Source organism: Lissotriton helveticus, chromosome 5_1 (assembly GCF_964261635.1).
Source record: "Lissotriton helveticus chromosome 5_1, aLisHel1.1, whole genome shotgun sequence".
Lineage (NCBI taxonomy): Eukaryota > Metazoa > Chordata > Amphibia > Caudata > Salamandridae > Lissotriton > Lissotriton helveticus.
The window spans coordinates 480531200-480675378 of NC_136065.1; the positions used below are offsets into that span (position 1 = coordinate 480531200).

Here is a 144179-nt window from a genome sequence, read left to right on the forward strand (position 1 = left end):
AGTTGGCGTAGAAGTCTCCGAATGTCGCGGCAATAGCCGCATCATCCGTGATCTGTTCCCCGCGATTGGACCTCATAGTGCGAATGCCCTGCCTTTGGCGTTGCTCACGTAGTTTACTCGCCAAAAGCTTCCCGCACCGATCGCCCCCGGTATAGTAGGCATGCCGGAGGCGTATGGCGGCGTACTCCGCCACATCCTGGTCTATGGCCGCCAGCATTTTCCTCTCTGTGCAGAGTTGGCGCCATGCTCGTGCCGCTCCCGTGCGCTGGTGCATCTGCTCGAGCTCTGTGACCCGTTGGGCTATTTCTGCTCTTTTCTGAGCACGTTCTCTGTTGTTAGCCGACGCTATGGAGATGAATTCTCCCCGGAGGACTGCCGTGAGTGGGGCCCATTGGGTGGCCTTAGTAGTATCCGTATTGGCGTTGTGAGTGAGAAATTGAGTGATGGCGGTCTCAATCCGCTCCACTATAGTAGGGCTCTGGAGCAGAGTGTCTCGTAAGCGCCAATGCTGTTGCGGAGCGGGCATACTCGGGAAGAGGAAAGATGCCAGCATCGGGGAATGATCCGACAGGGAGGTCGGGAGGATGTCCACGTCTTGTGCGTGGAGGACCAGCTGCGGAGAGCATAGAAAATAATCAAGCCGCGCATAAGACTTATGTGCTGCCGAGTAGTGGGTGTACGCTGTGGCTTGTGGATGAAGATGTCTCCATAGGTCAGTCAGGCCGAGGTCTGAGAGATGAGTGTGACCTGCCTTAGAAAGTGCCCCTACCTGCTCGTAACGTTGGTTATTGCGATCTGCCGTGTTGTGGAACACTATGTTGAGATCCCCTCCCAGGAGCAGGTGTGGGTGCGTGTTGGCTGTGGCTGTCTCTAGTGCTGTGTGAAGGAATTTCTCCTGCTTCTCATTAGGTGCGTAAATGGAACCCACTAGCAATGTGTGTCCCCCAACCATGAAGCGATGTACGAGCAGCCTGCCTTTAATCTCCGCTTCCTTCTGTAGGGCCTGTCCCTGAAAGGATTTGGATACCTAGATTGCTACTCCTGCCACCATCTTAGCTGCCGAGGAAAACAATTGCAGGGGGAAGGACCGCGATTTGAGGCGGTGATGATCCTTTGTCAGCAAATGCGTCTCCTGTAGGAGGCATATATCAGCTGCGGTATGTTCCAGGAGGGAGAGTATCGCCCTGCGCTTATTGGGATTGTTAAGCCCTCGCACATTGAGGGAAAGAATTTTCAGTGGACGGGACATCTTAAGCGGGTAGTCGGGCCTGTGCTACGCGGCGCTTCTTGTGTGGCAGTACGTAGAACTTCAAAAGAAAAGGACCTTGGACAAGGAGGGCCCCCCTACTCCCTCCTCCCCCTCCCCCCCCAACACCCAAACTCCCAATTCACCCCCTAGTCCACCCCCCCTTCTCCATTCCCCAACACCCACCCGGGTCCCTCCCTAACCCCAACTAGGAACCCTGCAATGAACAATATTGTCCTAGGCCAGACACCACTTATTCCAGACCCATGGAAAAAGTCAATAGAGGGAAACGTGGCACTGGCAACCGTTGCAGCCCGCCCCAGCCCCTGGTAGCCCGGTGCAAAAGTAGAGCTACAAAAAGAGGAATCCCCTCCCCTTGTATTAGGTCTGAAGAGACGTCTCACTCCGGAGCTGCAGTGTCTTTGGATACTTCTTGGATGGCAGCCGCCTGTTCCTGCGCTACCGTGGCAGGGTCCGGCTTACGGGCCCCTCTAGATGACCGTCTGCGTCTCACCCGTTGCCATCCGTCTCCGGTGGCTCGGGATGACCTGTCTTGTGATGGACCGATCAGGTTTGAATTGCCTGCAAGATCTTCGTCTAGTTCTATGCCCAGAAGAGCACGTGTCCTTCAAGGACCGAAACTGCTGTAAGACCCCATTCCACTTGAAGACAAGGCGAAAGGGATGGCCCCAGGAGTACGGGATCCCCTTATCTTGCAGGAACGTCGTGGCAATTTTGAAGGACCTCCTTTTCTGTAGGGTGATTGCCCAGAGATCTTGAAACAGGGCTACAGGTTGACCCTGGTAACGGAGTGGCTGCTTCCGGCATGCTTCTTTCATGATGCGTTCCTTCAGGAGGAAGTCAGGGAGAAACGCCAAGATGTCCGGGGGAGGGGCGGATGCCCGGCGAGCAGGGCCTACCCTATGAGCCCTGTCAATGCGAATGTCAAAGTCTTCACTTTCCCCCAAAACTTCTCTGAAGAGTCCCTGTAGGTATCCAGTGATGTCTCCCCCCTCTGATTTGGACGGCACTCCACGGACTCTAATGTTATTGCGCCAGGCGCGGTTTTCAAGGTCCTCCGCGTGGGCCTGTAAGTCCAGTTGCTGTTCCTGCAGCCTGAGCACCTTCTGCTGCAAGTGTGCCATCTCTTCACAGCGCGACTGCTCAGTGCCCTCCACCGCCGCTACCCTTTCGCCCAGACCGTCCACTTCTCGCCTCAGTTCCCGATGTTCGTCCGCCAGTTCCTGCTTCAAAGTCTGGAAGTCGTCACGCAGTGAATGAAAAAGAGACTCATTGAAGGCTTTGGTGATTGGTGTATTCCCGTCGTCATGGTCTATGGGGCTTTTAGCTGCCGCTGCCGCCCCTGATGGGCTCTTCTCCCCCTTGGCGGATCCCTTCGCCAACATGTCCTGTATGGTGCGGCCTGCTCGCCTTTGGGACCCGGACATGGCTGGGTGCAAACTGGCGGCCACCAGGCATGCTGGAACGTGGCTCCTGAGATGGAGAGCGCTGCTGTCGAACTAGGCAAGGTACTCTTCGGGCGCGTTGACCTCCACCGCTCCTCACGGTCTCTCCGGCTGCGCGGTCCTTTCCCCGGGGGCGAGCCCACCAGCGGCCACGGCTTCTCGGCCAACCGCCCCCCGGCACGGCCCACCCCACGGCACCGCGCCTGGGGTCGCTTCTCTGTGTTCCTTCCCGCGTCTATCGGCCCCCGCCGCCTCAGGATTGTGCTTTATTGCGGCAGTCCACTTCCCGGTCTGAGGGGCTCCCGCGTAGGCGAGGCGGGTCCCCCCGCAGGGTATCGCCAGGGCCGAGTGGGGCAAGCAACGGGACCAGTTCACGTTTCGGGGACGGAGGCCGTGTATCCGGCGCCAGAGCCCGGGCCGCTCCTGGCGCCACACTGCTCCCTCTGCCCCTGCAGTAGCTTCTAGGACGCAGGACTAGGCCTCGGCTTCGGCGTAAACCCACCACCACCGACCTGGCTTTTGTGTGTAGCCGCCTTCCTTTGCCGCTTTCAGGCCGTCTATGCTGTGTGAAGTGCCATGAGGGGCCCCGTCCGTCCCCCGGGACTCCCCCACTAACAGTCGTTCCAGCCGCCATGTCCCGCAGGAGCAGGCCCAAAAGCCGGGGCCTCGATTTTGGCGCCCCCGGGAGCCTTCACACCCCAGGCCGGCTGCCTGCCGCTTCTGCTCACCTCCGCCGGGCGTGGTATGTATTAGTCGCCTCCCGGCGTCTCCGCTGCTCCGGGCCCTCGTCGCTTTTCCATGCTGAGACTCGTTCACTCTCGGGGCCTGGGCACCACCCCTCCTGCGGCGCGGAGCTCAGCTGCCATCAGCTCTAGCGGCAGGCCCAAAAGCCGGGGCCTCGATTTAGGCGCGCCTGGAAGTCTTCACACCCCAGGCCGGCTGCACGCCGCTCCCGCTCACCTCCGCCGGGCGTGGTGTGTATTTGTCGCCTCTCGGTGTCTCGCCGCTCCGGGCCTTCGTCGCCTCTCCGCGTTGAAACTCGCTCTCTCTCGGGGCCTGGGCACCACCTCTCCGGCGGCGCGGAGCTCAGCTACCACCAGCTCTAACGGAAGCACGGTCGCCCGGGGGAGACAACGCGCCAGTCAGCCGTCACCAGTCTCCCGGTGATAGAAAAGTGGTCACTGTGGCTTCAGGAGTCTGGGCTATAGGGGAATGTGATTGGGGAAGGGATTCGTGCTATTTTGGGCCGGGAACCAGGGCTAGGCTCGGGAGCTTCACAGACGCACGTCTGCTCCGGTCGCCATCTTGGCCACGCCACCGAGGTTCACTGATTTAGAGCACATTTTTAAGCAAATTCTTAAAGATCGGCACCTCCCAGTGTTACATATGCTAATACCTGAGCAGGAAGCGGTAGTAAAAAGAATGGTATCTGAAGATGAAATCTGGAAGGCGATAGCAGGCCTTTCGAATGGGAAAACAGTGGGTCCTTATGAAAACTTGGATACGTTTATAAGGAAATTTTATGGGAAGACCGGAGGCTCCTATTATGCATTCTTATCTTGCATATTTATTACAGGAGCCAAGATAAGTGTAAACCACAGTTCCCAGAGGGCCAGGCGACAACTGGGCCATGGAAACGAGAAAAAACGATAATACAGTAACCAATCAAAATAAGGAACATAGATAAGAGACCATACTGACTGCGCAGCTTCCTCTTTTCTGGCTGCTCGCAGTCAGATAAGTGTCTCTTATCTTTGCTCCCAGTATTTATAACTGCGTTGTGCTTATTTTTCATTATTGTGCTTATTGCCTGCATTTATTTGGTGTCGCGCTGCTTTGCGCTTGTCTGTTAGCGCTTCACGCGCTCCTTTGGTTTTAAAAGTTCTCGGCCGTGCGCAGCCTTTCCCCCGTCCCCCTCCCTAGCCCGGTCCGGTGGTATCTCCCGGCGCTGCTCCTCACGCGCGTCTTCGCGCCTCCTTCCTACCTTCCTCTGTGGGTTATCCGAGGTCGTTGCTTCACTCGGAGCCCGCGACGCAGCCTGCCTTCTTCGCCGCTCCTGTCTGCCTCACGTCAGCTTTCCCTTCGGAGCTCGGCTCGCCTTTGTACACGCCCCCAGTGCTCTCCCTTGCTTCCTATTAACCCCTGCCTGCCTTGTCTCTGTTTCCACTGTGATTATGGAACACGATAGTTCCTCTGAGGAAGTCCCTGCAAAAGAGGACAATGAATCATTTAAACAGGATTTAAATAAGTTTATTAACACTTCTGTTGAGCATGCAGTTGAACTGTCTATGAGGCGCATGTCCAAAACTATGGAGAATTCCATGCTCAGTTTGATGTCCAAGGCTCTGGCCCAATCTGCGGGGGATAGCAGAAAACGTAAGGTGGACCACTCTTGCTTCTGTTCGTGCTCCTAAAAAAGCGTCACTATTGACTGGCGGGTCTTCCTCGCTTATGACTGAGGACTCAGTGCCTCCCAGGCCTCCTGGCAAGGAGGGGTTTGTTGGGTCCGAGGGCAAGAAAAAGCAAAGGTCAAAGCACGCAGAGTCACCAATTAAAAAATTGGTTATTTCCACCGTGTTGGACACGGATGATGACATGGCTGACGCTGATGATTTGTTTGATCTTTTCGATGTTGTTGACACCCCTCCCCCCCTTCCAAGCTAGCCAAGTCCGATTCCTTTGCTTTTGAACGATTCTGAGGGTCTCCCAAGTTTGACCCCTCCTCCATTCGTCACCCCAATTCCACCGAATGGCTCCCCTCTCATCATGTTGGGGAATATATCTCGGCACGGTTGCGCCTTCCCCTGGAGACCGCGGTACGGTCTAGACTTAAATCTGAATGTCAAAAACCCGCCTTGCCTGACAAAATCACCCAAGTTCCCTCTATAGATCAGCCCCTCCTCACCTTCTTTTCCAAGTTTGGCAAGGACCCCTGCAAAGGGGTAGATAAGGCATGGTCCACGTGCCAGGACAAAGTGTTGGATATCGTGGGTCCTCTGGCCCGTATCTTTGATATGGCGGAGTCCGCCCGCCTGGAAGGTTCCGACCTCTCTGCTGAAGACATAGCTATTTATTTATTTATTTATTTATAATTGCATTTATCAAGCGCACAGCTACCCGGAGGTTTCCCGGCGCTAAGCAAACTGAGCAAAATGAAGAGCACAAGGAAAGCAAGACCAGAGGGATTAAGAATCAAAGAGCCAGGTTTTAATTCCTTTCCTGAATTTCAGAAAACAAAGTTCAGAGCGCAAAAATTGGGGTAAAGAATTCCATAACGAAGGTGCCAGCAGGGAAAACGAACGTCCTCCCATTTTGGCTCTGGTGACACGGGGGATTTTACATTTGTTCTGAGTGGAGGACCTAAGTGTACGGGGGGGGATGTATTGCTGAACCAAAACAGAAAGATAATGAGGGGCTCTGCCTGTCATGATCTTGTGCATATAGCAGAGAGCTTTAAATTTAATTCTACTCTCGATACATAACCAGTGCAGTTTACGCCTATGCTGTGAGACCGAGGATCTCGCAGGAAGGTGACAAATGAGGCGGACTGCCATGTTCTGTACCACCTGAAGCCTCCTGGTCACCTCCTTGCCGGCACCAAGGAATAGAATATTCCCATAGTCCAGGCGTGAGGTGACAAGAGCCTGGACTACAGATCTCAGGGTGTCGGCAGGCAGCATCCACGTAATTTTCCTCAGCCACCTGATGATGGTGATACAGGTGGCTGAGACTTTCACCGCGTGTTGTTTAAATGCTAGCTGGTTATCAAAGGTAACCCCTATTCAATTCAATTTATTTATTATGTTTTGGCTCTCAAAAGAGGGCCACATAAAATATACAGAAATAAAATACAGAACAGTACAACTGCAAAAGTATCCGCTAACAGGTACATAAAATACATATAGACTAATTCACACACCAGAGCAGTAGAAAATTTGGCAAATCAAGAAAGCGTCTCCATTAATTATTAATAAATAGCTAAAAAACCTTTAAAAAAATTAAAAATGTAGAAGCAGAACATTTCGTTAGGGGGACAATAAAGTGCATGAAGAAAATCATTCAGAGTTAGAATGCCCAGACGGAGACAAATAACTTTTATCCATCTAGAGCGCAATTTACATAACGCAGGGCAAATCAGTAGAACATGCGTACAGTCCTGAATATTTAGATGACATAGATTACACAAAGAGGTGGAGCCGTACCATTTGGATAACAAGAGATTTAAAGGAATTAAATCGTATCGCAATAGGAACCAAAATCTACGTATACCATGTGGGAGGGACCATCGCACATAGGATTGTGGCTGCTTCATCAGATAAGTATCGAGAAGGATATGTACATTCCTTTTCCCATAGATTAATTTTTTATCCGATTGAAAGCAGAGGTCCCAGGAGGCTGCTTTTAGCACAAGTTTTAACTGGATAGGGGAGTACATAAAAAGAGACTTCTCGTCTAATTTTAAAAGAGTTACGGCTTTTCTGAAGTTACAAACAAGTTGGGAAAACTCATTGAAATTACCTAGTAATTCACTTATAATGAGTGCTCTCAGTGTCCCAGCTTCCGCTCTTGCAAGACAGGCCACCCATCTTACTAGGGCACAGAGACCCTGTACCCAACTGCTCCTTAGACCAAATTCAAGCCTACAGGCGGCCAGAGAGCAGGCGGAATTTAGTGAGGATAGAGATCTTAAGAGTTTCCCCTCAATCCTATGGCAGAAGTCCCATTTTTTCAACTCTATTAACTCTATACCATACAAAATTGTCGCGGGGATTTTAGATCTATACACCTCCAGTAAGATCTGAAAGTGCCGTTTCCCCGTTGCATGGTATAGTGAGTTTAAACCTTTGCCATGGGCAAGAGCTTTGCGAGAACAATGCTCTATATGGAGCTTCTCACTCAGATTAGCCGTAACAATTTTCCCCAGAAAAATATATGACTTTACAACCTCCAATTTTTGCCCCCCGATACACCAACCAAAATCTGCAGCTCGACACCTCTTTTTTCCTACTATACACATGACTTTACTCTTGGTTATATTAATCTTCATACAATGAGCCACCGCCTAACTATGGAGGGCATGCAGCCGATTTGAAAGTCCTTTGGGCGTTAAATCAAGAATAAGGACATCATCGGCATACATCAGACAAGATACAGGGCTCCCCCCAGCAAGGGGGCGATACCCTCAGTGGCTGACAGAGTGGCGGGCAAATCAGCCGTATATAGAGAGAATAGGAGGGGAGCCAGTAAACAGCCTTGTTTAAGGCCATTGCTCGATGGAATTGGGTCAGAAAGCCCCCCTTCACCCCCCAACAGGACCCTACACCAGGTCTCTGTGTGAAGAGCCCGCACCAGCTCCAACAGGTGAGACGGGAGACCGAGCGCAGCCAATTTTCTCCAAAGCGTTCCGCGATCCACTTTATCGAACGCAGTGGAGAAATCAATAAAAGCTGCGTACACCGTCCCCCGTCTCACCTGTACATATTTGTCCGTAACTACCTGTAGAGCAGTAAGATTATCCAGGGTTCCGTGATTCCTACGGAACCCAGTCTGTGCAAACGGCAGGATATTGTTCTCCTCAACCCAAGCGGAAAGAAATCCTAGAAGGCATTTCGCAAAGACCTTCCCGATTGAGTCGAGGAGCGCAATCAAACGATAGTTACTTGGGGAATCCCTAATTCCCTTCTTGAAAATTGGGACCAGAATACTCCCCCTCCACGAGGCAGGAACCTTTTTAGACAAAAAACATGCTTTAAACAGGGGGAACAGTATTTTACTCCACCCGAGCGGGTCCTGTTTAAGGATCGTCATGGGGAGTTCATCAGGTCCCATTGCCCCAGATGCACGCATGTTTTTTATGGCCATCTCGATTTCTTTTACTAAAGGAAAGTTCGAAAGGCCATCCGCATCCTGCGCAATAGTGTTAACACTACCTAGGAAATCATCAGAATCGATAGTATCAGAAATACCATTCCCTGCATAAAGGTCCCGAATGTAAATGGACCATACCTCTTCCGCTATGGGAATAGGGGAGGGGCTTAGTCTGGACCCACACCCCTTACCTATTATTGCCCAGAAATCTCTAATCCTACCATGGACGACCGATTCCCGCAAATCGATCCAGATAGTGTCCTCCTTAGCCTTTTTTATTTTTAGTTTAAGTCTGCTTCTCTTCCTTTTTAGCCTTGAAATTTCTCTTCCACGTTCTATACCTCTATCCAAGTATTGTTCCCGGACAAGGTTGTTAATTTCCTTATTTAAGGTGCACAGTGCCCTGGGAATTACAACCCCTCTTATTGGTCGGGAAGATTTTTTTGCACAAGAGGTAATCTTCCGCAAAAATTCTTCGAAGTATACAATTTCATTACCACGCCACTCATTAAGAACTAAAACGGTATCAGATAAAAGTTCCTGCACTCCTTTAACGGCTGCGGAATTCCAATAACACCTTCCAGAAGAAGCATGGAAGGCAGCATCGATGCCGCTAAGAGACCAAGGTGCAGTAGGCAGGGTTTTTAAGGAAATAGTTACAAGTAATAAACTGTGATCACTCAGAGGGGTGGGTACAATTTTAAAATCAAGAATAGATGGAAACAAGACATAGTCAGCGATGACATAATCCAAGATGGAAGACCCAAAGGGAGACTTATGGGTAAAATTTGCCGGGACGTCCGACGGGAATCTACCATTTACTATGAGCCCGTCGACGGCCACTAATTCATTTAGCAGTATCTTCCCTCTTTTATTTGTCACTGACTTTTCGGGGAAGAGAGCTTGGGGAATAAAATGCGCCTCTTCTTTAGACTTATTCCTAAAAAGATCCAGGCTTACATTAGAGATCTTACAATTCAAATCGCCCATAATCAGAACCTCCGGAGGAGATGAAACATTTTTAATCTGATCCACATAACGAAATACCCGCTTCATTAACACATTAAAACGTTCTTCTGGAGGAATATAAACATTTAAAATCACGATAGGGGACTTAGTGCCATCATTAAACAAATTTTCTATAGTTATAGCATGGAAGAGTTTACTGGGGTCAATATAATGGGAGAATCTCCATTGCGATTTATTAGACAATAAACAGGCGATTCCCCCCCTGGCGTGTCCTTTCTTGGAGGGGGCAGCAGGCACTTCCAAGACATAAAAATCTTTGGACACATTCAACATGTTGACACACCAAGTTTCCTGTAAACAAATCACATTGGCTCCTACAGAAAAGAGGAGATCAAATTTCTCTGGGCTGCTATGAATCCCTGAGGCATTCCAAGAAATAATCTTCAGCGAAGTGCTAAAGATGCTGGAATAATCTGGGGTTGTCTTTAATTTTTTAGGTCAGGGCTCCATGCAGCCAATTCCACCGATCATTATCCTCTATACAAGAGGAAGTCTGTGTCAACGGGGGTGGTTTTGCTTGCAAGACCACACGTTTTCCCTTAGAGACCTGAATCTTCAGATCCCCAAGGGAAGCGGTAACCCCCCTAATCCTATCTCCTCCTAATGCCTCCCCGGGCGCATACTTAATGTTGCCCAAATTAAAAATCGGGAGAATATCAATACCCGTGCGTTGGAAAATCTCGGCTTGCTGCAATATCAGGTTTACAATGATTGGTGAGTCAAATTTAACCCTTATACTAGAAACCTTAACTTCACCAAACAGGGTAACCAACTCTATATCCCTAGATTGGATATGGTGGAGATTTTCATTCTCACTGAATCGCTTAAGTAACCAAGCTCTATTTAGGGGAAGGTCCACATCAAATAAAGGTAGAAAGTCCAAGACAAGGGTGTCCGCTGGAGCTTTGGATATAAATTGGAAGTCCTCCACTATAGGGACAACCTCAGTCTCTAAAGCCATGGCAAAGGAAGGCGCCATAGGATTAAGAGGCCCGGATCGAAAATTACTTGGGTCTCCACTCACAGGTGGTTGAGACTGGGTTGGCAAAGGAACCCCCTAGTCGAAGCAAAACCTCCTGAGGTGTCAGGGGACCCAGTTCGCATCTACCCTTAGGAGGTAAAGAGAGAAAGGAGTTCGATTCAGCATCCGCCTTAGTTGATAATGAGCGGGGCTCTGAACCAACCTCTTCATTCTCCCCTTCGGCAGAGCAATCTTGGAATATTATTCGACGCTGCCTTTTCTTCCTGTACTTGCGAATTGGCTTCTTTTTATTCCCTTTATGTTTTCCATTTTGGCTGATTTTTTTCCTTACCACAGGTTCAGGATCATAGACGCCTTTTCTGTTCTCAGACGTAAAAATGGGAAATAGGTCTTGGACCCCGGTAAGACCAGCCACAGATTTATTTTCTTCCTCAATCTCTATAACAGAATTCTTAATGCAATTCGACACTGCAGTTAAGGGACTAGCTGCAGTATGTAGTTGGGAAGTCACCACATCCTTCGTATTAGCAACTTGTGCACAGATATTTATCTCAGCCCCTTGCGAGCTATGTGCCGTCATGGGTAGGTCAGCACCTCTCAGATCACTTGATTTTTGTAACAAGGCCTTCAAGATTTGGGTAACTGAATCCAAGATGCAGTCTGAGCTGCCAACAAATTTCCCCAATAAAGCTAATATCGAGGACAGTAATTGTTCCAGAGCAATCATGGATTCAGAGATGGGTTTTTCGCATGCCTCCAAAGGGTGGCATATACCCGATAAGTTAAGACCTAGGGACCCAGAAGCGTCTAACAGATTGGGCATATCCTGATCATATAAGGAAGGGGTGCTACTATGGAGCATAAGCCTGGAGGGGGTCACACCACCCGGGGATCTACTGGGGGCCACAGACTCCACTTTGGCTATATTTGCACATTGACCACAGAATTCACGGTCGGTAGATGATGGCGACAGACCACCACCCGACCTGTCAATCTGTGGAGTGCAAGACAGCAGTGGATAAATCGTAAGATCTCCTTCAGATCCCACTAGATTAACCATGCTTTCTCCCTTCCCTTCAAGAATAGCAATAGGGGAGGGCACCACCAATACTGAGTGTGGTGCAGAAAGCAACGCGGAAGTGGGCGGGGGAGACATAAGGGCAGTGGTATGAACCACCTGGCCCTTAACAACGGAGGCTTTATTTGATACATTAGCGTTATTAAGGGTCGGCAGATCCCAGAGGTCAGATAGTTGGCATTGACCCTTCAGTGGGGGGTTGTTCACAGATTTATTTCTTATGCGAACAGACTCTTTTTGTGAGGCCAATATGCCTCCAACTTCCCTCCCTGAACGCAACGTTTTAGACATTTTCAATATAACTCACAAAATAGCAATACAAGAATACCAATTTCTAGAAGAATTAATATAAAATATTAAAAATATTTTCCGAAGAAAAACAAATAGTCCAGAAAATCCAAATGAAGACCGCCAAAAAAAGGAGAATCTAGCGAATATATAAACAATGTCAAATATCGAAATCTTCCAGGAATCGACCAACACAATCAATAGAACTCAAGGAGTGCAAAATACAAATAACTTAGTCCATGTAAGTGACCAGGCCCGGCCCGGCCTACCTCGGCCACTGAGGGCCACAGAGGGCCCGCCCTTTGCCCGGGCTTAGCTCCGCGCTTTGCTCCGCGCGCGTCCCGCTAGCGCGTCAGTGGCAGCAACTAAATACCGGGAGTGGCGGGAAGAGGACCAGCTGCGGCGAGTTGAGCAGCGCTGCGCCTACTGGTCCTCGCAGTCCCGACAATTGATGAGCAGTGGCAGGACCCCCTGCAGAAGAAAATCCGGCGTGGGTAGGAGTACGTTGACCACGAGCGGCGCCCGCGGAGCGGGGGCCGCGAGGCGTGGGTGTAAAGGCAGCCAAATGTCAGCAGCAAACCGGCAGAGAACAAGCGCCAGCAGCGTTTCACCCGCAGTCAGGTATGCAAAGGAATAACACCACGCAGAGTTTCCCAGCCCGCAGTTATCAGGTTCAAGCGGGAGTGGCAGGAAGAGGACCAGCTGCGGCGAGTTGAGCAGCGCTGCGCCTACTGGTCCTCGCAGTCCCGACAATTGATGAGCAGTGGCAGGACCCCCTGCAGAAGAAAATCCGGCGTGGGTAGGAGTACGTTGACCACGAGCGGCGCCCGCGGAGCGGGGGCCGCGAGGCGTGGGTGTAAAGGCAGCCAAATGTCAGCAGCAAACCGGCAGAGAACAAGCGCCAGCAGCGTTTCACCCGCAGTCAGGTATGCAAAGGAATAACACCACGCAGAGTTTCCCAGCCCGCAGTTATCAGGTTCAAGCGGGAGGGGCGGGAAGAGGACCAGCTGCGGCGAGTTGAGCAGCGCTGCGCCTGCTGGTCCTCGCAGTCCCGACAATTGATGAGCAGTGGCAGGACCCCCTGCAGAAGAAAATCCGGCGTGGGTAGGAGTGCGTTGCCCGCGGAGCGGGGGCCGCGAGGCGTGGGTGTAAAGGCAGCCAAATGTCAGCAGCAAACCGGCAGAGAACAAGCGCCAGCAGCGTTTCACCCGCAGTCAGGTATGCAAAGGAATAACCCCTAGATTACGAGCAGACACGGTGGGAGTGGGTAAAGGCCCCATCTCAGGTGGCCAATGTTGTGGGCCCCAGAGCGAGGTGTCTGAACCAAACAGGAGCAGTTCGGTCTTGTCCCCGTTTAATTTTAATTTGTGGTTCAGCATCTATGTGGGCGCAAAGGGCCTTTTGCCTCCTAGGTAACGCCAATTCGGCCATTACTCATGAACGACGCAAAGGTCTCTTGATCAAATTGGATCCCAAACTCGCCAATCTCGCTCCTATGGATCCCGGCTCCAAAGCTAACGGTCTCCTTTTCGGTGACAACCTGGTCCGTGACCTCAGCAGGTTAGTTTCTACCTTTGCCTCTTTAGACAAAGCACAACAGTCCATCAAGAAGGTCTTTGCCCCTCGGGTTTTTGGACGGGCCGGACGAGGCAGGGACCGCTCTTCCAGCCGTCCTTACAACCCAGGCTCCAGGGGTTCCTACAGTTACACATAGGATTACAAACCCCAGTTCAACCCGCAGCGAGGCCGTGGCTTCCGGGGCAGAGGACAGAAAAACTACTGTAACTCCACTCCAACCAGCAAGGTAAGCCCTTCTTTTTCCCCTCCCGTAGGGGGTCGTCTAAAACTCTTTTTGGCAAAATGGCACACTATAAGTTCAGACCCCTGGGTCCTAAACACTGTTCAGGGCTATCTTATAGAACTCTATTCTCCGCCTGTCCAGACCTCTTTCCCTCCTCCTCTCGTCTTCTCCTCCCATATGGCCGATCTAATCTCAAACAAGATCAATTCTTTACTTCTGAAACAGGCCATCTGAATTTTTCCCTTCGACTCTTCAGGCTTTTTAAGCTCCATTTTTCTGGTCCAAAAGAAAAACAAGAAGCTTTGTCCAGTAATCAACTTGAAGTGGTTCAACCAGTTTGTGGTGTACCGTCACTTCAAAATGGAGACGATTCTTCATTTACGGGACACTCTTCGCCCCAAGGATTGGATGGTTCGTTTGGACCTTCAGGACGCCTATCTTACAGTTCCTATTCACCAGTCCATTGGAAGTTGCTGCAATTTCAATGGTCAGGAGTGACCTACTGTTTCACCTCTCTTCCCTTTGGTCTCTCTTCGGCACCATGGTGCTTCACAAAACTATTGAAGCCAGTGGTCGCCTTTCTTCGTTCTCTCGAGATCAGACTCATCTTCTACTTAGATGACATTCTGATCTTGAATTCCGACAGACAGTGTCTACTGTCAGATTTACAGGCGACTCGGTCTCTTCTCCTAGACCTTGGTTTTCTCATCAATGTCGAGAAGCCGTCTCTGACTCCATCTCAGAACATGGAGTTCTTGGGTTTCCTAGTGGACTCAGTATCTGCGTCTCTCCGTCTTCCTCTTCCCAAGGTTTCCAGAATCAAAGCGGAGATTGCTTCCATCCTTCAGTCCTCTCTTCTGTCCCTCAGGTCTCTGGCCAGGATCGTCGGTCTTCTCTCCTCTTCCATTCAGGCCATCTTCCCAGGTCCTCTCCACTATCGCGCTCTTCAACGACTAAAATTCAGGCATCTTCGCCAGGGTCTTGCCTACCCAGATCTCGTCGCCCTAGATCTCGAATCCCGCAACGAACTTCAATGGTGGATAGACCATTTAGATACGTGGAACGGGCGCACTATTGTCGCCTCAGCCCCAGATCTTGTGTTAGAATCCGATGCCAGCCTGTCGGGTTGGGGCGCCCGATGTGGTCCAATCTCGACTGGAGGTACATGGTCTTCAGAGGAGTCCAAATTGCACATCAACTGTTTAGAGATGCTTGCAGGTTCCTTTGCAATCCAAAGCCTTTCAAAAGACAGAATCCGTTGTTCCATCCTACTGCGTATGGACAATGTTTCTGCGGTCCGCTATATCAATCATCTTGGTGGGACCAAATCCAAACCTCTGGCGGATTTAGCGAAAAGCCTGTGGGAATACTGTCTAGCACATCAGCTTTCCTTAACAGCAGAATACCTCCCAGGAGACCTCAACTCAGTGGCGGATTGGCACTCGAGGTTCCTCCGAGACTCCAGCGATTGAAAGCTTTGTCCCTCCGTTTTCCTTTCTCTTTCTCACAAATGGGGTCCCTTCTCTATCGATCTTTTTGCTTCCCGTCCCAACTCCCAATTGCCCCGGTTTTTCAGTTGGCGGCCGGACCCCCTGGCCCTAGCAACAGATGCCTTCCTTCAGGATTGGTCTCGTCACCTCAATTATGCCTTTCCTCCTTTCCTCATGATCAACAGGGTACTTTCTCAGGTTCGCCGACAGTCCACCTCTCTGGTGTTAGTTGCCCCCTTTTGACAAGCTCAGATTTGGTTTCCCTCCCTATTGGAAATGGCGATAGACTTTCCAGTTCTTCTGCCGTCCTTCGAAGATCTTCTTCTCAATCCCCAAGGCGATCGCCACAATCTCATCCTGGACAACTCCCTGACTCTGTCGGCCTGGAAAGTTTCCGGCATCCCCCTTCTAACGTCCTTATTTCGATAGAGGCTGCTCTCTTTATCAGCCAAGCCTGGGCCCCAGGAACTTCCAAAGTATACAAATCCGCCTGGTCTCTTTGGGCAAGCTGGTGTTTGGAAAGGAATATCGATCCCCTTTCAGCCCCTATGAATTTCATTGTTAATTTCTTGGCTTCTGAAGCCAGTGCCGGCAAGGCTTACCGTACTATCAACCTCTATCGTTCAGCCTTTTCCCTCAACCACGCCCAGATCGATGGCAAATCAGTTGGCGCTCATCCTTTGATCTGTCGCCTCCTCAAAGGTGTCCGCTGCTCCAAACCTCCGTTGGCTAAGTATACCTTTTTATGGGATGTTTCTGTGGTACTTAAACTGTTTACGGACAGGCCAGAGAATTCTGCCTTATCTCTCAAAATGTTATCTGCTAAGCTTACAATATTATTATGTTTAATATCCATTAAAAGAGTATCTGATGTTAGAGCTTTAGATGTATCTTCTCGTCAATTTTCCCCTACAGGTGTGTTGTTCCAGATTCGCAGACGAACAAAGACAAATTTTGACTCTGTTTTTTATCCTTATTTTCCTGCTAACCCCCAATTATGTGTGGGACAGTGTTTGAAGGTGTACGAACAGAAAACAGCTGATCTCATAGCGCCCTCTTGTTCCCAACTTCTTATCTCCTTCCGAAAACCCCACCTTCCTGTCTCCTCCCCTACCCTTGCCAGGTGGGTTCGTTGGGTTATGTCCCTTGCCGGTATTGATGTCTCCGTTTTCGGGGCGCATTCGACCAGAGGAGCCATGGCCTCGAAGGCCTTTTGGTCTGGCTCCCGCTTGGAGGACATTCTGAGATCAGCCGATTGGTCCAATGACAGTGTTTTTCGTATGTTCTATTGTAAGCCGATTCATACAGTAGCTTCTGATGTTATTGATATGCTTTGAACAAGCATAATAGGAGCCTCCGGTCTTGCCATAAAATGTAGATTTTCCTAGTTGTTATGACGGAAAGTCTTAATTTTATTAAAGACACGGAGGCGAGTATTATCCCACCTCTACACTGCTAACATGTGTTCTTCCTCCCTGCAGGGAATCCGGCCCTGCTACCTGCTTCATCATAGGAGGTCTTCTCTCCAGCGGCTTTGTTCTTCACCCTCATGGACTGTTCCTCCGGCTCTTCTGGAACCCTCTTCAGATGCCCTCGTTGGACTGATGCCCTGGCTCCTTTTGGTTCAAGATGTCTGTTCCTGGACTTTAGCGTTTTCTTTAATTCTGGCTATTTTTCCTTTGTTTTCAAATGTTATCTGACCAGCTCGTCAGCGAAAAGAGGAAGCTGCGCAGTCAGTATGGTCTCTTATCTATGTTCCTTATTTTGATTGGTTACTGTATTATCGTTTTTTCTCGTTCCCATGGCCCAGTTGTCGCCTGGCCCTCTGGGAACTGTGGTTTACACTTATCTTGGCTGCTGTAATAAATATGCAAGATAAGAATGCATAATACTCGCCTCCGTGTCTTTAATAAAATTAAGACTTTCCGTCATAACAACTAGGAAAATCTACATTTATGACCTTATAGGACTAACTTAGAAATAATTGTTTATTTGCACTTGTTAAAGTGGGTTGGGTTGTGAGATTCCAGCTTCATGGGATACTGCAACAATTACATTAATTCTGAATTGTGATTAGAAAGACTTCTCTTGAATACTGACTAAGAACTTAGGATCAGTAGCAAGCAGTATCATACATGAAGATCAAAGGGGCTTTCTTCCAGGCCTCCAGATACAAGAGTTGGCCTATAAAACAGTAAGCTCGATTGACTTGGTGGAGGCTAACAGCAGTCTCTAGAGATAGTAACATCAGATGCCACTAAAGCCTTCAACCAATTCAACTGTTTCCATCTTTGAGTAGTTCTTGTTAAATCTTGGGTGGGGCTGAGTTTACTCAAAATACAGGCTTTGTTTAGGTCCCCAAGTGTGCAAGTGTTAGTCAGTGACAACTAGATCTCTAGTTTCAGGATAACAAAAGGGAACAGGTAGAAATACACCTTATCGCCATTAGTTTTTGATTTGCACATTGAACTGAACCAGCTTTCAAAAGTGGATACGACTATGATTTATTTCTTTATGTAAGGGCTTCAGTAATAAGGTAGCCGGTATAGAGATGATTTTAAAATTTCTACTTCAGCCCCATTCAGAATATATTCCAGGTTGAGGAGTTGGTGAATAGTTTTCCATCATTGTCAGTGATGGACTACATTGAAGATATTGGTCTGGAATGATAAACACTGCGGGAAGGCAACTATGTAAGGAAATGCTATACCTGGATGAACTGAAAACACAAGAACTAAGTAATATTCCAAAGTTATCTATTTTGCCTAAGCTCACTTGTTTATGAACTGGCTTGACAGCGCAGCTGCCCCCGGAAGCTACGTGAGACTTACCAGGTGAGGTGCTTTGGCTCCTCCCACATGAGCCAGGACTACAATTTTTGATTGGGCAAAAATTGAGCGCTTCCACAAAAAAAGTGCTTGCCTTCTAAACTGCTGTGATCATTTTCTTGATTTATCCAGCTGCATGAGCTTGAACATTTGGGGCACACATGACAGTGTAATGTGAATAAAGTGTCATACATAAATCGATAATTTATGGTGTTTCCTCTCGCAGCAGCACAGATGGGAGAAGGGCAATCATTAACCTGCATGGATTTTGAAGTCTGGCTAGACAATGCAACTGTAACCTGACCTTTAAATATACTGCAATATTCTTCTACAGTTCTGTGCTTCCATAATAAAACAACTCCATTCCCATGCTATCTACTTGTAATGCTTCACATTACCATACACCATTCCTTTAAAGCCAGACTTAATGGCATTGCCTATGCTTGTTATTTAATTGTAACCCATTTAATGCTGATAATAGAAGTATTGGTAAATTGCAGAGATGAATTTGGAGCTCTGTTTGGGCACTTAAAGAAACTACACATTCATGGGAAAAAGTAGGAGACATTTGAGCAATGGGAGCTTATCTCCCAGACTATTTTGTTGAGCTTTTCAGTTGAAAAATAGCTAGATCAAAACCAAATGGGCCTCCCTCTTAAGGCAATTTTGGTGGACAAATGTAGAGAGTACATTTTTTGTAAATTCTACTCCCTGATGTATCTTTAAAATGTGTGATTGAAAGTCCTGCAAGTGGCTGCCAAGATATGGTTAGAAAGTCACTGTTATTCTAAACTGACCCCCATATGCGATTTTCAAGGGACTCTGGAGTGCCTAAACACAAGCTTAGTTTGCCCTTAAGATGCTGGTCTCATTATCGGGGCAAGCTGCTGGAAGGGACAAGACTACAATCTTTCAAGATGGTATTGGGGGCTTTGTGAAGTAGTCGAGACAAGCATACAGACTATGGGATGGATTTTTGCCCACGCTGGATCTTGAAGATTTACGGCAATTTTTCACTTTGTTGGATGCCTAAAAGATTGGCTAAACTGAGCCAGGTGCAGTTGTTGAAAAGTGTCAGCACTCCGCCCATCATCTTGTTGTGTTTGCTATTTTTAACCTAAGTGGCCAAGGGTGCTCCCAGATGTGGGTCCCATGCTCGCTGTGTCACTGAATTAAAGCTAGCCTGTCTGATAAGAGATGATACCCCAAAACTAGTTCTAGGATGCATATTTCTCCTGGCAGTTCCGGCTGGATTGTCACCATGAGGAGCTGGGCCAAGACTGATTTGCATATGGTTGGGTCCAAACTGGGGTGGTGCCATGGGCAAAAGAATGATGGATTCTACCCAGAACTCGACTGGAGGGGTGAGTGGTTGAAAAGTTTCAGCACTTCATTCATCATCTTGTTGCGTTTGCAATATTTATTCTACGTGGCCAAGGGTATGTCCACACGCATTTCCCTTGCTCGCTGTGCCATTGGATTAAAGCTAGCCTGTCTGATGAGGGGTAATACCCCAAAACCAGTCGCAGGAAGCTTGTTTCCAGTTCAGTCTGGACAGTTCCCATGAGGAGCAGGCTCAAGACTGATTTACATATGGCTGGGTCCAAACTGGGTGGCATGGTGAGCAAAAGAACAATGGATTCAACCCAGATCTCTTGACTGGGGGTAGGTGGTTGAAAGGTTTCAGCACTCCGTCCATCATCTTATTGTGTTTCTTGCCAACAGTCACACTTTATGGGAATTATGTGTATGCCCCTGCGATGGCAAGTCTGTTCAGTCGAACCTACATATCCTGTTCTTCTGCTCTTTTTATATACTACCTGGACAGAAGCTAATATGCCAATTTTTAGACTTTAAATTTCAATGTAGACCGGCTTTGTTATTTTTACAACAGTTGCATACCCCTTTGATATGCTGCTCAATGGCCTCTTTTATTTTGCATATAATAGAAATTTGGAAATGTGCAATACTGTAATTTCTCGACTCTGTAAGAAACTGGTTTTTAGAATGTGATGGATTGTTATTTATCGTGTCTGATGATTTTATCGTGTTGTATTCTTTTATGCCACAGAAATATGGCAAAGATTCATTTGACTTTGGATTATATGGGTCTGTTTGCCCATGTCATATCCGAAGGAAAGACCTCCAATTGGTAAAAGGCCAATGGTTGCATCTGCAGTAATTTGATATTTAGATGAAGGGACTGTGTGACCATCTGAAGGTGATATGAAAACCTACAAACTAAAATAAAAAAGACAAAACTAAATGTCAGCTTGTTTTGTCCAAACACTGAGCTACAATGCTACTGTCCTGTGTGAAATGTTATGGTGCGAGGAGTTAGTCACTGGATTAAACACACACATATGCATGCTGGGTAAGTCACAGTAACTTTATCCTTCCTTCTGTGGGTCCAGATGCTGAACGTGCTTCCAGTATACCGGTGGGTGCTGAAGGGAGGAATGGGGGGGGGGGGGGGGGGGGGGGGGAGGAACGGTACTGCTGAGCAGAGCTGGCAATAGTTGAGTTCACCGCCTGCTTGACAAGCCCTTTTGAGGAGATTCACAAGAACTAGAACTGTCCTAGTTTCAATAGTTGATCTTCATTCCTAGTAGGTTATCTAGTTGAAGATAAATCTACAAGTGAATTTAACACCCATATTACCTGTTTTGAGGCCCATGGAACTGAAATAAGTTTCTCAAGCACATTGCCATGGATGTGGTTTTCAGAAACCTTTAAGGTACCTCTAAGACAGAGTTACGTGCCTGGACTGTTGGGCACCTTTAGTTATAATCCACTGGTGGATCAAACTGTTCCAGTAGAAAATGGCTAAAGACCTCATCATCTACATGAACTACATGTGTGGTTCTGAAATCTCTTCACCTCCAGTTCCTATGTCTCCTTCAAAAAAGATTCTGGGGGAGCTCTGTAGAATCCTCCCTTTCCATCATTTCATAATAAGCACAACACTGTTGCTTCCATAGTTTTACGATTTTATGCCCAAAAATAGCTAACCAGGCTGGCAACTTTTAGAGCCAATGTTATGTCTAGGCATAAAAAGTTGAAATACTTAATGCAAGTTTTTCCATGTATAGTGGCGGCGAACATCCTTTACAACGCAACTTTTACTCCGCACTACCATTACGACGCAGCTATTACAACACAAGTCGTTACAACGATTTGCGCTGGGGGGCGCTCTAGGATAGGGAATAGTTTAATTTTCTATCCAACACCTTCCCTACTATCCACGGGGACTGGAGTTGGAATAGAAAATTAAACTATTCCACTATCCAGCGCCCCACAACGCAAGTCGTTGTAACGACTTGCGTTGTAAAAACTGCGTTGTAATGGCATGCGGGGTAAAAGCATGCGTTGGGATGTCATGCATCCATAGTGGCTGTTACATTTCGGGTAGAACTTATATTCTTCCTTAGCTTTAACATCAACAAATTTGAAAATTCACGTACCTTGTTTATTAAACATGAGGTAACATCTGCATTGAATCACATATATATCACTAACAATACAGGACACAAAACAAAATGTGTAGTTTGCTTAAATTAAGCCACAATACATTTTCATGTAGGAGTTAAATGTAATTAACACAGCACTACAAATCAGCATGAAAGTTGGTGGCTGTGCACTAGAAGGGCTATGGGCAGGTAAAAGAGAAGCAATGGTTCTCTGTAGAGCAAGGCTTTTCAATGCAATTTGTAGTGTTCACACAAAGCAGAAAAAACGGATAGGGGGCTACATTTTATAGCTTATGGTGAGGAATATAAATTAATTGAAAAACAATATTTATGTAAAGAATCACGTAAGATTGACATAAGCACTGTGCAACAGCAAGAGATATGCAAATCAGACAGTTGTGCTTCATGGGCATTTGGTGATTTAAGTACTCTTATCGTCTTGATATCCCTCCTTCAAATCTGGGAATTACAAAGCAGGACAAGAAAACAGACTTCTAAATGTAAACATCTCTTGCGGCAAGCAAGTTCTACTTCTTTACTACATCATCAACAGCTACATTGAGCTTTCCATACGTTTGCGGACTTCCAATGCTGTACGCTAATTGTGGTGATTGATTTCTGTTTGAAGGAGGAAAAACAAGAATTACAACTAGTTTCGATTCTAAATTCACACTTGGAATGGGACAGTGGAACACAGATACAGCACAGCCTGGAGCAGGCTTCATGTAAACAAGATTGCAAATTTTCCTCATTAAACATGCTATCAGAAACTATACAGTGGCCAACGCTGCTACCCTACAAATGTCTGCAAAGGAACAGGAGTTTAGAAGGCTACAGATACTGTCTTTTATTTAACGAAATGAGCTATACATATCCAAACAGCCTGAATTTCTACTGTCTTCCGACATTGAAATGCAAGGGGTTGCCTTCAAGAGTACTTTAGCCACTTTACTACCTGAAGAAATATCACTATACATGTCATATGACTGAACCACTAAATAAAATTGATTTTTACTTTTCCAGATAGAATTTAATACCTGCTCAGGCATTTAAAATGTGTAAGTGTAGTAAGAAGCCGAGTGCTGTCACAAGGTGCTTTTCTTGCAAGTTATGTCATGTTATGTTATTATATAGTATTGGTTTTATACTCTGGAGTGGAACAATACCTGTGTGACTCACTAAAGCACCAGTGAGCTACTGGGTGAAGCTCGGAGATGTCAGAAACTCCCGGTAGTGGGTGTATCTGTTTCCGAAATAAAATCTCTTTGAGATACGCTTGAGTTCCATGTCCTCCCTCACAACATATTGGCGACAAGGGTGAACCTTGGATCACCTGAATATACACACACAGGCCTGCTTCTGTTTCCGACTAGCGGCACGGAGGTCCCAACGCGCCTACACGGTCATTGAGGAGCAAATTGAGGTCACCCGTCAGATTCTTGGCAGAAGCACACACCCCGATTAACCGGAGGGTGGTGCAGATGTGTCGTGTCATTAGAGCCATAGGTTCGAAGTGCAGACGAGTGGAGTCATTGGGCCACAAGTTCAACATGTGAGACTCATTGTGCACATGTACGTGTGTAGCCAATTGTTGCTGACGCCCTACACATCATGTCCTGTTTGCCAAGACAATGCTGAATGCTGCACTTCATGCGAAGCATTCAGCTCCACCTGACGCTCAGCAACATCGTTTCCAAGGTAACGAGGGAGCATACCAATAACACGCAAGAGACGCGATCTCCACTTGATGCTCAGCAATGCCATAGCCAAGTTAATGCTTGTGCAATTAACACACAGATGTAGAGCTCTCTGACTAAACAGAGCACTGGAAATTTGTCATCGGCTGTCTTTAGGGCAAATTTGGTGTTTCTGAGCAAAGGAAGTGTTTTCAGAACAAAAGTGTTGTGGTTAATGTTACTGTCCCTTTAATGGAACTCCACCAGCCTTGTCTTCTTGACATCACTATGAGAATGTTATGTTTTCTACTAAGTGTCAGTTGCTGTGGACTGCTGTTGATGGTTGTACTAATAAAGCTCCTTCTACAATGTATCCTGTTTTTGAGCTTTTATCACTGGCGACGAGGGTCAAGGCTTGATTGGGGACAAGCGCCTACAACCATCAACTCCCCTACCTTTGGATTTCGTTTTGGACTTTGAACTTTGGATTTTTTCAAATTTTCGCTTTTTTGGAACATTGGATCGTACTTTGGACATTGGATTTCTTCATATATTGGATTTGCTTTGGTCAAATTGGATTGATATTTATTTATCATTTCTTGGTCATCAATTTTTCCTCATCTGCACCTTTTTGGACACATTTTGGCTGACTATTGTAGACCTTCTTGTTCTACACGACTTTGGAAATTGCGCTGGAAATTGTGCTACCTTACTTTGCTTTGGAAGCTTCTTAACTCATATTGGACATCGCACTCAAATTTTCGTTTCAAACAACAAGGTGGTAAAAAGGCACCAGCGCTCAGCTACTTGGCGCTTACCGTTACACCTTGTTTATCTTTCAATTCCATATTGAAGCATCGCGTGTGACGAGCTGCAGGTGCCATCGCGCGTGTCTGGAAGCGCTTCGCTGCTCGCTCTCCTGCTCGTAGATTTGTAGACTTTGACCTCGCGTGTCATCGCGTGTGTCTGACAGCGCGAGTGTTTAACTCACGCTCCTGCAACATCATCACACAGCGTCATCACGCAAACGGCGGCCATCTTTATTACCATAGCAACGCCGATGCGCACGGCAGCGCATTTTACTTAATTTCACTTCGCCGATACACACGACAGCGTGTTTTCAACGATTAAAACAACGTCAAGGTGCAGTATCGCATTCTACACAGATTAACAGCGCTGATACACACAGCAGTGTATTTTTAGACTACCACTTTAAGGGGAATAACAAATATATCGGAAGTAAAATATTTTTACAGATTAGCAACGCTGATATACACAGCAGTGTACTTTTGGACTAGCAGTTTAATGTGATTGACATTACATTGAAACAATTTTATTATTTAATTATTGCATACGACAACCTGACATTCCCCAGTAAACTGTGTCTAGCTTATTTTCATTACTAATATGTACTACAAAATATTTTTGGAAGTATTAAGTTTTACATGCTGATTGTTCTCTACCTTAGTATTATATGCTGTACTTTGTTACACTTGGTCTCACACATTTATTATTTTCTTATCTAGTTACTTTTTATCTGTATCCTGGTCTATTCTAATAATGGCTACTACTTCTAGTATGTCACAGCCACCTCCTTTTCTTTCAGAGGAGGGTGAACCCATTCTCCCTTGGAAGAGATGGAAGAATTTGTTTGATTCGTATTTAGTTGCCATTGGGGGAGAGAAATTTTCAGCGGTCAGGAAACAAGCTATTTTGTTACACAATTTGGGTGTGGAAGGCAGACATACATATGATAGTATGGACACCATACCTATAGGTGGGGCTGACGGTGAGCCTGCAGACATTTTCGAAATGTCTATGTCTATGTTAGAACAATATTTTGGTCTGAGGATAAATGTTGTACTCGAGCGACATAGATTTTTTACACGTGTTCAAGGGTCTCGTGAACGTGTTGGAACTTATGTCGCTGCATTGAAAACTCTCTCTCGCACTTGCGATTTTGGTGATCTGTCTGAATCTCTTGTTAGAGATCAACTTGTTCGATGCACGAACAGTTCTAGGGTACAAGAAAAATTATTGTCTAAGAATCCTTCGCTGAAAGAGGCATTAGATATTGTAGAGGGCATGGAGAACACCTCCACTTGGGTCAAAGAGATAAGAAAGAATAAGGAAGATGAGAGTCAAACTGTTAACGATACTAAAAAGAAGATGTCAAATTCTGTACATATGCTAGAAGAAGATGAATATACTGAGTGTCATGAGGAAGTGGCTAAAGTTAGTGTTGGACCTAAGAGTAAACCTTCTCAAAAGAACTCTCCTTTCCAAAAAAACTCTTTTGAAACTCGTCCTGCTTCTTCCAGAGAGTCCACTATCTCCAAAGAACATGATTCTCGTCAACAACGTTCTTTCAACCATCAAAAAATGCGTTGTTTTAGATGCGGAAGCTCTTTTCATTCGTCTAATTTTCCTCAATGCTTTGCTAAAGACAGCATTTGTAACAATTGTGGAATCAAAGGGCATTATGCTCGTGTGTGTAGGTCTGGAAAGAAAAAAGAAACAAATGACCATGTATCTGATATTGTACGTACTGTTGTTGTTTCCAGTGTCACTGAAGGTGCTGTTGACGTAGAACGCATTTATATGCCATTGTGTGATGTTGGTATAGGCAAGTTTGTATTCAAACTCATGGCTGACTCAGGATCTCCGTTTACATTAATTGGGAACAAAATTTGGGATGAGGTGGTTGGTTTAGGGAATGTAAAACTCCTACCTTCTGATATCTCTCCTTTGAGCTATAACAAATCAAAAATAGAGATACTAGGCTATACTGTTACTAACATTTCTTTCAGAGGTAGGTGTATTTTTGGCAAGGTGTATGTTGCTGTCAGAGGTGACAATCTTCTTGGTTGGCGACATCAGCATGACTTGGGGATAATCCTTAATCCTGGAGCTGAAGACCCAAATGACCAAGTTATGTTAAAAGAAGATTTTCTTGCAGCGTTCCTTCCTGTTTCTGCTTCTTCTCAGATAGATTTAGTGTCTGGAACTGAGAAGTATTTTACTGATTATCCCAAAGTTTTTGCTGACACCTTGGGGTGTTTGAAGGGTTTTGAACACAGAATAATCCTCAAGAAATCTGCCAAACCATGTGTGCACAAAGTGAGAAAGGTACCCAACATGATGCTTGAGCCACTTAAGAGTGAAATTGAGAGATTGTTGAATTTAAAGATCATCGAAGAAATCGAGTCCTCTGAATGGTTGAGTCCAGTGGTTCTGGCACCCAAGGATGGTGGGAAGTCAATTAGGATGTGTGTGGACTTGCGCGGACTGAATGAGTGGATTTGGGTAGATCGACAACCATTACCTAATATAGCTGAGAGCATTAGCATCTTGAAGGGTGCGAAAGTATTTAGTGTACTCGATCTATCTTCAGCTTATCATCAAGTTGTTCTGCATAAAGATTGCAGGCACTTAACATCTTTTGTCACACCATTGGGTGCCTACCAGTTTTTGCGAATGCCGTTTGGTTTAGCTTCGGCTGCTGCGTGTTTTCAAAGAGTGATGAAGATGGTTTTGGGTTGTCTCTCTAATGTCATGTTCTTTCAGGACGATATATTGATATATGGGGTGGATGAGGGAGAACATGACAAAGTTTTGAGATCTGTTTTGAACAAGTTAGATGAAAGTGGTCTCACTGTAAAGAAAGAGAAATGTCGCATCGGTTTAAATTCGGTCACATATTTGGGACATGTTATATCTGGAAATGGAATTCAGCCAAAACTAGAGTTAGCTGAGAGTATTGTAGGAGCACCGACTCCTGTGGATAAGGACCAGGTTAAGTCATTTCTAGGCATGGCGGAATTTTATTCCAAATTCGTTAAAGGCTTTGCCAGTCTGGTTGAGCCCATTAGGTCTCTTTTAAAGAAGGGTGCACATTTTTCATGGTCTGCTGACTGTGAAAAGGCTTTTGAATTGGTAAAAAGAGAGATTGGTAAGATGCCTACTTTGGGTCATTTTGACTCGAAGCTCAAGACTATTCTCACAACTGACGCCAGCCTTAAGGGTTTAGGTGCTGTACTCTCTCAAGTTGTGAATGGTGAAGAAGTTGTTGTTGCTTTCGCCTCTAGAGCCTTAAGAGAAGCTGAATTTAATTATTCTTGTATAGAAAGAGAAGCGTTGGCAGTATTTTGGTCTGTGTTGCATTTTAAGTTTTATTTGTGGGGGATTCCCTTTCTAGTAAAATCTGATCACCGTCCTCTAGTTCAAATTTTTTCATGTCATCAAAGTGATCATATGACACCTAGGTTGAAAAGATGGAGTGAAGGGCTACAAGAATTCAACTTTAAAGTGCACTATATTCCTGGGTCGAACAACAAACCTGCCGATTGTCTTTCTCGTCTTCCCATTGTAAGGGATGGTGTCACAGAAGGTGTTTGTATAAATTGGATCTTGGAGTCTAGCATTTCCAAGGAGGAATGGTCACGGTGTGTAGCTGATGACGTTGGTTTTCAGTTACTCAGAGATGTAATCAGAGATGGATGGCCAAGCTATGACGTTCTTGAGGTTGTCTTGAAGCCTTTTTGGACAGTAAGAGATGATCTAACCTTCATTCAGGATAACTTGATGAGAGGTGACAGGGTGGTACCTCCAAGCGATTTGAGAGAGAGAGTCATCAACTTAGCTCATGAGGGGCATTTAGGCAGGAACCTTACGAAGGCTCGCATCAGAGAGAGGTACTGGTGGCCCGGTATGGATAGTATGGTGGAGTCAGTTGTCAAGGATTGTCATTTGTGTGCTGTCAATGACAAATCACGTACCACTACTCAATCTCCCCTGTCACCAGTTGAAGTTCCTGTTGCCGTGTGGACTAAAGTGGGTCTGGACATTGCAGGTCCGTTTGAGCTCATGCCTGCACATGAGAGATTTGTTGTTTTGCTTGTTGATTTTACATCCAAGTGGGTTGTTTCCAAATGTATGAGTGTTGTAAATTCTAGAACAGTGATTGAATTTTTGAAAGAGGTTTTTATGTCAGAGGGCATTCCTAAATTCCTGCTCACTGACAATGGGGTGCAATTCACCTCCAGGGAGATGGATGATTTCTTGAAAAATCTTGGTGTCATTCATCAGAAAACAGCCCTTTACTCTCCACAAGCTAATGGTCTCACGGAGAGGATGAATAGAGTTGTGAAGAGTTGTGCACAAAGAGCTTTGGAATCCAAAGTTTCTTTTAGCAGTGTCTTGAGGGAAACTTGGTGGGCACACCGCACGACTCCAAATGCTGTAATGCAAAGATCACCTTTCGAAGCTTTGAGGGGTAGGTTGGCTTGTTCAAAACTCAATCCTACCTGGCTTCCTGAGAAGGGTCGTGATGACACTGTTGAAAGTGAAGTGAGAAGGAGGGAGGCGTTGAGAAATTATCAGCAGAAGTATAAGCAACGCTACGACGTTAAGATGCATGTCAAACTTAGGAAGTGGAATGTTGGTGATTCTGTGCTGGTGAAAAAACCTAAGTGTGGTCTTAAAGGTACTTCAAACTTCACTGGGCCTTTCACCATTATTTCCATCAGGAAGAATGTTGTCACCTTAGACAATGGATGTACTTGGAATATGTCCAAATTGGCCAAGTGCGATGCTGCCAAGTTCCATTCCACCGGCAGTTTCAATTCTTCTTGCACTCCTAGTGTTTCTCCTTCTCCTGGTTTTCAAAGAACTGTATCTGGGAGGGCTTCACACCTTCCTCGCAGATTCGATGATTATATAATGTCTTAAGTATTGTTTACTTTCATTCCTTTTATTTTTATTAATTGGTTGGGGGATGTGTTGTGGTTAATGTTACTGTCCCTTTAATGGAACTCCACCAGCCTTGTCTTCTTGACATCACTATGAGAATGTTATGTTTTCTACTAAGTGTCAGTTGCTGTGGACTGCTGTTGATGGTTGTACTAATAAAGCTCCTTCTACAATGTATCCTGTTTTTGAGCTTTTATCAAAAAGCTTTGGTTTAAATTTGCCCACTTATATATTGGACTTATCAAGCAGAGTTCATCTAGCGCAGTGGTGTCATTTGTTTCGCCTTTGTTTGTTCTTGCTAATTATGTTCTTGCAATTGGTACAGCGAGTAGGTGCTAGATTATCATGGCAACAGCACAACATATTGCCCAGCCAACCCAATTTCTACAGCAGCCGGGTAAAACAAACATCAAATGGCATCAGTGGCTAAGGACTTGAGAACTATCTGGTGGCTACTGATGCTGTAAAGTTTGCGCCGCCACACAAAGATGCGATTTTGTGTATTTGTATCAGTCTTGCAGCACAACAAGTATTTGACAATTTATCAGCAATTGCACAACAGAGGGCATCAGGCGATGAGTGGGACCAATATAAAGAGGCATTGGCACATCTGGACAAACAATATGCTGATGAAGGCTTAGAGGAATACTTTTCAGCACTAAGGGTCTTGGCTGCTATTTGTGAGTTTGGTGCGAGTTGTGAAACGTACATTCACAATCAATTTGTGATTTCCGGGTTTTCAAAAAAGATTCAGGAGAGATAACTCAGCTGTAGCAATCCCATGTTATTAGAAACAATTGACTCGGCAAAAGGAATCGACCGATCGATGATTTCAACAAAGGCTATTCATGAGGGTCATACTGTAAAATTGCTTGGGAATTAAACTGGGGGGCACAGTAAATGCTGTAAACCTTAGGCAATAGAGCATTGAGACAGTCTGCTAAGAAAGGAATATGGTGTGTTTTAGATGTGGGTCGAAAGCTCACATTGGAAGCAGCCCTAATTGACCAGCTGTTAACAAAAGAATGTGCAAAAAAGGAAGCCATTTTCAGGTGGTCTGCAAAAGTTGTAAGAGGTTTACAACATTGAAATTTCGAGAATGCAGACATAAGTACAGAATAATTAAGCAATGCCGTTCTAACCATTGAATGCAATACTGCATTTGATTCTGGCTAGACAATGGACTCATGGTGAAATGCTGAAATTAACATTGTGGAGCTCCAAGTCATGGCTCACTCTGGATCCCCAATCACTATCCTTTCAGAAATTACGTTTCAAGACAAGTGAGATGGTAAACTGGCACTCAAACAGATGTTAACCCCAAAGCAGTCGGTGAAACAGAGATTGACAAGCTTGGATAATTATGTCAAGTGTTGAATGCTTAGAGAGACACACTTGCACCAAAGTTTACATGGCTGTTAGAGGCAGAAATATCATCAGGTGACAAGACTTAGCCAAAACAGGGCTATATTTGAAACCAGTAATGGAGAAGTCATGGTGGTGGTGGGAGAGCTTCCCATAGGTTAGCCGAGGAGGACCCATATGTTGTAAGTGTTGAAGACAGTCGATGTATCGCAGATATAGAACATATTTTGAATCACAATACCAGGGTGTTTACTGACAAGGTGTGAACTATCAAAGGTTTTGAACATCATCTCGGCCTCAACCAGTTGTGCACAGAGTTAGCCCCCTGCCGTTGAGTACGAGAGAGGAGTTAAGGTCTGTGTTGAAGAACTTATGCTCAGACGGGTCATTGCACCACAAGACTCCGCACAGTGGGTTTCGCCCATTGTTGTAGCAAGGAAGAAGTCTGGGGAGGTCAGACTTCATTCGAAGACTTGCGTTCATTTAACAGGAATATACTTATTTACTCTCACACACTCCCAAAATACATGAGTTACAAGCCAGTTGGGGGGGTGGGGCGAAATTATTTTCCATCATAGACCTGCGTTGGGAGTATCATCAGATACCACTTATGGCTAAGTCGCAGGAACTAACCAACTTCGTGGCCCCATTTGGCCCATTCAAGTATCTAAAGTTACCCTTCAGACTAGCCTCCGCTGCGATTGTTTTCCAAAAGATCACGGACAACCTGTTGGGGGAGATGTCAGGGGTCCAGGTGGACCAAGATGACATACTGGTCTTTGCTAGCAGTTAGGCAGCCCATAACAAAATATTGCACGTGTTGTTTAAACTGTCCAATGTAGTTATGACAATCCGTGGGACAAATGTAAGTTTGGCACACAGGAGCTTGATTATTTGGGACATACTATCTCACTTGATGGGAACAAACCAAAGTTCTCCTTTATAAACGCAATACGTTATGCCACTTCACCAAAAGATAGAGATGCCCTCTACTAGTTTTTGGGTTTAGCGTAATATGCTCGTTTTGTGCATTGATATGCACAAACAATTGAACCCTTAAGAGCTCTAAGGAGAAAGGGGGCCAAATTTGTGTGGACGGATGAATTAGCCGGTACTTTTGACAATGTCAAAAATTCATTGAGAGGGCTCCGGCATTGCGCCCATTTCAAGATAACTGCAAGTGCTTTGTGATCGTGGATGCCAGTTTATCTGGTCTGGGTAAAGAACTTCAGCAACGGGTAGCAGGTAAAGAGCACACAATAGCCTTTCCGCCCCCAGACCAGCTGAGACGCACTGTAGCACAATCGCATGTGAGACTCTTGCGTGCATTGGACCATTAACAAATTTGGGACTTACATCAGGGGGTGTGAGTTTGAGATGTATACTGACAACAAGCCGCTACTGCACATTCCTAGCAGTGGTGGGGCAAGCTAAGCCTCAGCAAGACTTGTGTGCTTACTGTCTAAGCTACAAGAATATCTTTTTATCATCAAGCATTTACCGGGGTGGGGGGAGGACTTTAGAGTCGACTGCTTCTCACAGATGGCTTTAGAGGACGACCAGGATGAAGTGGAAGACACTGAGTGTGTGGTGGCAGCTCTGGATGCAGTGGTGGAGTGTGCACCCATAAATAACCACATTTGGCAAGAGGCTTATTCCAAGGATTCCAAACTCAATCAAATCAGGAGTTCCATAATAGGGGGTTGGCCAGAGAGCAGGAATCTGTCTGGCGAGTTGAAAGGTTTTGCCCAGGTAGCCACTGAATTGTCGGTGGTAAACAATATGGTAATGCGTCACAACTTGTTTGTCCCACCACAGAGCTTGCGAAAGGATATTATTCATACGGCACATCAGGGGAAATTGGGTATGACCAAGATTTGTAAACATCTTAAACAGTATTATTGGTGGCAATCCCTAGAAACACAGGTGAGAGTCACTATTGATGGATGCGCTGAATATCTTCTGTCTGACAAATAATGGAAAATGATTGGTACTCCACTTCATCCAGTTCCGGAGAAACCTTGGGACTAAGTTGGTTTGAATTTCCCAGGCCCATATGAGGTTCTGCCCAGTGGTAACAGGTACCTGATCTTGCTTGTAGATTTTTACTTTAAGTGGATGTACTTTCTGTTTTGCACTAAAAATGGCATCAAATTCTTGTAACATGTACTTGCGTTAGAAGGTTAATTGAAAACAATAGTTGCAGGCAATAGTACATTTCTGTTCACATCACATGGTCATATTTCTCATACTCCAGGACATTCAACATCTCAAGGTAGCCCTTTACTTCCATCCTCGAATGGCCTTGTTGAGAGGGGGATCACAATGGTGAAGGGGGGTCCAAATGGCTATCTCCTCTGGACAGAATATTCATGATTATTGCGTACGAAGGTATAGAGCTCCAACACCACACCCCACAGCACCACAGGTGTTGCACCATTTACATTGCACAGGGGTAGGAAGGTACACACAAATTTATTACGACTGGTTGAGCTGTATGGGTAATTCGGAGGACATTGTTACACATATGTTTTCTGTGAGGTCACATGCAATTCAATAGCAGAACGCCATGAAAGTGCATGTTGATGTAGGGAGAATTTAAAAAACATGCACCTACAGGCTGGAGAGTGAGTACTCATTGTGAGAAGAGACCTGAAGAACCCAGTTTAGGAGACAGTACATTCAATTACTGCTTTGTATTCAACATCATTGTATGACAATGACTAACAGGAGACTTACAATTTCATTCAGTATCTGTTTCAGGAGCCCGTCAGTCATCTGTTTTTTGGTGGCAAAAAGCAAAGATGAGCATTTACTGCAGGAACTATTGATAAGGCATCAACTCCAAACGGTGCAAGGTATGGTGCAGAGCTCTAGAACTTGAATTTTACCTTATGCTAGTGAGGCCAAAACTCTGTAAGATATGACAGGAAAACAGAGTTTTTTGATGCTTACTGGATGTCCTCTGCTACAATACCCATTTAACCGCATCCGTGCGGCGCCGATTCCGCCCCTGTGCTGGACATTCCAGAACAGGGCGCGGTCGTGACGGAACCGTTCCGTCATCAGCACAGCTCAGCCGTGACTGATGACGGAACGGTTCCGTCACCAGCATCGAAGAGGTTAAACAAAGGTATGTTTACTGTCCTGAGGAAGGCACTGCAGATGTAGAGATAACATTACTATAACTTAAAGCAGAGGAGTAATCAAAAACATCTCTGAAGTAGTAGGCAAAACATGCACTGGACGATATTAAAAACCACACATCTGAAAATCTGTATGGTTGTCAGGATAAAACACGCCAGAACTGGAGGAAGCAGGACATAAAATGTAGGTCCATTGTAGAGAACCCAGATCAGAAAAGGATTATACTTGAAAAAGCTCTCTTCGCAGGAGTGCTAAAACACTTTTTTGGTGGAACCGAAAAATACCATCTTCACTCCGCTATAGATTTGTATACCTCTTTTAACGGAATGTGCTGTAGGTTCAGAAATATCCCCTAGCGCAAAGACCTCAGGTTTAATTGTGGCATCCAGGCCAATGGCATAAGCCATTGGTACAGGTAGCAGTATGTTCAGTAGTTCACTTCTTTTCTATTCTCCTCACTGCTTAGCTGACTTTTATGATGAATACATTTTACCAGAACAACAACCTCCTAACAGAAAACATAACGAAAGAGATACTGAATAAGAAGCCCTGCTCTTTCTTTTTGAGAAGCACCTTTATTAAATGAGGGATCGCATCGGGTGCTTTTCGTAACATCAATGTAAAATTCCCATAACCCTGCATGTCTGATATCTATGCATAGCTTACAGGATCCAGGAGGGTACAAGCTCAACCTCTGAAATTAGATATTTGCCCAAAGTCCTACTAACTTCTCGGCGATGTGGCTGCTGAAGCCTGTTCAATGCCACAATGTTCCAGGAATTTCTGGGGCGTTCCGAAACAGCAACCTTCAGTGATGTATTTTGAACTGTATCAGGTTTAAAATGGTTGTTGCAGCAGAACCCAAAGTACTGGCACTCTGTATCCCCAAAGATCCCATCTGTGACAGAGTGCAACTTAAATAGAAAAACAGCAATCTTCTTGGTACCAAAGATGTTGTAGACTGGTATTCTGTGCCCAGTACTAAATCCCTCTTACCAAAGACCAGTATGGATATTTATTTTGCAGAAAACAAACAACAAATTGGCAAAGTTAATAGGTCTTGCCTTTTGGACCTATTGGTTTTGCCAAAGTAGTTTGCCAATGATATGCAGAAAAGGGGGCTGGAGGGGGGCAGCCCAATGACGTAACTGCTTTTGCTGATCCAGTTATTCTGTAGGTGTGCACATGCATCACCAAGCATGCACATGCTTCAATAATGACAGAGGCCATTTTTCCTTTTTTTGTGGCTGATTCAAAACTGCTTCAGAAAAGGGGGTGGTGATGAACAGAGTGCCTGAATTAAGCAGACCACTCTTACCCAGTCCAAAGATCAGGGCTTGATCCATCACCGTTTTTTAGCTCACTGCACCATCCCAGCTCAGAACTTGGCTATATGCAAATTAGTCTGTTCCTGTCCCAGTGCATGATGGGAACAGGGCAAACCAAACTACCAAGCCAATTCTTGTACTGGGAAGGAAACAAGCTTCCGGGGACCGGTTTCTGCCATTTCAGGCGTCGTCGGCCCGGCTTGCTTGAATCCTGATGGTGCAATGAGCAAGGGACTCACATCTGAGTATACCCTTCCACGCTTATGGTGGACAAAATGATTCAGAAAAGGGGGTGGTGATGAACAGAGTGCCTGAATTAGGCAGACCACTCTTACCCAGTCCAAAGATCAGGGCTTGATCCATCACTGTTTTTTAGCTCACTGCACCATCCCAGCTCAGAACTTGGCTATATGCAAATTAGTCTGTTCCTGTCCCAGTGCATGATGGGAACAGGGCAAACCAAACTACCAAGCCAATTCTTGTACTGGGAAGGAAACAAGCTTCCGGGGACCGGTTTCTGCCATTTCAGGCGTCGTCGGCCCAGCTTGCTTGAATCCTGATGGTGCAATGAGCAAGGGACTCACATCTGAGTATACCCTTCCACGCTTGACATGAGTCCCTTGCTCACTGCTCCATCAGGATTCAAGCAAGCCGGGCCGACGACGCCTGAAATGGCAGAAACCGGTCCCCGGAAGCTTGTCTCCTTTCTGGTGAAGAATTGGCTTGGTAGTTTGGTCTGCCCTGTTCCCATGATGCACTGGGCCAGGGACAGACTAATTTGCATATAGCCAGGTTCTGAGCTGGGATGGGGCAGTGAGCTAAATAACGGTGATGGATCAAGCCCTGATCTTTGGACTGGGTAAGAGTGGTCTGCTTAATTCAGACACTCTGTTCATCACCACCCCCTTTTCTGAATCGATTCAAAACTGCGGCAGCCTCTTTGATTCGTAAAAAAAATATATTATAAATTAGTAGCGCAAGAGAAAAAGAAAAAAGGACCGCAGAGTACAGTGGGCGAAGAGGATGGGGAGAAACAGAAAAGCAGAACATGAGGGAGAGAGCAACATGGGCAGAAGAGCACAATACGGAGGACAGAGAAGTGGGAGAATTAAGGTGAAAGCACGAGAGAGAGAAGGAGCAGTACATGGGAGTGAGAGCAACACAGCATAGGGCAAGTATTTAGTAGGGGAGAAGCATACAATGGAGAGAGGTGGAAAACACATGCACTCTAATAGACTGCTTAACTAAAAAGAAAAAAAAGTAGTTCCCTAAAAGTAAACAGTGAAAGGGTACAACTCAGGCAATCAAACTGATGGTAAAGGGGCTATGCTTTAAGGGTTGGACTAACATAAGTAGAGGATGACAGCCATCGAATAAGAAGCAAATGAGAGTGACAGTTGAGACAACCAATGGTTAGCGATGTTTGGGTGGTAACATCACTGTAAGTTCACTATAGGTCTTTTACAACCAGGCAGCATGTGCTGTCTAGTAGGTGAGACCTAAAATTGACTGACAATATGTTGATTTAAAATGCAGGCTAAGGGTGGGTTAAACACCAAGGACTACGTGGAGTGGAGTGGTGTGGCTCACTGGTTAGAGGCGGCAGAAGCAGAGAACGGCCCGGGACCAGGGTTCAATTCCCGACGCGGCAGGGTCGTGGACCAGGGTCAGCGGACTCGATAATTCTCACCTCGGTGCCTACTCTAACCAGGGATCACACTCTGCAACTCTGGGCATTAGCTTGCCTCACCTCTACAATGGCCCCCCACATTCACCGGGGATGCGTGGTTTCACCTTGGAGATACCCAGTAGGGACCATCTCACAGGGATAGCCAGGACGGGTTCCCCAGCGGTCTACAGCGCCACGACGCCTCAGAGCAGCAGTGCGCTTTACAAGACACATACATTTACATTTACCTGCAACATTTCATGCACTACTTTCAACCAGGTGTGGTTAACATTTGGGACAGAGTGGGGCAGGCTATTTGATGTTAAACGGAACTCAAACAACAAAAATGCCTAGCTAGCAGCTACGGAAGGCAGCAGAAGTATGCAACCACTCCTCCCAAAATAGGAACAGTACTGGAAAAAGCCAATCCATGAATTATGCAGGGATACCAGAGGTCAAAGAATTTCAAACAAGCCAGCATTCCGTTTTTCCTTCCTACAAAACAGGAAATGGCAAGGCAGCTGAGGTGTAAGAAGAGCAAGATACAAGAACAAAATACTTCACTTGTCAGCCATGTGCAGACTAAGGGGGCGATTATGATGGCGGACGGACCGGAGTCTGTCCGCCACCATAGAGTAGGAGGGAACCTCCGCATTGCTTGCGGAGTTCCCTCCTGTGCAATTAGGATGTGACCGCCACCCTGGCGGTCACATCCTCTATATTTAACATTGCGGCGGGTGCAGCTTCAAGCTGCACCCGCCGCAATGTTAAAAATGCATGCACGGCATTTGCGTGCACAAAGCAGCAGGCACCGCGCGGTGCCTGCCGCTTTCTTCACGCAAATGCAGGGGGGTACCTATGGTACCCCCCCCCATGTGCATCCCCCACCGCCCCCCCCTTCACCCAGGGGGCCCGCAACGGGCCCCCGAAGTGAAGGTCCGTATGCTTTTCCACGGCAGAAAAGCCGCCGTGGAAAAGCATACTTTCTACTCCATCCTAATATGGCTGGCGGTGTCTGATAGACACCGCCAGCCATGTTAATGCTTTACCGCCGCGGTCGGAAGGCGACCGCGGCGGAAAAGCGGAGGACAGATTGCAAGACCCACCAGCCATCCTAATTTGGCGGTGGGTCTTTCCAGCCTCCGCGGCGGATTTCCCGCATCCTCCGGGCCGGCGGTGGCTTCCGCCGGCCCAGTGGATGCGGGAAATCCACGATCGTAATTGGCCCCTAAATATGGTGTCCGCAGGATCTGCCTAGGATTTGCAAAGGTAATTGATTTCCCAGTTGTTTGAGCCACCTACTTCTGAAGACCGCTCTAAGATGGCTGAACTCAAGCCTAGCTTAATGTATGAATGTTCATTTTGAACATACGACAAAACCAAGGAATGCCTTTCTGCAAAACACTTAACAACCTACTCACACACAAGTAGAACACCCCATCAAACTGGTCACCCATTAAAAACTTCTGCATATCATCATATCCTGAAAAAAGGGTTCTCTTTAAAGCACATATACATTATTTATACATACTAAGCAGTGGCATTCTTCTAACTCTTCTGAACTGACTTTCGTTAGTTTTATTGTTTCTCTATAAAATGTGTGTGGCGTGATTTAAGATCCTCCACAATCCTCTCCTCTATTTCCACGCCGTCTTCTGCTTCACCGTCAGAAATGGAAATGCAGGCCTCTGAGTTGCTAGTCACCACAACAACAGAAGATCTTCGTGTATCAAGGAGGTTTGCCACAACAACCTGGTGATTGTAAGTTTCCAAAGCTTTTCTTGCACGAGGTATCAAAAGCGTGGCATCCGTTTCCAATTTGAAAGAGATCACAAAAGCTTCAGGAGCCCAGTCTTTCACCAAAGGGGCAAGCATTTTTGGTACCAACTTCATTGTTATCTGCAGAAAGAAAATATAGTTCTTAATACAAAATCAAAAATGTATTGCACATAACTATCCACATAACTGTGATGGATAAACAGTATACTGTTTGCCACTCGCCATAACCCTGCATCCCAAAAGCATGAGGTTGTTTTTGCAAGATTACTGGCTACACCCATTCGCTATTGAACATTGAGTACCCTGTGGAAAAGTAGTCTTGAGAAACACCATTGTTAGAGGGGAAAATATCTCAACATACTACGCAACTGCTGTTGCGAAACAAATGCACGTCCTCAGATTGACAGTAACTAAATCCTTATAAAGGATCCTAGTGTTCCAGGACAACATTTTGATTTTCACTGAAAATCCCGTGGAGCTTGTGGTCCTGTAACAAGTTCTAAGTGGATTAAGAGACAGAGGTAGATCGATCAGACTGGAAAGATCAAACTATTCACCCAGTAAGGAGAATATCTGTAATACTATTTAGTCTACTGGAATCAGGCCATAATTTTGTTTCACTGAATTGATCCAGAGAGCCTCACCACACCCGGGTAAGGAGGCCTTATGGTTGTTTCTTGGAATTTGTGATTATCATGCCCATTTTGTTGCGGGTTATGCTTTGTCTGTATAACCATTGAGGCTTTAACTTAATAAGGGCTTAATGTTTGATTGGTCTCCACAGACCAATACAGTTTTTATGGTGGTTAGAAACCACTAGTGACTGAAGCCCTGGCTTTGAGTCTTTTCATTTCTGGAAAAACATGCATCTTCAATGTCGATGTTAGTCTACATGGTCTAGGGGCAGTGTTGGCACAATGAATTAAAGGCAAGGAATGCAGTGTTGCTTTCACACCGAGGACCTAGAAGGATTCTAAAATGAATTCCAGTACCATAGAATGTGAGGCTCTGTATTGACTGTCTGAATATTCAAAACCTACACTTGGAGTTCAACATTTGACATCTACACAGACCACAAATAATTAGCCTTCCTAGTGGGAATGGTTGGGCAACACTTTGGCTAGGTTAGTCCTCGTATCCAAACTGCAAGAATACAACCCGACAATAAATGATGTACAAGAGGAAAACATTTGAGAGGCAATTGCCAAGATTGCCCCTGCTAAATGAGGAATGGATGCACTCGTGGATGCGATTCAAGAATACAATGGGGTTTTTCTTAATCCGATGGGTTGGATCCGTTCCAAAAGAATTTATTATTGCAGCAAGTGGTAAGAAACAAAGACGGATGGTCCAGAAATAGGTGCCTTGTGAGATCTGAAGGCCTTTGCACAAATTGCCTCGTACATACCTTTTTCCGTGGGTATTGTATGCAGACATGACCGTATTGTTACGCCTTTTAAAGTTGCCTGCTTGCTTAATTAAATTCACTCATGAAGACCATTCAGGTGTCTCAGCCATCTGTAAAAAAAACTGAGACAATACTATTGGTTGTCTTCAATAGATGGACAAGTATGTACCATGGCTTAATGCTGTTGAGAATGTTTGCTGTCAGAGAAATAGAAAGAAAAAAAAAACATAAAAACCTTTGCTTCCTGTTTCACTTCTTGAGGGCCCTTAGGAAAAACTTGCATTGGATTTACTACCTTTATTGGGATTTCATTATTCAGTGCACAATCATATGGAACTGGACTTGGTACTGACTCAGACAAACAATGAGACGGCAGAACCAGGAATAATGCATCCAGAGTTTGTTAGATGCTCAAGTTAAGGCAGACAGTGCTGCAGACAGGTGGTTCATGCGTTCATGGCCATGTTGATACTGAAGGCAGTGGCCACCAGACCAAATCCAGTTTCACTGTTCTCTGCCACTGGCTAGGATAAAGTCCAGATCAACAAATTGGGAAGGGACATGAAATAGGGAAATGACAAAGGAGGAAGGTGGATTCGGCCAAACTTGAGCTAGTCAATATGGAAGGGAAGAAGATGGGCAAGCAGGCAGACTCTAGACAATTTCTGTGGTATGAGTGACCCAACAGCAGAGGGAAGGGAGACCGCACAACTCTTGCCACTACATTAGGCAAAATGAAGGGGGAGATACACTGTGTAATAAAGAGGAAGGGGAGTTTATGACTGATGCGGACTTAGTATGTAGGGTGCAGTCAAACTTTCTAATAACGCATTACAGGTCCTAGCTATGGGCATCTACACAGGCATCTTTATTCCTCCCTTCGATAGGCCTTACTTTCAGCACCTGCCTACTTGATGATGGCATTGTCAGGTTTAAAAAGAAAGAGGGGCTCTAGCCTTCCAGTTTGAGGCCATAGTTTACTTTGCTATCAGAAAAGCAAGGTTGGCAAACCGTAACGCCATTTTGTCTTTTTTTCAATCACATTTTAAGCACCAAGATACAGTGCTGTCCAGTCCAGGGGAATGTGTTTTGTAATGAGGTGTATACCATCTTGGGCTAATAATCTTCCACAAGGGATAAGCAAGTTCGCTGTATCCTCAGAGCAGGGGTGGGATAGGACAGCCAGCATTCTCCTGAGGAAAATACTTGTTAATAGCAGCAGGGGAGAGGTAGACCCTGTAAAATAAACTATTACTTGAGCTTAAATTTGGCACTGCTAGAAACCAAATGTGGAAAGAACAAGGCATCGAACCACTCCTTTTCGTGGAGCACTCTATCCACCTCTGGTTCCCATTTATTTTTCAGCTGCAAAAGCACTATATCCAAATGACTGAGAGGGCTTTATGGAACCAGGAGGTACTTTGTCGTCTGAACCCATGGTGTAAAAGGACTGCATTAACGCATGCGTTTCTAATTCAGCATCTTCAATTGACCAGTATTGACTGACAGTGTGCAGAACAGAACTGCTCCTGTAAAGCACCAAAAGAAAGAAGACCACTCCTGTTAAACAGATCCCTATAAGGTCAAGACACTAGAGCTATGCCAATGCTGCCGATCAATCCACCAAAGGAGACCATAATGCCTAGGAAGGCACACGAGTGGAGCTCGCCGGGGCATAAGGTCTGATCCTCTTGATGAGGTACAAAACCCTGGCATAATACCACAAAGCAACTTGGGGGACGAGCATCGGATTCAAAGGGGCAAGCAACCAACAGTCAGTTTAATTTGTCAGGGCGCAGTGGATGTGCCTCAGCTCATGTTTCTTCTAGAGACAGGCCCGCAAGCATCTGCTTAGCCATTGCAGTTGGGCTGAAAGGAAATACATCCCAAAGTCAGGGGTCCCGAAGTGGCTTGCTGCAGTCAGGAGACACAGCTTGGCTAAGGCCACCCTCTGTGCAAAATGAGCTCTCCTAGGATTTTGTCTTGCGAGCGAAAGAACTTACTCGACAGAGCGATGGGGATATTTTCACAGTAATATAGAAACCCGGGTAAGACCACCATCTTCGAAACGGCAATGCGGCCCATCGGAGGGAACAAGAGTGGTTCCCAAAAACCTACGATACGTAGATATTGTTCTGGCAAGGTTACCATGCATAAGGTCTTGATCCCAGTGAGAGCAAACACAAGGAGATGATGGAGAGAGCACTGAAACTTTTTAGAGACTCACCAATCTGGGTTGAATCCATCATTGTTCTTTAGCTCACTTCACCACCCCAGTTCAGCCCAGGCCATAGGAAAATCAGTCTTGACACTGTACCTCGTGGGAACAGAACAGCACGAACTGCCAAGCAAGGTCTTCCCTGGACCGGAAACAAGCATCCTGGGACTGGTTCCAGGGTAACACCCCTCATCAGCCAGGCTAGCTTCAATCCAGTGGCAAAGTGAGCAAGGTAATTTGATCCGAGTGAGAGACCATGTTGACCATATAACTAAATGTAGTTTCCCCTCTACATTGGGGGCTTCCACCTAAATGCTTAACACTTTATGGGGTATTTGGAACGAAAAGAAAAATGCACGACTTCAGCCAGATAGTTAACACAAAGGCCTGAGGCAGCAAATTCCTCGAAGATCTGGGAAGTTATTCAATGATCTGCCCGAAGGTCTTTAAGACAAATGAAGAGATTGTCAGCTTATAGGGAAATACCGTGTCCTGCCAGCTAGGGGGGGATTTAACCTGTTGCACCCTCAGGTCTCAGTCGCATGGTACGTGGTTCCATTTAACAAGGCCAAGAGGAGGGTGAATAGGGGGCAATCCAACCAAGCCCCCCTGCCAACTAGGAACGAGAGAGAGAGAGAATAACTTCCCCATGCACACTCACTGTAGGGTGATGTATAGACTGTGTATTAGACAGATAAAGCAGGATCCAAAGCACCTTAGTACTTAGTGTTTTCCTAAAGGCATCCTCTCCTCTTCCTGGCCGTGCCAGCGGGGAAGAGGAGAGGATGCCTTTAGGGAAACATATCGAAGGACGCACCTTGAGGCAAGTGTGACTACAGGGGTCCCTCAGCACCCTCTTCCCATGGGCCACTCCAGCCCCCGACCTGGGGTTTCAAGGAAATCCAATTCTAGATATAAATTGACAAAGGTCCTTCTACATGGGAGCAATATCTAAATCAGAAGAGATTAGATAGGAGCCCTAGTATTCTCGTCCTGATGAATGCCATGGACCCTCTGGGCCAACACGGCAGAAACATTTTCACGACATTGATGGCGATGGGGTACTAGTTCCTCATTTCTCCACACTTGATTTTTAATATCAAACACCTAACAAATAAAGTGTTTGCATGGCTTTTTAACCTCTCACTCCATCACGGCCCCCCACTTATTTTTTAGAAGTGCCTCCCTGTCTCCAGGTGTAGGCCCGCTTTCTATCAAAAGCAGTTTCTAGAGAGCGAGGACTGCCAATGATGAAGCAAGACACCTGGTGGTGTCTGAGGACAGTCCTTCACATGTTTTAGATGCCCTGCACCTCACATAATCAACTGTAGTGTGCTTGTTTTTGTGTATAGAAGCAGAGATTTATTTTGGGTAGCTTCTTTTGTGTATACAAGAAAAAAGGAGAACAAGAAGTAAAGAAAGAACTTTTCAGTAGAGGGTAGGTGCATCAGCCTGCACTGTCTACTTTGGAGCCATGACGGAAAGGGCATAACATTTTAAATAGCTGCCTTATCAGGTGGGCAGCTGATTATTCTGAAGCCTGCTGGCAGACAATTATCATGTGTGAGCTACTATCTTAGAATCTGAATTAAGGATGGCTATTGGTCAAAATGACGATGGATCGTCTGGTGGGTGACCCAGATTTGGGAGGGGGACCAAAGGGGCTTCCCAGAGGGATTGGGGGAGGCATCAGTCCTCAAACGATGGTTTATGTAATTTGAAAAATGTGGGGGTCAGGAAGTTTACATATAAACAATAAGTCCACCAGCAAGCCATCAGTTCATAGTATTGTGCCACCAGCAAGTTCACGGATGGCCCCTTCAACTGCCTATATAGAAAAGGGTGTATCTGTTTCAACTTGAGCCTGTGTGGAGGGTGGGGGAGCGGAAGGGCTGGGCAGAGGTAGGTCTGCAAGAAATTTGATAATCCAAGGCAGTGAGAGTATGGGGTTGTTGTTCGGTCCGACAATATAGAGCTGTGGGAAGAAATCATGGAAGCTGATAAGAAGCTCTTGTTTCCAAGTGGCTCAATTACTCTTTTGTGAAATTCGTTAATACAACAAGTGTAATCAAATCTTGGTCCAAAATTTTGTTTGTATTAAAAGAACACCTACATTAATTTTTACAAACCGTGGCAGTCATTTTTCTCATGGGAGGTGTGCAAATTTTTGACGTCTGCACGATATAAAGCATGTGCAAGTTGCCTTATACAGTCCATCTTGCAGCAGTTTGGTGGAAAGGTGAAATTACTTCCTTCTGAAAGATGTTTTATACAGCCTTAGCAGCTGGTGTTGATGTGGATAACTATCTTAAGAAAAGGTCTGGGATCTCAACATTCTATGAAAGGCATTTCGCCTTTCTGGTTACTGAGGTAGGGAGCCTAAATACCATGTATGTGTCAGAGCGGTTAAAGACTTAAATATATTTTTCTGGACGTGGCTCTACGGTTGTAACGAATGTGAAGCATGCGAGGGTTCTAAGTAAGCAAGGGAAAAGGATGCTAAGAAAAGTGCAAAAACTGAGAGTTTTTGTGTCGGGACCAGGTTTTGTTATGTAGCCGCAAAAGGGAGTTTAAGTTAATTTCACCAACAATGATAATCAGATGTCAAATGCTTCTTTGTAGTTGTTGTCAGAGAGAGGGTGGTGGAAAAGGAGAAGTGTAGTGTGTTTATCACTAATCAACAGGCAGATATTTAGAGGAATTAGACTTCACATCAAAATCGTGATGCAATGGCAAGGGCTGATGTGAGTGTCATGAATCGGGAGGGGGAATTTAGGAAGAGTTCTCAAAACGATCATGTCCATGCAGGAGATCACGCCACTCCATCAACTTTCACTGGTTTCTGTGGTGATGCTGCTATGATGGCCATGACCTCCTCAGACACTTTGACTTAAAGCAGTGGTCTTGTTTTTTAGATCAATAGACGTAATTGATGCACCAGCCTTGATAGGTGGGGAACTGGGGGTGTATCAAAGGAAACAAGGTCTCTCAGTAATCTCCTCATCAGAGTCTCTGCAGAGCTTCAAGACTTTGACTTATATTAGCTTCTTACAATTTTCTGTTTTTCATGGTCTGCTTGGTAGTATCCAAGACCTCGTTTAGATCTAGGATACAACAATGTTGTTCTGACGGAGAGAGAGGCCTAGTTAAAAACAATGATTGAGATACTGTTTTGTTTATATAGATATCGGAAACAACCTTTGGAAGCAAAGATCAATATGGAACAATCCCTGGCAAAGCCAATTGGTCTCACCTTTTAAAAAGCATTACCGACTATTGACTTTGCTAAAGCTTTTTTTTTTTAATGCTTTTCTGTAATGGCAAGAAGAACAAGCATTTATAATGCAACGGTTTCGCCTTTGCAAAAGTTAGAGCTATTGGCATTGTAAATGACAACATTTTTATTTATGTGTTGGTTTTGAAAACAGATAAATAAATGTCATTGTCATTCACAATGCCAATAGCTTAATCTCTCGCAAATGCCACACACACACACCCACAGAGACCCCCCACACAGAGCCCCCCCACACACAGAACCCCCCCACACATACACCCACACAGAGCCCCCCCACACAGAGCACCCCCCACACAGAGCCCCTCCACACACCCACAGAGCCCCCCACACACTGCGAGCCCCCCACACACCCACACAGAGCCCCCCACACAGCCCCCACACACACCCACAGAGCCCCCCCACACACTGCGAGCCCCCCCACACACCGCGAGCCCCCCCACACACCGCGAGCTTCCCCCCCACACACTGCGAGCCCCCCCACACCAGATAAGTTTCCGCTCTCAAACCTATCTGCACTCTCTAGCAATACAACACCCTTAGCGCTTCCCGGGGGTGTCCAGCGAGGCCGAAACATTTCGCCTCGAAGAGCCCTATTAAGGAAAACTTTTCATTGCATGTTTTTCTTAAATGATTTTGTTTCCTCTTCCGGATTATATCCGGGGAAAAGGTGAAGGGGTATTGGGGGGTCTGTCTTCAAAGTTGAACACTGCGCCCTAACTTTTCCCTCCATTGTAGGAAAGATTCAGCAGGACCTGAACACGTGGAAAGCTGGTAGTAGTAACAATATCACTACTATTATGATAACATTAACTAACGGTCGCTGCAGCCGCTATTTATAATGTTGACACGAATACCAATATATTAATAAGAATAATATTCCATTCACTCTTAATATTGAAAATATTAAATGTGGCACCGCTGCAAATGGCGACTATTGTCATATAGTTTTTATATGTCATTGGCTAGCGCTATACACATGAAATGAATAGAGGTAATATGTTACATAACTGGCGGTACTTCAAATAAAGACGCAAAAGAGGCCCCTCTTATGCACTTCCATTGAACATGAACATTAAGGACCAGAAAATTCCTTTGCAGGAAAACTTCAATTCATTTTAAATATAGTTAAAACCTGTGAGAAAACGAGGTCTGTGGTGCGGAAGCAGAGCGGTGAAGCGTTACTCTGAGGGTAAACCATACATATGTACTCAAACCTGGAAGAACGTGTTTGTGAAATACATACGTAATAATCAACTTAAAAAACAGGCGGACACACATGGGGATGGTAAATAACACTTGCGGGAGGAGAAAACAGCAACGGAAATCACTTCTCGCAGGGAAGATGCAAACGTTCGTGAAACCTTAGGAATATATTTTAAGAAATCTACAAAGCCTGTGCACTTTTATTTTAGAAGACCGGCGAATTAGCGAGGTCAGGGTTCTTGTTTTAGCTTGAAGAATCTGTGAGGTAACTTAAAATGTATTTACATTTCGGACAGAGACAAAATGCACAATTATTAAAGAAAGCCACACGTCGACTAGGGAAAGAGACATCAGCTTGTTATACAGGAAAGTTGCCACTGCTGTGCGACTAAGACAAAAGCAGGTATAGCCGGAAAAGGTAGAAAATGTTCATAAAATAAACATAACTCGCTCAGTCACATAAAAACATTGGCTCGTGCAAGACGTAGCGACATCCCCCATAAAATCACAAACACACCATAACTTGCACACACACTGACACACATGCACACACTCATACTTCCACACACACACACAACTTGCACACACGCTGACACACACATCATAACTTTTGCACACACTGACTCATCCTTACAAGCAACCCGACACACACAACTTATGGACACACTCACAACTTGCACACAGGCGACACTCACAGCCACCACTTAATCACACTCTGACACTCGTGCACGCACCCATACTTGCACACTGGCACATTCATGCAAGCACCCACAACTTCACACACACTGACACACCTACATTTTGCACACACACGGACTCATGGTTGTACATACACATATACACACACACACACAGACACACCTACAGCTTGGCACAGCCAGGGCCCTCACATGGTGCTCAGAAAGATGGATAAAAGGCAAAAAGGAGAAAACAAATGAAATAAGCAAGGGAGGGGCCGGGGGGGGGGGTGTCCTGGGCTTTCACCCTGTGCGTAGGACGGGCGGGGTCCGTTAGATTCTGGCCGCTGTTATAATCCACTCTGGATAACAAGAGTATTTACACAACATCCAGACTAGGAGGGGGGGGGGGGTTGGTGACTGTCTCACAGTACAGCCCATAAACGGTCAAACTGGACAGAACCGCACAGTTCTCTTTGTTATACGAAAGTTCGACACTGCATACAGCAATTGGATCATAGGACCTTGCCGGCAAACGAAAATCTGGAAACAACGACCCATAAACAGTAACACAAAACATTAAGGCAAACGATAAAAATATAACATATTCATTCCTAATGCAATTTACTGCCAACACGGCGTTCTACAGACAGGCGTTAATCTGACGTATAGGCTTTCTAAAACAAGCACCTACGAGCACACAAGAGCGGGAGGGGGGGGCGGGAAAGGAACGAACAGCGGGAGGGGGGGGGCGGGAAAGGAACGAACAGCGGGAGGGGGGGCGGGAAAGGGTAATCAAAAAGCAGAGGGGCAACAAACAAATGCAGTGACGAAAAAAGGGGCGGAGGGCGGGCGACAAAAGCCGTGACGAAAAAAGGGGGCGGCTGACGAAAGAAGGGGGCGGGACTTAAAAAAAGGCACGGGAACGCCCCCGATTCGCGTCCGGACGGGCAAAGCGTGACGGACAGCAATGTCTGCCAATGGCTAGCCTCCATTTATGGAGCTAGCCAATGGGAGCAGGGGGCGAGTCCCTGTTCCCCACTGTAAGACATAAGGTTTTCCTAGCGGAAGCGTACTTCGTACGCATTTTGCTAGGCAAAACCTAAAAAATGCTTCTTTGCCAATGTTGAACAGCATCTTTAAAAAAAAAATTAAAAAAAAAGAAGACGGACGTTTACATGCACAACACATGCTTTCGTGTGGGCCAAGATACTATGATGACTTAGCAGGATCACGTGTGCAGCGTAGCCATTCAATTTTTGTTTTTACCGTTCTATAATGGTGAACGCCTATCTTGGAGCAGTAAAATAACAAGCATTTACAATGCAACGGTCTCGCCTTTGCAAAAGTTGGAGCTATTGGCATTGTAAATGACAACATTTTTATTTATGTGTTGGTTTTGAAAACAGATAAATAAATGGCATTGTTATTTACAATGCCAATAGCCTAATCTCGCGCAAATGCGAAACTTATTGCATTTGCACCCACACACACACACAGAGCCACAAACTCACACCTAGCCACACACACAGAGCCACACACACACAGAGCCACACACACACAGAGCCACACACACACAGTGCCCCCCACACACACATACAGTGCCCCCCCCACACACACACACAGTGCCCCCCACACACACAGTGCCACACACACACACAGCACCCCCACACACACACACACAGCACCCCCACACAGAGAGCCCCAACACATACAGAGCCCCACACACACACAGCCCCCCCCACACACACACACACACACACACACAGAGCCCCACACACATACACAGAGCCCCACACACACATACACAGAGCCCCACACACACACACACAGAGCCACACACACAGAGCCACACACACAGAGCCACACACACAGAGCCACACACAGAGCCACACACACACGCAGAGCCACACACACACGCAGAGCCACACACACACGCAGAGCCACACACACACGCAGAGCCACACACACACGCAGAGCCACACAAACGCAGAGCCACACTGTACAACATGACTAAAACAATCACATTGACAAAGCCAATAGCTCTTATGTCGGTGAGGCCTACTGGCTTTGCCAATGTTTTTTTCTGCTGGGACAAGAGGGTGGGGTGTTGCCAAAATGTGAGAGGAGTTGTAGAAACAGTGCAAGAGGGTGGGATGGGGCAAGGAAACAACACAGAGGGACTTGCAAGGAAACAACACAGAGGGACTTACAAGCAACAACACAGAGGGACCAGAGGCTGCTTGCTGCCCTCCTGACTTTTACAGGTGGCCCCAGGGCGGCAGTTTACGTTACTTGGTACTGACATTCAGAAAGCGGTTACATGGGCCAGTATGTAAGTATTTATTTACACATTAACTAAAGAAAAAGCAAAGGTGTCCTGCACCCCTTTTCTTTAGAAACACTTTAGTTTTAAAAAGCTAAACTACAATTCCCAGAATCCAAAGTGCTATTAGCCAAAAGTCAAGACTGGATGAAGGTGCCCAAGGTGAGACTTGTAATTAATAGTAAGTTGTATTTGTATAGCGCTTGCTGCCCCATGCGAGGCTTTGAAGCGCTTTGCGTGATGTGGTCAGTTGAAAGAAAGTCCATTTTTGGACACTTAATTGTGTTTAAACTGGAGGAATGCATGTCGGTAATTGTTTCTGATAATTTGATATAAAGGGGGGTGGGGGGGTACAGACAAAACCGGGTTTTTGGCGAGTGTGAAGTTTAAGATATGTACTGCAGATAACCAAAGGAGGAGGCTGGATTGTGGAAGAAAATGCGACCTTGCCACATTTAGAACCATTCCATTGATGGTCTCGGAAGGGGTCAAACTCGCACGCACTTCCCTTTACAGCAAATAGTGAGGGGACTGGCGGGATGCGTGACACGTCACTGCTCTAACCTCTCATGGGTAGCGCGGGGCGCAGCCTGGAGCTGAGATCACGAGACATATGGTTCTTATTTGAGGCAAAAATGCTAAAAATGTAACAGAAGTCGGATTGTTCTATGGCACATCTTGCGCTTCTGTTTTCAACTTCACTGAATCAAGTCTGGATCTTTTTTTTCTGTTTAATGATTGTAAAGTGGAGAGTTGCATACAGGTTGTCCTTTCCTGTTTGCACAAGGTGCCAGCTCAACTCCTGAACGGTTTCCTCATGTCCCTGAAGTGGGGCTCTGATTGATATGACGTGAGCAGTGTGCGAAAAATCCCTCAGAGTCACGCGGCGCCAGTAAAAGAGGTAAAGGGAGGGAAAGTAGGCAAGATCAGTGAAAACATTCATATCTATTAATACAAAGCCAAATTAACTCAAACAGTGCGAGTTCACTATGTGTGAGGTGAGATCCCAATGCTAACTGAAACCAGACGCCATTAACAGGCAAGCAGAATGGTATGTGATAACCCCTCATGTACGATGTGTGTTAGCTGCAAAGTTAGACATTTAATGCAAAAAAAAATGGCGCTACTCAGCTCCCCTAAGCGCCTCAGCTCTGTACACGAGGTGAGGAAGTAGGATTTGCGAAATGCCCCCTGTAAGCCGGCTCCGGTACCAGACGCCTGTAATGACATGCATGTGAGCCGGCCAACCCAGCTCCCAAATCAGCAGGACACAGCCCGCCGGCAGTGCTCCCCTCCGCAATGGTCTCAGGCGCCGATTCTTATCGCCTGATCGGACCGTTACCTGGGGTCACGAGGCTGGCATTGGAGTCCGGTGTTGGTGACTTGTAGGGGGAAGCTTTTCTCTCCATAGATCTCTCCTGTCCTCCGGCGCAGCTCGTCAAACAGAGATGGGACTTCCTTTCCTCTGCGTCTTGGTGACGTGGTGGTGGGCGTCCAAATATTGGACAAAAAGATGACAAAAATGGAGAAACGAGGTGGGTGGTTGTGAGGAGCTATATCGAATTTGTTTGCGGTTTCGGGGCATTTTGTACAACTGTAGACCTTGATAAGCGGCTATTTACTCAGCAATGTACACATGAGAGCAGAATGGCGGCTGGCCCTGTACGCATGGTGCGCCTCGGTGAGACATGGCCGGTTGAGACTCCGGGGCAGGAAGGACAGAGAAGCACTGCTGGGGCGTACAGAGAAAGGACAGCAGGGCCACGGCGTGGCACTGGCCCGCGGGGACCGCTGATGTGAGCTTGATGTCCACAAGAATAGAGCTGTGTCTGCTGAAAGGGGACTACGGTGTCCCGGTGAGAGAAAGAAAGCTTCATTCACGAGCGGCGGGAGAAAGGGAAAGATGAAAGATGCCGCAGCAGCAACTGCGCAGAGGGAAATAACAAGCATTGGGTAGGCTCACGCCTAAACAGCTTACACGTGGGCAGAGGGACAGCAGGAGTCTGTAAGCCCCATCCTTTTCAGACTGGGGGGCGTGTTTTTCTTTCTCCCCTCTTCTCCATTGGCTGGAGGAGAGGAGAGAAAGAAACGAAAAAAACACGCCCCTCAATCCGAAAAGGACGGGGTTTACAGCGAAAAGAGAACGTTACAGAGAACCTCTTCTCCAATGGCTGGCCGCCATTTAGGAGGCCAGCCAATGGAGAAGAGGGGCGGGGTTTACCCTCACTACTCTGAGACATTAAATCTCGCTGGCGAGACTGTGCATGTGCGCAGCCTACGCCAGCCTCGACCCAAAAAGCTATATAATAATTTGTAGACATTAAGAAACAAGCGGCCCAGCTGCAAACTACTGTTGCTGGCATCGTCCAAAAACCAACAAAATGAAGACAAAAAAAACAAATGGGAAGTGTGAGCGAAGGTCCGCAAAAGAGAATCTGGTAGGAGTGGATAAAATAAGTGAATTTCATTAGAGCATGAGCTCTTGGGGATGGGTGCAGAGGACCAACAGCAGTACTTAAAGGTTAAAAGCAAATCCAACCTGGCAGGAGGACCAGCCCAGAGAGTGTGGATGAGGGATATTAGGACTGGTGCAACTAACGATGGAGAGAGCAAGAAACCACATGCACTCACAACCGTGCTAGAAGAAAACAAAAAAAAATGAGTCTCCTCCAATACAAGTAATCAATTCAGAAAACTGTAAAGAAGAAATACTCCAGAGGTGAAACAAACAAGTAATATGGAAAAAGCCGCAAAGTAAGAAGCATGAAAAAGAGAGAAACCAGCAAAAACATCAAATCAATAGCAATGTGATGGCCCACATCCCACTGTATAAATATATATTTTAATGTGTTAGTGACAATAGGTCTTCAACAGCAGACAGCTAATGCGGTCTGTAGGCGAGACCAAAATACCATACAGGATTGGCAAGAACAAAAAGCTTTTATTTCGGTCACCCATGTGGCTGATGTAAAGCGACAAAAAAATGCTACCCTCCAAGCAGTGATGGCTCCCCCATTGGGGCGTCGCCCCACTGCTTTCTCGCGGTGGGAGAAGGCAGAAACATAAACGGTAAAACCTACCATTTATGTTTCTGCCCTCTCGCATTGCAAGAATGCCGAAGTACCTCTGTGCGTGCCTGGTTGGAGGCGGGCGGGCGGGTGGGTGGTCCTGCTCGAGAGCAGGGGGGAGTGGCTTGCCAAATGTTGTGCATACTGACTGTTTGGTTGGCCCTGGAGCCGACCAAACAGTCAGTACCCACAACAGAGGGTAAGCCACTCCCCCCCCCCCCCCTGCTCTCGAGCAGGACCGCCTATTCTCCCTTTTTCTTTATGCTGAGAAAATGTACCGGGCTGGGGCGCTCTCCTGCTGCGCCTACCAATCACAACGCTGCCATTTGCGGCATTGTGATTGGCTTGCGTAGGGGAGGGAAACTGCCTGCTTCCTGTTCCAGGAACGCGGACCCGGCTGCCACTGCAGCAGTACAGCGTGACCTGCTAGGAGCTGAGGCGGTTCGGTGCCCGGCACTCAGGTACGTTTTATTTAACTTGTTCGGAAATATATGTGATTTTTTTTTTTAATCTTTTTATTAACATATTCAAAGCAATGCATCAGGTGACGAGTCATACAGTCGCAGAATTAGTTATACACTTTCATGTTTCCATATATACTTCAAGGATTTTGCGCAGGGATCATTGAGATTCCAACGCTACAGTCTCTTCATTTACAGTTGGAGGAGTACAAATCTCCCCCCTGTAGCCATTCCACGCACCCCAGATTTTCCCCCACTTCCTGGGTCGACCCCTCGCCACGTACACTGACCTCTCTCTCTGAACATACACCAGTCTAAATCTTCCATCCATTTCTTCACTTGCGGCACTTGGCTGGCGCCCCACAGCTGTGCGATATTGCGCTTAGCGATCATGCATGCCCGAGTCACCCATTGCTTCCCATGCGCATTCAGATCAGTCGGTTCCCAGACATTTAGGATACAACGCCGGGCCTCCACCAACAATTCTACTCCCCACACCTCTCAGATTTTATCATGTACCCTGACCCAGTAGTTCTGTATTTCAGTACAGTGCCATAACACATGCATGAACGTTCCGGTCTCCCCACAGCCTCTCTTACACTTCCCATCTACCGCCAAGCCCATCCTTACCATCCGGGGCCCCGTGATGTATTAAGGGTGCAAAATCTTCAATAGAAATATATGTGATTTTTAATCATTGTTATTTTTGTCACCACAATACACCGAGGATTCAGGGAGGTTTATTTTAAATAATCAGCCCTGGCTAGGCCACAATCTTTTAGCCATGCATCGCGATGGAAACAGTGGTTGACGTTGATAAAATGGCGACGTCACTTGAACAATGTAGTGGCTTGTTTCAGCTGTCCGTTGCGACACAGATAGGATTTCTCTACACAAATTCGACTGTACATACATAATATATGAAAGTGAGGGGAGAGCGCTGAAGTGTTGACATCCATTGTCCAACTATTGCATGTTGTACCAGTTTCATTGTTTCACGTAGAGCAGTGCGATTAACAATATGTATGTTAATTGTTTTGGTGTTTGGCTAACCTCGTATATAAGATGATGTCTCTTTGGAGGTTACTTATGTGCACAAATAACGTTTATTAATGTAATAACTGCACTTTCACAATTGCTTATTAACGTTCTAGCTTCTCAAATGTGCTTGAAAATTCACCATTCCTCCCCCCCACCCGCCATCCCCCCCCCCAACCTCCTTAAGATGTTTGGACTTGCTCAATCGCCATGGTGCACTCTGACAGAAAATTTCCGCCCCACCACTTTCAAATGTCACCAGACACCACTGCCTCCAAGGCAGTTGTTCTATTTATGCATGGGTTAAAATGGAAAGTTCTTTCTTTTGGAAAGAACTACCTTCATTTGCGAGGGAGCAGATGGTCTCACTTGAGAAGTACTTTTACTCAAAACTCTCCAAGAAATTACTAATCACTACTGGAATAACAAAATAATACGTTAAATTTAAGCTGCAATGGCTACTAAGCGAAATTTGTGAAATAATAAAGTAGTACTCTCTCTTCTTGACACGTTAAGATCAATTTTTTTCACAAGGCACTTAAGCGTCAGGTGGCATGGGGAACCTGCTTTATGAGACCGATTTAGATGACAGTGGTAACATATAATCTCATGAGGATAATTCCATAAGCCATTTTCAGTGCAAATGTGAGAGTCCAAATCCCCACAAATCAATGTAAGATTGCAACACTTGTTGTGGCCTGTTGCAGTCTCCCTATTACAGAAGGCCTCTCCTCCAGGGCCAGCAACAGCAATTTAGTGCCAGATTGACACAAAGAGTGCAGACTGCCTGGCTCCTCCTGAGCCTGTAGTTTAACTAGGACCCAGGAAAAACATTAATGGACCACAGAGGATGTGGCTAAAAATAACCTAGATAGCTGAGCGGATGGTGAAAGTACTGAGGGAGCAGAGCGGGTTGTGGAAAACTGGAATCCAGCCAGAGCAAACACATCTCCCCAAGCTTCCTAGAAGTGAACGCGAAAAAGAGGCTGAGTATCCCTGTGCCCCTACCTGATGGCTAACAATGTAGCAGAGCTTAGCACCTTACACAGCAGGAAGCCAAAGTGCATGTAAGAAAGGTGGTATTCTGCGAAGTATGTGACTGTCTTTACATACACACACACACACATCTATACACACACACACACACACGTCACAGGGAAACAGAACGGGAGGCTGAGTTTCAAACAACTCCTTCAGATCAAGTCCCACAACACAACATGTGTACGTAAGGCAAGGTATCTGAGAAATCAGGTATGAACAGACACCCTGATAAGAGGAGAGAACATGGACGAAATCTATCACCATCAAGTACAAAAAACTGAATGCCAAAACTGACCAAACTGGCTCTTCCCTTAAGAACAGCGAAGGCTTAATTTGGGGCACCCGACTCAGAAAGTAATGAGGGTAAAAGGCAGGACTTGATAAAGATGAAGGAGAGAGTTAAGAGCTCATGAGACTATAGGATTCCCCCCTGGAGGTTGGTGCTTGATTTCAGCAGTGTGCCGTGAACAGATGTTCTTTTGAGAACTTGACTAGGGGTGAATGTATGATTTATCCATCATTCCATCCATCATTTGTTTGCGTAGCACTTTTTCACCTTAAGTGGGATGGGTATGCCCAGACGTGGGTGCCTTGCTCACTGTGCCACTGGACTCAAGCTAGCCTGGCTGAGGAAGGGTAATACCCAGAAACCGGTCCCACAATGCTTTTTTCCGGTCCATGGAGGAACTGGCTTGGCAGTTCGGTCTGGAATGTTCCCATGAGGCACAGGGTCAAGACTGATTTGCATATGGCTGGGTCTAAACTGGGGTGGCATGGTGAGCAAAAGAACGATGGATTTAACTCAGATCTCTTGACTGGGGGTGAAAGTATGATTTATTCATCATTCCGTCCATCTTTTGTTTGCGTAGCACTTTTGAGAACTTGTGCACAGATTTACAATTCAGAGCAAAAGGCATGCCACCAAACATTATGGAGAAGAATCATCCAGGGACATAGGAGGATCTGGCAGTTAAAACGCTCAAAAATCCAGTGGATTTAGAAAACCAAGCAACGATGAAAGCCTTCAAACTTCCAACTAGAGGTCCCCTGAAAGCTTAACAGGCAGGCCTGAAATAAGTTTCATGATGGTTCTGAAGTCCACAGAATGCAGAGACTAGATTAGGCTTGTTGTTGTTAAGATTTTGCTAGGAGGAAATCGCAAGTTTATGTTTCTCATCTTGAGAATCAGGAAATGAAATTGCAGCCTGTAAAAAAAAAAAAAAAAAAAATTGCCAAATTTAAATGACAATTAGATATCCAGCAAAGGTTTAAGCAACTCCGAATGAGACCACACGATTTTTCACAGAAGGTGTGTTGCTGGTTGTTCGAGGCAAAGTTTGGGAGGAAGAGATGACTAAGTATACTGTCAGGCGTGCAATGCCCATTGAGCTGAACCAGCTTAAGCGCTCCCAGTCAACTACCTTGGTTGGGCTGGGGCTGCCAGCTTGGCCTGGCCAGGGCAGTAACTGTTAAGTGTTCTGCTTGCCTTCTAAGCATGTTTACAGCGGGGAAGCTAACCACCACATAAGGTGTCCGTGCCGCACACTCCGCATAATCTTTTACATTTCAAGGAAAACGGGACCATTGCACAGGTGAGAAAGTAGCAGTCGGGATTAAAGCTCCAGTTGTCAGATCAGATCTCACCCCACCCGCAGGAGTACTCTAACACTCAATTAGCCCCATCATAGGGGTAATAAAACACACAAACAGTGGTTTGTCTGATAGATGTTGGGTTTCACGGAAGAAATGTTTGAAGTCTCACAAGTGCATGACTTTAAATAACAATATTAGAAGAACTGTGTTTTATATTTTAGTTGCGCGTTAATGACTCATAAGGTGCAGAACTATACAAGTGGAAAAAGAAATAAAGCACTAGATAAATGCAATTGCAAAACATGCACAAATATGCTTCTGTTTAGCATTTGCCTTTTCTACGAGTTTAAAACTCCAGTTGTAATTTCAGCAGGGGCAGCCCTGCTTTTCATCCTTAAAAGACTGATACAATGCAGAACATTAACAGTCCTAAAAAACTGAAATATTGTGTAGAAAGTGCTGTGCAGCATACAATTCAATTCAATTCAAAAACTTTATTCGATCATTGATTAATGATCATAAAAGTACATACATACATAAGTGATAAAACATGAGGATATAGCAAATTTTAAGTTAATCACATATCAAAAAGGGTGCTTTTCCTCAAACAAATCGATTTTAAAATAAATACAGCAGTAAAAAAACAGATGTCCTGTGAATCAAGTCCAAATAAAAGCCCCATGGCCGATACAATAGTGGATACATTATATTTTTTGAAAAGCGGTTTCAGATATATTTTTCGGAGGTGAAGATAGAGAGGGCATAACAATAAAAAGTGCTCCGTACTTTGTTTTGTGGTCCCATCACACGGACAGGGGGCAGTAGTATAGGTCTTCATTACAGGATAAGCGACAAGCAAATGAACAATCCCCATCCATAATCTTGTCAATACATATTGGTGGGATCGGATAGTGACCAATTTAAAATATCCTGAAAGCCCCATTTCTTCCTTAGTGTATCTGTCATAAAAAACATGTGTAGAGAACTGGGCAATAGCTGCGTTACGCTTCCCCATGCTAACCCTCAAAAATTCATGTTTAAGCTCACTCTTCGGTATATCTAAAACACAAAAAGGGTTATCACGCACAGTAAGATTAAAAACATCACTAAATGTTCGAATAATATAGTTAAGCCAAGGGATGCAGGAACATTTGTCCATATGAAGACAGTCTAAAATAATTTTCCTTGTGAAACCAGTCTGTTCCTTAATCCATATAGATCTCCATACTAACAGGGGTCTTAATCTGATCAAGTCAGATAGATGTTCTAGACCAACCTCCTGATGGATCAGCTTTGTTGAGGCAGAAGATGGTAAACACAGGAGTTTTTTTTACAAATTTGTTTTCCTCAACCTGGAGCATGTTGTTATTACAATGGCCCCAAACTCCTGAGCCATATAGGGCCAGAGCAACACATTTATGGCGGTATAAGTACAACATGTCTGGTATCCGTCTTGAGCCTAACTTGGATGCGAACTTAAATATGCCAAAAGAACACTTGGCCATTTTGGCTCTTACATTAATCATTTCAGGTGTCCACATCCCCCCTCTGTTAAAGGTGATACCTAAATAACAAAATTTGTCCACCACTTTTATAGTTTGGTCCATAACTGTAAAGGGCCTTAAGTTTTTAATTTTCTTCCCACAGGGCATTATAAAAGTTTTTGAATTATTAATTTTTAATTTTCTCCCATTAATAAAATCTGCAAATTTATTCATAAGTTTTTGCAACCCAAGAGGTGTTTGTGAGAGCAGAACCGCGTCATCCGCGTAAAGCAATATTGGGATGGAAAGGCCATCAGCAGTCGGTGCATCTGCACTGATGGTCCGTAGTTCCGACTCAATTGCGTTTATAAAAAGGGAGAAAAGAAGAGGTGCAAGGACACATCCCTGCCTAATTCCAGAACCTACTTTGATACTGGGTGTACACTCCCCCGATTGCCCGTAGCGTATCTTAGCCGTCAGATTCCTATAAAGTTGGGCCAAAAAATAGATAATATCCTTTGGAGCACCCATGTCCAACAAGGTTGACCACAGAAGACCATGATCAACCAGGTCGAAGGCACTGGTCAGGTCGGCAAAACAAAGAAACAACGAGCCTTGTTTAGCCCTTGTATATTTGCATATAATAAGATCTAAATTAATGCATTGTTCTATGGTGCCTAACCCCTTGCGGAATCCATACTGAGAATCCGCAAGGATCCCTTTATCTTCTACCCATTCCTCCAGACGACTCAGTAATACCCTACTCATAATTTTTAGGGAAGCAGTGAGGAGAGAAATCGGGCGGTAGTTTTTTGCCTCACCCCTCTCCCCTTTTTTATACACCGGGATAATGATTGATTCCCCCCAGATCTGTGGGGCCGCAATCGTTGCAGCTGCATTAAAAACCTTTGTTAACAATGGACTCCAGATAGAAACCTCGGCTTTATAAAGGTCAACGGGTACCCCATCAGGGCCCGGCGCCTTTCCCCCCTTACTGGCCCGGATGGCGGCATCCACCTCAGAGACTGTGATATTAAGAGGTAGGGGGATAAAAGCCACGGTCTCCCTATCACCCTCTACAACTAGTCCTTCAGGGTTAAAAATGCTAGTAAAATGAGCCACCCATTGTTCCTCAGACACCTGAGCAGACATTACCGGGGCTTCTTCATTTTGGAGGAAGGGACTATTGACAGTGGACCAGAAAAGCTTTGCATCCTTAAGATCCACTGCCTTAGTCAAGTTGTTCCAGGCCTCTTCCCTTAGTTCCTGTTTTCTATCCCTCAGATGAATAGAGTATTCCCTTCTAAGGGTTTTAACTGCTTCCTTATCCCTGGGTTTACCCTTAAGAGCAGCTTTGAGTTTTTGTAAGGAGTTAGTACATTCCCTGTTAAACCATCCCCCGTTAATCCTAGGGCCCTTTGGTTTTCTTCCAGTTAAAATTTGTGCAATGTTTTTATTAATGATATCGAAGCTAGCTAGAATATCAGCATTATCCCTTTCGGGTTCAAGGCAGCATTCCCCCTCGTCTATACAGGCAGACACAATGGTACATAGTAAACGTTCCTCATTTTGCCTACCCCATTTAATTCTAGGGCCATTAGGTCTATGTGGAACTACATCTGTCACTGCACCATGTGACGCCTTTACTTTATCCCCCCATAAGGAGAGATACATAGTTAGACAGTTATGATCGCTTAAGGCTGGGTCTACTATTACGGGTAAGGAACACAAAGCTGTAATACTGGAGGAGGCAATGAGGTAGTCGATAACCGTGGCACAATTCCTACCAATAAAGGTCGGTACCGAGTTACCCTCACTGTCTACGCCAGGTAACATAATGCATAGATCCATTTTAAGCATAAGAGTGTTTAGAGATTCCCCATAAACAGAATGTAGAAAATGGGTCTGATCTTCCCCCACCTCTCCCCCATACCCACACACCCCTTTGCCAGCAAATGGGCACATGTGAATGTTGAAATCTCAGCCCCACAGAATATCAAAAGACACATCACTGCGCCCATGTAGCCTTTCCACCTCCGCTTCTAGTTCATCAACCATATATGTTTTTGAATGGTTAAAGACATTGTTATAATGGTTTATTACTAAAACATTTCGCCCATTCCTGTGTTGTAACCACAACAGCTGGGAGTGCAGACCAACAATCCGGTGGGTTTTCACTCGAACTGGTAACCTCACAGAGAGCAATATCACCATCCCACCACTGGCTCTCCCCATGTTGGATGGCTGAGCATGGCAATTATAGGCAACATACCCATCAAGATAGACATCTACGGCCGCCCAAGTCTCCTGGAGACACAAGATGTCAAATTGGGTTATAAATTCTAACCATCCTAGACAATCTATCTTATTATTCCACCCAGCAATATTCCAACTCGCCATCTTATATCCCCGTTCTGTTAAACTAACAGCCTCCCTAGATGGTGGGGGTAGGGTATGAATGTGAATTACTTCCCCTGGCACGGGGTCTTCAGACAGTCGGGTCGGAGTTGTACTTCCATTAGCCGGGGTAGGAATATCTGAGTTACAATGAAGCTGCCCAGAATTACATGTATTACCCCCAAAGCTACAAGTAGCATTGTAGCCATTGAGTGGGTTAATATCAGTTGAGCCTTTTTCCCCCGTGCCTGCACCCATATCTCCCCCTGTGTCTCCACAGAATTCCTTACCCCCCTCCCCTGTGGCTCGATGGCATCAATCGCAGTCTTCCAGACCACTAAACACGTCAAACCTGTTGGTGGTGTCTAGGGGTGTAAAAGGTTTAAGATGATCCATTCTCCTGTGTGTTAGGGAGTTGTACCTTGGTCCTACAGTATTCCACCCATACGGATCTACAACTATGGGAGGTTGCTTGTCGTTAAAAATAGATCCATTTTTGTAGACAGGTGGACGATATGGGTTTGAGAGCATTTGCCTCAATAAGGGGGGGGGAGGAGCTTGCCTTGATGGATGATTGGGTGGAAACACCACTGAGCGAGGGTAAAAATATGTTAGGGGACGAGGGGTAATAGATTTACTACCGTGGTCAGAATGCCAGTTAAGTATAAAATGGACAGCATTCTGATCTCTAAAATTAATGACCACTATGTCTCCCTCAATATCTTTGGATCTTCCTCCCAGCCAAGGAAGGCGGCGGACATGGACAATTTCTCCATTGATATTTTTTACAATAGGTCTGTGTAGACTTAACCAGTGCGATATTTTATTTTTCAGCTGGGCAAAGCCCTCCCGTTTGTTTTTCTCTAGCTCTGGTACCCCAGTAAGAACTACTACAAAGGGTACAGCTTCTGGTGGGAGTTCTGGAAGGGGGCCCTTATTATAGTTACCTCGAGCCGGCCACTCGTTTCCTCTAACTCTCGTCTTAATCCCTGGAGCTTGACCAAGGTTATTCGGCTGTCCATTAAACGTTACAGCCGGGGACAATGTGGGTTTACTTTTAAGTACAACAGGGTTACTCCCTGGTGTGCTTCCACTCATATTATTTGAAGATTGAGGCAAGATGGTAGTCTGAACAGGGGTTGGTATAGTAGTTATAGCGGGAATTCCTGGTGAGGTAAGTAAAATCGGAGTTGGTATAAGGGGATTAGGCATCACTTTATTAATCCCTATCTTGATTACCAGTTCATGTTCTATCTTCTCAAGTCTATTTTCTAGTTTATTGAGTCTGTCTACGATAGCCAGAGTATGGGTCCTCAATATAGACTCTATACTATCGATCAGGGCACCATTTAGTGGTTCCTGTAGCGTCACAACTGCGGGGGGACTGTCGGCGGTGGAGATAACAGGGTCTATAAGGGGGGTTACGCATGAATGCGTAGGTGATATAACTATCCTTCCTTTTTCTGTTACTTTAACCCGTTCTCCCCTAATACTGTCGTCCTTTTTGATGCCAAAGTCTGCATGATTAATTTTCCTCTTTGGGAGGTCGGATTTTTTACGCCTTTTTGTCGGAGGAGGGCCATAAATTTTAACTGGTGTGACTTTTTTCCCCCTACTTTGAACTGCTTTAGATAGTTTAGGAATAGGGGTAATTTGTGCATTGGTTATAACAATAGATTTAGTTATACTAGGAGTGGTAGCAATAGTTGGCAATTTACCAGTAGTGCCTAAGGGTTCAAATTCACTCGTAGATGTTCCCTCTCTAAATATTAGAGGGATGCTGTCCTGCGAGGGGGTACAGATATTTTCTGTAAGAGTTCCGTCCCCCGTGGAGCTAATTAACACTGGTGAACCCGGGAATGGTCTATTCTTTAGGCTTTCAACCGACCGCCGTCGCTCAGCCCGAAGTTCTTCAAGGGTGGCGGTGGTAGGAGAATCCAAAAGAGTTTTCTTAAAGTAATTATCTAATTTCCCATTTATCAAACTCACAGGTTTCTCAGGGCCAACCAAATCCGGGGTTAGTATTTCAGTTGACATAATGATTGATAATATAGTATAACCCCGCAAGCACTTACACAAGAGTCCTAGGTAGTTTAGTAATCGACCAGGGATTATGGCCCAGTCCAGTCTCTTTAGGCCTCTGACGGCCGCAGACGGTCCCGCCCTTGTCCCGGGCTTCTCCCGGCGAGCTCCCGCGCAGCGGTAAGCACACGTTAATAAATAGCTATTACGATGATCACCCGGTCGTTGGGGGCGGGGCGGGGAGGGAGAGCAGCCCAGGTGGAACGGGCGGGGTTACTGGGACTCCTGGGAAACGTAGTCCCAGCCCTCTTGCTCGCAGCCCTCAGCCCCTGTCTTACCCCAGCAGCAGCTAACAGCCCACAAAGGAAAGGAAACTATCCCTTTGCGAAGCGGGACCCGCGCAGCGGGTTCCGCGAGGCGTTGGAGGAGAGGCAAAGAATCCACGGGCAATCCGGTCAGCAAGGCAGGTTTATCAAGGTGTCCCACGAAGTGCAGTGAAAGCCGGTATTTGATCACCCGGTCGTTGGGGGCGGGGCGGGGAGGGAGAGCAGCCCAGGTGGAACGGGCAGGGTTACTGGGACTCCTGGGAAACGTAGTCCCAGCCCTCTTGCTCGCAGCCCTCAGCCCCTGTCTTACCCCAGCAGCAGCTAACAGCCCACAAAGGAAAGGAAAGTGCCCCTCTGCGAAGCGGGACCCGCGCAGCGGGTTCCGCGAGGCGTTGGAGGAGAGGCAAAGAATCCACGGGCAATCCGGTCAGCAAGGCAGGTTTATCAAGGTGTGCAGCATACAAATTATGTAATTAGTCAAATGAAAAAACAAGTTTCAAGAAAAGTTAAAGCTGAATACAACATGCAAACATTGATAGTCTCAAAAGTATTTAAAGGGATCTGTTAAGTTCCTTTTGAAAATCAAAGTTCTTTTCCAAGTATTTTAACAATTCTCAAAAATGGATAGTTATGATGTGTTTCGAAGTAATGGGGACTGTTTAGATTTAGATAAATATATGCACTTCAAAATCATTGCAATATATATTCATTAAATGTTGCAGTGCACACCACTGTATCCCTAAATCTGAGGTGAAACTTTGCAATAAGTGACTTTCAGTGATTAAGCCCCTGATTACAATTGGCCCAGTTAATTCTTATATGTGCGGTGACAATAGATTTACAGGGTTGGTCCCAAGCACCACAATCTCCCTTAGGTCAATTTCAGAAGGGAAACCTGTTGAAATTTACAAGGCGGAAAATGGAGATTTGGTGAGGAAAGCACCAAAAGCTGCAGGTTATGCCACATTCAGCTGGGCCACATTTTTTAGGGTTAACTTTCTGTATTCATTCTAAACAAAACCACCCATCTGCATAACAAGTCCGGCAGGGACGACTGCAAACATTTTCTATGAAAAGGCGAAAGAACAAAGCACATTAAACCGCAATATCCAGGTTTAAGATGACGGTATGAAGGAAAACAACACAGTGCTGAAATGCACTAAAATCCCCCTTTCTTGGTATCTCGGACCATTCTTTGTTTGTGAATGACCTCTCCACCTTGGCCTTCCTTCGGAGCCGACCAGCCATGCAGGTTTGAGAGAGGTCCAATTTAATAGCATTATAAATATTGAAGTTTACCATCTATCATCCTGTTTGAGGAGGAACCATTTTTCCAAGGAAGTCAAAGGTCGATATGTTGCCGGTTGCATTCGTATGAGAGTTACCCAGTGCCTCACTATAAAAGTACCACAGCCTCTCGGTTACGGGGAAGCCATAATCTTGTTTGAGTTTTTGGGAGGTAAAAGAGATCCATCAGTTGCTTATAGCCAGATTTTTGCCATTCAGCAAATTGCATGCTGGCCACACCCGGCGTGAAGTTGGGGTTCCCTATAACAGGAGAGAGAGGCAAGGGGAAAGAGGACAAACCTGTCTTAATCATATATAAGGCTCCCTGTTTCCCGTTTTTATGGATTTTTACAGATAAATACAGACAGAAAACAATGTGGTTTCTGTCTGGATTTATTTTTAAAAGTGGATAAATACAGAAAATTTTGCTGATTTTACCTGACTTTCTGTGCTGTCTTTCATGAATTAAAGGCCAGCAGCTGAGCAGATGGACAGCATGGGAAATTCAAAAACAGGATGAAATTTCTTTAAATAACAGCATATGGCAATATACACTTATGGTATAATGCTAGTATTTACCAGTGGATGCATTGTCGTGTAATATATGGCAGCTTAAATAGCTAAAACACAACAGACATCAAAGAATGGGTGCACATCTACCAGTTAAATAGATATGGAAATGTACAGTTTTACAACTTAATTTATGCGCAAAACACAAAATAAATATGGATAAATACAGATAAAATGGCCAAAATATAAATATAGATAAATACAGACGGAAATGGCAAAAAATAAATACCACAAAACCGGGAGCCCTAATCATAAACAACCGAATCCGAGGAGGCCAGCGTGACTCATGTAACTGGGAAATAACCTAGCCAACATGTCTGGGATGCTTTCCACATATGATAACAGACTATCATTTGCCCCATAAAGTACCATGCCTTTTCAGAGACTGCTCTTCCTGATTCCACCATATAGCGAAGCTGGGAGGCATGGTCGTAATTAGCAATATGGGAAAATCCAAGGCCACCCTGTGCCGTTTGGCCCTACATTGTATGTTTAGGTAGCCTACCTTTTTAACCCCACCCCAACCTTTCAAGCAGATAAAGGCATTGATTGAACCTTGAAGAACCCTCTGTATCCTGCTTGGCGGTCTTAGGTGAAGAGATTGGGCCAGATATAAAGATTTAGGTAGGGCGTCATTTTGACTGGGGCTATGCTGCCAAGCCATGATAAATTTCCACTTTGCCACTTGTGGAGTTCGGTTTCCATTGATTGCAGCAGTTCTACGTAGTTTGCCAGGTTTGTATCTTCCAATGAGGGGGAGATTTTTACCCCCATATAGTCAATGGAATTCTCTACCAAAATCAGCGGTAATTGTGACCATACTACACTGTTTGACTCTAGAGCGATATGTTCAGAAGGTGGGATTTCTGATGACGGATCTTGAATCCAGACACTTCTTTGAATTCGTATAGTGGTACTAAGATGGGGGGAAAGAACGGACTGGGTTCATAAGTGTTAAAAGGACATCATCATACAGACATATTTTGTGTGTCCCACTGCCAAATAGTGGCATAATGGTTAGAAATAAGGGCAGCAACCACTTGGCAGGCCAAGGAGAGCCCCTTGGAAGCAGGAACTGACCACTTCATAATATCTAAAGGCAGAATTTTCATGAGCATCCATGTAATAGTTACATTTAACTGAAGAGGGAGCAAGTGGGAGGGAAAGATTGGCTCCTTTGAAAACTGAGGCCAACAGGGTTAGAAATATTGCGATTTGTAGAACACATGGCTCACCTGAGAGTGTAACATGGCGCTAAAGCAGAATCTGTATGGGGCGAGCTAGGGATGGGGCAAGCTGAAGAGCCAGATCTTCATTTTCTTGTAGAGTTCAAAAACTAAGGAGGAAGCTCTGATGTGCAGGGCCAGATTATGCTGGGGTTTAGTAACAAGCTAGGAGAAGGCATAACCGCCGGATCTGGTTCTGCATATGAGGGGAGCGTGCAAGTAGGATTCCGGCTGAGCAGAGGTGTCTGGTAGGTTTGTGGAAGTTTACGCAGTTTGAGGTACATGGTGCCAAAGTTGTGTAGGAGTGCGTGAGGAGTTTGTAGAGTGCTCGTTTTTGGCCTGGGAGCTAATGGAGGTCTTGGAGGGGTGGAGTGATGTGGGCACAGGATGGGAGGCTGAGCCGGGGCACATGGTCTGTAACAACGTTTAAGGTGGGGGGGGGGAGAGAGAAGATGAGGTTGGCAGGAGAGGAAGTGTTTAAAATAGGTAATACTAAGTGTAGGTATTTTCTGTCTTGAAGTAATTGCTTTCTTGATCATGATTAGACAGTACTATAGCTCCAACAATAAAATAAGGGTGGCATTCGATTTGTATGCCCTAGGTATTGGGCCCAATTAACAGTCTACCACAACACAGCACATAGTACTTTGTCTAGTACCAGTATTTTTTCCCCACACTGTAATTAGTCCCGTTTGTCCAAAACATTTTCATAGTTCTCCTGTTAGATGGCACTCATTAATCACACCTCTTTCCAGAATTACTTTGTCATGCAACTACTGAACATCCCCCACCCCAATAAGTGATACTCAACCTCCATATGCTTTGGACAAGAATCTATAGATATACATTAACCATGCTATCTATATACACTGGCTTCAGTTATTCTTTATGCACTGTGGCAATACAATTTCATTAAAGGTTTTACTATTTTACAAATAGGATTCCTGGGTTTGTTCCATGTTTGAGTGTCAAGTCTTTACTGCCATTGACGTTCTTGTACTTAAATGCCAGACATAGTTGAAGTGACTTCGCCCTCCTTTCACAACCAATGGCAGCATTGGCTGCGCGTTTGATACACACCTAGCTGTTCAGCATCTAGATAGTTGCTGCCCAGTGTCTACGTGTGGGGGGGGAAAAAGAGTAAACTAAATAAAATAAAGAAACAGGGTCTCTAGAGTGCTGCTGACTTTTTGATCCTGCTACTGCAGTCATGACCCCTTAGACACTGAGTAGCAAGGGCAATGCTATGGGTACCACATAGTAAACAATAGCAACAGTGAGAAGCAGCTCGCAACTTATTTTTCGGCTATAGGCAATACCCCAATACTTCTTGTTAGATTGCGGTAAAGCGTCAGTTTCTTTAAATGCTAGTTCTACCTTTTCTTATTTTTACGAAAAGCAGCCCCCTCAGAGCAGGCATTAAATAAACATGCTCCTAGAAGAAAGTTCAAAAGATTGGACATGCCACACATCAGACCCAGATAAGATGGTTATAAAGTTCATAGCTCAGTGGTTTGAAACACTAGCTGTCAAAACTCAGTCTTCGGGTGCTGCAATAAGGAACAAAGTTCCTAGTCATTAGTATGATGCCACCCCCTACCCTACTACGAAACTGTTGTGAAGCGGTCCGTTGTATAAAGAACCATTACTTTTGTTTTTATTTATTTTATTATTGTTGTTTTTTACCACTTTAATGTGTTTTGAGTTGGATACTTCTAGATCAGGTCAAGCTGGCCTAGCGCACCTCTAAAATGGCTCTTGTGGGGGCTCTCTGATGTATATGGACAGATCAGATCCACCCAGGACAGGGTATAAGAGAGAGGTGGGGTGCTTTATACAAACAGAATTTAGGTGCCTGTCACTGCCACTTCATCATACTTCTGAAAAATAAAACTACTGATGCAGACTGGATATACCCCGCCAGTGTCTCCTAGGCTAGGCAGGTCTCTCCTTTCTTCATTCCCCAGGTTGCCCTGAGATCATGAAAGTGTGTATATCAATTTTTTCTACTTTCTGACTCAGATTAAAAAGAAAGCCATTTGGGATATTTTGTATACTTCTCCTTGTCAAACTACAGTTGTCTTACCTAACTGCCAGCAGAAAGCTGAAAAAGTAGTCCCACAAATCTATGGTAGCCATTCCAACTCCCATAAATAGGATGCATCTTTTCTCCGCTCGTTATTCCATTTTTCCTATTTTCGATTTTTTTTTAGTAGGAAAATACTACAATTTTAACACAATAGCGGACAGGCTATGAATAGGAGGGAATAAATGTGATTCTAAACCGTATTGTTTTCCTCCAAATATGTGTTGTGCACCAAATAAGGAAGCATAAATGAGGTGAAATGTGCCAAATTCATGGAGTAGCGACGACAAGGTGTTGTTATTTACAGTTTAGTTTCAGGAGGGATATTTAGATCAACAATGTGTATTGCCTAAAGTGCCAAACTTGTAATATTTTATTAAAAATATATATTTTTAAAGTTGTTGCCAACAGATGATTTGTCGCTAGTGCTAATACAGATGCCATGCTGTAGCGTATTCCAGAATATGTCTCAATTCACGAGGTAAACTCAAACTATCATACTGGAAGTAACAGAGCAGAGGGACCAGTTCCAAACATGGCAAAATTTTAGAGCACGCAAGTGGGAGATTTAAATAAATGTAAAAAAATTGCCGGAAGAATGCATTTTCCCTATTGACTTAGATTGAAGCAGGGGCAACCTGCCTGAATCGGGTCTCTGTATGGTGACAAACAATCAGCATTTCATTTTTTTGCAATATAACTCCTTCGATGCTCATGACGATCTCAGCTCGTCATGAGCAACGGTGCTGGTGTGCTCATGACGAGCTGAGCTCGTCATGACCATTAGAACGCTCGCATGCTGGGCTAATTCCCCGGCTGAGCGAGCATTCTATGAAAATGGGTGTGGTCATGACGAACTCAGCTCGTCATGAGCACACGAGCACTGTGCTCAGCCGCGTAGCTAGTGGGGTGCGGGGGGGGGGTGCGGGGGGGTCCGCCCCAGGCGGCATGATTTTGGGGGCGACAGCCTTTATAATTTATTTGGGGAAACTCAGAGTCAGTGTCCACAAATAAATTATAAAGGCCGCCGCCACTGGGGCCCGCGCGCGGCCCCCGTGTGAAGGAGCAAGCACGCTTGATTGTAACTCGTGCATGCGTGACATATTCTGTTAAATTATGGGTCTCGTCCCAGGGCCGTCAATCTTGTAGCGCGCGAAAGCGCTACCAATGACGGCCCTGGGCATAATGTTTTGTCAGCCCTTGCGTTGCGCTGAAAAGTAGCGCGGCCTTGACGCATCACGCACCAGGTGCTCGCCTCTTTTCCGGCCCAGGCAGCACAAGGATTTTGCTGCAGGGTGATTTTCTGCTCACAGCGGTTCGTGTCGGGTCCATCAGCTGGAGGAGAGAAGGTGTTATCAGGTGAGCCGCCCATGACTTTCATGCCACGGTCTCCCTCCGATTTCCATTCAGAGCCTCTGAAGTAAAAGAATTCTACTTTTAAATACTAAGCAAGAGCTAAGACACAAGCCACCAATCACTAGCAGCTTAAAGACATCACCACACCATACTTCAGACAACTCTTGCGTTGTCATTTAGCAAGTACACAGTTAGACCCAGGCACGCCGGCACAGGTAACAGCGGTAGGGTGGGGTGGTGGGGAAGTGGATAGACCGTGGAATAGGGAAATTTAAATAAACTAATAAATAAAACCACGTGACCTGCCTGCGCTTGCCGCATCGCCAAGTCGGCGAAGCAGCAAGAGTAAGGTACGTGTTTTGTTTTGTATCTTACGGTCTGTCCCTTTCCCCTCTCACAGCCCCACCCCACCTCTGTTACCTGTGCCAGCAGTGCCTGTTTAGACCGCAATGCTTGTGTTTTTGGCATGTTTTGGCAGCAACTGCCCATGTAGCAGCACCATTCTGCATGAAGCCGCCAGTTTCTGCTGAATGAGCTGCACCACTGCATCATCTTAAGAGCAGAAGGAGTTTCACTTATAGAGTGAGTGGTAATTTGCCAGTGCCCTCTTTAATATTTGAGAAAGTGATACTTATATATAGGTGTTGTGTCTGAGCGTGCCTAGGGATTAGGGCATCATGTTATGAGAAGTACTTTATCTGCTCGTGTTCCAGTTATTAAAGTTTGTAGAACTGCCTGTGAGCATGCCCTAATGATTAATGTCTCATGCAAATGAAATCGCCTTCTTACAATTTTAGTTTTCATTCATGCTTGACGGTCATTGTCAAAAAAGCTACTTTTTCAAAAGAATTAGTCAAATTTTGTGTTGCGAGATAGATGTGTTATTTTTTATCTCAGTTTGCAAGGTCAGACGCCTTGGGTAATGTTGTAGGTTATGGCTGACCATGCTTGAATGAATGGAAGTGGTAATTTCTCAATGCACAGAAAGAGACCGAAACAGCTTACCTTTGGTCTTTTTGGAGCTGTTCGGTTTGACTGCCCTAGCTGCATTGTGATATGAGCCCTGATACTCCTTGTACAAGTAGTGCGTCTCACATGCCGAGTGTACTTAACTTGTGCGTAGCCTCTTTAAAGGAGCCCAAGGATTAAGTTGATGCATGCTGATACTATATATACACACAAGTATTCATTCAGGCACACCACTGTCCTGTCCTTTTGTATGGGTGCTTTCTCTGAACATTTCCTGGTGACTAATATCTTATATTTATAAGGAGTCATCTCTAAGCACGTATTAGTGACACATGGATAATGTTATAAAAGGAAACCTTCATGGGGTTGTCTTTCAACATGTACTCATTCATGTTTCATTAGTGTTTCATGTTCTATGAGGGTTTTGCACTATTTTTTTGTCTGAACATGTGGTAGTAATTGCTGTAATATGATTTAAGATGGGGCTTGTATTGTTTTGATTGATGAAAGTGTGCCTTATATTCGTTTTTTAAACCCTGCATCCCCACACCCCGGTGTAATTTCCACATTGCAGCTGAAGTACCTCCCAGCAATTCCATTTGGAGAGAGCCCCTTTCCCGCTAGTTGAATCTCTGTAGTTCTGACCTCCTTACAAATATACTGGAGAGCCTTTACTATGTCAAACTTTTATTGCAGTGACAACTCCACTTACTAGCCCAAACCCACGGCAGTGTTACTTTTGTGCTATCATATTTAACGAAATGCACTTCTATTTGTGCGACTCTACTAATAAATAACTAGTATTTTCAATGACTGTTTATGATGAAGTTCAAAACCATTTTTTTTATAAGAGACTAAGTACTGAAACTGCTCCTTCTAGATTACTCTCCTTTAAAACCGGCGCAGACCAAACTCCATGCCTGTATTAGTAATTCACAACCACTATTGGTAGAAGCTGGGAGGACAGATTAGGCTGCAGTGGCAGCATTTTTTCCAAGGCCTGAATGACAAACCGAACAATACCTGGCATTGGTCGTAAATCGTCCTAAGCCAGTAACAACTCTGATTGTCCTTATTGTACAAATTGAAACTGACCAGCGGGCAAGACGTTTTCAAAGATGAGATTGTGTACTGCACTCTGTGTAGACTTCTCCAGCTTCTGAAACTGAAAATAGGCGGAGTGAACAACAAATACAGCTGGGGTAAGGTAGGTGGTCCTTAACCTCATGCAAAAAAGAAAAAACATCCTAAAAAAGGTCTGCTTCTTTGTCTTACCTGAAAGGACATTTTGTCACATAATGGCCAAAAGAACCGTGAAACGGGGTAGCCCACTCATTACCGACAGATCACCAGTGCTCCAAACTATGAATTTCACGTCTCTCATGTGCAAAACTGGCATTCCAATGATACACGTGAGAAATATTTGGGCTCGAAATTTGAGTGAGGTGAGATTAAAAATTCGAGTCCGAGACTTAAGCTCACACAATCACAGGGCTGCTGATACCATGGGCGGCAATCTGAGGGATAGCCCCGGGCGCCACAAGCTCTAGCTACGCCCCTGACTGTGCTGCATGACGAGCTGAGCTCGTCATGAGCACGGGGGCGCTGTGCGCGTCCCCCAGCACAGTGGGGGAATGTGCCCAGCAGCGAAGGTGTTAATAACATAGCACAAACAAAAACAAAGTTCTTAAATCTGTTTTTGTATACGCTTTGTAAAACTGCCAAAAGTTAATTGTCTGGGCCTATAGCACGCTCTAATCTCCCCCTACAAGAATGAATTATAAAGCGTTAAACTTTGATGTCGGAGGTAATTCATGCAGAGGGAGATTGGAGCGTGTGCAACAGGCATTGACATTTCACTTGTCCTGGTTTCCAACAGATCATTATTTAGCAATCCGAATTGGGTTTCTGCATGCAGGAATTAGGAGGCGGGAGACTGGCCTTGATATCGGTAGTCTCCCGTATGAATTGAGTGTTGACATGTAGCAGCTCAGCGATCGCAGGTTGTGATGTGGAATCTGTCGGATACTTTCCACAAGAGATACACTTAACACAAAAATTACGTGAGGTTGCCACAACGTGTGAAGTTAGTGAGAATAGTCCAGAGTACCGAAAATCATTGTTCGACTTGTCTGAGCTGCAGGATGGCTTCCTGGAATTGGAGAAGCCAATAAGTATCCCCGATTGAGATTTTTGTGTATATTACCATGTGAAGCTTTGGCATTTTACATTTTCCGTCTCTATGAACATGCTTCATTTTTGGGTCCTCAGTAGTTGTGAAACTATCAGTGCCATGCCACAGTGATATCCCAGTATTGCTTTTGCACAAAGAGTTCCATTTGGTTTGGCTATTTTTACGACTGACTCACTTGAGCAGGGTTGGATTGGGATCACAAACAGCATGCTAAAAAAAAGGGGCCCATATTTGCGGATAGTGCTTTTTTGCAAAACACCACTCCAGTGTTTTAAGTTTTATGAAAAGAAGGAGGGGGGTGGTTCTCTAAAAGAGGCATGTGTTCTTAACTTTACGGAGATAAAACAAAATGCAAATGTTGCCTGCACTCTTTGTGCACGGATTAGTTTACACTTGTGAACCACACCTCAATATAAGTGAGGTCACTTCTGCTCAGGTACTCCTGCCCCTTCTCAAACTGCATACATCAGTGAGCGACTTGGAATGACACGTCCACCCCATTGGTAAAAGGGAGGCAACAGAGTCCCATCAGCCTCCAAAAAGGCCACTCGGGCCCTCACTGGGCCACTGGTGGCATCTGAACGGCACAGGCAAAGCCCAAATTGGCTCCCATGCTGCCCAAAAAGCAGCCCACAGCTGCAACCCACATAACAGCCCATTGCCAGAGTGCCCACCTTACAAATTCTACCCTGCACATGAGAGATCTACAGCTGTAATCTATAAGTTTTCATCAATAGGATCCTGGCTCCAGTATTTAGTTTGTGCGAGTGGGTGTAGGTGGTGGGCATCAGCGTTCATTTTTGCAGACCAGTGCGTATTTTTAACTAGTATACTTTGACCCACAGCAAGAGAGAGAGGAAGAAAAGAAAGGTAGGACAACAGGAAACGTACGTAGGTCACAGTAAGAGACATGGAAACGGAATCAAGATTGCGCTGCTTTGGTATTCCACAAATCGACATTGTGCAGCAAGGTCATCGCACTTATTTTGTATTGAACACAGCCTGGACTTCACACCTACATGTTTCCTGAAATCAGGCATATTGTTATGTTGCCGCTCTGTATTATGATAATTTCCCCCAAAAATACTCTTTAGAGCAATGTAAACAGTAATAAGCTCAAAAATACTGATGTTCTATGATTGCTCCTTCTGAGACCAAATTCCATATGCAGTCCTATGGTTTATGCGAGCATCACATCCAAGCATCATGATTACTTGTGTGGAAAGATGCTTTTGGCCAAGAACTCTCTCCGTGTTTTCTTCTGCTATCAGCTGAAGAGGGTAAGATCAGTTTGCTTTCCAAACTCCTTAATTCCTGGCATTCCTCGAAGGATTTCATGTGCAGCAGGAATAGTGACAATGCAAGATGGCAATCTTCTCATGGAGTGAATTTCAGCAGCCAGAGAAGTGGTTCAAGATTGCATGTGATGTAGACAGGCCCTCAATGAAGTGCACAATTTTTGACCCCAATCGATAGAGAAAACCGCAGATGTTCGCAAGGGAGATGGTAATACACTACAAAGTAAGAAATGAAGTAAGGATTTTAATTGCTCCATTGATATATAGAATATTTCGAGGGACTAGGACATCATGAATTTTGAAAACCGAGGGTGTCAAATTATTGTATTAAGAATATTCCTAGTTTCTCTTGACTTCTGGAAACCAGAACCATGTTTTACAAAAGGAAATACAATATGCGACAGTTTTGGCAGCAGAAAAGTACCTGCAAAGGTCCACTGGATGACTGAATTTTATGCTCTGGCATATCTGATGTAGGAATGTAAAAATCTGACACAGCTGCCGCCAGGTAAACCATTGCACAGGAACCTGTAATCAAAAATATAAAGAAATGAAAGAGTGCATTACAGTTAATTTCTTTTTTAACAGGCAAATTGCATTAGACATGCTTTATACAGATATTCCACTGTTAATTCACTAATTCCTTAGGGCTTGGTAAAATTACGTTAGAAGTTTGATTTAAAGATCAAAGAAGATAAATGTCATTAATACTTGACCAATGCTGATGGAGTGTAAACTTTTTTTTTTTTAAACTCTTTATTGGCTTTTTATCATCTGGGTAGTACAGTTATTCGGTAAAGTGTCACATAGCATATACATGAACATTTGTCTTTGCAAATAGAAACTCCTCAGTACACCATATAGGCAACTTTGTGCAGGATTGACGTATAATGAGCATATCAGCCGTGAGTAGGCAAAGTCCATCAAGTTAACCCATTTCTCGTGCAGTGTCTCTGGTTGTAGTACATATGGAAATCAGTGTCATCAGAGAAAAGTTAAACAGTGACCCCTCACTCTCCCCCCCCCTCTCTCTGCTCTTGTGCCCCAGTATATAATAATGCATTCACTTTCCGAATTCATGGGCTAGCTTCTACGTCAGACAGTGCTGGCGGAGGGTCACATGGATTCCCCCGGTAATCATTCCATTTCCCCCATATTCTTGACCATTTTTTGGGACATCCCCTATGAATATATACCGCTCTTTCAGCCACCATTGCTGCATCCATGGCGTGTTCCCATTGTGTTCGTGTGGGTACTATTCCCGAGCCCCAGTTTTTGGCAATATTCCGCTTTGCGAGCGCCAACCCGTGTATTGCCCAAGTTTGTGATCCCCGATTGAGATCTGTGGGTTTCCAAATGTTTAATAAGCAGCACATGGGCTCTGGCTGAACCTCCACCTCACTCGCTTTGGATATGCAATTCAGCACACGCTCCCAATAGGTTTGTATTTTGGGACAGTCCCATATTATATGGAAGTACGTGCCAGTGAGTCCGCATCCTCTAAGGTATCCGGGATCTAATGTGTGACCTAATCTGTGTAATAGGGTGCGAGAATAGTATACGCGGTGTAGTATCTTGAGTTGCACTAATTTTAACCGGGACGGGAATGCTGCCTCCCTAGCCGATGCCAGCGCCTCCATCCAGTCTGAATCGTCTATATCCCCTAGTTCTACCTCCCACTTGCTACGGAGTACTACCCTGGGGTCTGGGAGATTATTTACCAGCTTACGTTTGCGATATCGCTTTCTTTTTTAAATGGTCGGTGAGAAGTCTATCCTCCAGGGTGGATGAGTCAGCCAGTTCCGTCCCTGGTGGGATAGCACTTTGGAGTGCGTGTCTGATTTGGGTGTAACGGTATCGCTCAGTTTCTGCCATACCGTATGTCTCCTGTAACGCTGCAAAGGTAATGACCTCTCCCGAGTCCAAAGTTCCCCTATTTTGGTAATGCCAATGAGGTCCCATTGCCTAAATCCCTTAGAGTTAGCCAGGGTGCCGAGGCGGCGCGTGTCCCAGAGCGGGGTAGCTAATGTGAGCACTCCCTCCCATTCCAAAGCCTTTTGCGCCGTGTGCCATATTTTCACCGTGTGGGCCGTAGGGCCTGTAAGTGTGTGTCGTCATTTGTTAGTGTAGAGAGCCTTCATCAGATGTTCTGGTTGTAGGATAGGTCTGTCGAGTCTACATGCTGGGTCATGCTGTGGAGTATGTAGCCATTGGTTAATAATCATTAGTTGTGCGGCCCAATAATACAGTTTTAAACTCGGTAGGGCTATTTCTCCGTCATACCAGCTACGGATCAGTTTAGAGTGCGCTATACGGGCCGGCTTCCCGTCCCAAAGCAGGGAGGAGAGTTCTGCGTCCATTGATTTAAAATAGGAGATCGGGACCGGGAATGGGGTGTTCTGTAGCGCATAAAGGAACCTGGGGAGAGCAAGCATTTTGAAGAGCGCTACCCGTCCCAATAGTGTTAGTGGGAGGGATTGCCAATGGGCTACATCCGATTTGAGCCTCTGCAGTGGTTTCAATAAATTTTCCTCTATAAAAATCGAGTAATAAGTGTAAACTTTTAAAGACTATTTCCTCTATCAATTCTCTTTATTAAATGAGATTTACGGTACTACTTTCAACAAAATATGCCAAATAGAATAATGACGAAAAACATGAGATCCTTAACTGCATCTTAAAAGCATGCAGAAATGTTCTGAAACGTAAAATGTGACAAACGTCGAAAAGAGAGCAGAGAAATAGTTGAATGTTCATAAAACGTAGACAAGTGTTTAAGAAATAAAATGTGGTTAACTTAGAAATGTGATGCGGATTACCTAACGTTATATAGGGAAAAGAATAGTTAGAATAGTGAATCAAAATAAATGTGATTAAAATGTTTAGTTTAAAGATGATTAATAGTAAGAGTTTTGCCACAATTAGAATTATGTGAATTAGAAACAAAGAGCAAAAGTGACCCTTAATAATCGGTTTAAAAATGTAAATGTGTGAAGCGTTTCGTATAGTAGTGCTTAATATTGACATGTGACATTTGAAAATAAGAATGAGTGAATATACAAAGAAAACTGAATTATATATGTGAATGTTTGTTTTATATTAATCCTAACGTAGTGAATAGTATTCACAAGTTCTCGTCTAGGTCTTCAAATAGTTTCTTTCCTTCATTCGAAAAGCTGAAACTAACTGAAGTCGTTTTTTAAGATGCACTGAGAAGTTTTCTGTGCGTTTCTTTGCAAGCTTCTGAACAAGGACCTTTTCTGATTCAGCAACACTTTTGACAAGAAAATGAATCAATACAATTGCAAACCCTGAGAACGTGTCTGGGAACTAAAAGACAGAGAACCAATGTGTTACCTAACTTCCAAGGAAAGGATGCAAAATTAGAAAATGGTTAAAATTGATGATTCGACAAATGGTTACTTGATGTTTCCGGATTTCATAGTGAAGTATTGATCACACCATGAGCAGCCCATTGTGGACAACCAGAAACAAACATAACGTATGATGGAATTGACACTTTGTAGGCGAAAACTGAGAACTTTTGGGAGCAGAATTGCCTACATGGAGGAGGAGTTGGGGCTGGCTATCATTTTCGACTTCCCTGCCTGGCCAGCTGTCGGATTGAACTTTGATCTTCCTTATGCCTATCCCATTTTGAACTGAACTTCCAAACTGACTCCACCTGTACTTTGTTGGCTGGTAAAGTGTGCAGGTATAACTCTCCGGCTGGAGAGTTATGGACTAAATCCTCTGCCTCCCGACATTCTAATCTCTGCATATTTGGCATCAATACTTGACAATGCCAACAGTGAAAAACAGATTTTCCCGCTTTACTTTCACCATTTACAGAAATGTTTCTTGCTTTCATGTTCGCTACTTTTTTCAACTTGCTTTAGGTCCTGCAAACCAGCACATAATTGTAGACAGCCTCAAATGAACAGTACAGATATAACTGTTGCAGTCTTGATGAAAAAAAACCTTAAATCTGCAAAATATATAAAGGCCCTGATCAGTCCCTACTCTCCCAAGAGAACCCTTCGATCATCCTCAAAAAATTTGCTGGTTGCCCCCAGATTCAAAAAGGCGAAATGGGGTGGAAGAGCCTTTTCCACTCTGGCGCCCAAATTGTGGAATAACCCCCCCCCCCCCCGAGCTCTCCAACCAACCTTCCCTGACCACGTTCCGGAAGCTTTTGAAGACTTGGCTCTTCTCTCAGGCCTATTATTAAACTTTTAAACTCCTGGTCACTCTTTGCCTGTTTATGTCATTTTATATATATTTTTTATGTTTTAGTCTGCGCCTTAATGCCCTTTGGGTTAAGTTTGCTCATTATAAATTATACTTCATTCATTCATAGATGTGGCTAGTAACACTAGACGTGAATAGTCTATATACTTGCATACCCCACTCCCTGGGTATAGAAGCCAGTAAACACTATCTAAAAAAGAGACAGGTGTCATACCTCAAACATACGGACATGTTATTAGACATGATGATTGCAAAAACAACAAGTGATGGACTGAATGTGGATCAATGTCACACACTCCCCCAGTCAAAAGATCTGGGCCCAAATCCATCGTTTTTTTGCACTCCACACCACCCTGGGTTAGACAATGGCGATATGCAAATCAGCTCTGACCCTGTTGCCCCATGGGAACAGTCCAGTCCGAACTACAAAAGCCATGTCCTTCCCAGAACGGAATCAAGCATCCGAGGACCGGACCGGTTTCGAGGTAACACCTCTCTTCAGCCCGGCTAGCTTGACTCCAAGTGGTGTGGAGTGCCTGGGACCCACGTCTGGGCATCCCCAGCGCACTTAGGGCGGCAATTGCAAAAACAACAAGTGATGGACTGAATGTGGATCAATGTCACACACTCCCCCAGTCAAAAGATCTGGGCCCAAATCCATCGTTTTTTTGCACTCCACACCACCCTGGGTTAGACAATGGCGATATGCAAATCAGCTCTGACCCTGTTGCCCCATGGGAACAGTCCAGTCCGAACTACAAAAGCCATGTCCTTCCCAGAACGGAATCAAGCATCCGAGGACCGGACCGGTTTCGAGGTAACACCTCTCTTCAGCCCGGCTAGCTTGACTCCAAGTGGTGTGGAGTGCCTGGGACCCACGTCTGGGCATCCCCAGCGCACTTAGGGCGGCAATTGCAAAAACAACAAGTGATGGACTGAATGTGGATCAATGTCACACACTCCCCCAGTCAAAAGATCTGGGCCCAAATCCATCGTTTTTTTGCACTCCACACCACCCTGGGTTAGACAATGGCAATATGCAAATCAGCTCTGACCCTGTTGCCCCATGGGAACAGTCCAGTCCGAACTACAAAAGCCATGTCCTTCCCAGAACGGAATCAAGCATCCGAGGACCGGACCGGTTTCGAGGTAACACCTCTCTTCAGCCCGGCTAGCTTGACTCCAAGTGGTGTGGAGTGCCTGGGACCCACGTCTGGGCATCCCCAGCGCACTTAGGGCGGCAATTGCAAAAACAACAAGTGATGGACTGAATGTGGATCAATGTCACACACTCCCCCAGTCAAAAGATCTGGGCCCAAATCCATCGTTTTTTTGCACTCCACACCACCCTGGGTTAGACAATGGCGATATGCAAATCAGCTCTGACCCTGTTGCCCCATGGGAACAGTCCAGTCCGAACTACAAAAGCCATGTCCTTCCCAGAACGGAATCAAGCATCCGAGGACCGGACCGGTTTCGAGGTAACACCTCTCTTCAGCCCGGCTAGCTTGACTCCAAGTGGTGTGGAGTGCCTGGGACCCACGTCTGGGCATCCCCAGCGCACTTAGGGCGGCAATTGCAAAAACAACAAGTGATGGACTGAATGTGGATCAATGTCACACACTCCCCCAGTCAAAAGATCTGGGCCCAAATCCATCGTTTTTTTGCACTCCACACCACCCTGGGTTAGACAATGGCGATATGCAAATCAGCTCTGACCCTGTTGCCCCATGGGAACAGTCCAGTCCGAACTACAAAAGCCATGTCCTTCCCAGAACGGAATCAAGCATCCGTGGACCGGACCGGTTTCGAGGTAACACCTCTCTTCAGCCCGGCTAGCTTGACTCCAAGTGGTGTGGAGTGCCTGGGACCCACGTCTGGGCATCCCCAGCGCACTTAGTTTTTTTTTGTAATTTTCACCCCGAGTGGGCTGGGGATGCTCAGACGTGAGTCCCAGGCTCTCCACACCACTGGAGTCAAGCTATCCAGGCTGAATGAAGGCTGATAGCCAGAAACCGGTCCTTGGATGCTTGATTCTGGTCTGGGAAAGACAGGGCTTGGCAGTTCGGACTGGACTTTTCCCATGAGGCAAAGGGTCAGAGCTGATTTGCATATAGCCAGTGTCTAACCCAGGGTGGTGTGGAGTGAAAAAAACGATGGATTTAGGCCCAGATCCTTGTACTGGGGTGAATGTATGACATTGTTCTACATTCTGTCCATCAACTGTGTTTTTTGTAATTTTCACCCCGAGTGGGCTGGGGATGCTCAGACGTGAGTCCCAGGCTCTCCACACCACTGGAGTCAAGCTATCCAGGCTGAATGAAGGCTGATAGCCAGAAACCGGTCCTTGGATGCTTGATTCTGGTCTGGGAAAGACAGGGCTTGGCAGTTCGGACTGGACTTTTCCCATGAGGCAAAGGGTCAGAGCTGATTTGCATATAGCCAGTGTCTAACCCAGGGTGGTGTGGAGTGAAAAAAACGATGGATTTAGGCCCAGATCCTTGTACTGGGGTGAATGTATGACATTGTTCTACATTCTGTCCATCAACTGTGTTTTTTGTAATTAGACATGATGATGGCATGTTTAAACAATAACTTTTTTCTATTCAATCACTCCATCTATCGTCAGACCCAGGGGACGGCAATGGGAACATGCTTCGCCCCCAGTTACGCGGGATTATTCCTGGGCTGGTGGGAGGAGCATGTGGCAAGTAAGATCTATGCCTTTTCCCATAACGTCGTCCTCTGGGCCAGATACATAGATGATATTTTTTGTATCTGGCGTGGCACAGAACAAGAAGCATGTGACTTCACCGAGACACTAAACAATAATGAGCTGAATCTCAAATTTACGTGCACAGTGGCTAAGAAGAAAATTGAATTCTTAGATGTGGAGATCTCTGTGAATGAAAAGAAATTAGAAAGCAGGCTATTCAGAAAGGAAACATCATGGAATAGCCTGCTTCATTCCAGCAGCTGCCACCCTAGGAATTTAGTCAACAGTATTCCGTATGGAGAACTGCTACGTGCAAAACGTAATTGTAGCACGGAAGCTGGGTTCCTAGAAGAGATGAAGGTCATGTCCACACGTTTTATGAAAAGAGGTTAACCAGAAAAGATTGTGAAAGGGGGATGTAAGAAAATCCTGCTGGTAGACAGAAAATAATTGCTAGTGGATAGAGAAGAGGAAGTAGATGTCAACGCTCCATTACGTTTCATTACAACGTTTAGCAGCCAAGCTTGGGAGGTGCGGCGTTGTTTGAAAAAGTTCTGGAGTGTGTTACAAACCGACAATACCCTAAAGAAATGGGTAGGCGATAATCCCAAAATCACCTATCGCAAATGTAAAGCTCTACGTGATCTGTTGTGTAGCAGTGAGGTGCAGGACAAACAGGACAAGACACCAATTAAAGGGTTCTATACCTGCAGAGCTTGTAAAGCCTGCAAGTATAGTAACAATATGAAACAAATTGAGCTGTCGACACATCAAAAACCATTTGTGATAGACAAACATCTATCATGCAAATCGGATTATTGTGTATATGCCCTGATCTGCCCCTGCCCAAAAATCTATATAGGCAGCACTATACATGAAGTCAAGAAGAGGGTCCTAGAGCACAGACGAGCTATCGTTAACGAGGACAAACAATATCCGATAGCTCGGCATTTTAAGGAGAAGCATAATAAAAATGTTGATCTGCTTAAATTCTGTGCATTAGACCGAATTGCAAAGGATGAAAGAGGGGGGGAATCGCCTGAAAGAACTTAGACGCGGGGAATCAAAAATGATCATTAAATATCAACCAAGTTTCCTGTAGGACTGAATAAAGACGAAGAGCTTGCGGTCCATGTAGGATAAACGTGTCAACTGCTGTATGAACCAAAGTAGCCTGTATTGATTTTATTTGTGGAGTATGAATAATTTTAAAAAACTATGAACTCACTTTACGTATATGTATATTTTATAATAGGAGACGGAGACACCAGCATCTGTAAAATGGATACTATTGAGGAAGCCAGTATTGCCATATACAAGAGCCCACTGGGGCAGAATTGTACAAAATGTTTCTTATTCTGTTGCTAAGTATTCATGGTTATTTAAGTAGCCCACTGGGGCTGAATTGATAAATTCATATAATAGTAATACTTTTGACCACCAATTGATTAATTGGAAATAGGTTAATTAATTTTTCTAAAGATTGAATTCTAAATGTAAAGTATATTAATTTACATTGGTCATATTATTTGCTTAAATTAATTCCATACAATGAATTGTAATCATATTTAACCAATATGAGACTGATACAATTAATGCTTTGGAATAGGAAATGTAATACTACAAAATGGCGCCCATGTTTCCTTATCTACTGATGTGGTGCAGTAGTTCTATGTTTATGTCGATTTTCTGTGATGTCCACACTTACGTTTTTTTCATATATACTTTATTGTAACAACAAAATAATGACCCGTGACCAAGGAGCTGGGCTCCGAAACGCGTCGGGCAGGACTGCCGATTTATGATTCAATAAATCCTATTCACACGCAAAAACGGAGTTTGGGCTCGGTCCTTTCGCTCTTTGTTCGCAAAGAAATTTACGAAGGAAGTTGGTGTCATATATATATATATATATCTGTGTCACTAGTTTATTCTGAATTTATTCAGAAATCAAATTCTACTTTGTGTCAGGCAATTTTAAGCCACATTAACATCATGTGTCTTTGTTTCCCCCTTTTCCCGAACATTTGCCAGAATATATGTAGTGATAGTATGTCTTCCATGTCTATAGGTGTCACATGGTTTGCACACGCAGTTTAAAAGTTCAGGTGTGAGGGGTTTTAATTGACTGTGATCAAGGGCACCCCGCCCGAAACGCGTCAGTTTTCTTTCTCTGTTAAGCGTTGCTTAATAAAACCTTTGCCTGAATACTGGATTCGTGGAGTTGTCTGCTTTCCTGGGGACCCGGGACGGCAGTTTTGCTTCTTCTTGTCTTCGATATATATATATATATATATATATATACGAAGAACCTCTGCAGCAGCAAGAAGGTGAGGCCACACAGGGGAGTCTGTGGAAGTATCCTTTATTGCAAAATAGAACCAAAGTCCAGGCGAATGCATTTCGTCTCCGTTTGAGCCTACCTCAGCGCGACGTGGTTCACAGCAGCATCAGGACGAAGTGACCGGTAAGTATCCCGGGTCCCGACCTGCCAGGTGAATAAGTAGTACGCCCCCAACAGCTAGAATGTCATTGGCCGCAGGTAACATGTGGTAGGACGCCCAGTGCCTCTGGACTACCACTACCAGGATGCAGTGCGCTGGTCCAGCACCGTATCAGATGGAAACAAATGTTCACGGGTTGCTTACACCTATAGGATGTCTTGCAAGGACCACCTCCACTCCCCTATACTGCACCAACCACTTAGAAACGACAGTCCATAGGACAGGGGCGGGATCAGTGATCCGGTGCCCGAGGTGAAGCAAAGTTACTCCAAACACTGCTGTTTTTTCGTGCCGCTTTCAGTGGTGGGCTCCTAGAATCCCAATAACTTGGGCAAATCACGATCTCCACAAAAGCAGATACCAGCAGCCAGGAGCCTCCTTCTGGTGCAGGGGCCTCTTGCAGCGCGATACTGGTGTGTGCGCTAATTAATGGACGAAGAACCTCTGCAGCAGCAAGAAGGTGAGGCCACACAGGGGAGTCTGTGGAGGTATCCTTTATTACAAAATAGAACCAAAGTCCAGGAGAATGCATTTTGGCTCCATTTGAGCCTTCCTCAGCGCGACGTGGTTCACAGCAGCATCAGGACGAAGTGACCGGTGAGTATCCCGGGTCCCGACCTGCCAGGTGAATAAGTATATATGTCATATAGTTACTGCTTACCTATATATCGTGTTAAGTTAGCAAGAGCTTATTAAATGTTTAAACGCCATTTTTCCTTTTTGCTGCTTCTGCACACGGCACATAATTTTATTGTTTTAGCTTTCAGCCTAGAAGAGCGTTGTGATTTACATGAGAATAATATGTTATTGCTCTGATATCAGTTTTGCTTGGTAAACTATGTCTGTACAGTGAGTGCTGAAGCTTCAAGGATAACTCGACACAGTATTGTTGTGAGGTCTGATCTTCGCACCTTCATAGACATAACATAAGTGCAGCTTCTGCCAAATTCTGGCTTTAGGCACGTTTTATATTGCTTTGCTTAGGGCACACATACACACTTGATGCGGTTCGCATACAGAGAGCTGGTGGAAGCTGATGTGATCTCTTCACACTAGGATCTTGAGGTATGGGGCCGCCCTGCTAAAACCCAGAGAGACCTTCTTAGATATTAATATAATATATGTGTTAGGGAGGGTGAGAATTAGGTGTTGATAACCCTTATTCATTACAGCATCTTAGCATGCTGTCACATTTTGCTTTCTATGGACTAGTAACTATGCTGATAACTTTGCTTCTGATAACATGTTTTTCTTGTATTATCTAAGATACTGCGTTTGAGAAAACGGCATTAGTAAATAAATATTTCTAATGCGCACGTGTCCTCATTTACTCCACGTTCTGGTTTGAAATGATTGTATAACGAAAGAGTGCTCATGTGTTCCATGTGACCTGAGGTATTGTAAGTTCATGTTCTGGTTTGTCTGAACATTGGGAGTTTGTTATGACCAATGAGACACTGTAGCTAGCTGAGTAAGGGGATTTTGGGTACTGAGGTGAGTTTTGGGTCACCCTAATTCACTGAGGTTCCAAATCTCTACGCACAGTTCTGTAGGAGAACGGAATCCCTGCTACATGGCGCCCGATCGTTGGTGGTCTTATATCATGAAACTCGAGTAGTACATCATTCACTCCTTAACCCCTTCACTGTCGTTTCGGAAAACGGTGGTGTCGGACAACACCTACCTATTTTTGAAATAGGTCTTTTCAAGCTTGAATCTTTCTGAAACGGTTTCCTTGAATTACTACCCAGTTGTGCTACAACGTTTACTTTGTTTTTCTACATTCCTGTGCTGTCATGGCCCAGCCGGTGGACATTCCGCAGCATAGTCGCATTGCGGTGCGCAATCATTTGCTGACTTACAATGTACTCGTTGAGGGCTTGGCTGTGATAATGGTGGTGAGTGCGGAAGCCGCTTACCCGTACGAACTCTATTATTCGTGGGTGACGTTTCCGGCTGTGGACGCTGTTTCTGGTGTGTTCCACACTTACACTCCCTCACCTGTACCGAATGAATATACTCCGTACAGGGCACAGGAAGTACCTATTGATACTTGGCAGCATCGCGTTTGGTTTGGTGGCGCCCTACCCCATTCTTTGACCGCTCCGAGGTTAGGTCCTTTGTCCATTCCGGATGCAAATTGGCCTATTTTGGCTGGATTTACTCCTCACCCTCTACACGGAAATTGTGCTCTTGCTGAAATTCGTAGACTACATGTAGTCTCTATTGCCGTGATTAGAGCTTTAGTGCAATACATAGCCCGCAATCTTCTGGGTGGGCCCCCGGGGGGAGCGGCGTTTCCGGCCGGACAGGGCGGTTTGAAGCTCAGTCCTGTAATGGTCAATGCAGTGATGGGCAAGCGTCCCCAGGATAAGGATGAGTTTCCTTTCTGGCTTGCCGAGAAGTTTGACCAGCTGGAAGCGGTATTTCCTAACACGACTCCTGGTGAAAAACACAGGATTCTGACACTTAGTTTGCCAAAAGATTTGGCCCCTGAAATCGGTGACTGTGAAACCTGGGGTAGAACATTTGCGGCGGTCTATGCGAGGTGTTACGGCACTCCGTCTATGACTGTCCTGCCTACGGTCCTTAAACGTGTTCAGGATGATCACCGACCAGAGGCTGCGGTTGAATTGGGTATGCGCCTGTGTGGCACCTTTAATGTGGTTTGCGATCTCATTCTTGCTAATGTCAAGGGGGATGCAGTGAACTTTCAGGTGGCTAATGCTTTGGCGGCAATTCCCGATGCCGAGAAACCCCGACAGTTAGCGAGGATTATTGTGGCGGCTTATAAGACCGTGGTTCTTAATAGTAGGGGTCTCAAGCCTTTTTCTGTTAAAGAGAAAAAGCAACCCCAAGGGCAGACTTCAGAATCGGAGGTTCAGCCCAAGTCCAAAAAACAAAATTGGCCTAAAAAAACAGAAACAGGGAAAGCAACAGCAACAACAGCAGACACAGGAATCTCGTCCTGCGTCTCCGTTACCTGCGCAAACAGAGCGTGTTTATGACTTGCGCGATCGCGCAATGATTAAATCACCTGATCGATTTCAGGTTTCTCATCAACGCTCTCCGCGTTCCTTTCAGGACTCATCGGCCTCGAAGACCGGTGGTGGAGGAGGCGGAAAGGGTCGGGGTGGTCAGCAAGGACGTGACCAGCACCGCCAGAAAGACGGTGCAGCAAAGCAGGACGGATCAACGCCGAAGAGACCGCAGTTTGCCAAGAAGAAGGTCGCGGCTTTAACAGCGCATCGATATGCCACAGATAGTGAGAACGCGGCTTCGGAATCTGACATGGGCTCTGACCTTGCTGGACAGCGCGACGGAGATTACCATTGTGAGAGAGGCCCTGCGTCCACTACTGAAGGTGACAGCGACTGATATTTATGTTGTGATAGAAACAGCTGATACAAGAGTTGCTCCCCCTGATAGACTTTATGAAATTGTCCTGTTAATCGAAGGTGACATACAACGTACCATAAAAGGGGTATTTTGGGAAAATCTTTCATCCACGTATGACTTTTTGCTTTCGGAGGCTGTCTGGACCCCACCTTTTGTGCTCGCAGCACCGCGAGGGGAGGAGGTAATCCTCCCGAGTTTCGCGAACACAGTCTCGAAAGAGGATGCGCTGCATTTTGCAGAAAAGTGGGCTAAGGCTCTAGCACCGGCTCTGTACCGCAACCAATGTGGTTGGGATAAATTGTCCCCATGCCATGAGATTCCTTTACCGTCTCAGCCGCAGCCTCAACCTCAATATCCCATACGGCGTGAAGCAAAGGCTTCCGCCGCGGCCATCCTTGAACAATTGGAATATCAGGGAGTAATTGAAACATGTGTGTCACCGATGAATAACCCTCTTTTTACTGTGACCAAGCCTGACGGTTCATATCGTTTGGTATTGGATTACCGGCATTTAAACTCGCATTGCCGTAACTGTGCAGTACAGAATACTCACGGCTCTGCCCTAGTGAATAGTCTTGTGCGTAAGCGTTTTAAGACCACGCTTGACATTTCCAACGGTTTTTATGCCCATCGATTGGATGGTCTGAGTTCCCAAAGGACCTCCTTTACTTGCGGCGGTGTCCCCAAAAAATGCCTATGGGCTATAAGAATAGCCCTGGGATTTTTACCGCCCGCATAGTCTCTCTTTTGGAGAGAATCGACCCAGATGCATGTTCGTATGTGGATGACATATCTCACAGACGACGAAATTTGGGAGCATCTGTGTCGAGTAAACAGCATAATTTGAAACTTTGCAGACATGGGTTACAAATGTAACTTTGCGAAATCGCACATTGCGGAGTACACAGTGTTGTTCCTGGGCTATGAGCTCAACAACGAAGGTAGAGGTTTGGCTCCTTACTTCCTGGAGAAATGCGCACAGTTGCGCGCTCCGACAACACTGAAAAAATTACAGTCTTTGCTGGGTTTCTTAAATTTCGGGAGAACTTACATTCCCGAATATGCCCAGCGTATCAAGCCTTTGTATGCTTTGATACAACCAACTTTTTCCAAATCATGCTGGCTGCCTGAGCACTCAGCCATCTTGCAATCCTTGCAGGCTGATCTGCTCGCTTCTAAATTCTTACTGACTCGTGATAACCACACCAACCTGGTGATAAGAATAATTCCTGGGACGGTGGGTTTCACATACCTCACTTTTAATGAAGGAGACACGGTACCTATTGCTTACAAGTCACACTTGTACACTTCGGCTGAAATGCGGTTTTCCACTGTGGAGAAAGTTTTAACGGCTGTATAGATGGCGATTCTTAAGGAACGTGCTCTGTCACAGGGAAAACGCATGTTGGTTGTTACACCCTGTCCTCATTTGGAGGCAGCTACAAAAGCCAGTGTACCGAATTCTAAAGCTTTGCACCCTCGGTGGATTCAATGGGCTGCTTCCTTGACGTCCACGGATGTCACGTTTATTTTTGACGCCTCATTACGGTCGCAGGAGTACTTGCAGTATGAATTCGTTCATCCTGCTCCTCTAGCTATGCGACCTTTGGAGGATTTCCATTGCATCATTTACACTGATGGTTCGGCGCAGGTTCCGCATGGCTCTAAACACGCCTACGTTTCCGCATGCGCCATTGTGGTCGGTGCCATGGTTAACGATGAGTTCAAGTCCAGAGGAGTGCACACGCAGACTCTAAGGGACTGCACTGCGCAATTGGCAGAGCTTCGTGCTCTCTTACTCGCGTTGGAGTACGCTGATCCTAGTGTGACTACTCTTATTGTGAGTGATTCGTTTTACTGTGTCCAGTCTTACAAAGAAAACTTGTTCTTTTGGATTCAGAATGACTTTCGTGATTCCAAGGGTAGCACAATAAAACATAAAATGATCTGGGTTCGAGTGGCTGAGCTCAAGGCTCAGTTCACGCTGTCGGTAACTCGCTTGCAGATGAAGCGGCGAAATCAGCGGTGTCTACATATTTAGTTGCAGCAGTTACACGGTCCAAAAGTAAGATTGATGATGACATCTTGGTAGCTGTTGCTGCCACTGAGAAGGGAGGTAAACATCCTACGGGGTTCCCTTCGAAGTACACATACCACTTAAGTCCCGAAAAGGTTCTTTTTGTGACAATTCCTGAAGTTGGAGAACGTTTGATTCCCAACTTGGATCGCAGAGCTAGCTTGATTACAGCGGTGCATGAAGGTGTGGCATCTGCGCATGCGGGCATCTCGGCCACTGTAGCTCAATTACAACGTTTCTGGTGGCGGGGACTGTACAAACAGACGCGAGACTATGTCCTTCAATGTGACATTTGCCAGCAGATTAAACCTTCGACTGCTGCACGTCCGCCACAGACACAGTTGTACAAATCTAATAAACAGCTAGGTTGTGTTTATTTAGATCACTGCGGTCCTTTTTCCTCTGATACTGCGTGTAAGTACATCTTAGTAGCAGTTGATTCATGCACATGCTTTGTGTGGGTATGGCCCCATCGCAGCGCTGATTCACGGACTGTCATAAGAGATTTGCGTGTCTTTGTAGGGATTTTTGCCTGTGGTACCTTCCATTCGGATCAGGGTCCGGCTTTCGCCTCTAAGGCGTATAAGGATGCCATGACTTCGATGGGGGTCCAAGTCAAGTTTTCGTCTCCCTACAGACCTGAGGGTAATAGTGTAGTGGAGCGAATGAACCGTGACTTAAAGCAATCATTGACAGCTCGAGTAATAGGCACTGGCAGAAACTAGCTGGCCCACCTCAATGGCATGCAGCGTGCACTTAATAATCTCCCTAGAAGGTCTCTGGGTGGGCGGACCCCATACGAAATGCTCTTTGGCATCAAGATGTACGTCCCTGACCTTGATGGTCTAGACTGCGTGGCTCGCGCCACAACCTTTGAAGTAGATGAACATTGCAATCTTTTACAGGATCTACAAAAGACCAGAGACAGTCTTGCAAAGGAACATTTGCCCTCCACATCGGATGTTGCGTTGCAGATCCCGGTAGTTGGCTGGCTACCCCAAGTTGGAGAACTGGTTCGAGAGAAGATCGATAACAAGAAAGAATTTGGTTCTTCCTACCGAGCTCCGGTTCCCGTCCTTGGAGTGAAAGGCACAAGAACAGTCATTTTACCACCGCTTCCAGGTCGTAAGGAAAACAGGTTTCTCTCAATTGACAATGTCAAGATATACAGAGTGGCCGATTCTTCTTAGTATGACACCGGCAGTTTCCTATCCTTCCATTGTGAGAAATTCTGTTTTGGCCACTGCTTCTAATTCTGAACCTGAAGTGGCCATCGAGTTACCTGCAATTTCCAGTCCTTTATTAAGTGCTTTGCCTGGTACGGACCATGATGACATTGATTACACTTACCCCACTGACTTATCTATGCCTGATCTGCAAACACGTTTGGCCACAGAATCCAGATTTTCTTTTGACACTGTTTCCAATGCCTCAAAGAAGCCCTCACGGTTTGCAGTTTATGCCAGTTTATTTAAAAAACATTTTTTGATTCCCCCTTGGACATATATTTGGCTGGTGCTTTTTTCAATTTACCTTTTTATGTCAATTGGTTTTGTGTTTTATTTTTTTCGAATTGTCAATGGACACTATGTCGAGGAAAGAACATGCATTCGAAATCTCAATGTAACTTTGGCCCCTCTTTCGTCGTCGCATTCTGCACACAGACTGAAAAAACGACTTGACTTTTGTTAACATCACTGCGTGGCCTGTCCTTGATGGGATTGTGTGGGGTGCCGTTAGATTTCAAATCCATGGCCCTACTGAGGTTGTAAATGTCCCTAATGTGCTTAGAGTTAACATGGGGGATGTAGTGAAACAAAACATACGTTCTGATGATTGGGATGTTCCGGCCGTAGAGACTTTGTTTTCTGATTTGAAATACTATGCTGCCTTTCATGCGGAGGATTTGTACTTAGAATCTGCTAATTATGGTGATTTGTTTTGCTTTCAACATTTTGGCAATCACTTCTTACATAAAACTACTTCCAGAAGGAATACTGTAAATTATACGCAATGGGAGCATTGCCCAGCTCCTATACAAGGCAGTTAGAGTACTTTTTTGAAAAAGTACACTTATTTTACCGACTTCAAACTGTCTAATCCAGAGTCCTTTTATTTTAAAATGACACAGAAGCCAATGTCCAAGGTTAGACTTACCGATACCAAATTATTGTACTCGAAGTCCTTTCTTGATCAGCTGGCTGTTGGCGGCTACGAATTGTGGAAGGAAAATATTGACCTTAAATCTGTTTGGGGTTCTAAAAGCTGGCAGGTACAAGGCATTGAGGCTTTGCACCGTGCATGTCTCATCCCAAATCATATGTTGTTTTTGAATTCATCTATTTCGCAAACAACATGCTTTGGATTGGCTACTTCTAAAAAATTAAATACACCTACCATCCCTGAGTTAGAGGAATATTCTGGCTGGAGTAAATTTACTCAGTTCTCCATTAGGGAATTGCAGACCCTATTGCTAAATTCATCCTTTAACATATCCAGTGTGGATCCAAAAGGTTGACTGATGTGGCACAGGAGTGCTGATTCATGCCTGCATCGTTTTCTGGGATTATCTGATGGCTTTACACAGGACAGACCTGATCCATGTTTTGAAACTGACCATTCTGTCACGACTTATTCAGTAGGCAAATTATGTCAAAATTGGCTGAAACATTCTACCTTGGCTGCGGTTAAACTGCATCTTTCCAAGCTGAATGATGATGTAGACTTAAATGATTTCATAAAAGGCCCGGCTAGTGGTAGATCAAAAAGATGGATATATGCGATTTACAATGACATCTGGAAAACATCACAGATTGAGGCGGCGAAACGCCTTAGAGCTATTGATCAAGCTTATCTAGAAAAAGTGCTTGCAGTGGTAGATAATAGTATTAACATGCTTTCTTCCCGCATTTACACGTTAGATAATATTGTGTCCTCTGTAGTGGATATTGTGCAGGAAGAAGTCTCTGTGTTGTACCATGGTCAAAATCAGTTGCGTTCTATTATGCAATTTGCGTGGACCATGCTGACGCTGAAGTCTGGCAAGGTGCCATGGACCTACATGAATGTGTCCTCCCTCTTTGCCCCTTTTAATTTAACTGACAAGCAGCGCTTGCTTTCCATGCGAGATGCGTCTTTTTCCATGTTACATATTGAAAGGTTGGAATCCTTGCCTTTTTCAGTGGCAGAGGCCGCTGCTGCAACGTGGCTTATCCACGGTTTAATAACATTACCATTTGCTTTATATAAATTTACAAACTGTATGCGATATGTTGCTATAGGTCGATATGAACCATTGGGTAATGCATTTCTCCATGAAGTCTGGTCCCTCCCTTTTACTTATAGGTGTTTAAAAGACGGACAAGACGTTTATCTGAATGGGGAGGAGTGTACCGAGACACCAGATCACTCTTTAATGTGTAGACACATTCAATTGCACGGTTCTTGCAACCAGGACCGGCCAAATTTAGCCTGTGTTTTGAAATTAACACCAGTTCCCGCAATCATCCCCACTTTTACATTACTGGCAAACGGCAGTTATTTACTTTTAAATAATGGGGATTGTTGTGGGTTAATTAAAGGTGTTGCTTATGTGGCGACTGCATCTGAACGTGTGGTGTGCTGCAAAAATGTTCTGTATCCACCCCCGCATGGGAAAGGGGATGTTTCCATTTGGCCGCGCATCCCAACCTTGACGGCAGAGTTCAATGGCATGAGTAGAATAAGAGCTCTTTTGTCCCAAAAAGAAGTGGCCTTGAGTTTGGCTCGAGAAACATTTGTGCTTCACATAGCTAACACCCACACAGAAGTACAGGCCCTTTTAAATACTGATTTGCCGTTGCATTTCAGCGAGCTGATTCATTCAATCTTTAACGCGTCTTCCACGACTGGGCTGGCGCACTTTAAGATAGTTAGCAGTGGTCTTGTGACTTTGTTTGAAAACATATTTGGGGTCATTCCTGCTTTCTTCCATTCTATATTTTCAAGTCTTTTTGGTGGATTCCCGGTTTTGCTGGCACTGGCGGCAGGCGTTCTGGTGATATTTTGCTTTATTAAAAATGGATGCCCTTCCTGTGCAAGAAGCCGCGCAGCCCCTCCTGGCACTGTTTCGCAACAGGATGCTTGAGTACTATGGCACACTGCCGCTTGCGACTTTAAGCACGGCATATGGATTATCGTTTCGATTTTCCTACTTTACATGTGTCCAGCCTGTGTTTCATTGCCTGAGTTGCAATATCGACTGGGCCCTTGATTTGTGTCTCTGCAAGACGGTGTCTCCTGACGTCGATTTTAATCAGCTGATGAGTCCCATCGTTACTCACGAGTTGGTTTGTTCTGGCGTAAGGATTATGGCCTTGGCATCGATGCATGGACTAATGGGTCATTGGAACGTACTCGCAGCAGCGCACGATTTCTTGGCACAGAGCTTTCTTGAGAACCCACCGAGTTGTCCTCTGATGGTGATAGAGTTTCCGGTACTGGAAGAGCACGTATGTTCTTTCCCACTATTAAATTGGATGGCTGAACTGTTTTCGGATGATGACAGTGACTTCAAGCTGGAGGCTGTTGCTGCATATTTTGCATATTCAGTCTCGTCCTAAGGACCTTTCAGGTTTTTTGATGACGACCCGTTCCTTTTGACTTATGAAAGCCTTTTGTCCATTATTTTTTCATTTTGACATGGCTCATAGTTCTTGAACTCGGCTTTAATGATATGCCCCTTGCCTTATCTTATCCGTGCTCGGATCATGGCGGGGTGTCATATAGTTACTGCAAACCTATATACCGTGTTAAGTTAGCATGAGCTTAATAAATGATTAAATGCCATTTTTCCTTTTTGCTGCTTCTGCACACGGCACATAATTGTTGTTTTAGCTTTCAGCCTAGAAGAGCGTTGTGATTTACATGAGAATAATATGTTATTGCTCTGATATCAGCTTTGCTTGGTAAACTATGTCTGTACAGTGAGTGCTGAAGCTTCAAGGATAATTCGACACAGTATAATTGTGAGGTCTGATCTTCGCACCTTCATAGACATAAGTGCAGCTTCTGCCAAATTCTGGCTTTAGGCGCGTTTTATATTGCTTTGCTTAGGGCACACATACACACTTGATGCGGTTCGCATGCAGAGAGCTGGTGGAAGCGGATGTGATCTCTTCACACTAGGATCTTGAGGTATGGGGCCGCCCTGCTAAAACCCAAAGAGACCTTCTTAGATATTAATATAATATGCTAGTTAGGGAGGGTGAGAATTAGGTGTTGTTAACCCTTATTCATTACAGCATCTTAGCATGCTGTCACCTTTTGCTTTCTATGGACTAGTAACTATGCTGATAACTTTGCTTCTGATAATATGTTTCCTTGCATTATCTAAGATACTGCGTTTGAAAAAACGGCATTAGTAAATAAATATTTCAAATGTGCACGTGTCTTCATTTACTCCACGTTCTGGTTTGAAATGATTGTATAACGAAAGAGTGCTCATGTGTTCCACGTAAACATTGGGAGTTTGTTATGACCAATGAGACACTGTAGCTAGCTCGGTAAGGGGATTTTGGGTGCTGAGGTGAGTTTTGGGTCACCCTAATTCACTGAGGTTCCAAATCTCTATGCACAGTTCTGTAGGAGAACGGAATCCCTGCTACATACACATATATATATATATATATATATATATATATATATATATATATATATATAGATATAGATATATAGCACAACTAATACCCGAAGGCGTCTAAGCGCATGAAGACAACCCCCCATCAGCCATGAAGTAAAAAGTGCTGCATGATTACAGTGACAGAAATATACTAAGGTTATGACTTAAAGAGCCAGGTCTTTAGACCCTTCCTAAAAGAGAGCAGGTTAGAGGAGTTTTTAAGAGTGAGAGGCAGCCGATTCCACAATCTGGTAGTGATATTTAAAAAGCTTTTACCACCCCAGTTAGTCTTGCTTTAGGAACCTCCACCAACATAAGTTAGGAGGACTGCAGCATTCTGATTGGTGTATACCAGCGAAAGTGGTCAATCAGATATGCATGACCCTGGTTGTGCAATGCTCTAAAGGCAATGCAAAGTGAAGTTCATCTCAAATGCTTGCGCCTAAACGGTTTACTATAAAACTCTTACAATGAAACTTGTTGTGGTTCGGGCTCAATGAGTCACTCTTATTATAGTTACAATTTACGACAACAATTTTGTTTCAGGTGGGACAGAAAACAATTGTTCTTAATGTTAACCGAAGGCTATAGCTACTAGGGAAATGGCTTAGTGAGTTAAGTTCTTGTTGAAGAGCCAACCTATGGTTTGATAGTCTAGTCTTTGAACCCTAGAAAGGGAAATTTTACTTTTTATCTTTCAGAGGCAATACATTGCGGATGATTTAATTTGCATAATACTGGAATGAGGATTTATTACGTGAGGAAAGCAACTAAGGAGAATGATGACACTTCTTAGTATGGAATGCAAAATGGTAGGCAACCAGAGTAGAGCCATGCTCCTCCTAGACCTTGCAATTCCGCTGAACCACTGGAGTGGATAGTGGCTTGGTCAGTCAGGAAGACCGCTTCACCACCCATGCAAGTTTTAAGGATACTTGTTCGCACATTGCAACAGCTGCCTGGCCTCCATGATCAGTTGACGAGATGGACTTTACTTAACACTGTGAGTTAGAAAAACACTCGGCTGTGTGGGAGCACTCGTCCGTGTGGAGCACTAACTGCATGATGGGATCTGTAATACGCATATATGAACTGGCCGAGTGATCCTTAAAATGAGATGTGGTGCAGGTGAGCCCCGCGCTACTTTAGAAGGAGGGGCATAATATATAAAGAGAAAGAAACAGAAGACCATGAGATTGCAACAACAGAGGCATCTGATGAGGCAACCGCCGAGACGTGGCATGCCAATACCAAAGAATTCCTGTAAAGCCCTGCGGTGTTCCCCGATTCTTTTCAACCGAGAAGAATAGCTGCGGAGATATTAGCGTGTGGCCAGTGACACGCACGAGGGACCCTTCCAGAAGTGTCTTCCAGGAGTGTTAAGGGTTCAGTGGCTTCAACCTGGACAGTCCCGCACCCGATGGAGGCAGAGGTCTTTCTGCAATTGACAGGTCGTGACTGTGAGAAGTTGGCCTGGTATATGATGCTCACTAGTTCTAGTGATCACCTTGTACCATGCCAAGCAACCCTTATGGTGCAGGTTGTAAAGTCAACCTTATAGACAAGCTATCCTAGGGGTAGCATGGACTAAGCAGTCTTAGGCTAAACTCGGTAAAGGCATGTGAAGCAAGCTGTTTTACCATACACAATCCCTTGAATACCAAATGAAAGGACACCACACCGATATATATTGAAAATATATATAGATTTATTTCTACAAATATCCCTGATACTCTTTATGAGCACAGAAGCAAATGCGTTAAAACAAAACAGTTTAAATATACAAAAGTTGCACGAATATGGATGAGCCCTAGGGGCCACCTAAACCATATACTAAAATAGTGGTATAAGAACCACTATGGGGAAAGTGAAGAGGCCTAGGGCATCGCTGGAGCTGTTCGAGACTAGCAGTGATGAAGTCGGGAAAGGCCCGCGGGACTCGGGTGCAGTGCGGAAAGTGCAAGCATGTACCAATGCAATGTCAATGGTGCGTAAAAGTTACAAAGTTAGTTATTAAGGAACCTTCCGAGTGACCTAGAAGGACGAAACTTTAGACACAGACACTAGAGGTGTGTACCAGTGTGGGAACACCGGCGTTGCTGAGTTACCTCACCCACAGGAAGCGGGTGCACAGGGTCGAAGTAGTGTCGGGTTTCGTCACGCAGGTCGATGGTGCTTGGAGCTGAAGATGCTGCAGGCGGCTCGATGCGAAGAGTTCCGGTGGATCCAAGGGTGGATCTGAAGAGGTGAAGACCTGAAAGCAGAGGGGACAATGTTCAAAGTCACTAGCCAGTGACTACCGTGGAACCAGGAAGGAACCAGGCGATGTCGGGTGCAAACAGGTGATGTCGTGAAGATTGTCTCTGCAGCCACGTGGACACGAAGAGGTCAAGGACGTCCAGGCGTTGGTCACGAGCTGTCCCACGAAGGCTCTCGCTGATGGCGGTGTCGGCAACTTGATTGAAGCAAACAGGCCTTGGCTAAAGCAAGCCACGCAGGAAGTGATTCAAGCTTCTCACTCGGACCAGCAAGGTCAGAGCGGGTGCTCCTATTCAGGGGAGCAAGGGCCAGTCTGGAGCAACCAGACCAGCGGTGTAGATCGAAGATTTCGTCGCCAAGATGGCCGCTAGCCACGTGGCAAGTGGCCGGGATGGCGCGTCGGGTGGCACGGTGCAAAAGGGCCCCACGCAGATCGCGGAGATGCTGGGGGGCTGATCTTCGGTGCAAGGGCTGCTCGAGGTTGGGGCTTCTCAAACCCCAAAGCACAGCGTCGAGGGTGCCTCTGATGCTGCGCAGTCAGCTTCTCGTGGGTCTTTCAAGAGGTCCGGTCCCACGTCTCTCGGTGCCTCCACGGGTCCCTTCTTTGCAGGGACTGTGGATCGGGCTGTGAGATGTCTGGGTCTTGTCAGGCTCTGGGCTCGGGCTCCGGCGGGAGGCGGTGGCAAAGCAGACGTCGAGTTGCTGGATGGTGCCTGTGTTCACAGGGTGGCCACTCCTAGGCCACAAGGTATATACTCTTCAGTCTTCTGTGCAGCAGAATGTCGAAGTCCAGTCGTCTTCTTAGTTTCAAGTTGATTCAGGATGATCTGAAGTCTCAGGACAGCTCCCACTCTTATTCGAATCTGGGGGGCCGGATCACCTACTGGGTCCCTCCTCTGGGTGGAACCAGGAAGGGGAGTGGTTACACCCCCTTTCCTTTGTCCAGTTCGCGCCAAGACTGGGGCCGGAAGGCCCCAGCACCAGTTTGAACTGGCCTATGCACGGGGACACCTTGTGTGCCCCGGGCATGTCTGATTCTATTCAGCCCTGTCCTACCCAATACACAAAATCCTGTCTGGGGTGGTGCTAGCACCTCCCAAGGCAGGAAACCCTTTGTCCAAGCTGCCCTCGCTGGAAGGACTCCCAGCAACAAGAGGTCAGACTTGTGTCTGTGGTGGCAGCATCCATTTTGTGATGCTGAGGCTCTGTTTAACTTTAACCGGGGTTCAGGTTAGGTACATGTCGTGTCCCTCTAGAAGGGTGGAATGCTACCCCCGTCGCCAGAATTGGCGAGGGGGTAGTATTCCAATTCGTATGACACCTTACTCGACATGTTTTGATAAAGCCAAACTAAGATAGCATTTAACCGCGAGGATTATAATGCACTTAAGAGTATATGGTATGGCAGTATCATGAAACAGCTAAAGGACATGGTTCCGAAAGCTGCAGACAGGCTCAGCTCATGCCAGAGCACCATCTCACATATTTCCAAGCATTCTGCCTCCAGGATTGATGAGGCCTTCCATAGGAGTGGCTGATAGGAATATATGTGTCCATTTTAGGTTCGGTATAGGCATACTACACCTAAGTAAGGGGTGGTTACACCGACTTACCCCAGCTGAGTGATCAGCCAGTTGTGTCAAATATGGAAGCCAGGCCAGGGGTGGCACAATTCGTGCTGCAGCCCCTGGTAGGCCTTGGAAGCACCTATGCCCAGGGTACCTGGGTACACTGTTACAGGGGCCAATAAGGTGAACCAATTCCAATTGTGTATTTACCTAAGGTACATGGAGTCCATTTTAAGGAGAGAGCAATTAGCCTGGGGCCCTGAACAGCAGGGTTCCAGGCCAACTAAAGTCAAAAACCAGCTAAACACCAGGCACAAAGTTTGGGGGGAACCATAGTCAGATATCCACCTTCCTACATAACCCCCCCCCCCCCCCCAAACGAAAGGAGATAAGGCTATCCTTGACCAGGTAAGCCTATATTGCCTAAGTGGCCATATAAGGAAGTACCAGCTCTGGCTTGGTTACCCCCTGTCTCATGGTCCACTAAGCAATCCCTCACCCTAAGGGTATCTGAGGGTCTCCACCATAGGGAATCTCTACCTGTGGTGTGTCTTGGCAAAGTTAAAGGCTGATGTTGAGAGGGAGTACTGAAGTGAGATTACTCTGTAGGACTCAGCTTCCTCCAATCACTTTCCATCATGTAGGCCTTTCTTTCTTTGACTGAGTTGCACTGTGCTCTCAGGGTCAACCTCTGGCTACCTAAAGCTGGAGGCTGGGTCCCTTCTGTTGGCTTACTGGAGGGACAGGTCAGGTTTGGGCCTTTTGGGTCCCAGGTTTGGATGTGCCCAACAGAATCCATCTGTGGGAAGTCCCTAACTAATTTTAAGGGGGATCCCTCAGGAGTTTTTAAAGTTTTCACCTGGCTAGGGCTGCTAGCTTTGGTGCCCCTAATCTGTTGATGTGGGTGCTTTATTTGACAGGGGGCCCTTTGGGGCTCACTGTCCTTCTTGTCCTCTGCAGCCCTGGGCTGACTAAGGCAAGGTAGAGAGGGGCAGGATACCTGCTCCAGACTGGGTCCCACCTGAGAAGGGTCCACTGACATCAGAGGCTCTGTCAGGCTAGGCCTGACTACCTCTGGGGCAGTTCCTTCATCAGGGGTAAGATCAGTTCCCTGAGGATGATGATCCTTTCCTAAAGTCTGATGGGAGGGAGATTTCTCTTCCTCCTCAATGCTCTCTGTTTGTGTGGAGTGATCCATCTTTTCAGGCTTCACAACACATGTATCAGTTTGAGTTTGGGCTGTGGCCATCACAGCCCCACCAACCTTTTCAGGAGGAGACTCAGTTTGGGTATGGGCTGTTACCATCACAGCCCTGATAATCTTTTCAGGAGGGAAGTTAGCTAAAGATGGGGCTGAGGTTTTCTCAGCCCTACCAACCTTTTCAGGAAGGACATCTTGGATTGGGGCTGTAGCCATCACAGCCCCACTAACCTTTCCATGGAGATTTACCATTCTAGAATGGGTTTGTTGTTCAACCTCAGCCCAGGCTGAGATTTCTAAATCATTTCCCAGTAGACAATCTACAGGGAAGTTTGGGACACTGCCACTCTCTTTGGGCCAGTGACTCCTCTCCAGCTGAGATTTACCACTGCTATGGGATGATTTTTCTGAACTCCATCAATGTTTGTTACCTGATATCTGGCATCAGGTAAAAGTTGCCTTGAGGGGACTAGACATTCAGCCACCATGGTGATGCTAGCCAGTGTCTCTAAAGGCCTCAACTTTCAAGCCATTGATGAGGGGTTCTTGTCTATACTTGCTCAAAGTATTTGGGCAATCAGTGAAATTGGCAAACCCCATGCCAGTCTCATAGACAAGATCAGTTGGGGACCTGGTTAGGCCAGAGTCCACCTCTGTTCCAAAGGTAAACCCACCCAAATTCTTGGGGGTGCTCCCACCACCTGGGGGACCACTGCTAACAGTGACAGGAGGTGTTGGAGCTTTACCTGGGGGTATGTTTTCCTTTTTACCATTCATTGGACAACAGCTGTCTGTTTTCCAATGGCCCACCTGTTTACAGTTATGGCAGTAAGGCTTTTTCTGGGTAGAGGAAGTGCCTTGGGACCCACCCCCATCCTTGGAGTTTTGGGGCCCTGGGGAGGTTTTCTCTTTGGTTTTATCCCCACCTTTCTCTTGAGGCTTGGTAGTCTCTTTCTTTTGGTCACCACCCTGGTTCTTAGGCCTGATCCTGGTTCTGACCCATTTGTCTGCCCTCTTACCCAATTCTTGTGGAGAGATCAGAGTCCACCAGGTGCTGATGTAGAAGCTGATTTTGACAATTACTTAAGATTTGCTCTCTCATAATTAAATTATACAATCCTGTATAGTCTGTAACCTTACTTCCCAGCAACCAGACCTCCAAAGCCTTAGTGGCACATTCAACAAATTCAGACCAGTCCTGAGTCTGTGTCTTCTGGGTGTCTCTGAACAGTAACCTGTACTGTTCAGTGGTTAAGCCTAACCCATCAATCAGAGCACTCTTCAGGACCAGGTAGTTTCTAGAATCCTCATCACTGTGAGGAGTCTGTCTCGGCCTCTACCTTCAAAGGAGAGCTACAAGATTGCTGCCCACTGATCCTGAGGGACCTGCTGTACTTTGCAGGCTCTCTCAAGTGCAGTCATCCATTTGTGGATATCATCCCCAACTTTGTAGGGGGCACAATCTTACTCAGGTTTCTATTGTCATAGGACCTGTCTTTATCCATAGGGATAGTGCTGCCATCAGTGGATCCTAATCCACTCTCTCTAGGCTGCCTTGCTCTAGCAAGTTTCTCTTTGGCCAGGGCAACTTCTAATTCTTGCTTCTGGATCCTAAGTTCAGCCTCTCTCATTTTGGCCTCATGTTCCCTTCTCTGAGGGCTAGTCAACTCCCTTCTGGAGTTGCCATGAGAACCTCTAGAAACATGGGAAGTATTGGATTCACCTGAGTGATTCCTCCTCCTCCTATGCTCCTGGTTAAGTCCATTTGGGGGTCTGAATGGGTTGGACCCACCTTCAGTTCCAAATAAGCTTAAGTTAGCCTGGTTAAGCCTGCTGACTAACACCTGGCTATTTCTCTCATCATCAGACCCACTTTCCTCCTCCTCCTCCACTTCTTCCTCATCCTCTGGCTGAGTATCTCCAGTGACCTGGTCTTCCTCATCTATGTGGATAACAGGGGCAGGGGCATCAGTGTTTTCTTCTTCAGAAGGAGAACCTCCATCACCAGTCCCTGAGGGGCCTGGTTTGGAGTTCTTTAGAGCTTCAGACTGGTCTAAAAGCTCTCTGAGGTGGACTGCTGTCGGAGTAGGACCTGTTTTGATTCCTCTCATGTAACACAGCTGCCTCAGTTCCTTAAAAGGAAAGATAGCAAATTTGGAAGGTGCCCTTGCAGGGTCACTCTCAACAGAGATAGGTCCAGTGGATCCCTCTGCTCCAGACATTGCTCTAGTGTGGTGGATGTGTTGCAATCTACCTACACTTGTGTTTTCCTACAGAACCTATCTAGTAGTTGTAGTCAGGGTGTGCTACTCCCTATCCTCTACAACAACTAAGTTCAGTAGAACTTAAGTATACTAGTCTTGTTTTAGTGTACCTATCAGGTACCTGTATGATCTTTCAAATGATACAGCAGTCTTAGGCTAAACTCTGTAAAGGCATGTGAAGCAAGCTGTTTTACCATACACAATCCCTTGAATACCAAATGAAAGGACACCACACCGATATATATTGAAAATATATATAGATTTATTTCTACAAATATCCCTGATACTCTTTATGAGCACAGAAGCAAATGCGTTAAAACAAAACAGTTTAAATATACAAAAGTTGCACGAATATGGATGAGCCCTAGGGGCCACCTAAACCATATACTAAAATAATGGTATAAGAACCACTATGGGGAAAGTGAAGAGGCCTAGGGCCTGGGGAAATCGCTGGAGCTGTTCGAGACTAGCAGTGATGAAGTCGGGAAAGGCCCGCGGGACTCGGGTGCAGTGCGGAAAGTGCACGCATGTACCAATGCAATGTCAATGGTGCGTAAAAGTTACAAAAACCTGAAAGCAGAGGGGACAATGTTCAAAGTCACTAGCCAGTGACTACCGTGGAACCAGGAAGGAACCAGGCGATGTCGGGTGCAAACAGGTGATGTTGTGAAGATTGTCTCTGCAGCCACGTGGACACGAAGAGGTCAAGGACGTCCAGGCGTTGGTCACGAGCTGTCCCACGAAGGGTCTCGCTGATGGCGGTGTCGGCAACTTGATTGAAGCAAACAGGCCTTGGCTAAAGCAAGCCACGCAGGAAGTGATTCAAGCTTCTCACTCGGACCAGCAAGGTCAGAGCGGGTGCTCCTTTTCAGGGGAGCAAGGGCCAGTCTGGAGCAACCAGACCAGCGGTGTAGATCGAAGATTTCGTCGCCAAGATGGCCGCTACCCGCGTGGCAAGTGGCCGGGATGGCGCGTCGAGTGGCACGGTGCAAAAGGGCCCCACGCAGATCGTGGAATTGCTGGGGGGCTGATCTTCGGTGCAAGGGCTGCTCGAGGTTGGGGCTTCTCAAACCCCAAAGCACAGCGTCGAGGGTGCCTCTGATGCTGCGCAAAGTTGAAAGGGTTTTAAATATCGCATATATCAGCTTGTATTACTGCTTGACATAAAATGTTTAGGTATTTACAACGGGAGGTTAATTAGATGACATTAGTATATGTGTATTATTTGAATAAGTGTTTCCTGATTACACTGGTACATCCACATATACAGACACTAACCACCTTATTACATTGGGCTAACAGTTAAACAAACATAACACTCCATTATTATTTGAGTTTACCCAGGGTGAAACCTCCATGTCTAATTAGTGCATCACTAATTGTAATAGTGAGTATAAGAGATATTTCTTAGAACATTGCGTATGGAATATAACTTTTCCTTTTTTATAACACTCGAGTTTAAACATTGACGCGCTTTAACAAAATACTTATTTCAGATTTAGCGTCAGAAGATTACTTATTGACTTAGTATTTGGCCATCATCGTTCAGGACATCAGATAAAAACTCTGCTTTAATCAGTATGGCTACGATGCCCATATATCCTAAATATATCACCTCTTTAAAATGGCGCAATAGGTTATCTCTAGGATCGGAAGGTTTTTTCGTTTAGTCCGTTTTTAGTGTTGTTCAAGTAAACACGCTATGACGCGGTTGAGATCAGCAATGGCGCGGGACGTTTGATTCAGAGCACTGGATTGCTAGTAGGAGAACGCGGGTTCTACTCAATTGTTTAAAATAGTGGCGACGTTATCTACAGGAAATGGGCTTTTCATTTTTTAGCGCGATATTCGTTCATACATTTTTGAATTATTTTGAGCATTCTCGCTTTTAAAACAACTCGTTTTTGATGATTTAAGAGAGGAAATTGTACTCTTCTAATTTTTTAGCGTGTTACTCCTGCACACATGTTGGAATAATTTTTGGGCATACCCGCTTTATAAACAATCCGTTTTTATGATTTAGGACAGGAAACAGTACTCTTAAGGTACGTGACTCTGGAAATGGCTGAAATATATCTTGAACTGGGAGTTTTCTATCCAGTGTTTAATACAATATCATATATTTATAGATTGGAACATCCACACAGATCAGGTAGGACCTTTTGATCATGTTATATTTTTTGTCATCATTTGGCGAGTGATTAAAATGTATTACGTGAATGTTCACGAACCAAATGTTTGGACTGTCAATTGTTTTCGCAGGGTACCAAGTCCCAGATATACTTAGGTAAGCGGTCCCCTTATTTATCCATCTCAGATGGTTTATAAAGTTTCATTCTTCCATTTATTGCTGGTCTTTATTTTTTCAGTTCACTGAACAGACTGACTTCCATTAGAGGTATGAAAAACATCTCTTTAATATATATACCCCCATGACACAATCAACATCACACACTCACTTGTTCCATTGTTTCTATTTTTACAGATCAGCCCCCGATGAAGGCACAATGTAGTGCCGAAATGCATTGGGCATGAATATGAAAATTAAGTGCCATGAAATTTGTGTGGTTACAACATGAACTTTAATATGTTGGTTTTCTTTAGAACATTGAGTACTACAAGATAATGTGTTCGATTGAATTCGGATTGTACTTGGTTATAATATTGTGATGATTAAGAATGAATCAGTATATGAATTAAATAACTGAAGTTCAATTTTGTTATTGTATTAATATTGATTATGATTTAAAGTGTTGGATAACACGTGGTGAACAGTGCGCAACTAGATGAGATTAATCTCACCTAAACTAGCATCTGATGCTGCGCAGTCAGCTTCTCGGGGGTCTTTCAAGAGGTCCGGTCCCACGTCTCTCGGTGCCTCCACGGGTCCCTTCTTTGCAGGGACTGTGGATCGGGCTGTGAGATGTCTGGGAGTCTGGGTCTTGTCAGGCTCTGGGCTCGGGCTCCGGCGGGAGGCGGCGGCAAAGCAGACGTCGAGTTGCTGGATGGTGCCTGTGTTCACAGGGTGGCCACTCCTAGGCCACAAGGGAGATACTCTTCAGTCTCCTGTGCAGCAGAATGTCGAAGTCCAGTCGTCTTCTTAGTTTCAAGTTGATTCAGGATGATCTGAAGTCTCAGGACACGGCTCCCACTCTTATTCGAATCTGGGGGGCCGGATCACCTACTAGGTCCCTCCTCTGGGTGGAACCAGGAAGGGGAGCGGTTAAACCCTCTTTCCTTCGTCCAGTTCGCGCCAAGACTGGGGCTGGAATGCCCCAGCACCGGTTTGAACTGGCCTATGCACGGGGACACCTTGTGTGCCCCGGACATGTCTGATTCTATTCAGCCCTGTCCTACCCAATACGCAAAATCCTGTCTGGGGTGGAGCTAGCACCTCCCAAGGCAGGAAACCGTTTGTCCAAGCTGCCCTTGCTGGAAGGACTCCCAGCAACAGGAGGTCAGACTTGTGTCTGTGGTGGCAGCATCCATTTTGTGATGCCGAGGCTCTGTTTAACTTTAACCGGGGTTCAGGTTAGGTACATGTCGTGTCCCTCTAGAAGGGTGGAATGCTACCCCCGTCGCCAGAATTGGCGAGGGGGTAGTATTCCAATTCGTATGACACCTTACTCGACATGTTTTGATAAAGCCAAACCTAAGATTTAACCGCGAGGATTATAATGCACTTAAGAGTATATGGTATGGCAGTATCATGAAACAGCTAAAGGACATGGTTCCGAAAGCTGCAGACAGGCTCAGCTCATGCCAGAGCACCATCTCACATATTTCCAAGCACTCTGCCTCCAGGATTGATGAGGCCTTCCATAGGAGTGGCTGATAGGAATATATGTGTCCATTTTAGGTTAGGTATAGGCATACTACACCTAAGTAAGGGGTGGTTACACCGACTTACCCCAGCTGAGTGATCAGCCAGTTGTGTCAAATATGGAAGCCAGGCCAGGGGTGGCACAATACGTGCTGCAGCCCCTGGTAGGCCTTGGAAGCACCTATGCCCTGGGTACACTGTTACAGGGGCCAATAAGGTGAACCAATTCCAATTGTGTATGTACCTAAGGTACATGGAGTCCATTTTAAGGAGAGAGCAATTAGCCTGGGGCCCTGAATAGCAGGGTTCCAGGCCAACTAAAGTAAAAAACCAGCTAAACACCAGGCAAAAAGTTTGGGGGTAACCATAGTCAGATATCCACCTTCCTACAGTGACACACACGGAGAAAACGGGAGTTAATTGAACAACGTTTCCAAGCCTCACCAACTGAGGTAGTGCGGGGTTGGAAGTGCATGGGCAGGAATCAACTATCACCCAACACAGAGTTACAACTCAAGACGCCCACTCTCAAAACTCAGCCACTCACTGTGAGTTAGGAAAACACTCGGCTGTGTGGGAGCACTCGTCCGTGCGGAGCACTAACTGCAAGATGGGATCTGTAGTACGCACATATGAACTGGCCGAGTGATCCTTAAAATGAGATGTGGTGCAGGTGAGCCCCGCGCTACTTTAGAAGGAGGGGCATAATATATAAAAAGAAAGAAACTGAAGACCATGAGATTGCAACAACGGAGGCATCTGATGCGGCAACCGCCGAAACGCGTCATGCCAATACCAAAGAATTCCTTTAAAGCCCTGCGGTGTTCCCCGATTCTTTTCAACCGAGAAGAATAGCTGTGGAGATAATACTCAAAGGCGTCTAGGCGCATGAAGACAACCCCCCCAGCAGCGATGAGGTAAAAAGTGCTGAATGATTACAGTGATAGAAATATACTAAGGTTATGACTTAAAGAGCCAGGTCTTTAGACCCTTCCTAAAAGAGAGCAGTTCCGGAGAGTTTTTAAGAGTGAGAGGCAGCCGATTCCACAATCTGGTAGTGATATTCAAAAAGCTTTTACCACCCCAGTTAGTCTTGCTTTAGGAACCTCCACCAACATAAGTGTGGAGGACTGCAGCATTCTGATTGGTGTATACCACGAAAGTGGTCAATCAGATATGCATGACCCTGGTTGTGCAATGCCCTAAAGACAATGCAAAGTGAAGTTCATCTCAAATGCTTGCGCCTAAACGGTTTACTATAAAACTCTTACAAACGAAACTTGCTGTGGTTCGGGCTCAATGAGTCACTCTTATTATAGTTACAATTTACGACAACAATTTTGTTTCAGGTGGGACAGAAAACAATTGTTTTTAATGTTAACTGAAGGCTATAGATACTAGGGAAATGGCTTAGTGAGTTAAGTTCTTGTTGAAGAGCCAACCTATGGTTTGATAGTCTAGTCTTTGAACCCTAGAAAGGGAAATTTTACTTTTTATCTTTCAGAGGCAATACATTGCGGATGATTACATTTGCATAGTACTGGAATGAGGATTTATTACGTGAGGAAAGCAACTAAGGAGAATGATGACACTTGTTAGTATAGAATGCAAAATGGTAGGCAACCAGAGTAGAGCCATGCTCCTCCTAGACCTTGCAATTCCGCTGAACCACTGTAGTGGATAAAGGCTTGGTCAGTCAGGAAGGAAGACCGCTTCACCACCCATGCAAGTTTTAAGGATACGTGTTCGCACGTTGCAACAGCTGCCTGGCCTCCATGATCAGTTGACGAGATGGACTTTACTTAACAGTATCTGAGGAGCTGCAGATGTCAAACAGCCTTTTACTACTGAGTGAGTTGTGGCCCATCGCTGGACCTTTACAAGTGGTTCTGTCCTGAACAAGTCATCTGGAACCAATAGGATAATTGACATTCAGCTCAAAGTTTTCATCTTTCCAGAGGTTACTGGTCCATGCTGCATTTGGCCAGTGAGAGTAAGTACCACACAGAAAGTGTTCGAAGGGCAAGTCTGTGTGTAGGATGCCAAATTTCCCCACTCACAGGTTTACGGTTCTGTGCCTTGTGTTCTAGCATTAGTAAATTCCTCAAACATCTCTCTGCCGATAGCAGAGGCATAGAACAGATGGTTAGGTTGCAGATACTTCCTTGTATAAATATACTGTTTTCAATGACTGGTGCTCAACCATACTTCTCGTCAGAAGCTCATTATTCAGCAATTATTTACAACTTTTCGAAAAATGCATCTTTTTATTAAATGTACCTCTAAATCCATTCTCACAATTATAAAAAAATTACCTATCAAATGTTCACAAAGATGATTGGAGCATGATGTTTCAATGGCAGTTACAATCTTAGGGAGTTGGAGGTCCTGTGTGGTTCCTTGTCTGGCTGGCCTTATTGAGTTTAGAAGCCAAGTATTCCGGTTTTCCTGTGCGGAGGGCTTCGAGTGTGAGACAGGCAGTTCTGAAGCTAGCACACATCTCTACTGGGAGCCATTTTAGTTCTTTGAGTGCAGGTGCAATGTGCTCAAATTTCCTGACTCCGGTGACCATTCTGGCTGCTGCGTTTAGAGTAGTTTTGAGGGGGGCCAGGTGGGATTTCACTGTACCAGTGAGGATAGCATTTACATAATCAAGTCTGGATATCACCAGGGATTGGGTGGCTTGTTTAAGGTCTTTGGGTGGGATGAAAGGTTTTATTTTGTTGAAAAGCTTCAGATTGAGGAAGGCACTTTGAGGAGTTCTTGATGTGTCTGTCCATGTCCAGTTTAGGGTGATTACTAAAGATTTTATGGAGTTGGCCGGGTTGAGACTACCGTTGAGAGCATAGATTGTTTGGATCCATTCCATGGTTCTTACATTGGATACGACTCCGAGGTTGGCACAGCTTAATCTTTACTTTTTGTGAGGTCAGGCTAATATAGATCAGTTTACAGCGATTCCAGACAGTATATATAGCACTCTTTGTATTGCATTTGGAGTAGTCCCCGATTGACTGTTTGATGTTACCAAGGACAAACGTTTGCAGTCCCTAGTGAATCTCCACATTATACAGCTACCAGATCTGTAGTGACCAACAACAGGACTGAGTCCAAAATAAGAATCTTATGTCAAGAAGCGTTAATTCTGGTTGGAATGCTTCTATGAACCAAGTGCTTAAGCAGTTGTCTTTCCACTTGTAGTTCCCGTGAATGCACAGGAAATTACCAAAAGGTAAGCCATCGCTGAGAGCTTGAGGGCAGATGCTATTTTAATAAAAGTAGTGTATTCTATTCCATTGGTTTTCTGAATAGTTTAGTACCCAACCGACCATTTACTACACATACAGTTAGGTCAAGAAAATCAAGTGAACTACTGCTGTAAGTATGAAAAAAATTGTATAGCAGGAGAAGGACAATTAATCAAAATCAAAAATACAGACAGTTTGTTTTAATTATTGTGCTAGATCTTGAAAATGTATATAACACTTTTCCACTGATGAAGTTGAAGTTAAGGTATTTATTGAGTGCACGACTGCCAGGCGGTTCCTTGGTGCTATGGATGCAGATCCAGGAGGGCAGAGAGTGGATGCTTAGGACGGGAAAGCTTGTGAGGAAAGTAAAGTCTTCAAGACTTTGCGAAAGTCAGAATAAGATGGCGTGGATCTAATAGTGCGGGGGAGAGTGTTCCAGAAGGCGGTAGCAAGGATGGAAAACTTCACGCCCCCAGATTTTTTCTTCCTGAAACGGGGTACATTCAAAAGGAACAGGGTTGAAGAGCGCAGCTCCCTATTGGGAACATAAATTTTGATTACCGAATTAATGAAGGCTGGAGCAGTTCCAGCGCGTGCCTGGAAGGTCGTGCAACCCATCTTAAAGAGGGCGCGCTCCCGAATAGGGAGCCAGTGCAGGTATTTAAGTAAAGGAGTGACATGGTGGGATTTCGGAAGGCCATAGATGACACGAGCGGCCTGATTTTGGACCATTTGAAGGCGCCGAAGATCATAAGCAGGGACCCCATTGTACAAGATGTTGCCGTAGTAGAGGCGTGACAGGACCATGAATATGTCCATGGTAAGGATTTACTGTTGAATCATAAATGTAGCGACATTCAAAATCGTTCATGAACATAATGGCAAAATTGGGGGCAAAAGTGGCTCCCATTGAAGTGACTTTCATCTGCAAACAGTAGGTACCATCAAACTCATACTAATTCTTGTTTAGAGCCAATTTAATAAGAGACAGAATGAATTCCGTGGGAACTCTGGCAGGTTCAGGAAGGGTGTCCAGGAGACCAGTAATCATTTGAATACCTTCAGTTTGAAGTTTGTTCATATAAAGCGATTCTATATCCATACAGAACAGCGTTTCCTCATTATCCTCCATAATACAATCCTCAATCGACGAGATAAAGTCACCACTATCCTTTATGCTAGTGACAAAATCCTACAAGGAAAAAAAAAAACGATCACATTTACCAAAGTGTTCCAAGACAGAGCCATATCCAGTGAGTGGTGGCCTGTTTGGGTCTTAGTGAATCTTAGGTGTTGTAAAAAATACATGCGTTTTTGGGTATTTAATCTTCAGAAAAACAAATTCACTCTTATTCAGGAAACCCTCTCCTTTGGCTAAAGTTATAATCTCTCTGGTCGTTCTTAGAAGAGGGTTGGAAAATAATGGTACATAGTGATCCCTATTGTCGAGCTGCCCATAAATCTCTTGTTTTTTTAAGCAATCTTGTATGACAATTTCCTCACCCTTATCGGCAGGTTTGATCATGATCGTATCATTTTATATAAGTTTATTGAGGGCTTCCCATTCATCTAGGCTTGTGTTGGAAGAAATGCACACGTGTCTCCCAGTATCGAACTTTCACATGCCAGTAATTCAGTTGTTACCCAAGCACGTGGCGGATTAAAAAGTAGATGCTGGTCTTAACTTGATATGGTTTGAACTTTCAAGGTAAGGTCTGATACATAAGAAGGTTTTCAGATGAAGATTTCTGAAAAAATTAAACATTTAAATCTGAATAGTACAAACATTAGTGCTTTCATTTGGAGCAGCTCAAAAGAGAATTACATTTTTCTAATACTTTATTTTTTTAATACAGCATACGAGAATTTAAATATAGGGACAGTCTTGCAGTAACATGTATTTGCTGGGAGGAGAGAGTTACGCTTTTTTATTGTATTTAGCCCCATTTGTAGAACTACTCGTCTGTCTTTTGCCAGGAGGAAAATTATGTGACCCCTACCCGTTCTGTACCTTAATTCTGGTTGGTCTGTCCTAAAACTACAAAACAAAATGATGGTACCCAGAGTTTGAAATCTGACCAAAGCTGGAAAGTTCACTATGGTTATAAACCACCAAAGAACAGCCCGAGGATTCAGAAAAGGTTACAAATTATTGTTTATCTGCCCCACAACCTAAACGTCCTAGTGTTTTCTATTGTGTGTAAAAGACATGCATTAAGTATAGATATACCTTTCCTTTTTTTGGATCTGGTGAGGTCCTTCTGAAATTGTGTTAATTTTCGTAGTTTGATTAATGGTGTTAAAATTCTTCAGTGGGTTTATTTTGTTCCGACAATGCAACCTTAGCATTGAAGAGTAATTTAGCCTGAAGGATTTTCTTTTCATGCTCAAATGGTTTCCAGCTTCTCACTGTATTCCGATGCAGTGTATATACACAAAGTATTAACCAGTGCCTGTAACAAGTATTAGCAAAAGAGATGAAACAATTCCAGAAATGTGCGTCTGTGAAGATTATAGGTGTTTTTCTTACTTGAAAAGTCAGTGGAATGACATTTGACAAGATAGGCCCTTTAAATAAGTTAACTTATCACATGGAATCCTTGCTGCATATTTGCCGATTGCCCCAGGTTCCAGGTGTCCTCATACTGCGGGCAGCCCTGTATCCTAAATATATTAATGATGCTGGCAGAGTGTCCGATATAAATTGGGTATCATCACTTTCGGTCTCAGATAATTGAAAAAATATAAAGTATTTACTTAAAGCCATCTTGCTTGCATCCATCATTTTATGATATTAAGACACAACATTAAGAGTACAGCAGCCAACTGCTCCCGACCAGAAAGGGGCATTCCATCTCCTACAACCACTCGATGGAAGGATCCTTGCTGCTATCAGTGTGACTTTTTCTGGTGTGCCGGAAATTAAGCTTTTCTAAACTAGAAGTACAACTTAAAATGGAGATTCCTGTATCTTCTCATACAGTCTACTTGATATGCAGGAGATTTCATTCCTCAAAGTGATTGATTACATAGTTACCCATATACAATGCATATATATCTATCCACAGGTCCTGGAAGTCAGGATGCAAGGGTGCTGCAGGGATCCCAAAGCAGTGCCTTCAAGATAACAATGCTGAAGTTCAGAAGGTGGATGAGCAGTAAAGATGCCTTTAAATTTTGTTTTTATCTTGTCACATGTATTGTGCATTCAAAGACAGGTCACATATTAGGCTATGTCTTCTGACAAATTGTTTCTTTTCTTATTCTTTTAACATGGAGACTAGTGTTTACTTTTCTTTCGCTGACTGCACAGCGAAAGGATTTTTTTTAAATTAAATGTTTCAAACTTTCTGGGGTAAATGGGGTTGTGAAAGGAAAGGCTGTAAGATGTCAACTTAGTTTCTACTTCAACAAAGGAGGAGGAGAAGCTAGTACTGAGGAGCTTTACCATCTCCCAACTGAAGTCATTAGTTTAACATGGTAAGGTCTCCCTAAAATGAATGCCTTAAAAGACTCTAGTTCCAACACCCTGCATACATGACCAGTGATGCTACAAAGGGACCTTACTCACGAACGTCCGTGGCACGCTTCATCAATGGACCCACATCCTATGAATGACTGTACTTTAGGGTGGGCTCAACGAGAGATATGGGAGCTTTTAGATATTGTAGGGATGAGGGAAGAGAAAATTATCTAGAATGCAACCATGTTTCCATTATTTAATGATGATCATACTGACAAAATTAAATACAATCAGTACTATAATAGCACTATGATGAACGTAAGACTTAACGTTAGAACTTCCAGATCTAGTTACTAGAGGCGTAGCAGTAAATAAGGTTCTTGCACTACTTTAAAGGGCAATTCTAGGATTGTATTTTGAACAGTAAATTGGCTTTCCCATCACCCACATAATCGTTTGTTCAAAAGAAGGAAAAACATCAGTCACGAAGTTGAGGATGGGTCTATATCACCTCTCATTATGAATAAGACCATTTCGATAAGTGGGATTGTCATATGGCAGTTTATTTTTCTACCAGCCTGGCCTGCATTTTTAATTCCAGACTAGTAGAAATATAGGAAAAAACTGTAAAATACGGTATTTTGTGCCCGCCCACAACATACACCTAAACAGCAAACACATTGTTAGAAAAGTATTTGAAAGCTGTCTAAATAGTTTCATAATGATCTTTAAAGGAAACTGACAACTGCAATGTTACAAAACAACCCTGACATTGTTACACAAATTATTTTTCACATACCAACTCTTGGCTGTTCCTGAATTGGAAAACGTAAACAAACTGGCGGTACTTTTTTTCTTCATTTTTACTGAAAAGTGGGACCCCTAGACTGGCACAGGGCTGGTGGTTATCCCGTGTCCAGAGGCGGGTGGTATTGTAAATGGGTCAGTAACAGACTAACTGTATAACACGGCATGCAGCGCACGTAGTTACCCAGGGGGTTGAGCGCCTCGGCTGCGGCCCGCAGCATGTGCAGGTAGTCGGACAGGGTGCCGAAGTCCACGGCCAGCAGAGTGCCCTCCTGCCGCACCTGCTGGTAGCGCTCCAGCACCGGCACGATCCCCGGCAGCAGGCTCTGGTCGGCCTCCACCCTGCTGCAGCAGTCGTCCCCCGGCACCACCCGCAGCGCATCCAGCCAGCTGAGCGCCGCGAAGCGCCGGCTGTAGGGGCTCATGGAGCGGTGGCGGTGCAGGAAAATCACGGCATAGCCGGCTTCCAAGAAACTCTCAGCGGACACAGCGCCGCGCCAGCCGCTGCTGAAGTTATCCAGGAAGCGGACCGTGCGGGACTCCAGGGGCACTTTGGTTCCGCCGGAGGTCACCAGTACCACCCGCCTGCCCTCGGCCCCGTGTCGGGCCGTAAAGTCTCTCATCAGTTGGGCGGAACATTCGATCCCGACCGGTGGCGGAGGGAAATCCATCCCCAGGGATCCGGCCGCTTCCGCCATGGCGAGAAGATAATTCTGGCTGCCTGTGCTCAGACAGCAACGGTAGAAATGATGGGGAGGCGGGGCCAGGCGCTGTCATTTTTGGTACGGGCAAATGGGTTAAAATGGAAGCCATCTTAGTTGTGGGCAAGTTTATTTATGCGATTTTATATAGCGCGAACTTTACCCGAAGGCGTGACGTCAGAGCGCTTTACATAGGAACCAGTTTCAAACATAAGGACTGACGGTACAAAAGGAATTTGCAAATTTTTGACTTACATAAGAACCAGTTGAAAACGTACGGACTTAGGTTTACATGCGTTACAAAAAGGTACAAACAGAAAAAATTTCAAATGTACAAGAGATAGAGTCACACAAGGAGGAGATACAAATCGATAAACTCTAGGCATATACTAGTGAAATCTCTATCTACTTAGGGAGGGGATACACATGGATAAACTCTAAGAGTCACATAGGCATGTTAGAGAGCAGAGCGGACTCCTGCATAAACTAGTGATTAGAGTTATCAAGACAAGAGGCCATCCGCAGGCGCGTCGCCATCTTGGAGAGCTTGCGGTCATCCGGCTCGGTGGGCGTGAGAGTGCGCAAGGTGATGAAGGTGTTGGTGCGGTCACGTGTTGGCCGTGAGGCGCTGCCACGGCAGCCAGTAAGTTGTGTTTGTATTCAACCGCCCTGGAAGATGTGTGGGAGTCGGCGGCGGACCAGCAGGGGGGCAAGCAGTGTGGCCTCCGGGAGCCATGAGCCATGCTGTAGGGGGGGAGGGGTGAGTGATCCGGTGATCCGGCCCGTGTCGCAGGACCACAGGGCATACCGGAAGTGGCAGAGGCCCCCAAAACGGTAGTAGGACGAGTGGCAGGCAAGACAGTCTGAGACAGGGCCACAGGATAGGCAAGAGGTCGGTGAGAAGTTGGGGCGAGCCAGAGGAAGCGGCGATCGCCATCCGAAAGTCGCCGCCGGCCGCCATCTTGGAGTCAGGCTGGCATTGCCGCTATGGAGCCACGATACTTTATGTCGAAGAGCCATGGAGGAGGTCACGAGTTGATATTTTGAAATGAAAGCTAACACTGTTTTAGGAAGATCTAATGTTTTAGACACTGAAAAATGCATTGATCTTTTTCCACATATGACTTTAAAGAAGAAATATGTTGCCCAACTTTTCTTTTGTGTGCAGATTTATGCGCGCAAACTCGACCCAAAGGTATGGAGCGCTTTACATGAGCACCAGTTAGGTTACACAAGAACTTTGGTTTCATATAGTTCCTTTTTCTCATACTGTTATTTTGCATCACATACTCCATTTAAATTCAACACTTAGCAAGCAAGGCCCATGCCATAGAAAATTGGGAGCTTTCCTCCATCTACATGGACATAGCTGCCAAGGTTTAAGATTGCTATGTGTGACATTTTTATAATTTCAGTGTAATTATGAGTGACATTTCAACCACAGTGAGTGACACTTGATCGGGAGCAAAATCAAGCAATAAAGACAAGGGTAACATACAAATATCAGAAATTACACCCATTCGAGCTACAAGAAACTAAACAAATCTTAAAACTGCAGCAAATCACAAACATTGAAGGGCACTAACCTAGTGCCCTTTAAACTGATCGTAGTTTTGGGAATATGTAATGCATCATTGGTACAATCAAGAGCTTTCAACAGGGATATTTAACCCTTCTCTGTGCGAAATCACTGTGGCAGTGTTAGCTTTATAATACCTTTTCTCTATTAGTGACAACACTACAGTGCTGCACCTAGGTGGAGAAAAAAATAATAATAATAATGCATCTGCAGAAGTCCTTGAGAGAAGTATCTCTGCTCAGTCTGCTGCATACTCTCACGTGCTGCACATTATCGAAGTCAGTCTGTCCCCAGTCACGACTGGTGAGGACCGCTGAATGCAAAACTGGTCACTGGAATGCATATTTGTATTTTGTGCATTAATGGGAAGTTTTTCTCTGATGCTTGGTTTGTTTCTGTTAAACAATTGCTTTCATTAGATTTGTAGTTCCATGCTAGGCGTGTATCAGAGGCGTGTCTGCCCTAAACACGACCTGTTCACCCTCTCCCAGATTCGGAGCAGAGTTCATGAGGAGTTCTAGTGTTGCCAGGCGAAAGCAAGAATTTCTGGGGGCCCGGGCTGAGGAAATAAACACTGAAATGCGTTAGAGTCACGCCTGATACGTGATACTTGGCAGGACTGCATGGAGTTCTGCAAGGCTCACGGCCCTCTCACCATCCCGTTTTAATCAATATTTAGAACCACTCTGTAGGATCTGTAGTGACCTGCTGGTCACTGTTCTAGTCTTTGCTGTGCAGCCACTCCCAGAGGGCTGGCTAAGACTCCACCCCACACCCATCCAACACAGGTGTCACAGGACATGTGACCCCCGTAATAAAAGGGGCCAGATGCACATGCCCTGGGCCAGTTCCACTAACTATATTCCAGTGTCTGTGTCCTCATTATATATGCATGGGGGCCTAGGGCCCCAGCGCATTACGTTGGCTATGAGTGGGTGAGCCCCAAGTGCGAGCGTGCAGTGGGCCCGTAGATAGCAAAAGGGGAAGTGTAGCCTTTGCTTGAGGTGCTTCTGCTAGTATGCTGCCATCCATTGTGTGTGGACGATGGTGCCCGAGAAGTGATGCCCGCTGCCGTGACACCGACTGACCCTGCTGGGAAGGGCCGTCAGTGGTGTAAAGTATTGCAGCGCTGCCTGTGTGGAAGGCCGTGTTGGAGGAAGTGAGTGTGCAAGCCGCCAGAAGTAGGAGTACCCTCAGATGAACGACTGAGAATGCAAGGATAGAAGTGCACCGAAGATCGTACCCGATGCAATGACTGCAAGGGCTGGAGCCTGAGAGCCCTGCGAGAGGTCAGAGAAGATGACCTGCGAGAGGTCAGAGAAGATGACCTGTGAGAGGGCAGAGAAGATGACCTGCGAGAGGGCAGAGAAAATGACCAGCACGAGGTCAGAGAAGATGACCAGCGAGAGGTCAGAGAAGATGACCAGCACAAGCTCAGAGAAGATGACCCGCGAGAGGTCAGAGAAGATGACTTGCGAGAGGTCAGAGAAGATGACCTGCGATAGGTCAGAGAAGATGGCCCGCGTGAGGTCGGAGAAGATGACCTGTGAGAGGTCGGAGAAGATGACCCACGAGAGGTCAGAGAAGATTGATCTGAAGTCGAAGGATGAAGACCTAGGAGAGGTCGTGAAAGGAAGAAGGTCACAACACGAGATCTAGTCACCGGATGAGGAGCATGCATTGTCCTAGTGGTAGGTCATGGCCAGGGACACCTGTGTGAAGTGCACGTCACATGGAGAGGCATGGTCAGAGAAAAAAGAAGAGTAAGACAAGATGGGACCAGACCGCGTCATGAAGTGAAAGAGAGGAAACAAAAGAAGAGTGACACAAGGCCACCATGTGATGAGCCTAAAGAAAGAAAGAAGTGAGGAGTGTGCTTAGACATCTTGCATACCACAAGCTACAGAAGACGGATGAATGCAAGAACATCAGGAGTGAAGCACAGTACCTATGTAACATCTGTGGCACCATGAGAGTCTGGCTGCCCATAAGCAAACCTGGCGCCTGCAGATGAGAGCAAGCTGGACCATTGGTACCATCCACCTTTGGGGTTGCACGGTAGACTGGATTGTGGTCCTGCTCAGACGTTCTGAGTTACCTCGGGTCTAGAAGAGGGTCTGACCACTCCACACCAGTCAGTGGCAATCCAGGGGCAAGGGCCTCAGGAATGACCGATGAGAGCGGGGTCCCGACACAAGAGATGAGTCTACAGCAGCTCCCCTGCAGGTCCCAGGAAGATAAATATCTTGTGTTGTAAGCTGATTCCTCCAAAGACCGTCCTGTCAATGCCAGTGCATCAGAGTCTGGATGACAGGAGTAGTCTGATCTGGAAACAACTACCTTCCAGGTGGATCGTGGGACTTGAAAGTGGGACTCGTAGCACTTCCTCCACGAGCCTAGAGTATGGCGTTGGAATGACACAGTGAAGTACACCCAGTCCAGTGGAAGCCTGATGAAGAGGACCTCAGGGACATCCCTGTGTGAGGGGAATACCAGTGAGAGGGGCATCTTGGTGAGAGAAGGATGTCTGTAATTACTCCACCATCCTGCAGCTGGAAGCGCTGCTGCCTCTGCGAAAGACTCAACAACAACCAGGATGTCATCCATCGTCGGAGGCTGGAGGTTCATGGAGCCAGGACATATTTGTGAAAACGTAACATCCTCCATATTCACTATCGTTTCACATGCCCCATCTCCGTAAAATGTGCATATAGCTTTTGGTTGTGAAGTTCCACGCCTTGAGTCCAGGGAGAACTGGATCCGTCATGCACCACTGAACTGAGCCAAGTAGAACTTGTGGTCCTAGCTGCAGTTGTACCATCGCCCTGTTATAAAAGTTGCTGAATAGATTCAGTGGACGTTTTCTATTGTTGTTTTATTCTCTCCCACAGGCTGGACTCATTATTTCAGTTTTAATAAAGTTTGGGAGGGATGTAGTGACCTGCTAGTCACTGTTTTAGTCTTTGCTGTGCCAGCCACTTCCCAAGGGCTGGCTTACACTCCACCCCACACCCATTCAACACAGGCGTCACAGGACATGTGACCCTAGTAATAAAAGGGGCCGGGCGCACGTGCCCTGGGCCAGTTCCTTTAACTATATCCCAGTGTCCTTGCCCTCATTATATTTGCATGGGCGTCTAGGGCCCCAGCACATTGCAGGATCCTCAATAGTTCAGGGATTCTTTGAAACCTATTCGATGAAGACACCTAGATCCAGTGCTTTAAATGGGCCGGTACTGAGTACTGACACCTTTTTATTTTGAGAGGGAAAGTACCGGCACTTCTCAAGAAAAGCAATATACTTTTAATTGGAGAGTACTGGCACTTCTAGTTGTCCATTTCAAGCACTGCCCAGATCTATATGAAAATCTCCTCCCTAGATGATATCCTGTATCTCTCTAACACTCTGGCAAGAATTCAAAAATAGATGTCCATCTCAAACTTAATCATGCCAAAACGGAACTGTCCCCTCGCCCCCCCCCCAAATAATCCCTGTACACAAGTAGAAGGAATCCTCTGCTGGATTGCAAACCAGCCATTGTTGTGAATGTCAAGTCGCTGGGCTTTTCCCTCAATAGCTAGCTTAACCTTCAGGGGCAAATATCAGCAATGGACAAGTGCTCTCAGCTCCAGCTAAGGTTGCTTTAGCATTGTCCAGCACCAAGTTGTTCACTCTTTACACGTCACAAAATATGACAGAAAGTGTCTGCTAAAATGTGACATAAACATACACCTTGCACACGTTTCCTATTTAATTAAATGATTTAAGAAAAAGTTACACTCGACATTATTAAAGAGTGCATTTATTTTATAAATTAGAGAATTTACTCACAAAAATATGTTTAACCATGCTAAGTAAGACGTTTTAATGAAGATCGATTAATGTAGGAACCACTATCTTTTAATAACTAATGTACTTTCATCGATAAAGAAACCCAAATTTCCTAAACATTGGCTGCGTTGTCTGTATAACATGTAATCATTGAAAAAGTTGTTAATGATCATCCTAAGGTGTGTAGAAAACTACTGCAAGTAGAACAATAATTAAAATGTAATGTATTAACTAATGTTACTTGTATGCCTATTTAAACGTAGTTCTCAGTCATATTTACCTTTTAATAATTTGATTATTTACAATACGATGTATGCTATGTGAACTAAAATGTACTAGTTACTTTTTTTTGTGTATGTTAATTCGTGCACATGCATGCTAAATGTGAACCATATAGTTTAATAGTTAACTTGACATTATAGTTTAGGCCTGTATTTCACCATGCCGCATAAAGTGTATTTCATTTTCTGCTAACATGGCTATCTTGCTTGTTTTCACAAGCATTGTCAGTTTAGAATATATAAATTTCTTTACTAGAGAAAGATACATAGCCTGAGAAGAAGACCTTGACAATGAGTACTTGGGAAACTTACATGCAAATGAAAGGACTATTCTTTACGGACAGGAGTGTGAGAAAGAGTTTTTGTTCCCATGTATAGTGTGGGATTTTGCATGGCTGTTTCAGTCTGCACTGTGGAGATTGAAACAAAGACAATGGGCATTTGACAACGATGTGACCAAAGGTGCATCACCTACGAACTTTATGGATTATAATATACCATTCATCCTGGCTGACTGCAGATTGCTTTGGACCTTTCTTGAGGACTTTTGTGCGGATGTCTTTGCTGAACCCCTTTCCTCAGACTCTATGCAAAACCTTTCTAGGACTCATTGCTGACCCTTTCAGGATACCCAACTGCCTGTTGAATGGACTTTGAGAGGTTTAGACTTCTATGTTCCCCTTGACATCTGCCCTGAGTGTGGTTTAGGCTAACATTTATTCTTGACCTATTGAAGTCCCTTGATCAAGGTTCAGAGATGAAAATGCTTGTCCTATTTATAATCCAGTGCCCTGCCCCTATTTCTTACATGGAACTCTTTGATTTCTGAAACTCTGTAGACACTCAAAACATTCCTGTGCCTTGGCCTGTGCTTGGAAGAGTTTGATTACTTATGTATAGAAAAGACCCCTTGAGATTGTTTTATGAGCATCAGATCTCAATGTTATTGTTCTGCATGGCCACAACAGAGTGGCTGATCTGTTTAATTCTGGTCCATCTCAATTTCTTCAGAAGGCTTTGCGTGCCTGTTATCATTTTGGATTTGTATAGCATGGTTTTAAGAGTGTTTTATTTGAAGATGATTACTAATTTGTAATAAACATTCTTAAACATGACTACTGATTCCTGGTCCTCATTGTGTTGCCAAATAGGTTACACTGTTAAATATATGTATTCGAACCCCTCTTGAGGCGGAAAGCCGGGAGGTCGCTGTGATTTTAACTTTGTTATTTGTATGTGCAATACTTGTGTTTGATTTACTAAACGCTCTAGCGCTGAAATCGCCTCTGTTCTACCCCCGTATTTGATCCCTTAATTGCACCACTTAGCTTGAATCGCTAAGCTGTATTTTTTATCTAGTGTGTTACGATCCACTTGACTTCCAAAAAGCTTTTTTAACTTTCACTGAGACGATCGGCTTGACTCACTAAGCCTCTCGCCTCTGTACTTGTGTGCTACCATCCGCTTGATTTAAAAAGCTTCAATCTTAAACTTTCACTGAGACGATCGGCTTGACTCACTAAGCCTATAACCTCTGACCTGCATACTGAACTTTATTCTCCCCCGCCCCGCCTGTCCCCCCCTGCACGGCCTCAACTTTGCCCCCCCCCCATACTCCTTCACTCACCGGGTCCGTCCCAGCTGATTCAGGAGCTGTGGGCATATCGTCATCACCGGGCGAGCTCAGAAACGCGGCGGCCCTCTTAGGTGGGGAAAGCGTCAGTCGCACCCCAGTGGCCAGTATAAAAGGGAAGGACATGTCCCCGCGCAGCGGACGCGTTCAGCGGACGCACCTGGTTCGTGCCGGAGTCATGCCAGAGTCCTGCCCGTCCGCGACCAGGACGTGGCCGCAGGAAAGCCTGCATATCCAGGCCTCCCCCCTTCATTCCTCTCGGTAGGGAGGCGCTCTTGAGTTTTCAACCCAAGACTTGTACCTTTACATCAACCCTTCTGTCTGGCCCTCCCCTCACTCCCTTCATACCATGTAGCGAGCGAGATAACGCAGACACTCCCTGTAAATACTGCCCTCCTCCACAGACTCCCCCCCCGTACTCACCTTATCAACAAAAACATTGCCATCAAAGCGGGCCTGATTAACTGCCGATCGTTAGTAAAACACTCTCTTGACATAGCGCAATCTCTGGAGGACAACAATTGGGACCTCCTCTTCCTTACCGAAACGTGGTTAGGGAATGAAACCAACCCTGTTCTCTGCCTCGCTATCCCGCCTGGCTATAAAATTCTGTGTGCCAACAGACAGAGCTCCCATCCAGGAGGTGGAGTAGCAATAATATACAGATCACACTGGACCATATCCTCCTTTCCCTACACCCAAATCGAATGTATTGAAGCCCTACCCTTCTGTATAAAACTGGAAGCCGATCTCACTTGCTCAGGCTTACTAGCCTACCGCCCTCCGAAATCAAACTTACATATCTCTCTACCTTTCTTGATTATGTCCTTCAGGCAACCGTCCGCTATGCAAATTTCACTCTTATTGGGGATTTTAACCTACACATTGATACCTCCATTGACCCCTGCACGCTTAACTTCCTATCCACCCTAGCGGATGGCGCCTAAGCCAACTCATCTCCGGCCCCACTCACAAAGCCGGTCACACCCTGGACCTCATCTGCACCAACCTGGCCAACATCACTATTAATGATCCAATCCCCGTGATCTGGTCGGATCACTTTTTTATCCCGTTCTCCTTCTCCTTGCATCGCCATGACCGCCCTAAAGTCACGGCCAGAACGGTTGGTCGCAATTGGAGCAAAATCTCCCCAGATAATTTAGCGGCTCACCTCCCCTCGGCTGCTCCCCAGGAAGCGTCTGACTTAGACACCAGACTGTCCAACTTCAACAGCTGGATCTGTTCTGCTATCGACCAAATTGCTCCTGTCAGACCAATAAAAACTTTCCGAGCGGCCCCCTCCGCACCGTGGTACTCTGATACCCTCCGCACATGCAAATCAGCATGCAAACTACTAGAGAGACGTTGGCGACAATCCTATTCACCCGATAGCAAACTTAAGTACAAATTTGCCCTAAAGGATTACAGGAAGAGAATTATTGACCACAAAAGAACCCACCTAGAGGAGAAAACTAATAAAGCTCAAGGCTCATCTAGAGAATTTTTTAATACCGTCAGAACCTTCACTAACCCTCAGGCCCTTACACAACAATTCCCGGTGTCGCAGACCCTCTGTGATCGCCTGTCTGATTATTTTGAAAACAAAATTGCAACAATCTACTACTCCTTCCCCAACAAGACATGCTTAGACACTCCCAATACACACAGAGCACAGGCTGAGCCCGCCCACACCCTCACGAAATTTGACACAATTCCCCGGGATCGCTCCCTGGTGGAATTATTAAAGTGTAAATCTGGCTCCCCCACAGACCCCTGGCCGGCTAAACAGTACAAATCCCTGGCGCCCCTGCTCAACCCCGTTCTCAATGACATCTGGAATGACTCCCTGCAGACAGGCATCTACCCCGAATCCTGGAAGCATGCTCAATTGGTTCCCATCCTTAAAAAACCCAATGCAGACCCTAACGAACCAGCCAACTACAGACCCATCTCTCTGCTCCCGCACCTGCCAAAGTGCTTGAAAAGCTAGTCCAACTGCAACTGGCCAAATTCTTTGAAGTCCATGGTACTTTTCATGACTCACAGCACGGGTTCAGACCCGGATACAGTACCGAGTCAGCACTCATTGAGATGGCAGACTCAGTGCGGTGGAAAATGGATGAGGGATCAAGGGCGGTGTTGGTGCTGCTCGACCTATCGGCGACATTTGACACCATCTCCCACCCCGTCCTGCTCGAGCGTCTCCACGCAAAAGGAATCCAAGGCAAGGCGTTGGAATGGATTGCGTCCTTCCTCTCAAATCGGACACAGGCCGTGTTCACCCCCCCCGTTTACCTCCAACAGCCGTCCGCTCAGGTGGGGAGTCCCTCAAGGCTCCTCCCTGAGTCCCCTTCTGTTTAATGTTTACTTCTCCCCTCTGGCGGAGATTATTGCCCAGTCAGGAATCAAGGCCACATCGTATGCTGACGACATTCACTTCTGTTTTTCTATGACATCGTCTCCCAGACCACTTTCGATCCCTTAAAAGATTGCCTCCGCAACATCGCCCGCTGGATGGACAGCAACTTTCTCCGGCTAAATGCCGGAAAAACCAAAGTCCTCTTCTTTCAGCAGCCCTTGCCACTGGATTCCAACCTTTGGTGGCCCCTGGATCTAAGTGCGGCCCCCATACCCAAGGACTCTGTCAAAAACCTTGGAGTCAGATGGGACTCTAGCCTTACATTTCAGTCCCAAGTCCAGACGGTGTCCGCAGCATGCTTCTCCAAAATCAGGATGGTTAAAAATGTATCAATTTTCATCCCAGCCATACGAGGAAAACAATTGTTCAAGCTTTAATCACGTCACATCTAGACTACGTCAACGGCCTGTACATAGGTCTGTCTTCTGGCCTACTCCACCGTCTCCAGACAGTCCAAAATGCCGCAGTCCGCCTGGTCTGTGGCATCTCCCTACGAGAGCATATCTCTCCCTACCGGAAAAAACTACATTGGCTGCCAGTCCAAAAAAGAGCAGAATTCAATGCCCTCACACTCGCCCATAGGGCAAAAAAAGGAAATACAAAATATATAAAATAAAAGATAATTATAAACTATAAAATAAAAGAGGTAGCACCGTTTGCTACCTCTTTTATTTTGTTGGTTCACGTTTGTCACTTTTGTAATGCACCGTTTGCTACCTCTGGTATGTTGTTGGCCCACAATTGTCATTTGCTTCATATAATGCAACGTCCGCCTCTGCATTCTGCTCACCCGCAATCCTCCCATGCACCAGCCCTGCCCACATTGCGAAGCGCCCTGACACCTTCTGGTAAAGTCCGCCCAAGATAAAAATGCACAAATAAATACTAATAAATAAAAATACCCCCACTAAGGGACAGAGAACCGGGCCGGCGCGAGCAGAGCCAGCAATGAGGTAAGCGCTGCGAGGCCCGACAGAAGGCACTGTTCCCCGCCTGTGCTGCCTGCTGAATATTTCAGAGTGCTGGAGGCCGGGCTAAGGTGCTGGAGGAGGGAGGGAGGAGGGTGGAGGCCGCGCGCCGGCACCATGGTCTGAGGCCGAGGCGGGCCGGACCGGCAGCTCCCACCTCACCAACGTGCCTTTCACCGGGAGCGGAGCCCCTCCTCAGTGCAGGCCTGCTGTGTGCTGACCGGATACCCCTCAGAGACTTGGGAAGCATGCTCGGGTGAAGGGGCAGAGGAGGGGGAGGAAGGCTCCGACCCAGGACAATGAGAACCTCCCGCCCGCCACACCTCACAGCCCCCACCCCTCACCCTAGGCCCCCTCACCCCTGACGGGGACCGCATAACCAGCCTCCCCAGCAGCCTAACGCGCCACGTATAAACCTCACACTCCCAGCCGCAGGAGAGGCATGCGGCAAGCAAGCTGTCCGGGAGAAAGTAAAGGGGCTCCGAGACCTGAAACCCACGACCCTGCGGAATGGTCCCCCCCCTGTAGACCCATCCAGACTGCCCACCCCAAGACGAACCCCCATAACCCTGCACACAACAACCAGCCTCATTACCTAAAACAGCAACGGGCAGCACCCGCTCGGGGTCAGGGCAGGGGAGGGCGAGGATCACGCGAGCAGCGGCCAGGGACAAAGAGGGCGCTTGACCCTCGCCCCTGGGTTATATAGCCCTACAACCCCTCCCCCCATGACCGGAAGTGACATCACAGGGGGACCACTGGTCCCCCCAACAACTAGACCGCTCAGGGTCTGTGCCATCCTATGGTACTAAGGGTGGCCGCCCTCGTAGGTGGCCACCTTTGGTGTCCCGGGGCAGCCAATCACAGGTGTCACAGGACATGTGACCCCCGTAATAAAAGGGGCCAGATGCACATGCCCTGGGCCAGTTCCACTAACTATATTCCAGTGTCTGTGTCCTCATTATATATGCATGGGGGCCTAGGGCCCCAGCGCATTACGTTGGCTATGAGTGGGTGAGCCCCAAGTGCGAGCGTGCAGTGGGCCCGTAGATGGCAAAAGGGGAAGTGTAGCCTTTGCTTGAGGTGCTTCTGCTAGTATGCTGCCATCCATTGTGTGTGGACGATGGTGCCCGAGAAGTGATGCCCGCTGCCGTGACACCGACTGACCCTGCTGGGAAGGGCCGTCAGTGGTGTAAAGTATTGCAGCGCTGCCTGTGTGGAAGGCCGTGTTGGAGGAAATGAGTGTGCAAGCCGCCAGAAGTAGGAGTACCCTCAGATGAACGACTGAGAATGCAAGGATAGAAGTGCACCGAAGATCGTACCTGATGCAATGACTGCAAGGGCTGGAGCCTGAGAGCCCTGCGAGAGGTCAGAGAAGATGACCTGCGAGAGGGCAGAGAAGATGACCTGCGAGAGGGCAGAGAAGATGACCTGCGAGAGGGCAGAGAAAATGACCAGCACGAGGTCAGAGAAGATGACCAGCGAGAGGTCAGAGAAGATGACCAGCACAAGCTCAGAGAAGATGACCCGCGAGAGGTCAGAGAAGATGACTTGCGAGAGGTCAGAGAAGATGACCTGCGATAGGTCAGAGAAGATGGCCCGCGTGAGGTCAGAGAAGATGACCTGTGAGAGGTCGGAGAAGATGACCCACGAGAGGTCAGAGAAGATTGATCTGAAGTCGAAGGATGAAGACCTAGGAGAGGTCGTGAAAGGAAGAAGGTCACGACACGAGATCTAGTCACCGGATGAGGAGCATGCATTGTCCTAGTGGTAGGTCATGGCCAGGGACACCTGTGTGAAGTGCACGTCACATGGAGAGGCATGGTCAGAGAAAAAAGAAGAGTAAGACAAGATGGGACCAGACCGCGTCATGAAGTGAAAGAGAGGAAACAAAAGAAGAGTGGCACAAGGCCACCATGTGATGAGCCTAAAGAAAGAAAGAAGCGAGGAGTGTGCTTAGACATCTAGCATGCCACAAGCTACAGAAGACGGATGAATGCAAGAACATCAGGAGTGAAGCACAGTACCTATGTAACATCTGTGGCACCATGAGAGTCTGGCTGCCCATAAGCAAACCTGGCGCCTGCAGATGAGAGCAAGCTGGACCATTGGTACCATCCACCTTTGGGGTTGCACGGTAGACTGGATTGTGGTCCTGCTCAGACGTTCTGAGTTACCTCGGGTCTAGAAGAGGATCTGACCACTCCACACCAGTCAGTGGCAATCCAGGGGCAAGGGCCTCAGGAATGACCGATGAGAGCGGGGTCCCGACACAAGAGATGAGTCTACAGCAGCTCCCCTGCAGGTCCCAGGAAGATAAATATCTTGTGTTGTAAGCTGATTCCTCCAAAGACCGTCCTGTCAATGCCAGTGCATCAGAGTCTGGATGACAGGAGTAGTCTGATCTGGAAACAACTACCTTCCAGGTGGATCGTGGGACTTGAAAGTGGGACTCGTAGCACTTCCTCCACGAGCCTAGAGTATGGCGTTGGAATGACACAGTGAAGTACACCCAGTCCAGTGGAAGCCTGATGAAGAGGACCTCAGGGACACCCCTGTGTGAGGGGAATACCAGTGAGAGGGGCATCTTGGTGAGAGAAGGATGTCTGTAATTACTCCACCATCCTGCAGCTGGAAGCGCTGCTGCCTTTGCGAAAGACTCAACAACAACCAGGATGTCATCCATCGTCGGAGGCTGGAGGTTCATGGAGCCAGGACATATTTGTGAAAACGTAACATCCTCCATATTCACTATCGTTTCACATGCCCCATCTCCGTAAAATGTGCATATAGCTTTTGGTTGTGAACTTCCACGCCTTGAGGCCAGGGAGAACTGGATCCGTCATGCACCACTGAACTGAGCCAAGTAGAACTTGTGATCCTAGCTGCAGTTGTACCATCGCCCTGTTATAAAAGTTGCTGAATAGATTCAGTGGACGTTTTCTATTGTTGTTTTATTCTCTCCCACAGGCTGGACTCATTATTTCAGTTTTAATAAAGTTTGGGAGGGATGTAGTGACCTGCTAGTCACTGTTTTAGTCTTTGCTGTGCCAGCCACTTCCCAAGGGCTGGCTTACACTCCACCCCACACCCATTCAGCACAGGCGTCACAGGACATGTGACCCTAGTAATAAAAGGGGCCGGGCGCACGTGCCCTGGGCCAGTTCCTTTAACTATATCCCAGTGTCCTTGCCCTCATTATATTTGCATGGGCGTCTAGGGCCCCAGCACATTGCAGGATCCTCAATAGTTCAGGGATTCTTTGAAACCTATTCGATGAAGACACCTAGATCCAGTGCTTTAAATGGGCCGGTACTGAGTACTGACACCTTTTTATTTTGAGAGGGAAAGTACCGGCACTTCTCAAGAAAAGCAATATACTTTTAATTGGAGAGTACTGGCACTTCTAGTTTTCCATTTCAAGCACTGCCCAGATCTATATGAAAATCTCATCCCTAGATGATATCCTGTATCTCTCTAACACTCTGGCAAGAATTCAAAAATAGATGTCCATCTCAAACTTAATCATGCCAAAAAGGAATTGTCCCCTCGCCCCCCCCCACCTACCCCCCCCAAAAAAATCCCTGTACACAAGTAGAAGGAATCCTCTGCTGGACTGCAAACCAGCCATTGTTGTGAATGTCAAGTCGCTGGGCTTTTCCCTCAATAGCTAGCTTAACCTTCAGGGGCAAATATCTGCAATGGACAAGTGCGCTCAGCTCCAGCTAAGGTTGCTTTAGCATTGTCCAGCACCAAGTTGTTCACTCTTTACACGTCACAAAATATGACAGAAAGTGTCTGCTAAGATGTGACATAAACATACACCTTGCACACGTTTCCTATTTAATTAAATGATTTAAGAAAAAGTTACACTCGACATTATTAAAGAGTGCATTTATTTTATAAATTAGAGAATTTACTCACAAAAATATGTTTAACCATGCGTAAGACGTTTTAATGAAGATCGATTAATGTAGGAACCACTATCTTTTAATAACTAATGTACTTTCATCGATAAAGAAACCCAAATTTCCTAAACATTTGCTGCGTTGTCTGTATAACATGTAATCATTGAAAAAGTTGTTAATGATCATCCTAAGGTGTGTAGAAAACTACTGCAAGTAGAACAATAATTAAAATGTAATGTATTATCTAATGTTACTTGTATGCCTATTTAAACGTAGTTCTCAGTCATATTTACCTTTTAATAATTTGATTATTTACAATATGATGTATGCAATGTGAACTAAAATGTACTAATTGCTTTTTGTTTGTGTATGTTAATTCGTGCACATGCATGCTAAATGTGAACCATATAGTTTAATAATTAACTTGACATTATAGTTTAGGCCTGTATTTCACCATGCCGCATAAAGTGTATTTCATTTTCTGCTAACATGGCTATCTTGCTTGTTTTCACAAGCATTGTCAGTTTAGAATATATAAATTTCTTTACTAGAGAAAGATACATAGCCTGAGAAGAAGACCTTGACAATGAGTACTTGGGAAACTTACATGCAAATGAAAGGACTATTCTTTACGGACAGGAGTGTGAGAAAGAGTTTTTGTTCCCATGTATAGTGTGGGATTTTGCATGGCTTTTTCAGTCTGCACTGTGGAGATTGAAACAAAGACAATGGGCATTTGACAACGATGTGACCAAAGGTGCATCACCTACGAACTTTATGGATTATAATATACCATTCATCCTGGCTGACTGCAGATTGCTTTGGACCTTTCTTGAGGACTTTTGTGCGGACGTCTTTGCTGAACCCCTTTCCTCAGACTCTATGCAAAACCTTTCTAAGACTCCTTGCTGATCCTTTCAGGATACCCAACTGCCTGCTGAATGGACTTTGAGAGGTTTAGACTTCTATGTTCCCCTTGACATCTGCCCTGAGTGTGGTTTAGGCTAACATTTATTCTTGACCTATTGAAGTCCCTTGATCAATCTTCAGAGATGAAAACGCTTGTCCTGTTTATAATCCAGTGCCCTGCCCCTATTTCTTACATGGAACTCTTTGATTTCTGAAACTCTGTAGACACTCAAAACATTCCTGTGCCTTGGCCTGTGCTTGGAAGAGTTTGATTACTTATGTATAGAAAAGACCCCTTGAGATTGTTTTATGAGCATCAGATCTCAATGTTATTGTTCTGCATGGCCACAACAGAGTGGCTGATCTGTTTAATTCTGGTCCATCTCAATTTCTTCAGAAGGCTTGGCATGCCTGTTATCATTTTGTATTTGTATAGCATGGTTTTAAGAGTGTTTTATTTGAAGATGAGTACTAATTTGTAATAAACATTCTTAAACATGACTACTGATTCCTGGTCCTCATTGTGCTGCCAAATAGGTTACACTGTTAAATATATTTGATTAGATTGAACATAGAAAAGACTAATTCTCTTCCCCTCAGGGCGACATGAAAAGTCCAGCTGAGGACCACGAGTAAGTAGATGAGACCGAGAAATACAACCAAAGAGAAATAAAGTTATGGGCCCAGAAACGCGGAACAAATTGCATATGATAGTTCCTTTATGAACAAGACCTCAAATCATTAATGCAGGCTCACGTTCTCCTCAGGCTGGACTACAGGAACTTCTCTTTTCTCTTCACTTCCAAAATCTCATTTGTTCTCCCTCAGAGCAGATTTACATGAAGCGTTACACTTTGTTACAGGCCACAAGAAATTTAAGCATATCACTCTCATCCTGCTAACCCTCCAGTCGTTCTACATTGAAGCGGCTCTAATTGCAAAGTTCGATGCCACATATGACCTCTTAATTATCATATCATTTCTCTTATCTACGGGGTTAGATGGACCTATGTCTTCAGAAATAATGTCCACTGCATGGACAAACCTGCTAATTATGAATATACCTTAACCAAAGTAGGGAAATCATCCCCAAATCCCTGCAAAGGATAACATTTGGATACAAGACGAGGAATGCATTGTTTACAAATGTCCTTCCTTTCTCCATCAGTCACATTTTGAATTGCCTCATCTAATGGTAGTGATTCAGCCTTCTTTCTCTAGTAGTTGGCCAGAAAACAACTGAGGCATCTGAAAAAGCCATATTGTCTCGGATGTGTTGCAACACCTGTTTAATATCTGACCCTTGGATGAATCTTCCATTGACCTCCTCATCCAAGTCTATATCATCAGAGTCTTGAAGTCCTTGGGTGTCCATTTTAGGTCTCTTGAGAGAAGCAAGAGCATCTGTAGCTTTAGATGCGGCTGCTACAGCTTCCTTGATCATAAGCTGCAAATTTGCCATGGTAGGAATAACTTGAGAGGATTCCCCGACTTCTGGATCTACATTCTTATTCTTAGAAACACGCTTGCCTTCCTGCATCTTAACACTAAATGAAGGCTTTGCACTTCCTTCATTAAATAATTGGTTCCTTGGAAACGAGCAACCAATGAAAATGCGTAAAATAGACTATCTGGGAACCCTTCCTGCCACTTCCTGAAACTTTTGCATTGCCTGGTAACCTTTCTCCCAATCACCTAGCAGGAAAAGCCGGCTGAGAACCCGCTGCCAGGCAACACATGAAATAATCCACGAACAGCAATGGTGAGCCGAAGTAGCTGAGCGACCCCCCAAAAGCCCTGCCCCACTGCTTTCGAGCAACTGGAGAAGTCAGGAACGCCGACTATCTGCTTGCAAGAGAACAAGGCTTTCAGATGGCCAACAAGGACCTTTTGCTCACCAAATAATTTATAAAAACGAAAAACTAATTTCAAAAGAAATGGCTTTGCTCCACAGAAGCTCGTATATCCTGGTCAACTCCATAACGGATTCCCCTCAAGGAGGACCTCTTACTAAGGGTAAAATGAGGCCGGCTCAGCAGACACTCTTCAAGCTTTTTAATATTCATTTTTCTACTTGCCTTGGATACTGGTGACCCACCTGGAGTCGAAAGGAAAAAACTGTATATGAGGTCAATATGCTTACTGGTTTATACAATGTAACAGGAAGTAGTGGTAAGCCTCAAGAAAGGATTGGGAAACATTTTTTATTTACTCTGTGATCATTGAGTATTCACTCAATGGTTAATGACTGTGATGAAAAAGTGAAAAGAGGTGGTAATGAGTGCTGGCGGGCCTGTCCTGTAACCACTGGCTCAAATTAAGCACTGGGTATGATCAGTTCTTAATCTGAGCTCGTGGGTTCCAGTGGCAGCCACTGGCACCTATTTATCCACATCTGATATTTGCTGAGTGCAAGAGAGGAAAAAGCACACAGATCGCAAAGACGCAAAATTTGTCACAAAAGGTGAAAGCAGGAACCTGCAAGAATGACAACAAGCATTTGCAATGCAATTGCGAGAGTTTAAGCTATTGGCATTGCAAATGACAATGCCTTTTAATTATGTTTTAAAAACCAACCCGAAAATAAAAGGCATTCCTATTTACAATGCCAATAGCTCAAACTCTCACAACTGCGAGACCTGTTGCATTGCAAATGCGAGCAGTTTTTTGGCGTGTTCAGTGAAATGTTGCTTAGTCTCTGGTGTGGCCAACAGTAGAGCAAACTTGAATAATAGCTTTATGGAATACAGAAATCATTTTGACTCTTCTGTCATGGCACTTAAACAAGCTAATGTATGTGCATATAATCAGGCCCATCCCTTATAACATTTCTCAAGTTTCCTAACCTGGATCCAATCGTAATCAAATATGAGACATCTGTTGTAAAACATAGGACATCCAGTTGTTAAACCAGAACTAATTTTTAAGATGAAAATTTAGAGGAATCAGCCCGTTATGGTTGTGCCATTTAATAGCGAAGGTTTCTGAGCCATGATGAGCATAGATCAGGGGTGTCCATGTGGGGCCATGAGGGCTGAATCCACCCTAGATTTTCAGGATATTTACAGGAGATATATTTGCATGTGATACACCTCAGTGCAACTAATTTAAATAATGGTGACCATACACCATCATATTACATGCAGCATTATACATGAGAGGGTTATTTATCTATTGCCCCCTTGAAATGCACTTACTTTTGCCAGAACTGCATGTCTTAATTGGAGGAAAAGTCCTGCAAGAGGTAAGTAAATTCCAAAAACGTAGCAAGTTTTGAGGTATTCACCGTCTTATAAGAAAATGGCCTACCCAGAAATTGCCCTCGCCCTGAACTCGTGTGCCCCGCATGAGTTTTTGTATTTGTAAGTGGTCCCTTAAGAGCGTGAAATTACACCAAACCGTGTTTCATGAATCAAGATGGTGAATTTTTATGTGTTATTTTTTTGTAGGGCTGAGCCCATCTTAAGGGCAAAACAAACATTGCAAGTCAGTTCCGTATGTGTTAGTGGTGATAACACTTGCTGGATATCGGCGGGTGGAAATAAATAGGCTTTCCATTGCATCTCATGTTCAGCCATAACCCAGTCCGCTGTTGTAACCCAAACAGTATGTTTGCCGTTGTTTTAATGTTAATGAGGGAATGATCGAATTGACGGTTCCCAGGACTTAACCTATTTTTAGTGGAATTGTAGTGCGTACTCGCTTTACTGATAACAGCCTGTGTCGAGAGGGGGCGACAGGCCGCTGAAAGTTTATCTCTGAGACCCAGAGGTAAAGACTGATAACATAGTTTTCTACTTCCATCCAATCGGTAATCTGTCTGGTGTCTCTGTCAGTGTGCACCCCCCACCCACTGTACCGCAAGTCACAAAAAGAACTACAACAAAAAAACACTACTTTCAGCTCAGGCTAATGTAGTGTACATGTGCACAAGTACCTGTGCAGTTGCGCTCCTGAAAAGCGGCGTCTGTTTCTAAACTCTGCCCACACCAATCCAACTTAATTGTCACCAGTCACATGACACTGTCAATACAAGGGAATTAGGCGCACGTGCACTCACTCCAGTCACCCACTTTACCCCCCCCCTTGTTCCTCAGTGCTGCTTTGCGTGGGCCACACGGGACACTTTCAAATACCACTGTCATATCACTCTAGGAGCCCGCCAAAGGAGTTGCAAGGCGCTACTAAACCTTGAAATTAATAAATAAAATAACGAATATATAAAAAATCTATTAGTTTGCCAAGAACAAAGCAAGCACATTGATACATTTCCTCCATGACTCGCATTTTGAAGTATACTTCCAACTTTTTTTTAGAGTAATCTATATTAAATCGTTACTTTTCTGTTACAATTATTCTTTTTATGGTTGAGCGCTTAGACTCGTTTTGAGACTTACAGTGAAATAAAATGACACTGGCTGACTAAATGCCACTTTGGTGCTTGTTGCAATGCGTCTGGGTTATGTTCTTTTACTCGTTTAACATCGCTCCAAGTCAGCTTACAGGCGCTGTGTAACCCAGGAAAACAACATACATTTGGGGAGAGGAAGGGAAAGTGAAAGCGTGCCATGCACGCTTTGTCCTGGAAAACGCCGTGAGCCGTGGGACAGGAGATGTGCATGCGTATGGAGTGCACAACCCCTGTCCGTTCGCATGCACATCTCCTGTCCTCCTTCGGACGTAAAACCGATGACAATAAGTCTCGCCAAGGGGTAGCGCATGCGCTGCATCACTAAGCGTGACCTAAAAAGGGGCAGAGAGTGTCTGGAAGTGAATTAAAGACTAGCAGCCATTGTATTTGGCGTGCCAACATGACAACTGCACCAACTATGGCTTCTGAGCAGAGCTTCAGGCACCGGCACTCTTTCTTTCACAAACTAAGCACTGGATGGCATTCGGCAAGATTCGCATGTGGTTCAGGGTGATTAGAATATCTGTATCAAAACTACATTTAAAATCTAGCCCATTGCTCTGCCAGGGTAAAAGTGCAATTCTTCAAGGTGGGTGGCCGTATTTGCAGAAGAAAAGTATATAGGCAAGTCATTATTTGTGGATCTGTGGGGAATCACACTTTTAGACATATCCCTGTATGTTAGGTGAGTGCCATGCATGAAATTAAATCCTAATTTCCGTAAGATCCTTCTCTTGCTCTGATAACCGGGACAAATAGAATTTATCTCAGGTTTGTATCAGTGGCGTAACAAAAAATGGATTGAGCCCCCCGTAGAATGTAATGAGGTGCCCCATGAAGGTACCATTTTTCAACAATGATTAACTGGTCTTGGGCTGAATAGGGCGTCCTGAAAGGTTGGGGGTCCCCTGCGCAATCATTGAATGACGATCATAGAAACGCACTAACAGATGCTGAATGGGAATATTGATGTAATCTGTCTGGAGGGTCATCATTAAATAGCAGTCATTAATTGGCACATTATACATTTTTGCTTCCAAAATATCTCACCATTAATATCAATGGGGTTACCCAGTTTGTGTACAGAACCTGGGGGATAATATAGTAAACGAACAATGGTTCTGCTACCTATATCTCTAGGAATTCTTAAACACTTGATTCCAACCCACTAACCGGGGGATAACCATTCAATGATAGAGTAGCAATTTATCTATCGGCCAATCAGGCGCCTCCTGGGACAATAACAGACCATGATCCCTGCTGAACGTCCTCTTTCTTTGCTGCTAGCAGCCTCCTTTAGATACGTTTCCAATTCCCTCAGTTACTTTGTGCTCGGTGGTTCTGGATAGTTTTATGTATTGTTTATTGATCATAGTAGGAGCCTTCGCTCCCTTTCATGCTCTAGCTCATTATTTATTCTGGCAATTTGTATTGTTTATTTAATATTGCCGTTAAGGTTAATTAGGCGCTTTGGAGCCTCTGCTCCGTTTTTCCTTGCCGTGTTGGTTATTGGATCCTCTGCTCCTTAGGCACGGCTGCAGGAACATTTTGTGCTGCTCTCTGTTTGGGCCTTCTGTGAGAGACCTTTAGGTTGATCTGGCCCTCACTTGAATTCCCACCTCCTGGGGGGTCACTGTTCTTCCCTGTTCTCTGTCTGGGCTCTGTCCCAATTTAATAAGCCCTTTTACCTGGTGGGTTACCTACATACTTACCTTACTTACCTGACACCTACCTCAGATCCTCAGCTGCTCCAGACACCTACCTCAGATCCACAGCTGCTCCTATTTAGCAACTTGGAGGAGTTTGACGATTATTACGAGGAGGAGGAGGAAACCCAATATTTCCTGCTCACAGATTACTTCTGCGACGTGGTTGATGCCTCCATTGTCAGGGCGGTCTCAGAGGCGGTGGCTCCTTTGGAGAAGAGGTTCATTGACCTGGCGTAGAGGTGCCTTCAACCCCTCCCTGCGAGGGAAGAGACTCCGGGACCTTCGGGCTCCCAACCTCCTGAGTTGAGCATCGCTGCCCTTCTTGAGAAACCATGCAAACGCCTCCATCCTGAAGGGGTGGATATGGACGCGTTTGACAGACTGAAGCAAGCATTTTTGGACAACAAGGCTCCACCTACGCCATTGGGTCCTTCCCCTTTGGACCCTCCGCCTGCAGGAGCTCTGCAGCCTTTGGCTTCTCCGCATCCATCTGACGTATACCAGGGCGCTTCGGACGGGGATTCCGATCTGAGACAATCTTGGTACCCCTCCCTCTCTCGGTCAGTGGACCGCCCCTAGGCCCCAACTCCTCGGAGCGACTCCCAGTCTGACCTCCTGGATCCGGAGGATTTGTTGCACCCCCGCTCCTCGGAGTGGGTGCCCTGTAATAAGGTGGCCAAATATGTGGTGAGTCTTTTGCGGAAACTCCTAGACCAAGAGGTCCGCTGCCACCTCAGGGCGGAATACCCTCTCCCGTCCCTAGAGGGTAAGGTAGCCGAAACGCCAGAAATCGATGTGACCTTCTGCACCAGATATATCAAAGACCTAAAGAAGGGCATTGACAGGTCCTGGCACGCATGCCAGGACAAGTTACAGGACAACACAGGTCCTTTAGTAAAGTTTTTGACATGGCTGAGGACGCCAAGGCGTCGGGAGCCCTTCTTCCTCCAAAGGTCTTGTCTAGCAGGGCCCAAAGGGCGATTATTTTCTGGGGAATGCGAACTGTGCCATCTCTACAGAGAGGCGCAGGTCGCTCCTCATCAAACTGGTCCCAAAACTGGGTGAGCTGGCCACATCAGAGGCAGGCCAGGTGGCCCAGGGCGGCCTTTTCGGGGACCGGTTTGTGAAGGAATTGAGCAAATTTGTATTGAAGTTCAATTCCTTAGATAAGGCTCAGTCCACCATCAAGTGCATTTGTAACGCGCTGGTTTTCGGCGGAGCCGTTCGCGGTAGGGGGCGCTCGCTGATCAGTTCTCCAAAGTCACCCTCCAGCAGAGGACAGCAGTCACAGAGGGAACAGTACAGGACTCCTCGAGATTTGGTGGATTCTACCCCACTAGAGGTCGTTCCCGCCACAGAGGCCAGCGTAATGGAACAAAAGGTGGAGGTGCCTCCCCCGCTCACGGTAAGTTCAATCATCATCTCCTGTCATTGCTTGGGGGGCAGGCTGGCCCACTTTATCGACAATTGGCGGTCCCTCACATCTGACGCTTGGACACTGCAGACCTTACAGAGTTTTCACATAGAATGTTTTGATTCTCCCGTCCAGGCCTATCCCCCAACACCGATCAGGGAAGCGTTTTTGATAGATCAGGAGGTCCAGGAACTCCTGGACAAAAGAGCAATTTTCCATGCAGTTCCCCATCCAGGGGCCTTTTTAGCAATCTCTTCCTGGTCCAAAAACAGGATAGGAGTCAGCACCCAGTGATAATCCTCTGGGACTTCAAAGAATGGCTGGTCTAGGTTTAAAGCGTTTTATTGAAACAATACAAAAACATAAAAACACTTCTCGCAAGAAATAGGTGCCAAGGCACGGCGATTGAAAGCGCGCTCAGGGCGCCAAGTCTCTCCCAATGAAAGGCCCATCAAGGCTAGCCCATCTCGGTGCATAAATAGAGACAGCAGTGCAAGAAATAAACAACTCCCCCTCAACTCCCCCCCCACCCCTACCCCCCGGTCCAGTGCTCAGATCCATCCCCTGCTCTCCCCCCCCCGCAGGTGAATCTCAACCAAGGACCATTCAAGAGGCCTATTCAGCAGGTGACGTTAATCTCAGAAGGCGGAGATACCTGGGACAAGTGAGTTCCCTAAATTCAGTGACCAGTAGAGAATGAAACGGCTGCCAAAGGTCATTAAACTGCTCCACGTCCCCAGCCACCGTGAGCGACAACTTCTTCATTCCCAATACATGCCACAATCTGTGCAACCAACCGGTGATGGAGGGGAGTGTGGTGGTGCGAAAGTGTATGAGGATGTTCTGGACTGCTGAGCCCAGCTCTATAGCAATCTGTCGACCTCAGGGGATACATCAGAGAATTAGGAAGGCTAAGCAATATGTACACGGGGAAGCGTGGCAACTCAATGTCAAAGTGTGTATCACTCTCTTCTAACACCTCCTTCCAATAAGAATGCAACAGTGGACAATCCCACAGGACATGCGTAAGTGTGCCCACCTGCCCACATGCCCTCCAACAGGTATCATCAATATTATTGTTCATCTCGTGTAGTCTTTCTGGGGTGTAATACCAATAGGTGGTCACTTTAGTAAATGTTTCGGTGAGTCCCGTATGGTATGCAGAGTGTCGTGCCCGGTAGGAAATCTGGTCCCACTCTTTGTGGCTCAACGTCCTCCCCAATTCCCGTTCCCTGCAGGGGTTGTAAAAGTGAGAGAAAGGAGGTTGCAAAAACTTATAGAGGTCGGAGATCAATTTCGCGTCGGAGGTGCGGGACAAGAGCCACATCTCATAAGGAAGAAGCCTCCTGTCTGCCGTCTCCCGTACTTGCGGGTGCAACGCCCAGTGGCGTACCTGCAGGTATCTCAGTCTCTCCGTCTCAGGCAACGTGTATTCCTGCATGAAACTCAGAAAGGGAAGGACTCCTTCCGAATCATACATATGAAACAGTGTCCTGCACCCCGGGGCCCGCCAGTGCGTAAAGGCCCCCGGTTCTATCCCCGGGGTGAAGTCCAGGCTCTCAACCAAAGGTGTAAGCGGCGAGGGGAACGTAGTAAGACCGTGGGCGACACTAGTGGCGTCCCACACCCTCAAAGGGACTCGCGTAACAAAGGACGCGTACAAATTGGGGGGGGCGGTGGGCCCTGCGCAAGAAGGGCACCTCCTGCAGAGGCCGGCCAGCCACTGCCTGGTCCTGGAAAAGCCAGTGCTTATCCGATTCCCAGCTGCTCCACTCCACGATGTATCGCGATTGTGCCGCCTGGAAATACTTGAGCAAATCCGGTATCCCCAGTCCCCCTGCTTCTGGGGCCAATGTGGAGAGCGCCCTCTTCAGTCTAGGTTTGCGGCCCTGCCAGATGAAACGTGCAAGGTCCGCCTGCATTTGCTGAATCCACCCCGATGGGGGTTGGAGCGGCAGAGCCCGGGACAAATAAAGAATTTGTGGCAGGACCGTCATCTTAACCGCGGCTATCCTTCCGAGCCAGGATAGCGTGCCTCTATTCCAACGTCCCAGTTCCTCCCTGATTTTCTTGCCCAAGGCAGTGTAGTTGGCGGTGACCATAGCGGGCAGGGTGGATGCCAGTAGAATGCCAAGGTAAGGCACGAGATCCGACGACCAGTGCATGGGGAAGAGGCCCTGCAGTTCGGCTCTTGTGGCTGCAGTCAGCGACACATCCAGGGCCACCGACTTCCCCATGTTCACTTTGAATCCCGCAACCGCTGCAAAGGCATCCAGCTCCGCAATGCACGCCGGGAGTGCCCTCTTCGGGTCGTCCAGGGTCAATATAACATGGTCCGCGTATAGGCTGACCGTGTGGGTGTACCCCCCATCTTCACCCCCGTCGCACTCGGGTTCTGGCGTATCCTCTGGGCAAATGGCTCCATATACAGAGCGAAGAGCAGCGGGGACAGTGGACACCCCTGCCGGGTGCCCCTCTCTATTGCAAAACTCCACGAGCTGCAGCCGTTCACCCGCACCACTGCCGAGGGAAACTTATAGCAGTTAAATACCAGGGAGCGGAATTTCTCCCCAATTCCCACCTTCGCCAGGACCTGTTCTAAGTAAGGCCAGTGTACCCGGTCGAACGCCTTCTCCGCGTCCACCGCCAGCATCATTCTCTCTCCGGGAATCCGGGAGGCCTTCTCCAGGAGGTGTACCACCCTTTTAGTATTGTCCACCGTCTGCCTCCCGGGAACGAAGCCCGCCTGGTCTGAGTCCACCAAACCCAGCAAATGGAGTGCCAACTGGGCCGCGAGGATCCCAGTGTACACCTTGAGATCAACGTTTAGGAGGGAGATCGGTCTGTATGAGCCGCATTGGGTCCGATCTTTCCCCGGCTTGGGGATGACCGTCACGGTGGCCTGCAAGAGGTCGGGCGGGATGGCGCCCGTTGCGGAGAACGAGTTAAAAAGACGGGTGAAGATAGGTGCCAGCGTCGTATAGAACGTCTTATAAAAAGGCGTTGTATAGCCATCCGGTCCTGGGGCCTTGCCGTGCTTGAGTTTGGAGATAGCGGCAATCACCTCCTCAATACGGATGTCCCTTTCCAGGTACTCCGCCTCTGAGGAAGCCAGGGAGGGGAGGGTGATCGAATCCAGGTACTCCTCCGCCGCGTGCGCCAACAGAGGGTCGCTCGCGTACAGATTCGCGTAAAACTGACGGAAGGCCTCAGCAATTTGGGCATCCTCCGTGACCGCGGCGCCGTCGGAGACCGAGATCTCCTTCACCAGGTGTTGTTGGTGCGCCACTCTGAGCTTGTTCGCCAGAAGCCGACCACATCTGTCCCCCCCCTTATAATACACATGTCGCAGACGTAATGCCGCGTACTCCGCCCGGTCCGTATCCAGGGCCGACAGGAGTTTCCTCGCTGCTTTGAGCTGCCTCCAGATTCTGGGAGCTCCCGTACGGTGATGCATATGTTCGAGTTCGCGGACCCGTTGTGTAAGTTCGTCTCGTTTGTGCTGCCGTTCCTTGTTCTCCGCTGACGAAATGGCTATAAATTCCCCCCTGAGGACTGCCTTCAAGGCTGCCCATTGTGTCGCTAAAGAGGTATCGGCGTTATCGTTGTGAACCAGATAGTCACGGATGGTGTCCGTAATGTGCTTTACTACCGTTTTTTTGTGTAGCAAGGTGTCCCTGAGGCGCCAGACACCGCGCGCTGAGGACATTGGCGGTAAGCTAAAGGTGGCTGTGACAGGCGCATGGTCCGACAGGGAGAGGACCCCTATCTCGGAGGCCGTAGCCAGGGCACAGACTGGTCCCGTAACCAGGAGGTGGTCCAGTCTCGCATATGTTTTATGTGCGTGCGAATAAAAGGAGTAATCCCTATCGGTGGGATGGATACGGTGCCAAAGATCGTGGAGATCCAGGTCCGCCAGTTGGGACCTGCCCGCGGCCGAGAGTTCCCCGGTCTGCAGGTACCGCGGCGCCGATCTGTCCAGAGACGAGTCGAAGACCATATTAAGGTCCCCCCTATGATGATATGTCTGTCTGGAGTGGCTGTAATATACACCAAGGCCGAGCTAAAGAACCGCTCCTAATGCTCGTTGGGGATGTACACAGACCCAATGGTAAACACAAGGCCCCCAAACTTAATCCGATACGCCAGCAGCCTCCCCTTCTGCTCTGCAAATTTGTGTAGAACCTCCCCTTTAAAGCGCCTCAACACTAGTATTGCCACCCCCGCTGTCTTGGTAGTGTTAAAAGAGAAAAATTGTGTCGGGAATTTGTGGGAGCGCAGCCTATGGCAGTCGTGGGCCAGCAAGTGGGTCTCCTGCAATAGACAGATATCTGCCTGTGTGCTTTCCAGTTGGGACAGGACTGCTCTTCTCTTAACCGGATTGTTCAACCCTTTAACATTAAGGGTCACAACCTTAAGGGTCGTCAAAGGCATAGGGACGAATGGGGGCACAAGCAATGGACCTCCGTCCAGGTGGGGCGGAGCAGAGGTGAGCAGCACGTGTGAGCCCAACTAGGGCAGGGAAAATTCGCAAAAGGTACTGGACACCCCCCAACTCCCCGACCCAACCCCCTGGCCATTCCCAAACCCCCACTGTAGGAAGGTAGATCCCTGACTATGGTTGCCCCCAACTTTTTGCCTGGTGTTTTGCTGGTTTTCTGACTTAGTTGACCTGAGGCCCTGCTATTCAGGACCTCAGGCCCACTGCTCTCTCTGTTAAAATGGATTCCATGTACCCTAGGTACATATCCAATTGGATACTGAGTCACCTTATCAGTCCCTGTACAGTGTACCTTAGGTACCCAGGGCATAGGTGTACCCAGGGCCTACCAGGGGCTGCAGCATGTATTATGCCACCCCTGGCTGGCCATCCAAATCTGACACAACTGGCTGCACGACAGCTGGGGCAAGGTGGTGTACTCACCCTTTGCTTTAGATATAGTATACCTATATCTAACCCTAAAATGGACACACAGATCTCCTATCAGTCACTCCTATGGCAGGCCTTAACAATCCTGAAGGCAGAGTGCTTGGAATCGTGTGAGATGGTGCTCTGGCATGAGCTGAGCCTGTCTGCGGCTTTCGGGATCTATCCCTTAGCCGTTTCCATGATATCGCATACCATATACTCTTAAGTGCATTATAATCCTCGCGGTTATATGCCAACTCTGGTATCGCTTTATCAAAACATGTCGAGTAAGGTGTCATACGAATTGGAATACTAACCCCTCGCCAATTCTGGCGACGGGGTTAGCATTCCACCCTTCTAGAGGGACACGACATGTATGTAACCTCTAACCCCGGTTAAAGTCAAACAGAGCCTCAGCTCCACAAAATGGATGCTGCCACCGAGACACAAGTCTGCCCTCCTGCTGCTGGGAGTCCTCCCAGAGCAGGAGATAAGGACAAAGGGTTTCCTGCCAGGGGCGGTGCCAGCACCGTCCCAGACAGGATTTTGTGTATCGTAGGTAGGCAGGGCTTCAGAGGAAGGTGACTGCACGTGGCACCCCGGTGCTCACTGTGCATAGGCTGGCTTGAACCAGTTCCAGGGACACTCCAGACCCTGTGCTGGGGAAAAGCCCGCCAAGGAAGTGGGTGTAACCACCCCCCTCCTGGTCCCACCCCTAGGGCAGGACTTAGTCGCGTGCCAGCCCCCTTTTCCCAGATAAAGGTAGGGACTGGCCCCCTTCCAAATCAGATCATCTTTGAATCCTGAAACTACTTTCTACGAAAGGAACTCAAGACTTCTTCCTAAGATTTCTCCCTTGTGGCTAAGGAGTAGTCACCCTGCATCCGCAGGCACCATCAAGAACACTGCGGTCTGCTGCACGTCCTTCCTCCGGAATCCGACTGCCCAGCTCGACGAGAACCGGCTTCCCTGGCACCTCTGACCTCTACCCACCTCTACAGCCAAGCTGAGAACCGTGGGTGCGACGAGACCTCGAGGGACCGGCCATCTTCAAGACTGAACGACTTCTGCACAGCAAGCCCGCCGAGTAATTTCCTGGTGAGTGCTTTGGGGTCCGAGAAGCCCCGACCCTGAGCAGCTCCAGCACCGAAGAGCAGCCCCCCAGCATCTCCACGATCGGCGTGGGGCCCTTCTGCTTTCTGCTGCTCACCGCGTTGTTTGGCTACTAGCCCGCTGGCTTGTGGCCTTCTGAACGACGCCCGACGACATCACTGCTGCTGGTCTGGTTGCTCCAGACTGGCCCTTGCTCCCTTCCCGAAGAGGAGCACCCCGGACCCTCCTGGTCCACTCAAGACGCCATTTTAGGTCCACCGCGTGGGCTTGAATTTGCCAAGACTTGTTGCCCCAATCCTGGGTCCAGCGACGTCGAGAGCATCATCCATCGTGGGACAGCTCGTACCTCCATCCTGGTCGCCGACAACGCCTCCTGGCCCGTGAGACTACAGAGCCCAGCAGCGCCCACTCACCTGACTGCGGTGACTTCGCCCGGTGCCATCCTGGTGCCCCCTTAATCACTGGCTAGTGATTCAAGAACTTGGTCCCCTCTGCTTTCAGGTTTTCTTCTTCCCTGATCCAGGCTTGGATCTCTTCGAACTTTTCTTCACTGGCCGCCTGCCAGCAACGTCTTCTTCAGGCTCCTGGTTCGTCAACGAGGAATCCCGACGTCTTTTCAGACCTATGCAGCCGCAGCCCCTGGGCTAGGTAACTTCGGCATTTCGGTGCCCCAGCATAGCCTCACTATCCAAGGGTCCAGATCCACTGTCGTTTTTGACCTACCTAGTCGGGTTCGCCCGAAAACAGTAACTTTGTGAGTTCTAGCTCCCATAGGCTTTTTCCCGCCTTACGCGTGAGAGTTCCCACTCTGCACGTGGTGTCCCTAGGCCTCCTGCTCCTAACCTGAGTGTTCAGTATTGTAGGCCTAGCGTTTCCAAAGCCTCTGAGAATCGTTACTTACCTGCTAGTAATTCGCATTCCACTTTTAGAGTATATGGTTTTTCGTGCCCCTCGGGCATTTGTGTAAATTGTGCGACTTAAAGTATTTTTATAAGAGTTTTGTTGTGTGCTTAGCTCCCTGTCTCATAAAGAGCCAGGGTAGTCTTGTTATAAATAAATACACTGTTTATTTTCATAACAACTTGTGTGGTGTCCTTTCACTGGGTGTTCAAGGGGTAATGTGATGGTAAAACAGCTGGCTTAACACGCCCTCTAGAGTCTTAGCCTTAGACTGCTCGTATCCATGCTACTAGGATAGCTGGTCTATAAGGTTGACTTACAACCAATCATCAATAAGGGTTGTTTGGACTGATATATAGTGATCACTAGAATAGTGAGCACTGCACATCAGGCCAACTTCTCACATTGGTGAGCAGCGGTTGGGATTTGAGCTTGCTGTTGTTTTAC

The 144179-nt window shown here is 46.0% G+C and overlaps 1 protein-coding gene across 1 annotated transcript; it reads right to left on the bottom strand.

The window, feature by feature from the left end:
* Positions 1–37963: 37963 nt before the first annotated feature.
* Positions 37964–113800, bottom strand: PPCS (phosphopantothenoylcysteine synthetase). The gene is made up of 3 exons (XM_078640990.1): positions 113231–113800; positions 74229–74332; positions 37964–38381 (listed from the first exon to the last, which is right to left on the bottom strand). Exons 1-3 carry the CDS (start codon positions 113742–113744, stop codon positions 38061–38063), a joined length of 939 nt encoding a protein of 312 aa, XP_078497116.1. The 5' UTR covers positions 113745–113800; the 3' UTR covers positions 37964–38060.
* Between the last annotated feature and the right edge of the window lie 30379 nt (positions 113801–144179).

Coding starts and splice junctions, on each gene's coding strand:
- PPCS (XM_078640990.1), bottom strand. CDS start 113,744: ATGGCGGAAGCGGCCGGATCCCTGGGGATGGATTTCCCTCCGCCACCG. Junction 74,333..113,230: donor CGAGGCGCTCAACCCCCTGG/GTAACTACGTGC, acceptor TTTTGATTACAG/GTTCCTGTGCAATGGTTTAC. Junction 38,382..74,228: donor CATCCAGTGGACCTTTGCAG/GTACTTTTCTGC, acceptor TTCTTTCTGCAG/ATAACAATGAAGTTGGTACC.